Here is a 111,331-nt window from a genome sequence, read left to right as displayed (position 1 = left end):
AGCTCTTACTGTCTTAAATTAACTTTCAAGAAGCAAATTACTCCCCCTAATTCATCCCCAGCCTGAAACAAACAAATCATGTACATTTATTGTGCGCATGATTTTTTTTTGGAAACGGACCCTTTTTATCACCAAGTCTGAGATGACCAACGCTGAACGCGGAAAGCAACTGCTCATACATGCACATGATTCAACATTTGGACTTCAAAGACTATCCCCAAATTCAACATACTCGTCGTTATTTAAAACGAAATAGTATGCAAAGAAACGAAAATGAAAAAAAAAATCAATGCCCACCAACAAAAATGAAAAAATATCAACTGGTTGATATGAGGCTCGAACCCGTGACATTCGCGTTATTAGCCCGACGCTCTGCCGACTGAGCTAACCGGCCATTCATGGAATACAGTGGCTTTTCAACCTCCATAATCAAGCGGCGTCTTCGTGGGTTAGTAGGTCACTCAACCTGCTGCTTGGGGCGGAGAAAAATAAAATAAAATAATAAAAAAAAGAACTTACCGAGCCGTGTTTCCCACGTTGATGGGTCCGCCAATCCCACAACCGGTAGAAAGACTCCCCGCAGTCTTCGCAATGCCACACACGTTCTTTTTTGTTGTCATGTCGCTGTTGATGGCGGATCAAATTCGCCCGGCGAAAAAACACCCGGTCACAGGTCGGACAGGTGAATCTTTTGTTTGTCTGGGGCTGGTGATGCGTCCGCTGGTGCCGGAGCCAGTTATCCCGCCGGGTAAAATGCTGGGCACACACCCGGCAAAAATACTTCTCCGTCTTCTTCTTCTTCTTCTTCTTCTTCTTATCACCGTGCTGTGTTTTAGCATGCCGTCGCCAGTTATCGCGTCGGGTGAATCCTCGATCGCACACCTCACAGGTAAATAGCTTCTCCGTCTTCTTCTCCATATTAACCTCGAAATCCTCTTGATCCATCGTTGCTTCTTTACTCGATCGCTCGCTCGCTCGGTCGGTCGGTGTCTTCGGGTGAAGTGATCTGCTACTGCCGCACCTGTCTTTTTGTACCTATCTACGCGGAAATTCACCACGCGCTGATTGGTTCGTTTTTTCTTACGTAACCTCTTCTCGCACGCTGATTGGTCCGTTTTGCGGGCCTCCCATTGGGCAGTTTTGGGGCAAATCCTGCTCACCCATTGGTCCGTTTTGGCGCCTGGGAGCTCTTTTCGAGCTGTCCCACTCGACTTTACAAGCCGACGTTTTGCCTCTTTTTTTTTCTCTCTTTTTTCCCTATACTGTTATACTATACACTATATCACACTCGTCTATACACACATACGCCCCGCGGTGTGGGAAAAACCCACAACTGAGGGATGACGTCACACCTACCAGCCCTTCGGGCTGGCAGGTGTGACGTCACCACCACATCACCTCAAAAAAAAACAACTCCTCAAAACCTCCAAAAAAATCCCTCCTCAATACCGAACGTCAGTCACATTCTATACTACTAATAATGAAACACCTACTGTAATGAGGGATACACCTTCAATAATGACAGACACCTTCAGTAAAGAGATACGCCTATACTGAAATGAGAGACACCGGCAATAACAAGGGAGACATCAACAATAATGAGAGATACGCCTACAATAATGAGAGAAGACCAACAGCAATGAGAGAACACCTACAATAGTGTAGTATTAGATACATGGAAAGGTCTCTCCAGCAACCTGCGGATGGTCGTGGGTTTCCTCTGTCCAGTTTTCACCCACCGTAATACTGGCCGCCGTCGTATGAGTGAAATATTCTTGAGTATGGCGTAAAACACCAATAAATAAATAAATAAATAAATAAATAAATAAATAAATAGTGTTACAAAAATCCTGTTGCGGAAAGAATTTTTATTTTTTTTCGTTCGAGATTGATTAAAGTCTTCACTATATATACTGTATGACAAACAAAACGAACTATACATGCGTGTTAAATTCCTTCGAATTTTCATCCAGGCCTGAAGATATCGATTCTCTGAATATTTTGATTTAAGTAATTTCTGTTTCTATGCGTATGAAAGGTGGTACCTAATCGGTAAAATATGATAGAGAACCGGAGTGTCCGGTAAAGGTCTTGAATCATGCATGGTTTGCCGAAATGGTGGCTTCCTCTCCGGCCGTACATGGGAAAGTCTGTCACCAACCTGCTAATGGTCGTGGATTTCCTTCCGGGTCTGTCGGGTTTTCTCCCACCACAAGGAGGCCGCCGTCGTATAAGTGAAATATTCTTGAGTACAGCACCAATCAGATAAATCATTAAATAAATAGACAGAGGAGTCGCTGAGGAAGATCCCTAGTTGCCTTTGGTTGCGGGTAATCCTCATTCAAGACATATATAAAAGCATTAAATTAAAACAGAAACTATCTTTATCACATGCATGATAAGAACAACAAAGGGCCGATACCACCCAGCGCTAATTCCCGGTCTCCTGCTTCAGTAAAAATTAATCCATTTCACTCAAACTAAATCTTGTTCGTTAATACTTAAGCTTTCTGTTGGTAACACATACATGACACATTTGTTGTTGGTCTTCCTGGTAGCCAATCAGAATCGAGTATAGTAAACTGAGAAAAATTAACGTGTCACTTTTGCATCATATGGACTCATCCCAGCGAGTCAGTTGTGTTCGACTCAGTGTACTCTGGACACAAAGTGAGTCGCGTCTGAGTAACTTTCTTGGACAAATGACTCATCGCATGAGTTTTGGTAATCGTCCCAGTGAGTCATATGACACATGACAGGCGAATAATGCTAAACTGTTTAAAATCTTATACCAAATGTAATCCAGTCCGAACTAGATTAGCCCTGTATTCATTCCTGTATGTCTGTAACGTTTTGTGACCAAATGGGTTATGCACTTAACATCTAATGCCGAGAACAATATGGTTAGCCCAGCTTGGACTTTAATTCCCACTGTGTGTATGTACAGTGGGTAACATTTTGCGTTAAAACAAGTGGAAGCAAGCCATGTTATGTTACTTTTTTTTCTAACACTTATGGTGATCTCTTTCATTACTCAAAATAAGTTTTATACAAATGTATTCAATATAAGTGAACGGGAGCTTTTTTAAACTCCCTGAACATAATAATATCTCTTATTATTATATTTTCATCTACATGTAAAATAAGTAATTACCCAAGAAGGCGATATGCATATGGCTAACATTGTGAATATCAATGGGGAACAGTATAGGCCCTACCGGTCTAAAACAAGTAATTAAGTCCACGCGATGAGCTCTTTTTTTTTCTTTTCAAGCACACTAATATTATACATGACTGTTTCCCAACGGCTGTGGAATTAAAGCAAAGCGGGGTTCCAAAGCACTGCAGTGAAACAGTAGAAAATCGTGAATGCGCTCGAAGCTGCACTTCGACCACCTCTCCGACTGTCTTTGGCTCCAGACAGTTAGATCCTTACGTAAACAGCCGTGTGAGTACGATCACGAAATCTGCTTATGAATGCCGAAAATTGCTGACCTTACACGAATAATCCTTCACATGGTGAGCGCCATCTATTCAGCACGGGAGGCAACTCGTCATCTAGCCCCATGTCGTTTGTGTCTTTCGTTTTGATTGGCATAAAATGTTTTGCCGCTTCCCATTGGGTCTCCCAGCAGTTCGCGTGATGAGTTTGGCGCGTGATTAGTTTGGCGCCTTCTGTTTGTTTATCGCCGCTGTTTATCGAGAATAACTAGGCACATGAAATTAATTGTAAGCTGAAATCAAGAACTTAAAAATCTGAAGGAAAGATAGGTAAGATTCCATTTCATTAGAAATCGTGAAACATTTTGTACGATAGTTGAATTTCGTTGCTTGTTAGTCCGCTGTTGTTCATTAGCGTTATACACTTGTGTACCTTTGTAGGGCTAAACAAAAACAACAACAACAACAACAAACTAAAACTGTACAGAAAACTGAAAGGGGTGTGAGATTCAGGTTAATGTATGGCTAAACCTTGATCTTAATAGCGTAGAACATATCGAAATGCTTAAGCTTTCTTGAGATTGTTTCATCATTAATGAATTGGTAGTTTACTTGACACAACCATACTTTTTCGTGATACTGGTTCTCTGTCCATTGACGGGACGATACCGTTATGTAGGGCTGTCTTATTTCCATCGCCATGCATGAATGTAAGCATCAGGTTGAAGGAGTGTGGTAACTTATGAAAGTTATGAAAGGGAAAGCTGGAGGAGTGACCAGTAGCCTAAATTATAGATATATAATTAATACAACTCTAACTGTTAGGCCTACTTTAATACAGCTCTTTATTAGTTTAATCTGTGAGAGTTTTTATCCCCCAGATAGTTTCAGTTTCTTGTCAAGTCTTTTTCTCAATGACTGCTTGACATACTGTAGGTTTGTCAACCTTGTGTAGCCTTGTGTAGGAACAGTCTGTAATTCAAGTGTGCGCTGTCAAAGGTTACAAAGTTATCTGCCCCTTGTTATTAAAGAGAGCGCTGCATGGTGAAGTTGTTTGTCTGATATACATGTTAAAGATCTCCAGCATAGAATTTTTAAACTTTGGATATGGATAATGTAGTTGTGTACTGTGAAGTTACATTTTTTCCACAACTTTTTACCACCGAGGAGAAGAAAGAGAGGGGGAATGCATATATGCTTCTTCAATATCTTTCACAGCTTTTTTCTTTGACTGAGAACCATATACCTTTGGCTGCAAGCAGTGAAATCAACATGGACAGAATGGTCGCCATGTTGACACTATCACACATTCAGTTGGAAAAGCAGTACAATTAAGCAAAACAAAATCATTAGGTAACATGAGATTATACAGGGTTATTTTTTGTTGTACTGGAACAGCTTTTTTGGGGAGGTGGTCATTAAATGAGGAATATTGTTTAAAATGATCTTAGCTTTCAGATTACAGTTATCTGTCAGTCCAAGTAGAGTCCAGCCTAGCTGGGTCATGTCTAAAGTGCATTTCAGTGAGGTTTGCAACACTTAACAGGAATGGATTAAGCAAATGTTAGTCATATTAATGACCAATGAGTATGGTTAAATTAATTGAAATAATGCCAAAGGGGAGTGCATATTCTGTTATTACCTGTGAAAATTATATTTTGGAAATCCCTGTTCCAGAGAGTAAGATATGGGGACGATCTTACGCAGTATATAATTAATATATTAGTAGAAGCTTACATTGATGTAAAAAGTGTATTTTATGTAATTATAGGTTCTTCAAGAATTTAAACGTTTGACAGAGCTGGACCTAGATGTTGAATTCCTCAAACGCCTAGGAAAATACAGGACTGGTTTGTTTAAGATGGCAAGTGATTCAGATATAAAGAAATCCGTCTCACTGGCTATCGAGAATTCCCAAAGTCAAAGTGATAGAGCACGTAAGTACCGATGTATATGGTTGTTCAAAACATTTGGTTTTTAAAATGTTTTTCTGCAATATATTACTTAGGGTTGCTATTTGGTAGAGTTTGATGTTAGACCTTTTTATACAGTTCTCTGATAACTCCATGTGTCTTGCGCTATTAAATTGGAAGTTGGGGTGTTACGGCAAGACAGTGATTTTTTTTCTCCCTTCCACAAATGTAATGTACATACCTGCACTGATGTGCTCATGGGGGGAAATTTGTCAATAAGTTGTCAGAGGTTGGTGGTTTACCCAGATTACCTTCACCTTTCAATGTGACTGACATCAAATAAGTGAAAATTTCTTGAGTATGACCTTAAACAATCAAATAAATAAATAAATATGTATGTGTACAGCCTATTGCAAAACAACTGATTTAAATGTTAATCTTTTCTTTTATTTATTAATATTGTGTTTAATAGAGCTAGTATGACTTTACAGATATTTGAGTGAAAGAAGAGCTAACATTCCAAAAGATGCATACATCTGTAAAGAAACTGTGATTGGTAGTTTAGCTTAGAAAACTGTAAAACCTTGAAATAGAGTGCAAGCTTTCATTTGTTTGTAAACTATAAAAGCAGACAGCTTATCTGAGACGTAAAAGCTACAAGAGTTATAGTGCAACACTAAATGTCAAAATCTTTTGATTTTGGTCAGGACTGGAAGGCTATGGAGCCCTGCTCATATTACCTGCATTGATGAAGGAACAACTGGGAACTTGCTTTGTGTAGAAGAGGAGGTAAGTTTTTTGAATACTTCATCACTGTGTTTGCTTTTAAACTTCTGACTATCCACAAAAATTTCACACCGACTAAAGTTTTGGTGAAAAAATATAGTTGTTTATGTTCTTCTAGTAATTAGAAGTTAGACATCATATTACACTGCAAAACTTTCAGTGTACAGTTTTAAACATTTTGGTACCACGTAGCAGTGACATGTGTGGTAACAGTACACAGGTTATGTAGCTATATAACACTGCATGTATCCATGTACATGATCATACCATAATGAGTCCAGAGTAACTGTACTACTTCTTTAATATCAGCATGGGGTGGCTAAACTGTATTCTGCAAAATATTTTTTTACTCCCTTTGAGATTTAACAAAACTGTCACTCTATTTCAGAAACCAGAGGATGTCAAGGAACCTGTCCTAGTTTACAACAGGAATTTGCTTGAGGATGCAGAGTTCACAGTCATCACAGAGAATGAAGTTGTAGCCAAACCTCTGGACCTTGTACAGGGTTTTGAATGCTTGCTGGCCTGTTCAACATTTCTTACTCCTCTTGCCTGGTAAATACGTTGACATTCATACAGAAGATTATACTTAACCTCACAGATGATTCAACTACCCCAAGGAAAGTGTTGACCCTGCTGTGTAAGTTAAGCAAATAATGTTTTGTGACAGTTAAATTGGAAGAAAAACTCTAATGGGTTTAACAAATTCATTCCACTGTTAAGGTTACGAATGTACGTGGTCACTTTGTTGATGCACCAATGAAAGTGGATGCTACAAAAGTTAGGATTGTATTTTCTAGAAGTGTAATTGTTTTAACAAACATGTCCACATTGTCGACATAATATTAACATACATTTAAGTTGATGTTAACCAAGTTAGAACTGAATTTTCTAGAACTCTTGGTGTAAAAGGTTTAACATTAAACTTGGTACCTCGTCTGTATATTAACATGAAGTTGATGTCAAAGAAGTTAGGTTTGGATTTTAAGAGCTCTTGGTATGATATTTTTAACGCTGAACATAAGTAACCTTGTTATATTCACCTGAAGTTGATGTCAAAGAAGTTAGAATTGCACTATGTGAAACTTTGGTCATAAATGTTTAAACAAAGATGGTCCCCTTAGTGAGATATTAAGTACAAGTTGATGTTGAAGAAGATGAGATTGCATTTTCTGAAACTTTGGTCATAAATGTTGTGATCTAAAACTACTGTTGTTAATTAAATAAATATTTTTGGCACTTCACCCAAAGTATGGCAAATACGTCATTTCGTTTGACCATCTACTTAAAGACAGTTTGTACTTTTTGTGTGAAAAGAGGATTTACATGTAAATCTGAGACTGCTATATGTAGTACACAAAAGCTTCTCTTGGTGAACAGTGCCACCTTGTATTTGAACCCAGGAGAATGCATGGTGATCACGGATAGTACCAGAAAAAGAGGATTTACATGTAAATCTGAGACTGCTATATGTAGTACACGAAAGCTTCTCTTGGTGAACAGTGCCACCTTGTATTTGAACCCAGGAGAATGCATGGTGATCACGGATAGTACCAGAAAAGAGGATTTACATGTAAATCTGAGACTGCTATATGTAGTACACGAAAGCTTCTCTTGGTGAACAGTGCCACCTTGTATTTGAACCCAGGAGAGTGCATGGTGATCACGGATAGTACCAGTACTTGTGAGTGAGTGCTTGGGGTTTAACGTCGTACTCAACAATTTTTCAGTCATATGACGACGACGGAATCCTTAGGGTGCATGCACGTGTAATAAGCCTCCTTGTTGCAGGACGGATTTCCACCGGTCTTTTATTTAGTGCTGCTTCACTGAGACGACTTACCGAAGGCAAGTAAGCCGCACCGCCCGAGCCATTATACTGATACGGGTCAACCAGTCGTTGAACTATCCCCTTCATGCTGAACGCCAAGCGAGGAAGTTACAACTTCCTCTATTAAAGTCTTAGGCGTGACTCGATCAAGGATTGATCCTGGATTTACCGGTCCCGAAGACCAGTACTTGTATTTGTTCTTTTACTGACAGTGGACTTCACTGTTATCTCTCTTTTTCTTTTTCCCGGCCTCAGTTTATGCATGGATATTTCTAAAATTCAGTGACAAAGACAAAAATTTGTGCTAAACATAAAAATTCTGTTGTGTAATGGCCTACTGTCATGACTGTAGTATTTATTTTACTTATTGGTGTTTTACGCCCTAGTCAAGGATATTTCACTTACACCATGACAGCCAGGAAAAGATGGGAAGAAGCTGGTCAGTTCCTGGGGGGAAACCCACTACCATGCGCAGTATGTTCGCAAACCTTCACGCTTACCACCGGAGAGAAAGAAAGCATGAATTGGCCATTATATCTTGCTAACAGGCTATAGTCACTCGTCAGACGGTAGTTAATTAGAGCAGCGTTATCACAAGTCTAGGTAGTCCTGTGACTATTGTATATTCATGTGACTAACTGAATGAGTTATCTGACAAGCGGAGAGTCCATTGACCAGCGGAAGGAGTCCTTGGTGCAAATGAGCGAGTCTTTTGACCATGAAAGCGAGTCTTGTCTAGTTTAGTGAGTCTTTTGACTAAATGAATTAGTCAGGTGACTACTCATGTGAGTTTTATGACTGACCGAGTGAGTCTTTCATGACTCAGCTGACCTGGTCATATGACTCAGTTTTACTGAGTGAAATTAGCTCAACTGTATAACTCAGATTATTGAGTCAGTTGACCCGAACTTTTCTCTGTGTGTAGATGTGAGTGGGCGTGTTTTGTGCCTCTCAGGTGGAACTTTCGGTTTAACCATCTGTAGCGGACGTTATTGTGTTTAAAACATGTCATTTGTCCAATGTCAAACTGAATGATTAAAATTTTGTCTAATTTAAAAGTCTAAGATCGCTTAGGCCATTCTGGGCTCAGCCCTCTCGGCATGTTTGCCGTAAAGGTGGGTAACGTTAAGTGTGGTCCCGGTAAACATAATATTACCTCTTTTGTCTTGTCCACGATAGGCGGGGCATATATAATCATACTCGTCAATTATGTATACTTACAGAAATTCGTTCCCATGAAAGAGTTGTCCAAGTCAAACAACCAGGCTAAAGGCAGTATTGGTAAAAACACGACAGCGATGAGATCCGCCAGGGCTAACGAGGCTAAGCACAGATTTACAACACTGCGCATTTTTCTCACGAAGAGGATGAGAGCGATGACGAGTACATTGCCCAGGACACCTGTGAGGATAATACAGCTGAATATCACAGCGATTATAACTTTGTCGGACAAGCTGGGCGACCAAGACTCGAACTCTGTGTAGTTTGCAGCCATGTCGACACTATACTAAACTCACTGGGACCTTGGTATATACATGCACGTGTGTATACATATATATGCTCACTGAAGGCCAAAGCGGTCACACCTGGTCTCCTTGGACAAGGAAGTGTACAGGCGATTACTTCATGATAACCTTAGCTAATGGACCGTGAACATGGATATGTTTGACTAACAAGACTACAGAATATCCTATGCAATATCTCTTCATCTTTATACAACGTCGACAGGTCGCGCTGTGTGGAAAACAATTTAGCAATTAATTGATTAAAGAGTTTCATTATTAATTCCTTTTCTTGGGTAGGGATTTTTAGAGAACAATCATATAACATGATTTATGTATTATGAATAAGCTAATATATACCACGTCCTTGTTTTTCGCGGGATTTTTGTCTCTTTGGTATTCTATCTTATATTCCTGTCACACAATAAAACCAACCAATTTAGCCATTAACTGATTAAACAGTGTCATTATTAATTCAGTTTCCCTGCTGTATTTTTGTACGATTCATGGCGCTTTGCTGGCTTTTCAGTAGCTTTTCACTTACACACCAGGAGCAGGTTCAAATCAGACTTAGACCAGAGGATTTATTCATTTATTTGATTGGTTGATTCTCAAGAATGTTTCACTCATACGAGGGCGGCCAGCATTATGGTGGGAGGAAACCGAGCAGAGTCCGGGGGAAACCCACGACCATCTGCAGGTTGCTGCAAGACCATCCCACATACGGCCGGAGAGGAAGCCAGCAACCGGGGTTGAACTCACAGCGACCGCATTATTGAGAGACTCCTGGGTCATCACGCTGCGCTAGCGACCAACTGAGCCACGGAGGCCCAGTAGGGAATTTTTGCATTCCCTCGCACAAAGCTGTCCACGACGCCCAAGAGGCCACTGGTGCAGTCTATAGCATTCACACCAACATTGTGTGTCACATAACGTGAAGTTTGTCAGTTTGTCAAAGGTCGGACTTTATAACATATCCGCACGACGCACTTGCACCGGTGTGGTTGTGCCAAACTTTGCTCAATGCCGAACTGTGCGACAGTTTCCGAGTTCTGTGTCAGAGGAATGCCATGGAGCCGTCCAGCTTATCACAATAGATGGCTGATCATCAACGCCTCACTCCTCTGACCGGTGTTTATCAATCAGTCGATTACAGGTGACAATTCTATTGTACATGGGCTTTGTCCATTCCCTGTTTCTCCCGTGTTTTCCACTCCCCGTCTACAGCCTACACAACCTATTATCAGCAACATGTCAAATTACATCAAAGTGGACATCACTAAGTTTGGTGGTCTAGGTCACGAGAATGCAGAGAAATTTCTTCAAGAATTTCATTCTTTTGCCACCTGCATCTCCAAGGCCCCGCCCTGATTTGGTTCAATTCTTTACCATGCGAAGATAAACTGTTGTGGTCTACCTTAGAACGATTGTTTCGTCTCCGCTAAACACGTGGTGATGCTTAGAGTAATCCACAGTTACTAGTTGAAGTTAAACTGTTTCACCATTTGACATTAAAACCACATCAGTCATTAGATGAATATAAAGTCAAACTGCCAGTAGGTCATGCCAGAATTACTGTTCACATATTACGGCAGACGTCGCAGCCTTTGATATTGGGAACTACATTCCTTAGCCGTCAAAGTCTCAGTTTAGATTTCAGTCAATCAAGAAATAAATGGACAAAAATAAAAAAGTTGTAGGGAATCTGTCACTTTGCCGCCGCGTACTGAAGCAATAATAACAACTTCTGTTCCGAGCACATTTTGTATGGGCTTACAGGGAATTTGTACTCAGAATAGCCCTGTATTGAAACTCAACATTTTAGTTTCCAAGGTTGTGGTTGTTGTTTCAAGGTCCCATACTGTACCTGTAAAAGTGTGTAATCCTACTGCAGAATCAATTGTTCTGCCTAGACGTACCGTATTGGCAGAGTTTACATTGATTTTTTCTGACTACAAAGTTTCACCAGTAAATAGTACATGTTTGACGGGTCTGATGTTGTAAACCAGGTATCTGTGTATACTTCACATGAGGATGTTGCTCTTTCTCATGTTTCAAATGTTCCAAATGTTGATGTTGTTAACAATGTGTCTAACGCTGAGAAGTTGAATAATGTTGCAGATTATCGTTTTCTGACACGCAGCTGGAGACCCGTGTTACTCCTTCTGAATTTCTGTCACATTTTGATTTTTCTAATTGTAATTTGTCAATTGAAAATCGTGAGCAGCTTCAGAAAGTATTGTATGATAATAAGGATGTTTTTGTTACCAGTGATAATCCCGCTTTGGGGTTAACACATGTGGTAGAGGACAATACTGTTTTAAAACCTGACGCCAAGCCAAAATATCAAAGGCCATGTCGGTTTTCACCTGATAAAAGGGAAGTGTTGAGGCATCAGTTGGATGAAGTATTGGCACAGGGTGTTATTGCTACAGTAAATGAAACTGAGGACTTGCCTATCACCAGCCCGATTGTCCTTGTGACTAAACGAAATGCCAAACAAGGTCTTGTTCCTGGATCTAAGCAAGCCGCTTTATCCATATACCGTTTTTGTTGTGATTTCCGTGACTTGAACAGTCAAACAATGGATTTTCGATACCCCATACCGGATTTACTGTTTTCCTGGATATGATTTACTCCTTTTTCTGACTGTGGGTACTTCAAGTCTTGGGATTGGATACATTGGATATACTGTATAAACGCTATCCAAATAACGAAACTGTTCATGTTATAGGGTTTGGCTCAAAGGCTTTGACGCGATAGCAGCGCTCGTAGGGACCTACAAAACTTGAACTTCTCGGCATGGTCACGTCTATCACTGATTGTGCTTCATATTTGCGAGGCCGCCAGTTTGTGCTAGAATGTGATCACCAGGCTTTGAAACCTCTGTTTCAGAAGAAATTTCACGGCGCCATCTACGAACGCTGGACGACAATTTTTCAACAGTTCAAGTTCAAGATTGAATACAAGCCAGCCTCGCAGATGCAGGTGCCTGACACACTGTCGCGCTGTCACCCGAACGCCGAATTTGGATCCGCGGGACCCAGTCCTGATGAAGAGAACCCGCATTTTCCATATATATATATATATATATTTCCATATCACTAGAGGAGATTTCTCCGCCGATTCTCATGCCAGAAAGGGGTGAACTACAGGATTTAACTGAGTGGGATGACACCTCAGTGGATGAAACCTTGCCACCCGTTACATTACAACCCGAGATTGTAGCAAACTGTTCAGCTCAACCACAGAAACAATGTGTAAATTGCTCGCATGAGGTTAAAGCTCATGTGTATGATACCGACACTGAAGCCGGAATTCCCATTGTAACGGTGCCAGGGGTTCATGACCAGAATTTACACCAATCAGAGCGCACAGACGTCACCAGCTTGGTCAAGAGGCAGATTTTAGCGTTGAAAGCATAGCTAAAATGCAAGCTGTGGATAACGACATTAGCCCTATGTTGAACTATTTGCAATATGGACTGCTTCCAGACTCCCAGAAAGGAGCGCGTCGAATTATTCTGGAATCATCTGATTTTATTGTTGTGCAAAATGTTTTGTTTCATTCCAGGTTTGCCCAATCGAAAATGACTAAGGACCTGGAAACATTACCAGCTTGTTTTGCCCAAAACTGTGATAAAAACACTGTGTTAAAACTGTTTTCATGATTCCCCATTCGCTGGGCATGGTGGTTGCTACAAAAAAAATAATAAAAACAAAGAACAAGAAAAATTACTTCCCCTTAAAAACAGGTGTGCATGATTCAAGTAAACTGTACATGTATACAGCATTCAAGGGAGACAACTGGACACAATTTTGGCATTGGTCCATTACTAAGTACAAATGTACATGTAGTAGCGACGTTTAGGGACATAACTACATTATCAATGTAGTAAACTTTAAAGTGGCGGTTTATTTCCATGAACACAACATTTTACATCATACTTGCATAAGTACATGTATTACAATCGGCTCTGGCCTGTCTTCAACACAGTTTCTGTATTACAACAATTGATTTGAGCAATAAAATAAAACAGAAAACTGTAATGCCTAATGCCAGAATGACTACACAGGTGTAAATCAGAAAGGAACTCAACCAATACAGGGTATATGTACTGTACAATAACCGTACTATGGTAAATACTACTGTATCAAGGATACCTGATATTACGTACAGTGTACATAACTCATTCAAAGTACACCACCTACAGTAAATGAATGCAAACCTTACCGTAACACAAATACAGTACAACATAATGCTTATAACATTGTGCATGTATAAAACTACTAAGTTACACAGGCGTCACTCGGACGAAGTGGAAAATCAGTTAAAATAACTGAAACTGACAATCGCATTAACCAGCTCATCATCTACATGCGAAAGTAACTACAAATACAGTAATCACAAACCGCTCAGGTAATTGTTCTTGAAATTCCCTATTTACAACCTTGACAAACTTCCCTCGCAGAGATACAAATTAATGTGCGTCACAGTTACATGTACTTAATTAAAGACTAGTGTATTCGCTAATTCCCAAGGAAAGGCGACAAAGACTGGAAACATGGACTTCGCCGTACAAAGTCACGTGGCTTACACAGACAACACTGTCCGAAGAAAACATCAGCCTGTTCTTACAATACGTTTCATAATAACCTTTTACAGTTACCTCTTACGATTACAGAACATGTTATCAGTCATGTTCTCGCCAATATATCATGAGTAACAAAGAAAAATTTACCTCAATCGGTAAAAATAATCCGTAGTGCCTACACAGGTCGAATGTTGTTGATCAGTGGGCGGAGGTCTCCAAGCACACCGTATCCTTCAGGAAGGGAGATTACTCTCACTACAAAATAAAGGTTATTCCCTTTACACATGCATCAACCCTTTAAGATATATACGGAAATTTAACAGAGTTTTTTAGACATCAAAACCGGCATAGTATATAAAATAAACTAATTTCTCTACAATTCCGAACTCTTAAAAATTCGAAAGAAAACATGGGACTACAAGACATTTTCCACGGCAAAAACATCGTTTAATATCAAATCCTTAATGTGTAAAACAGATATGATCTCGTACGTTCAAATAAAACTGCAATCAGCCGCAGGTGTTCGAATAACGAGACGCATAATCACACTCACAGACTGCTGTGCTTATTCTATAATCATTTTGACTGAATTTTGATTTTGATCAACGCAGAGACACTATATATTGCACAACAACGATCTTAGGTCTATTTATCTCGCATGATTTCTGAAAATAACATTAAAATATCACTTCCTTAAAACTTTAGGATAAGTGAAGCCTGCCCGCTGGGACACGATGACCTTTACATATGTAAATATAATTTAAAGACCAAAAGAGTGTATAAGCTTGTTTCGCTTGAGCAAAAATAAGAGCTCGGCGGCTAGGATAAATGAAGCGGACGAATCTTCGTCCGAGAAAACTCGCCCCAGAATGGGATTGTCTGATTGATCGATCAGTGTTTAACGCCGTGGTCAAACATTTTGAACTTGTATGACGGCGGTAAGGTTTTCGTTTGAGACAACCACCAAGATTTAACAGGCACATGTATACACCTCACATCCTATGATTATTTCAACAATGTAGTCCCTGTGAATTAAGTCAAGCTCATGTTGGCTTTCTCTCCGGTGGTTTCAGGGAAGATCTTTCACATCCCAGCGGATGGTCGTGGGTTTTCCCAGGTCTCTGTCCGGTTTCCTCCCACCATTATGCTGGCCGCCGTCGTATAAGTGAAACATTCTATATTTACGGCGTAAATATACGGCGTGAGTATATGGCGTGAAACACCAATCAAATAAATAAATGAATAAATATTTCTCTGACTATGAAAAATGTAATGCGTTTTGTGGCTAACCAATTTTGTTACTTCGTAACTGTAATATGCACTTACATCATGCATGGGCAATGAGAAGCTGGTAAAACTCCTTTCCGGTCCAAATTTACTCAAAAAATCAATCTTGATTTTTAACAGAAAGTGTCTTGTCTGGGTGATGCTACAATGTATTCTGTTATTATAACACAATAAACTGTCATATACAACACTATGTTCTGTTAGTCTCATAGAATTTTTGTGTTGAATTAACAGAATATGTGTGTTAGTAGTAGGGAATGTACGTTTGGTGTCGTTTTGAGGAGTCATGTTTGATAGTTTTGAGGATTCGCCCGTACCCCGGTGTGACATCACTCCCTGCCGGCGGCCGCCGAACAGACCAATGGGTGAACGGGATTTGCCCCAAAACGGACCAATGGATCGCCCCCAAAACGGACCAATCCGCGCGTGAGAAGGGGTTATGTAAGAAAAAATGAACCAATCAGCGTGTGGTTGAGTTCCGCGTGGATAGGATAAAAGCCGGTGAAGACGACAACCAGCATCCTCAGACTTACCTGACGCCCTACCTGCCTGCTGACGACCCGACCTACCTGCAGAGAGAGAGAGAGAGAGAGAGAGAGAGAGAGAGAGAGATAGAGAGAGAGAGAGAGAGACTGCTACACTGCCTACCTGACTGCAGAGATGAAACGCTCTACGACCATGAAACCCCTGCATGCTACCATCAGGATGAAACGCTTAGCTTCTGTACCTGCCCAGCTATCCACCATTGCCGAGCAGCAACAGCCTCCCGAGAAGAAGAAGGTGTGCCTGGCTGTGGGTGGGGGTGTGTAGAAACTAGACGATTGAGATTTGCCAATCACCTACAGACCCGAACGCTCCACCCAAACGCGTCAGGCTTGACGGGGAGGGGTGGATTCGGCTCAAGACCCTGGCTGCTGATCTACCTGAGGCGGGTTTACCAGTGCGGGAGCCGTTATCCATCGTCCACGCTGACGACCTCGGAGGGTGTCCTGTATGTTCATGTGAAGAAATGGCGAGCCTACCGTCCGAACGGTCCACTCTACCCGACGAGTGAGGGTATCACGCTCAAGTACCGGACTTACTGGCAAAAACTGGTCCAGGCCATCCCCGACATCGACGCCTTGTTGCTGGTGGTGGTAGAGGCTGGAGATAACGACGACATCCAAGAGCACCAAGAGATAGAGATGGAGGAGGAGGAGGGCAAGAATGGAGAGGTGAGTGCTGCTGTGACTGCTGCTGTGACTGCTGATGGTGAGACTGCTGAGGATGAGACTGCTGCTGCTACTACTACTACCGCCCCCAGCATCCCCGACGTGCCGGTGGAAAAGGCGGAGCCGTTAAAGCCAGAGCTTGAGACGGCGCTAACAGCCTTGCTGTGGCAAGCTTACGATGTAGCGCTCCAACCCCACCTCCTCAAGTTACAGCGCGAAGTGTACGGTCAACAACCCACCAACACCACGAGTGATCCATTTCCTCCACGACCTCCCTTGCTGGAGAGCCGAGAGCTGGCCCTGAGTATCGTGGACGAAGCCCGTATGCGTTACCTGAAAGAGGGAGCTATGTCGGTCAAGTTCATGCGCCAGGCCCGTAAGGCAGCCTCCCTCCCGTGGGCTGTGGAGAAGAGTGTGAAAGACCAACTGCGGCAGTTTTTAAATGAGACGCCGATCAACAAATCGAACCCGGCATTCGCCCAGATGTACGTGGAGTATTTGATGACAGCCAACAACCTCCCTGTACCTGACGATCAGCCTACGACGACCCTACCTAACAACCAAGCCACCCAGGCCGCCCAGTGAGTGTTTTTTTTTTAACCGCACCACCCTTACCCACTTTTGTTTTGTTTCTTTTTTTCCTCTCCCTTCATTCATTCTTGTGTTTTTACAGGAAGGTGACTAGGGCTGTGCGCGTTATAAACATTAACCAGTGTCGGGACTTTCATATTGGTGATTCGTTCATGCGTTCACTGTTCGAGTTCGAAAAAAATGAAAAGTTTTAAGGTTGACATTTCACCCTGGTCTCTTGTGTTGGTTATGTCTTACCCGTTAAGTGATATCTATCTATCTATCTATCTATCTATCTATCTATAGTTTGACTGATGTGGATAGGGTTCGGTCGGTGACAACATTAGAATAACGACGGTGTCTTCTTTATGTCTTTTCTAGCCTGGCGAAGCTACGTACAACGCCTCAATGGAATGACTGGGTAGCTGTCGTCACCAACCTACAAAGCTACACGGGTGTACTTCGTAGTATGTTTGCGGATGATAGGGTTAATGAGGGACGACTGCAGGTGCTGCGAGCTTACACTGAAGACGTCTCTCAGCATGTCAAGGATTCCCGACCCATAGGGCTGATATCTATTCAGATAGCTCCTATGTATTATGTATTAAAAAAAATTTAGGTTCGCCCATAGGCTCCTCATTGAGGTGATAGAGTCTACTCCATGTAGGTGGTATGTAGATGTGTTTTCTATCACATGTAGATGGTGTGTACATATGGTTTCTACTCCATGTAGGTGACATGTATAAGGGTCTACTTCCCGGCTGTGTCGGCCGGCTGGCTGGCTGGCGCACCGGCAGGCTGGCTGGCAGGCTGGCAACAATGTATACAAGGCGCAGGCACAGCCGATCAGAACAAAAACCTCGCTCACTGCTGCATTAGAGGGTCCGTGTTATGAACCGCAGAGCCTGTCGGTGCGATTTTTTGGGGGTGACCTGCCTGCCTGCCTGATGGTTGAGGTGTGGAATGATTGATGGATGGATCACCGTGACCTGATTTACTCGTGTCTGACTACCCCGACTAAGCTGTACACCACACCCAAACATGCATGTACACTGGATACTATACTAATGGAATAAAATAATAATCATTGGACATCACAGATGGCGCTGTGTGGCTCATCTAAGCCCACAAGTATAAACGGAATGTGGACGGTTTATGTTGCAACACTTTTAATGTCTGAAACTGCGAAAAATGGGTTTGTACATTTCATAGGCTGTGTTAAACTTGGTCTGTTTCTGTTCATTTTACTTGGGGACAAGTAGTATACAGAATAGGGGTTCTGGCACACCCTCTCCCTGGGGCCCTCCCCAGAACAAAATAGAGGCCCAAGACCCCAGCGGAGGTTCTGATGTCTATCGAAATTTCTTATTAGAGAGACATCGCCACTAGACATACGGCGATATTTGCAGAACGGCGCGTACAATGACCAATCATCAAGAAGCACGAGCACTACGGGCGGAGTATGAGACGCTCACAGGCGTGCGGCCTAGGTACCCACGGTCCCGCATTGCCTTGGAAGAATTGCAGGGGTTCCTCGATCGGTATAAAACGGCTGGGGAGCAAGACAACATGCCAAAGAGTCTCAATAATTGCCGGTGGCTTCTCATTGGTTCTACAGAGCTCTGTGGAAAGAGTTGTCTGTGGGAGTACTGCGGCTTCCACCTATACCGTCTGCATAAAAGTCCTGGCACCCAGCCATGTATTTGCTGTGGTCGGGGCGTTAAAAACCAATTTCGGCTTTGCGGGGCCTGTGGATATCATAATGTCCAGACGCGTGAAAGGCATCGGAGGCGCAAGACTTTCTTGGACGAGTTAAAACGGCTGGCGGCTATCAAAATTTCCTATTAGAGAGACACCACAATAGGCATACGACGATATTGCACAATAGCAAGCACAAACAGCTATCGAAATTTCCTATTAGAGAGACACCACCACTAGGCATACGTCAATATTGCACAACGGCGAGCACAAACAGCTATCGAAATTTCATATTGGATAGGCACTGCCACTAGGCATACAATGAAACATCATCAAAAAGCACGAGCACTACGGGAGGAGTTTGAGACGCTCATAGGTGTGCGGCCCAAGTACCCACGGTTCTGCATTGCCTTGGAAGAACTGAAGGGGATCTTCGACAGGTATCAAACGGGTGTGGCTGGGTTGAAGCGGCCGAAAGACAGCAAGGGCTCCCGAAGTAACGAGAAGTTGAAGCAAGACGTCAGTAACGAGGAGTTGAAGCAAGATGTTAAGAACCTCCTCAGTAACGAGGAGTTGGATGAATTGCTAGGCGAAAAGAAACTAGAATTCATTAACACCGACAGGGCCATAAGGAATCTCCTCCGGGTCTGGTTGATGAACGTACCCGAAGGCGTTTGGACGGGCTCAGTAGCCTTCTTAGAAGAAGTTCGAGCTATTATTCGCCAGAAGCTAGAAGAAGAGATCAGGGCACTCAACGGGATTAAGTTCCAACTAGGCCTCAGGGTTCAGTTGGGAAAGGGCCACGCCGATAGTAGTGAAGAGTATACCAGCCCAGTACTCCACAGCAAACAGGAGGCCCTCCTAGAGGTTGGTGACATTGACGGGGCTCTAGATAAGGCCTTCCCCACCATCCAAGAGGTGCTAGAAAAATGGACACAGCGAGGGTCAGGATGAGTTGTCAATAGCGTGCAAACACTCTGGCTTGACATTGCAAGGTATCAGCCACTGAGAGGCGGGTCCTACATCCCCCTACCTGCAGCTGTGAGTGATAAGAAAACAGTCATCAATGTGAAGAACAAAGACGACGACTGCCTCTGATGGGCACTCCGGTCTGCCTTATTTCCAGCCGCCGGGCACTCTCAGAGACCAACAAAGTATCCCACCAATGATGGTCTTGACGTTGGTGGGATCGACGCCCCCACGCCCATCTCTCAGATCCCTAAAGTGGAGGAAAAGAACGACATCGCCATCAACGTGTTCGGGTGGGACAAGGGCGTGATCTTGCACCGACTCAGCAAGAAGCCCGGCGACACGCCCCGAATCAATCTGCTGCTGATTGAGAAGGCAGGCAAATTCCATTATACGAGGATAAAAGATCTCAATCATCTCCTGTTCCAAGGAAGTAAGACGCGAAATCGCAAACACTCCTGCGAGCGCTGCCTACACGGTTACAAAAGGGAGGACCTGCCCAAGGAGCATAAGCCGGAATGCCGAGGGATTGGCCAGACGGCGGTGAGGGTGGAGATGCCCCAGGAGGGGGAAAACAAGTTCACCTTTCAGAACCACCACAAACAGCTACCGGCTCCGTTCATCATATATGCCGACTTCGAGGCTCTGACCAAAAAGGTTGAAGGCCCGCCGCCGTCACCTACAGAGAGCAGCACTCAAAAGACTCAACACCACGAGCCCTGCAGTTACTGCTATGTTGTGGTGCGTTGCGACGGCCACAAAAAACGCCCCGTGGAATACACGGCCCTAACGCGACGGAACACTTCCTCAGAGCTCTCCAACAGGAGGAGTGGGAAATCAAAAATGTTCTAGCCAACCCTATAGCCATAAATATGACTCCCCAAGACTGGCAGGCCCACAACAACGCTGCAACCTGCCACGTGTGTGAGAAGCCTCTAGGCGCCGATTCTGTGCGCAATCACTGCCACATCACCGGCAAGTACAGAGGCGCGGCCCATAACGCATGCAACCTAAAGTTTCGGCTGGGTCCCAAGACAGCCATACCAGTAGTCTTCCACAACCTACGGGGCTACGACGGGCACCTCCTGATGCAAGCCATACGTAAGGCTGAGGGCCGCATCTCCTGCATCCCCAACAACACGGAAAAGTACATCTCCTTCTCGCTGGGGCAGCTCCGCTTCATTGACAGCATTCAATTCTTACTGGCTTCCTTTGACAACCTGGTTAAGGCCAACAAACCTGAGGCTTTCCACATCACAACCCGGTATGAGCCCGCCGAAGAAAAACGAAAGCTACTCACGCGTAAGGGTGTCTACCCCTATGAGTATATGGACTCCTGGGAGCGCTTCGACGAGTCCAGCCTCCCACCCAAAGAGGCTTTCTACGGTAAGCTCAGAGTCGGAGGCATTAGAAATCAGGACTACATCCACGCTCAACAGGTATGGAAGGTATTTGACTGCACCAATCTGGGAGACTACACAGACTTTTACTGCCGCACAGACGTGCTCCTGTTGGCCGATGTGTTTGAGGCCTTCCGGAAGACTTGTTTACGGCAGTATGGATTGGACCCTGCTCACTACTTTACAAGCCCAGGTCTCTCGTGGGATGCGCTGTTAAAGAAGGCCGGGGTAGAGCTGGAGCTGTTGACAGACTACGACCAACATCTCTTCTTTGAGAAGGGATGGCGAGAGGGTATCTCCATGGTAAGTAAGTGATACGCCAAAGCCAATAATCCGCAGGTGGAGGGATACCCCGAAAGTCCAAACAGCTACATCCAATACCTAGACGCCAATAATCTATATGGCTGGGCTATGAGTCAGTTCCTTCCAACGGGCGTCTTCCAGTGGGTAGATGACGCGCGGCGTCTCGGTGAAACGATTGCTACCCACCCCCACGACAGTCGTTCCAGTTACATCCTAGAGGTCGACATAGAGTATCCGGCCGACCTACATAACGCACATAACGGCTACCCATTAGCCCCGGAATGTCTGGTGGTCCAGAAGGGGTGGATGTCAGACTATCAGCACGGTCTTCTCGGCAAGAAAGCGCCTACCGAGGTTGAAAAGCTGGTCCCCAACCTCCGCAACAAGGAACGGTACGTCCTGCAATACCAGAATCTACAACTGTATCTATCTCTGGGAATGCGCCTGACAAAGGTTCACCGGGCCCTGAGATTCGCCCAGAGCCCTTGGATGGAACCCTATATCAGGATGAACACCGAGCTCCGAAAAACAGCCGTGAGTAAATTCGAGAAGGACCTGTACAAGCTAATGAACAACTCGGTCTTCGGAAAAACCATGGAGAACCTCCGGAAGCGTGTGGACGTCAAGCTGGTATGCTCTGAAGAAGACAAGATCCGACGCTTGGTAGCCAGCCCGAGCTTCACACAGGCGAACATATTTGATGATGACCTCGCAGCGCTTCAGATGCACAAGACCCGTCTAGTCCTAAACCGACCTATCTACGTGGGCATGAACATTCTAGACCTCTCCAAGCACCTGGTGTACGACTTCTACTACAACCACATGAAGGCCCAGTACGGAGAGCGCTGCCAGCTCCTCTACACTGACACGGATAGTCTGTTACTCCAGAGTCAGACTGAATCTGTTTAAAGAGATATGGCTGAGAATGCAAACCTGTACGACACCTCAGATTACCCACAAGACCACCCCCTGCACAGCGTAACAAATTTGAAGGTCTTGGGGAAAATGAAATACGAGTGCACGGGGCGCCAGATCACAGAATACATTGGTCTGCGCCCCAAGATGTACTCCATTCTGGAGGCATGTGGAGCCAACATTAAGAAGGCCAAGGGCGTGAAAAAGGGAGTTGTGGAAAAGCGCAACTGTCATAAGCAGTACAAAGAGGCCCTCTTCGAGGAAAAGATCTTCCGACACGGTATGGACGTGCTGCGATCAGAGCGCCACCATATCTATGGGCAGCACCTAAATAAGGTCTCACTGTCCCCCTTCAATAGTAAGCGCTGGATAGCCGAAGATGGTGTCCACACCTTGGCTTATGGCTATTCGCCTCCTTGACCGCAGGATGGGACTTCGAGGAACTACCGTAGAACCCCATCCGGGGAAAGTTGAGTTTCAGGAGGCACTATAAGCAACTCCTCACGAACGAATCCCCGTCGCGGACCATCCAATGTATCGTCTAGATAGTACAGCACGGGTTCATTAGGCTTTGTGACAGAGAGCCCCAGCCGATATATCTCAAGAGACCAGAGAGAATCAGTCGCGCGACAGCGGTCGCCCTCCAGCTCTACAGGCTGATAGAGATAACGAACGCCAACACCCTCGCGGATCTTCTGCTCATTAAATCAGTACTGATGTCCAAAGAGCCGCTCAGCCAGAGTACGGTTGAAAAGTTCCACTATGCCTTGGTCTCGGTGGATATCCACGCGGACTCAGCGGACTGTGACATCGTGTTTGGCCAGCAGTTGGCTCACTGCACCCATAAACTCGCGCCCAGGGTCAACTTGGAGAAGCTTCAGCCATCTCAGGAGTCCCCTCTTGTAAATGCGAGAGAGCATCAGCGACTTCTTTGGAATCTTTAGTAGCCAGAGGTTCCGCCTCCTTGTAGCAAGAAGCGACATCAACAACTGTCAGCGAGTACTTATACAGCTTCCGGCCTCGCCTATCATGTGGTAGAAATAGAAGATCGGCTTGGTGGACGTCATTCGGTGTGGAAACATCGAACATAGGCCTCGGTATTTTTCGTGGACGAGGCAGGTATACCTGACAGATAGCCTGCTTTTTCAGCCAGGCCCAGACCACATCTTCGGAGACTTTAGTCGTAGTGGCAAGTTTCTGGATGTCCACGTGGCCCTTCCAGTACCCACGAGGGCTGTAGTAGATATTTGCCAGGCGAACAGACACTTTACTAGCCATGTCATCAAGGTATTCTAGCAGACCTAACAGATTTGCGACGAAAAATATGTTAATCGTCGCGGCGTTTTTGCGTGCGCAGAACCACCTCACTACTAAGATCGTGCCTGCCATACGTCGAGGAGCTCGATGGTGAGTCCGGCACAGTCAGTTCGGATTACTTGGTGAGTTTTGCGATTCCGTAACTCACGCCCCCAACCACACACATCCCCAGGATGACGAAGGTCATCTCGCGGTGTTTTTGATCTTCACTAGGCACATAGAAATCGGAGAGCTGTGGCTCTGAGCCCAGCAGCACGTCGCGTGCATCGCGTGTAAGAGTTTTGCCTGTAACCCTAGAATACTCGCGGATTGCAGCGTCGATATCCCGGAAAGCATGGATGGCGTGTCCCTGGCGGCGGAGTTCATCATTGAGCCAGTCCAAGCGCTTAGTGCGCTTTTGGGCCCATTTTTCCTGGGCGGCTTGGGGCTGCTCTACAGCACGGTCATGGCGCCTCCGCTCTTCGTCGACACCGGAACACCTCAGCATCGAAAACATATAGTTGCTCCTGCTGAAGGCCAAAGCGTTTACGAGGGCGCCGCCCATCATCATTGCCATGGAGGCCATTACTACTTGATTATATTGGGAGGAAGGAGCCCTTGTTTAATTCGCAGTTCCTTCGAAACATGGCCAGGCCTACATCTGCAATGAACATGCCGGCGTCACGGGGTGTTAAGTCCAGCTTCGGGAGGGCTCCTTTCAGGAACATCTGGCCAAGACGAGCGTACCCAGTAGCCAGGAGGGAGACCACAGCGGCGTGGTAGAGAGCGTTGACTAGCACTTTTCCTTCACTGGGTGTAGTAGACATGCTGATCTATATAGAAAGGGTCGCGTCGTATATTCAAATGGAGATTCTTTTCTTGCGGCGTGATATCTGCACGCGGCGTAATATCTGCACCTCATGCTGTATAGCGGCTGCGCCACACGCCTAGCAACACTAGCACTGTAAGGCTGCCAACGCCTAATAACGCCAGGGGCGCCCTCCAGACGGATGCCTTCGTAGAATCCGGTTCCTTCGGCTGTTCCTGTGTAGAATCTGGTTCCTTCGGCTGTTTCTTGGTGGAATCAGCTGCGCCAAGCAAAGCAGCCTTTGCCTCGCGAAGCTCGTCCTTAAGCTTTTCAGCCTTGGCCTTTCTCGATGCAGCACCCGCTCGACCAGCAGCGACTTTTTGGGAATTCTTCGCAGGGCCGTCAATCGTAGAATCCGCTGTCACCCCCTCCACTTCCTTCGGGCCTTCCGGATTCGTTGTACTTATGTTCCTCTGGATCATCATTTCTAGGACAGATGTGGTGTTCAAATGAGCAGTGCTAAGTAGCGGTCAGCGCCATGGTTATCGGTGCTAAGTACTTACCATAGCAGTAGTATAGCCAGCAACTAGCACTGCTAAGCGTCTGTTCAACAAATGGGTCGGTGGCGAGCTGTGCCATGAGCTTTGGTCGATTCTCGGGTGGGATTGGTAGGAGCCAGCCGGCCGCCCTTACATATGATCTCAAGAATATACCTCCGAGACCGTCAACCATCCGCGCACCGAGCTCAGCCTCATACCGGGAGTGCAACCTTTCAACGTCTTCGTCGCTCATGGCGTCGATCTCAGCGGCTGTTACGTTTTTTCCCAGATATAGGTTGACCTACCCACCCACCGCAAGTGCCGCCTGCCTATACCTGAGCTGCTGTGCATGTTTGCTGGGCTGTTGGCTGGGCTTCTCCTCCTCCTCCTCTGCGCCCAGAATCTCGTCTATAAGCTCGTCGGCATCCACTATTAATACGTAGGGGCGACTACGTCTAATATATAATCTTAGATGTGGCGGGCGTATCAGTCATTAGCAGGAGCTTAGAATGCGGATTGTTCTTGAGCTTCTGCCAATCCTGTGCCCTTTCACTCTCGGCCTAAATGATGTGGTTCTCCCCCAGGCATTCGTTGAACGAGTGCTGATCTTTGCAGTGCAATAAAGCCACACACCTTGTCTGCTCGCGAAAGTCTTTCCGGACGCCGTTGTATTTCTGAGTGAGGAACCAAACGCTTTGCTTTGCATGACGGCCCGAGAAAGCCATGAACGACAGCATTTTTTGTTTTTTCTTCATCGCCTCCAACGTGCTACAATCATCGATGATGTATAGGGTGGGCTCCCCCTTGAACAATCTGTAGAAAGCTCTCAGGCATTCGTTGAGCCGCTCGCCGGGATCAAAACAATAGACCTCAGGGTTAGACAGTATCCATCGCCGCCGGTACGCCTTGTTATGCTTAAGAGTGGGGCACAGGATCACAATGTGATGAAAGAAACCGCGGAAAGGGCCCTCAAGCAGGTCCAGCACGAAGACTGTTTTGCCGCAGTTCGTTTGCCCACAGATAATCGCGCAGTGGGCGTCATTAATAAAGCACGTTAACGAATCTACCATTCTGGATGTGCAGCATTGCGTACATAATCACATAGAGATATAATCTGCCCACAGATAATCGCGCAGTGGGCGTCATCAGTAAAGCACGTTTACGAATCTACCATTCTGGATGTGCAGCATTGCGTCCATAATCACATAGAGATATACGTTCAACACGCCGGGATCTTCTCTCTCTTTTGTCACATGTATCGTAATCCCCTCGCTGGCGTTCTGAACGCGCCTCCCACTGCCATGCAGCTCGTCATCGTCGCTTGGCCGAAGGTCAAGCCAGAAGGCGTGCTTGTGCGTCAAGAGCTCTTCCACGGAGACGTTTGCCAGGCCTAAGTCTTTTACGACCCTGGCTACCTTAGGGTCCCGCTTCTTAAGGGGTGAGCTGGCGAAGAACCTCTGGACCTCGACCCATTGCTGGTACGCCCGCATGCCCTGGCGGTACAGCTGATTGGGGACCCCTTCTATTGTGACTTCTACTTGGGTTGTAGAAGGATTCCGACCACTTCCCCCACGGGGTTCTTTTAGCTTCAAATAGCATGAGGATGCCCTTCATTGCTCTCGCTGGAGTGTTCAGGTTTATGTTCCAGGGAGTATCAGACTTGTCCTTCACAAACTTTCGGTGGCGGAGGACGCGATCATACAGAATGGAGACGCCCCCGGCAAACTGGGTGCAGATCTGTCTAGCGAGCTCCTCATTGGTGATCATTACGAACTCTAGGCTGATGTTGTCGATGGTGTAAGTCGTGTCATCGTCTGTTGTCTTGATGACCGGGCTGTAATCGTTGAACGTCAGTTCGTACTCCAGTCGGTCGGCCAAGGCACTCTGGTAGAATGGCATGTGGCCATCTAGAAGCTCAAAGTCTAGCGCGATGTGGAACCGGCTGCCAAAGGCGCGAGCTTTTTCTCCAGCATTGTCGTCACTTGCGTCCTCCGCTCCGACTGGAAGTTTAAGCATGTTTTCGCTGCCGATGCCTTGGTAGGCCGCATTCCGCCGTTCGTTTTTGGTCAGCCATAAGTCGCCGTAGCAATGAAACACATCAGAGTCGTCGATGGACATTACCTCATTCCCGCTGATTCTGATTGTGGTTTTCTTGACTACTGCGCGTCCGAGATTCCCGACCACTGTGGCGTTCGGGTCGGATGAATTGATCGTGATCGAGAAGGCCAAGCGCACAGTACCGGGCACAATAACGTCACTTGCGCCGAGGTTGGGGAAGCGGACCAAGAGTTGTTGATTCTGGTCGATCGTACTCGGGTTGTTGGTGACGACCAAGGACTGCGTACACCTTGTACCCACCAGGCTTCCGGAGTGTTCTGAAAGGGTTTAGCTTGCATCCGTATGCACCGATTGTGTGTATTGAAGATATACCTTGAATGTTCAATACGAGGATTATGGCAGACTTTAACTTTGATAATCCGGCGTTCCACGGCGCCAAAGAGGACAACGCCAAAAACGATGCCAGACAGGAGAACAACATAGACGACGAGCAGACCCTTCTCCTTGCAGGTGATGGATGTTCCTAAGCAACAAAGCCGGGGTGCAGCCCCCAGAAACCTTCAACGAGAGCTGACGCAGCCCATCGTGAATGAATATTACGAGCCTTTAAGGAAAAGTATCCAGAACTTATCCCACTCCCTCTTGACGAGGGCACGAAGTTTGAGATTGTCCAAGGGCGTCTACGACTCGTGGCCTACCCCGATCTGGAAATCATCAACAAAGGAACAGGTGAACCGCTAGCCCTCTCAACAATCGCCAGTAACAGAGGAGGGGGTAAAATTATTCGGGATGAGCTGGGCTTTAAAGACTGGAAAAAAAGCAAAAAACAGCCATCGTTGCATCCGGCAGCAGTCGCAGCCCTGGAGACAGCAAGTTCAGAGTTCCCTGCCGCAGCCGCCGAGCCAGATATCATAGAGCTGAAGGATTTAAACCAAGCAGCCAAAAAGGCCGATGATGCTATCCACACACTGGAAACAAGCTTGACGGATAGTGAGGTCGGGCGGGCTCTTCAAACGATAAACGACCCTCCTCTTCCCATGCGAGAACTTCTGGGGCTTGACAAGGCACTGCAGACCTCGGAAGGCGAACACACGAATAACCTCGCCAAGCTGTCAAGTCTCGCTAAGTACATTGCAAAGGAAAAACGGAAGTTGGGGGCGGTCTCTGATGATGATAATGCCTTGCGGAGCGAGATCGAAGACCGGATAAGGAATCTCGAGGACGAGAGGGTGGCCCTGCTCGAAGCAGCCTCTTTAACGAGCGAAGCCCTGCGCACGCAAATACACCGCATCAAGCAGACGATCGATCGCATCCTACACAAGGATACCACTCTGGCCGAGCGCGTCCGCACCCTCTTCCGGGAGCAGGGAATAACCGTGGTCTCCATTCTCACGCCAATTGGGATGGCGATCTCGACACTGGGGCTAGCGATAAAGTTGGCGCTGACTGGCGGGTCCGGCGGGGGCATCCAGCCAACGCCACCTCCACCCAACGGGCGTGGTCTTAAAGAATGGGTGAAAAAGCATCTCCAGTCCCAGGCGCGAGCCCTTGGCAAGCTGGCTAGGAAGGCTGCCGCTGCGATTCCGGGTATTATTGGAAGTATCGTGTCCTGGCTACTGAACCTTCTCGGGAAAGCAGCTGGGTGGCTGGCCGATAATGTCTGGGCTATAACCATCGCAGTAGGTGGCCTAATGCTCATGGCTGTTCGCAATTATTTAACACAGAGGCAGTAAGCCAATACCAACCCCAGCGACAGCGATGGCTGTCTTCTCCGCATCGTGATTCTTTCCTGCAGTGGGTGGTGGGACCCTATCTTGTGGCTCAACGAAGGAAGGTGGTGAGACAATTTCTTGTGGATCAACGATCACGTGGGAAGGTGGGACGCTTTCTTGTGGCTCAACCATCCCGTGGGAAGGTGCACCCTTGTGCAAAGTAGGCGGCATTTTAGCGTTCACACCCTCATTGATGCCTAGCTTCTCGTCCTCTGTGGCCACGACGATTTTGTTGTTGTAGTTCGCCACATGGCCGATCTGCAGAAGCATGTCGCTGGGGGCCATATATAGGCCTATGCCATACACAAAGTCTACAGACCTCCCGGCATACTGTAGCACGTCCTGGTAGCGTTTGATAGCAGACGGAAGGTCGATCGGAGAGGAAATAGCGTCTTCAACGTTCGCGGCAAACTGTTTTTGCCCGTCGAAGGCTGTGCCCGTGCCTAGAATACGCGCCCTTGTTTGCGCTTGGGCGCCTAGAACAGCCTACGTGTATTTCCGGATGGAATCGTTTAGGCACTCTATGCCCGGCTGCATAAATCCTTGGGATTTGTCGGCAATGAACGACGCCCAAGCCTTCTCGGCATCCTGCTGGACGTAGTCAACGTGGAGCGCTGTAGGCTTTCTAGAGAATGACATCCTGCTCGGATCAAAGGTCTCATTGCCAACGGGGCTGTAACCCGTTCTCGTGATATAGTAATATGCCACTCCGAGACCGTGATTCACCCCACCGCGCCTCCAGTCTGTGTGCGCATCTGCGCGGAACTCCCTACAAATCCTCTCATAGGCCCTCTTGTCGTAGGGGTTTTGGAATGTCGCCCACACTCTGTCTTGCAGCAGGGGGGCCTGGATCTCTTCCAAGATCCGCCTAACTTGGTAATACACATGGAACGTGTACAGGGCCCTTATTTGTTTGTCGGGGGAGAGAAGATGGTCCTTTACGGAGACGCCACAGCCCGTGGTTGCGCACCAGACCGCGAAGTTCACTTGGTTCTGCCAGAATTGCATAGGATTGGTGTTCCAGGCCCGAACAATGTCATTGTCGGTTATCTGTGGCAGCCGGTACTTAGCCAACACATCTGTGAACTGGACTGGAAAGGCCTTCTTTTCATCGATGTAGATGTCAAATCGCGTGAGCTGCGCTGCGTGGGTTTGGATACTATGAAATGCTCCGGCGTTGTAAGTGGCCTCTCTATTCAACCCGTACGCCTCGCTGTTCATCGTAGCTAAAATGTTCATCACATTGAATGACATTCTAAATGGAGCACAGCACACGCTGCCTCATGCCCTTAACAACCTCGACGGCCGCCTTAAAACCGCTCTTTTTAACATTTTACCTGGCCTGGGTGAGTATCCTCTCCGGAGTGGGCTTCTTGCTTGAGGGCAAACGTGTTGAAGTGCTGACGGGCTACTACAATGTCTGTATGCTGAACACGGACATATTCCACCCGCATGGGATTTCTCTGAAAATGAATGAAGGAACGGGACGCTTAGTCCTTACCCTTCCTAGAAATACCACCATACAGCTCACGTGGCTTGCTCCCATCTTAGGGTTCTCCAACGGGAAGAAGGATATCTGGGGGGTTGTGGAGGGTGACAATCTACCTAACTTGATCACACACAAAGAAGTCTTCGTGCATTTGGATGAACTGAGCACCTCAGAAAACGTGAGAATAACCTCAGATTTCGGTGGCGGTTCAACACTACTTAAGGCCGTCGCCTTGACTGGGGAAGGGATAAACTGCGGGAAGACGGTTTCATTTCCCAACCCACAGTACAAAGCCTTGCGCGACGACTATATAACGCACTTGACCGTGGCACTTTTAGACAAAGACGGCAAGTATATTAATGTAGGGTACCTCAGTGCTACCCTAGAAATACAATGAGTATGGAGGACGCAGTCGGTACTAAGTCTGCGTGCCTGTCTTTAAGCGACTTGGCAGATGTGTCGGAGATCGAATTCAAAGGCCAGGAAGGTAAAATCTACGCCTTCGAGTTTAATAATGGTAATTACATCCGCAAAAATATTCCGGGGAAACCTTACACGCTACCTCAAGCCCTTAACAACCTCGACGGCTGCCTTAAAATCGCCCTTCGCGAGATAACATTCCACTCGAAATGGTTTATAATCCCCACCGGAGTGAGCATCTTGTTTGATGGCAAACGTGTTGAAGTTGGTTCGACCGACTACTACCATTTATGTGTGATGAGAAATGGGGTATTCCGCGTACTTGGGATGTCTCTGGAGGTAAATAAAGTTACGAATCGCTTAGTCCTTACCATCCCAAAAAAAAGCAGCCTATCTCTACTAAAGCTTGCCCCCATCTTAGGGTTCTCCGACGGGACTACGCTTATGAGGGGGACTATGGAGGGTGACCTTCCACCTAAATTAACCATGCACAAAGAAGTCTTCGTGCATTTGGATGAACTGGACACCTCAGAAAACGTGAGAATAACCTCAAATTACAAAGGCGGTTCAACACTACTTCAGGCCATCTACTTGGATATTCTAGAGATTGGTTGCTTAAAGACATTTTCATTTCCCAACCCCCAGTACAAAGCCTTGCGCGCCGACAATATAACGCACTGGGCCGTATCGCTTAAAAACAGTGATGGTAAAAATCTATTTGCAGGAAACTTCAGTGCTAGCCTAGAAATACGATAGGTATGGTGGACGCAGCCGGTCCCAGGTCTGCGTGCCTGTCTTCAAGCGACTTGGCTGATGTGTTGAAGTTCGAACTTCAAGGTCAGCACGGTAAAATCTACGCTTTCGAGTTTTAAAGTGGCAAGTATATTAATGTTGGGGACCTTAGTGCTACCCTAGAAATACAATGAGTATGGAGGACGCAGCCGGTAGCAGGTCTGCGTGCCTGTCTTAAAGCGACTTGGCAGATGTGTCGGATTTCGAATTCAATGGCCAGGAAGGTAAAATCTACGCCTTCGAGTTTAAAAACGGTAAGTACATCCGCAAAAATATTGCGGGGAGGCTAGCAGAACCTGCTTCGAAGTTCATCACATTTACTGACACTCAAAATGGGGAACAGCAAAGACTGACTTTAACCCTTAACAACCTCGACGGCCGCCTTAAAGTCGCCCTTCGCGAGATAACTTTCTACCCGAACTCGATGCATATCCCCACCGGAGTGGGCTTCTTGCTTGATGGCGATCGTGTCTTTAATTCTTTAATTCGCTTTGAAGACCGTTTTGTTCTTACCAGAGTTCGCGCCCCGATTGGTTGATAGATGTGAAGGTGACCCCGATGACGGTCCAGGCCACTGGTGGCGTGGTGAAAAAAGTTTTCAACTCCGAAGCCTCTTTCATATCGTGGGTACCACCCAGCGACTGTCATATATTTTTGGGTGTAAGAGGTTACTTCACACTAGCTGCGGCGCCTGGTGTAGATTCCTTGCGTCTTGCCGCGCGAACCGATTTTAACCCCTCATTACTACTATCCCCTGGATCTATACTTATCTTCAATCTCATACTTGGCACGGCCAAACAACGCCGTTGCACTTTGATTACTGGGGTTAAAATAAGGTGGCATGCGAAGCACGATACAAAGGATCTCAGACTGATGATCAAATTACATGCCCAGGGCGAAACAATCATCATCCGGAGCTCTCTCGGGGATATACGGGTCTTTGCAGGGGGCGTTTTAAATCTCGATGCAATCTATTTAGAGTGCGGTATACACCTTCGCCGCTTTCGTGTTAGTATTCCCGATGACGATTTAGAGCTTACCGACGTTGTTGATTCATAGGATGGACAATATGGGGCGACTGTACCCGGCGACCTCGGATGAAGGCCCGACAATTACTGATGACCACCCCTTGACTCCGACCGCGCCGATGGTTGAAAACCACCCTGAGATCTCGAGATCCTCGAGATCTCCCCCGGGCCTTGTACAAAAAGTACCGGCGCAGTGTCTTACCCGCCGAGGCCCTTGATTCAGCCATGCTCGGGACCTGTTTTGGACTAGGGGTTGCTGGCGTGGGACTACTCACAACAATAATTGCAGACCCTGCTGTCTTGGCTATGGAAGCTGCGGCCATAGCCTGCAGTGTCTTAAATGCCGCAGGAAAATTCGTTAGCCGCCATAACGATAGAAAGAAACATAACGATATACGGCTGTTGGCTGAGGCCAAACTTAACAGCATCCATGCGCAGGTATCTACGGCATTATCTGATGCTGTTATTTAGGACGTAGAGTACAGGCAAGTCGTTCAGGAGCTCAAGAACTACTCTGATCTGAAGCAGGAGATACGCGCTAAGTCTCGTAAGACATTCAACGCCGTAGAGATCGATGAAAGCACGAAAAACCAGCTTATAGATCGCGGCCGAAAACTAGCTCGGCAAGAGCTGAAAAACGCTCTTTCCGAATGATGTTTTGGGGGTTAGGGTTGTTGCCTCATTAGCTCGGGCAGCAGCCGGTTTTCATAATACTGTCCGATTGGCTCGGGGTGCTCCACCAAAGCGCACACGTCGTTGGTGAAGAGCTTCAGCACGAGCAGCCGGCCTGCGTGGACGCGTCCGTCTTCCAACATGCTGTGGGTGAGTTCTTTGTAGCCTCGCAAGTCTTGCACCGTGCCGACTAACTTCGCACAAATAGGCTGGCTGGTCGTTTCCATCGCGGGAGATCCCATGATTATTCATTGTATTCGCTGTATACCTAATAAGAAATTTCGATAGACATCAGACCCTCCGCTGGGGGCTGGGGCCTCTATTTTGTTCTGGGGAGGGCCCCAGGGGGGGCGGGGGGGGGGGGGGGGGGGGCCAGAACCTCTATTCTGTATACTACTGGACATCACCATGGAGGACAATAAAACAGATAATCATGTTTAAAAAAATGTAAACAAATTAGAGTTTGACAGTGATAAGGGACGATAGCTCTCGGGTATTTCACCGAACTCTGGGACATGCTTGCGAGCTTGTCGGGCCTACAGTTGGGCAATTCGGTTTGTCGCTTCTTCGTACTATGAATGGTCTATTTTTCGATACTTGAGATTCACGGGTAAACTGCTTTCGCAGTGGCACAGCGAGTGCTACATAACCGTATGCCTCCAAGTTATAAGCTTATTTTGTTACCTATATGTTGCCTAACACGTTTCTGTGGTCATATTCTCTGGATTTGGTGCCTTTTCTATGTAAATTTGAATAAAACAATAATTATTGGACATCATAGATGGCGCTGTAGGACTCTTCTAAGCCCACTTGCCATCATGCTCGCTAGGTCATCACCCATGGCTATTCACTTCTGCACATACATGAAAAAGTATGACTACCGATACCAGTAGATAATTGTGTAACATGATAAGCTGTTCTATAAGACAATCCAGAAGCTAGAACCACGCGAAAACAAAATTTGTCTTTTCTAGTTTTGAATATTACACAGGACAATGCCTGCTGTAAAGCTCAACACAAACCATACTGTCCTCAGGACACACGTATGTAGCATGACTTCACATCACAACTTAGCAGCCTGATAAATGATACAGTGTATCATCACACTTTTTCTCTAGATCTAAACAGAAACCAACAAGGCAAGACTACGATGAAAAATGATTTTATAGCAAAATGAGCTGGAATACATTAACATAAATTAAATGACAATGCCATAACATTCTGGTGCACATAAATGAGACTGAAGAGCCTTTTTAATAGTACTTTCTATTGAGTTTATGTGGAAAGCCTATTGACTTAGCTTTATACAATAAACACAAAGTCATCAAATGGTATTTGTAGAAAACGACGCATGAGCAAACCATCTGGGCTCATAAACATAAAACTTTTGAAATAAAACAACGGTGTCATACAACTTGTTAAAAGCTTCCTCCAACTGATCACAGGCTTCATTCAACTGATTAAAGTTATCCTTCAACTGATTAAAGGTATCCTTTAACTAGTGTAATTAAAAGCATCTTTAAACTACGCGTAGTTAAAGGACTCCAAAGGCCCCTCTCAAGCTGTTTAAGGCCTATTCCAGCAGAACAGGCATCCTTCAACAAAATAAAGGTAAACTCAAGCACTCACTATGTTTCTTTGAATTTGACAGCTTCTTCGAATATTAATTCTTTTAGCCGCTCTTTGGGAAGATCATCTAGTTCTGTCTCGAAGGTAAATGGTTCCTCGATGACAGGCTGCAGGATTAAAACATGGCATTAATCTAATCTCCCAAATATTTCAAGTTCACTTGCTTCGCGAGGACTACATATACTATGAACAGGTTTATCTCATCACTCGTGTTTTTCGTCCTTCAACAATATCTCCCATGTTTAATACAGTAAGAGGAAACCAGACAGACCTCTGAAAGCCTAACAGGAACTGGATTCAAAACACGAAACCTTATTGGTTAAGAGCTACAGAAGTGCCCATTTGAATGAACGAAAGTTTCATGGAAAACTTCATCATTTTTTTTCTCAGCGATTAGGAAAACACAGATTTATATCAATTATTGACAGACCTTATTAAAAAAGAGGACCACAAAGTTAAACAATGACAGCAGTAAGTAACTGGGAGAAAGGATTTTTGACACACTGAAAAAACAGGGAGGAGAATCCAATGTGTTTGTTTGATTAGGGGTTAACATCTTTTCCAGTATTATTTTGGTCAGATCACAACCGTGCCCATTCAAAACATTCTGCGCCAATGTGACCAGCACCTGGATAACACCCTTATTCTGCCGGATGAGAGAGGAGAAACCAAAATTAATAATTTGAAAATTTAACGTATAGCCTGTTTTTGAAATTGAACCCAGGGTTCCAGCTTGCATGATAGATGTTCGTATTACTCTGCCACTGCAGTGAAGTAACACTCAATTACAGACAGGTTATTTAAAACATACTAAAATGAGGAGAGCCCCCCAACTCAAGGGAGACAATCCTTGACATACCTCATCAGTAGGATCATAGTACTCTTCTAAATAAGGGTGAGCTAATGCCTCCTCTACTGTTATCCTCTTGTGTGGGTTAAAGGTCAGCATCTTCTCCAGCAGATCTAAGGCTGTGAAAACACAAAACAACCTCATATTAATACAAAGGCCCACACACATTCAGTCAATTTAGCAGGAAAAGACAAACTTTAATATCATATTACACCTGCCTGAAGTATCGGATTGTGTGATCTTCACAAGTTGTAATATTCATATAAAAGTAAAACTTCCCAGTCATTCTTAACAATGTAAAACTGCATGACTTCATGTAATAATACATGAATAAAGTGTCCACACACATTATACTCAGGGTACAAGAAGTCCTATAGTAGTATATGCAATAGGGGTTCTGGCACACCCTCCCTTGGGGCCCTCCCCATAACAAATAGAGGCTCCCAACCCCCATTCCCTGAACCCCCCCCCCCCCTCCTGACAAATAGGGGCTCCCAGCTCCATCTCGAAGCGTATACACACTATAGGTTATGGCGCACCCTCCCCTGAGGCCCTCCCCAGAACAAATAGAGGCAACCCCTTTCCCTGCTTCCCCAGCCAAGGCGTACATGCTTATTTACATGTCTAGCCTACATACACACATTGCTATGAGGCGACCTAGTTGTCATTTAACAGATAAGGCGTATAGCCTATATGTAAGCTGCATGTGTTGCACAACAGGGATGATTCAGCTGATTTTCTCCCCAGTATAGGGCTTAAACTACGGGTTTTTATGAAAAATAAATGTGACAGTCTTTTTCAGCGTGTCTTGTTTGATAAGATCCAGTATTTTTAGGAGGGTTGGAGATATTGTGTTTATGCGGAAAAGTCCTTCCAATTTAGCCTATGTTTCGTGGGTCTGGGATATAGCTCAGTCGGCTGACAGAGGTGGGAAAGGCGCTGTATGTAAGGGGTGTATTCATTTGCTACATATATAAGGGGATGTTTGCTAGCTCAAATCCGGATTTGGTCTCCTGTATATGTAGTATATGAATACATTACCTGCATATAGCGCCGGGCTCTACGCACTTCTAAGGAATCTCTGCAACTTTCGACAGTTTCGGAGGCAGAGAGACCTTACCATGGGGTGTTGTAGATGGCCCAAAAATCCGGAGCCCGCCGTTAGGGTGGTGATTAATTGGTAACAGGTTGAGCTATAAACCAGGCCTTTTGCTTTTTTGGACCATGGGTTCGAGCCCCACAATGGGCAGATTTTTTTTTTACCCTCGGGCACCAGGCTAGCCAGACACCCGTCCACCCGTCCAACTGGACGGGCAATCCAGGCAAAAGGGGTATTTTTCACAGGGAAAAATTTTGTATCATTTTTTTTACGGCGAGTCCCAGCCCACAGACCAGTACCGTTTCAAAGTGTATTAACATTATATGTATGTATACTAGATTGTAAATACATGTACATTTTTCTAACATGTGAGTTTTCAAAGTGTATTCATATATGTATTCAGAATTGTATTTGAATTGTTTCTTGTTTTTTGTATTTTTAAAAAGTTTATTTCTACCTACTGTTTCTTCTACCTACTACCTACTTAGCTGCTCAAATCGTATGGTGATTGGTGACACTACTCTTTTTAGTGAGTGACAGTCACAGATTCAGTGGTGATAATTTTGCCTGTTCTCAGTCTCAGTTGTAAGAGCTATGTATACTGTATTCTGATTTGGTTCCGCTGCATGTGAAGTAGTGTAACTGTGAGTGACATGCACCTGCTGTGCAAAATTACTATGCATTTTGATTGTTTTCCGTTTATATGTATTTTTGTGTATTTTATTGTTCACAGTTTATTTATTTCTACCTCCTGATTCACAGCATTCACACTTGAACTGTCAGAACTGCTGTGCCAAATTGCCATTGTTTTCCTTGCATCTGTATTGAATTGTGTATTTTACAGTTCAATTTGTTTTTCTACCTCTTGTTTCACACTTGGTTGTCCAAAGCATAACAGATTGCAACCTTACATAGTTTAATATAAAATTTATGTACGCTTTTTAGTGATTCACACTCAGTGTCAGTCATTGGTAGGAAAAGTGTGATATATTGGGTGCCTCAAGCGCCGGCCGCCAAACCCCCTGCCTTTTGGGCGCCCTATTGTCAGATCCTGGCTAATGCCCTGCCCCCGGGGCTCTTGAGACATAGCATGGGGGTTGCCCTGGTTCCAAACAAGTCCCCCTGGGCACCTCCCCAGAACATCATTCGGAAAGAGCGTTTTTCAGCTCTTGCCGAGCTAGTTTTCGGCCGCGATCTATAATCTGGTTTTTCGTGCTTTCATCGATCTCTACGGCGTTGAATGTCTTACGAGACTTAGCGCGTATCTCCTGCTTCAGATCAGAGTAGTTCTTGAGCTCCTGAACGATTTGCTTGAACTATACGTCTAAAATAACACCATCAGATAATGCCGTAGATACCTGCACACGGATGCTGTTAAGTTTGGCCTCAGCCAACAGCCGTATATCGTTGTTTCTTGGCCTTTGCGTGAAGTCGGCGGCTAACGAATTTTCCTGCGACATTTAAGACACTGCAAGCTAGGGCCACAACTTCCATGCCCAAGACAGAAGGGGTTGCAATTATCGTTGTGAGTAGCCCCACGCCAGCAACCCCTAGGCCCAAACCGGCCGTGAGAATGGCTGAATCAAGGGCTTCGGTGGCCAAGACACCATGCCGGTACTTTTTGTACAAGGCCCGGGGGAGATCTCGCTCAGATTCAAGCTGCCTCTGTATTTCGCTGATATACTGCAGGCGATGGGCGTACGCCACGCCCTCCAGCGGCGCGGTCAGGGCCAAGGGGTTTTCAACCATAATCGTTGGCGCGGTCGGGGCCAAGGGGTGGTCATCCGTAGTCGTCGGCAAGGAGTCTTCATCCGTGATCGTCTTGTACAGTCGCCCCATATTGTCCGTCCTACGAATCAATAACATCAGTTAGCTCTAAATTGTCATCGGGACTACTAAAATGAAAGCAGCGAAGGCCTATGCCGCACTCCAAATAGATTGCATCGAGATTTAAAACACCCCCTGTGACGACTCGTATATCCTCGAGAGACCTCCGGATGACTGGGTCGCCCTGGGCATGTAATTTGATCATAAGTCTGAGATCCTTTGTATCGTGCTCTGCAGGCCACCTTATTTTCAACCCAGTAATCAAAGTGCAACGGCAACTGCCCGCGCTAAGTATGAGGTCGAAGATAAGTATAGATCCAGGGTTTAGTAGTAGTGCGGCCTTAAAATCGGTTTGAGCGCTAAGACGCACGGGCTCTCCCTGCCCCGACATTAGTACGAAGCGGCCTCTTCTGTCCCAATCTAGATAACAGCCGGTTGGTACGTACGACACGAAATAGGTTCCGGAGATGAAAACTTTTTTCACATCGGCTATAGTGGCCTGGACCGACATCGGGGTCACCTTCACATCTATCAACCAATCGGTGTCCCGAGCTCTGGTAAGAACAAAGCGGTCCTAAAAGCGAATTAATGAGAGTTTTTGTTCTTCATTCACCTCAGACGGCGACCTGCGCTCTTGCTCTGCAGTGGATGAGACATCTTCAAGGGAAGCAAACGTGGCAGGTTTTGCTTGCCCCACCCCCCGGTAATCTTTTTGCGGTTGTACTTACCACTTTGAAACTGGAAGGCGTAGATTTTACCTTCCTGGCCTTGAAGTTCAAACTCCGACACATCTGCCAAGTTGCTTAAGGACAGGCATGCAGACTTGGAGCCGGTTGCGTCCTCCATACTCATTTTATTTCTAGGGTAGCACTGAGGTACCCTACATTCATATACTTGCCGTCTTTGTCTAAAAGTGCCACAGTCAAGTGCGTTATATAGTTGGCGCGCAAGGTTTTGTACTGTGGGTTGGGAAATGAAACCGTCTTCCCACAGTTTATCCCTTCACCAGTCACGGCGATGGCTTTAAGTAGTGTGGAACTGCCACCGAAATCTGAGGTTATTCTCACGTTGTCTGAGGTGCTCAGTTCATCTAAATGCACGAAGACTTCTTTGTGTGAGACCAAGTTAGGTAGCTTTTCACCCTCCACAGCCTCCCCCCCCCCCCCCCCCCCCCATGGGCGTCATCCCGTCGGAGAACCCTAAGATGGGGGCAAGCTCTTGGAGTATTATGAAGGCATTTCTAGGGAGTGTAAGGACTAAGCGGCCCGTGGCTTCATTCAATCCCAGAGAAACCCCATACGGGCGAAGAATGTCCTTGTCCAGCGTACAGACATTGTAGTAGCCCGTCAGCACTTCAACACGTTTGCCCTCAAGCAAGAAGCCCACTCCGGAGAGGATACTCACCCAGGCCAGGTAAAATGTTAAAAAGGGCGGTTTTAAGGCGGCCGTCGAGGTTGTTAAGGGCATTAGGCAGCATGTGCTGTGCCCCATTTAGAATGTCAGTCAATATGATGAACATCTTAGCCACGATGAACAGCGAGGATTACAAATTCAATAGAGAGGCCACTTACAACGCCAGGGCATTTCATAGTATCCAAATCCATGCAGAGCAGCTCACGCAATTTGACATCTACATCGATGAAAAGGCCTTTCCAGTCCAGTTCACAGATGTGTTGGCCAAGTATCGGCTGCCAAAGATAGCCGACCATGAAATTGTTCGGGCCTGGAACACCAATCCTATGCAATTCTGGCAGAACCAAGTGAACTTCGCGGTCTGGTGCGCAACCACGGGCTGTGGTGTCTCTGCAAAGGACCATCTTCTCTCCCCTGATCAACGAATAAGGGCCCTGTACACGTTCCATGTGTATTACCCAGTTAGGCGGATCTTGGAAGAGATCCAGACCCCCCTGCCGCAAGACAAAGTCTGGGCGACATTCAAAAACCCCTATGACAAGAGCGCCTATGAGAGGATTTGTAGGGAGTTCCGCGAAGATGCGCACACAGACTGGAGGCGCAGGGGGTGAATCACGGTATCGGAGTAGAATATTACTATGTCACGAGAAGGGGTTCAGCCCCGTTGGCAATAGTACCTTCGATCCGAGCAGGATGTCGTTCTCTAGAAAGCCTGCAGCGCTCCACGTTGACAATGTCCAGCAGGACGCCGAGGAGGCTTGGGCGTCGTTCATTGCCGAACGCTGTTTTAGGCGCCCAAGCGCAAACAAGGGCGCGTATTCTAGGCACGGGCACAGCCTTCGATGCGCAAAAACAGTTTGCCGCGAACGTTGAAGACGCTATTTCCTCTCCGATCAACCTTCCGTCTGCAATCTAACGCTACCAGGACGTGCTACAGTATGCCGGGAGCTCTGTAGACTTTGTGTATGGCATAGGCCTATATATGGCCCCCAGAGACATGCTTCTGCACATCGGCCATGTGGCGAACTACAACAACAAAATCGTCCTGGCCACAGAGGATGAGAAGCTAGGCGCCAATGAGGGTGTGAACGCTAAAGTGCCGCCCACTTTGCACAAGCACGAACCTTCCCACGGGATGGTTGAGCCACAAGAAAGCGTCCCACCACCCACCGCGCGGGTTCAGCATGTTGCAGCCGCCGGAGGCAAACAACCCCTATTTCCAAACCAAAAGAATCACGATGTGGAGAAGACAGCCATCGTCGTCGCTGGGGTTGGTATTGGCTTACTGCTGCTGTGGACTATGCGTTAAATACTTACGAACAGCCACGAGCATTAGGCCACCTACTGCGACGACTAGAGCCCAGACATTATCGGCCAGCCATCCAGCCGCTTTCCCGAGAAGGTTCAGTAGCCAGGACACGATACTGCCAATAATACACTAAATCGCAGCAGCACCCTTCAGCTGAACAGCCAGGGCATGAGGGTGTACCGGCAATGGGGCGAGGTCCAGAAGTTCTTCGCCAGCTCACCCCTACGGAAACGGAACCCTGAGGTGGCCAGGGTCATAAAAGACTTAGGCCTGGCAGACGACTCCCTGGAAGAGTTCTTGACGCACAAGCACGCCTTCTGGCTTGACCTTCGGCCAAGCGACGATGACGAGCTGCATGGCAGTGGGAGGTGCGTTCTGAACGCCAGCTTACGGCTTAGGGGGATTACGATACAGGTGACAAAAGAGAGAGAAGATCCCGGCATGTTGAAGGTATATCTATATGTGATCATGGATGCAAAGCTGTACATCTGGATAGGTTTCGCGGCCATCCAGAAACTTGCCACTGCGGCTAAAGTCTCCGAAGATGTGGTCCGGGCCTGGCTGAAAAAGCAGGCTATCTGGCAGATATACCTGCCCCATCAACGAAAAATACCGAGGCCTACGTTCGATGTTTCCACGCCGAATGACATCCACCAAGCCGATCTTCTATTTCTACCACATGATCGGCGAGGCCGGAAGCTGTATAAGTACGCGCTGACAGTTGTTGATGTTGCTTCTCGCTACAAGGAGGCGGAACCTCTGCCTACTAAAGATTCAAAATAAGTCGCTGATGCTCTCTCTCGCATTTACAAGCGGGGACCCCTGAGATGGCTGAAGCTTCTCCAAGTTGACCCTGGGCGCGAGTTCATGGGTGCAGTGAGCCAACTGCTGGCCAAACACGATGTCACAGTCCGCCAAGGCCGCGTGGATATCCACCGAGACCAAGGCATAGTGGAGCGTTTCAACCGTACTCTGGCTAAGCGGCTCTTTGGACATAAGTACGCCCAGGAGATGCGCCTCCCTCCCGAACATCGGTCTACTGAATGGGTGGCTCGGCTGCCCTATGTTGTGGCCGATCTGAATAACGAGTCAACGAGACTGATCCGTAAAAAGTTCTTCGCCAGCTCACCCCTATGGAAGCGGGACCCTGAGGTGGCCAGGGTCGTGAAAGGCCTGGCAGACGTCTCCCTGGAAGAGTTCTTGACGCACAAGCACGCCTTCCGGCTTGACCTTCGGCCAAGTGACGATGACGAGCTGCATGGCAGTGGGAGGCGCGTTCTGAACGCCAGCGAGGGGATTACGCTACAGGAGACAAAAGAGAGAGAAGCTCCCGGCGTGTTGAACGTATATCTCTATGTGATCATGGATGCAAAGCTGTACATCCAAAACTATAGATTCATTAGCGCGCTTTATTGATGACGCCCACTGCGCGATTATTTGTGGGCAGACGAACTGTGGCACAGTCTTCGTGCTGGACCTGCTTAAGGGCCCTTTCCGCGGTTTCTTTCATCACATTGTGATCCTGTGCCCCACTCTTAAGCATAACGAGGCGTACCGACGGCGATGGATACTATTTGACCCTGAGGTCTATTGTTTTGACCCCGGAGAACGGCTCAACGACTGCCTGAGAGCTTTTTACACATTGTTCGAGGGGGAGCCCACCCTATACATCATCGATGATTGTAGCGCATTAGAGGCGATAAAGAAGAAAGAAAAAATGCTGTCATTCATGGCTTTCTCGGGCCGTCATGCAAAGCAAAGCGTCTGGGTTCTCACTCAGAAATACAACGCCGTCCTGAAAGACTTTCGCGAGCAGACAAGGTGGGTGGCTTTATTCCACTGCAAAGATCGGCACTCGCTCAACGAATGCCTGGAGGAGAACCACATCATTGAGGCCGAGAGCAAAAAGGCAGAGGTTCGACAGAAGCTCAAGAACAATCCGCATTCTAAGCTCCTGCTAATGACTGATACGCCTGCCACGTCTAAGATTATATGTTAGACGTAGGCGCCGATTTCCAATGAAGCATGGATACCGACGAGCTTATAGACAAGATTCAGGGTGGAGAGGAGGAGCCCGGCCGAAGCCAACAGCCCAGCCCTAGCCAACAGCCGCCTCAGGAACAAGATGATGCACGGCAGCAGCCCGGCCCCAGCCAACAGTCCGGCCTCAGCCAACAAGATGATGCACGGTAGCACAGGGATAGGCTGGTGGCACTTGCGGTGGGTGGGAAGGCCAAGCGATATCTGGGAAAAGACGTAACGGCTGCTGAGATCGACGCCATGAGCCACGAGGACGTTGAAAGGTTATACTCCAGGTACAAGGCTAAGCTCGGTGCGTAGATGGTTAACGGTCTCGGAGGTATGTTCTTGAGATCATATGTAAGGGCGGCCAGCTGGCTCCTACCTATCCCACCCGAGAATTGACCAATACTCATGGCACAGCTGGCCACCGACCCATTTGTTGAACAGGCGATTAGCAGTGCTAGCTGCTGGACGAACTACTGCTACGGTAAACACTTAGCTCCGTTAACCATGGTGTTGACCACTGCTGAGCACTGCTCATTTAAACACAACTGCTCTCTTAAAAATGAGGACTGGCTCCTGGCTACTGGGTACGCTCGTCTCGGCCAGATGTTCCTGAAAGGAGCCCTCCCGAAGCTGGACTTAACACCCTGTGACGTCAGCATGGTCATTGCAGATGTAGGCCTGGCCGTGTTTTCGAAGGAACTGCTAATTAAACAAGGGCTCCTTCCTCCCAATATAATCCAGTAGTAATGGCCTCCATGGCAATGATGATGGGCGGCGCCCTCGTAAACGCTTTGGCCTTCAGTGGGAGCAGCTATATGTTTTAGATGCTGAGGAGTTCCGGTGTCGACGAAGAGCACAGTGTCCTGACCGCGCTGTAGAGCAGCTCTAAGCCGCCCAGGAAAAATGGGCCTGAAAGCGCACTGAGCGCTTGGACTGGCTCAACGATGAACTCCGCCACCAGGGCCACGCTGTTCAAACGTTCCCGGATGTCGACGCTGCAATTCGCGAGTATTCTAGGGTCACGGGCAAAACTCCTACACGCGATGCACGCGACGCGCTGCTGGGCTCAGAGCCACAGCTCTCCGATTTCTATGTGCCTAGTGAAGACCAAAAACACCGCGAGATAACCTTCGTCATCCTTGGAATGTGTGTGGTTGGGGTTGTGAGTTACGGAATCGCAAAACTCACCAAGAAATCCGAACTGACTGTGCCGGAGTCGCCATCGAGCTCCTCGCTGTATGGCAGGCACGATCTCAGTAGTGAGGTGGTTCTTCGCACTCAAACACGCCGCGATGATTAACATCTTTTTCGTCGAAAATCTGTTAGAGGGCTGCTAGAATACCTTCATGACATGGCTAGTAAGGTGTCTGCTTGCCTGGCAAATATCTACTAGAGCCCTCGTGGGTACTGGAAGGGTCTCGCAGCCATCCAGAAACTTGCCACTGCGGCTAATGTCTCCGAAGATGTGGTCTGGGCCTGGCTGAAAAAGCAGGCTATCTTGCAGACATACCTGCCCCATCCCCGAAAAATAGCGAGGCCTATGTTCGATGTTTCCACGCCGAATGACATCCACCAAGCTGATCTTCTATTTCTACCACATGATCGGCAAGACGGGAAGCTGTATAAGTACACGCTGACAGTTGTTGATGTCGCTTCTCTCTACAAGGAGGCAGAACCTCTGGCTACTAAAGATTCCAAAGAAGTCGATGATGCTCTCTCTTGCATTTAATAGCGGGGACTCCTGAGATGGCTGAAGCTTCTCCACGTTGATACTGGGCGTGAGTTCATGGGTGCGGTGAGCCAACTGCTGGCCAAACACGATGTCACAGTCCGCCAAGGCCGCATGGATATCCACCGAGACCAAAGCATAGTGGAGCGTTTCAACCGTACTCCTTGGACATCGGTAAGCCCAGGAGATGCGCCTCCCTCCCGAACACCGGTCTACTGAATGGGTGGCTCGGTTGCCCTATGTTGTGGCCGCTCTGAATAACGAGACGAGACTGATCGGTAAAAAGCCAAAAGACGCCATCAAGGCAAAAGGGATGCCCCATAAGCCTTCCTCGACGGTTCCAAGTCGTCCTGTTGGGCTTAGTGAGTGGAAGATCCCCGAGGGTGTTGGCCTTTGTTATCTCTATCAGACTGGAGAGCTGGAGGGCGGTTGCCGTCGCGCGACTGATCCTGTCTGGTCTCTTGAGATATATCGGCTGGGGCGCTCTGTCACAAAGCCTAATGAGCCTGTGCTGTACTATCTAGACGATACGTCGGATGGCCCGCGACGGGGATTCGCTCGTGAAGTGTTGCTTATAGTGTCTCCCGATACTCAGCTTCCCCCGGATGGGGTTCTACGGCATTCCTCAAAGAGGATGTCCATTCCAGCCCATCCTGCGGGCGCCATCAAGGAGGAGCCACTCTATGGCCATAAGCCAAGGTGTGGACACCATCTTCGGCGATCCAGCGCTTACTTTCGAAGGGGGACAGTGAGACCTTATTCAGGTGCTGCCCATAGATATGGTAGCGCTCTGATCGCAGCACGTCCATACCGTGTCGGAAGATCTTCTCGAACAGGGCCTCTTTGTACTGCTTATGGCGGATGCGCTTTTCCACAACTCCCTTTTTCACGACCTTGGCCTTCTTAATGTTGGCTCCACCTGCCTCCAGAATGGAGTACATCTTGGGACGCACACCAATGTATTCTGCGATCGGCCGCCCTGCGCACTCGTCCTTCATTTTCCCCAAGACCTTCATATTTGCTACCCTGTGCAGGGGGTGGTCTTGTGGGTAATCTGAGGGGTCGTACAGGTTTGCATTCTCAGCCATATCCCTATAAAGATCCTCAGTCTGAATCTCGAGTAGCAGGCTATCCGTGACAGTGTAGAGGAGCTGGCAGCACTCTCCGTACTGGGCCTTCATGTGGTTGTAGTAGAAGTCGTACATCAGGTGCTTGGAGAGATCTAGAATGCTCATGCCCACGTAGATAGGTCGGTTTAGGACTGGACGGGTCTTGTGCATCTGAAGCGCTGCGAGGTTATCATCAAATATATTTGCCCGTGCTAAGCTCGGGCTGGCTATCAAGCGTCGGATCTTGTCGTCTTCTCCAGAGTGCACCACCTTGACATCCACACGCTTCCGGAGGTTCTCCATAGTTTTTAAGAAGACCGAGTTGTTAATTAGCTTGTACAGGTCCTTCTCGAATTTATTCGCGGCTGTTTTTCGGAGCTCGATGTTCATTCTGATATAGGGTTCCATCCAAGGGCTCTGGGCGAATCTCAGGGCCCAGTGAACCTTTGTCAGGCGCATTCCCAGAGATAGATACAGCTGTAGGTTCCGGTAGTGCAGGACGTACCGTTCCTTGTTGCGGAGGTTGGGGACCAGCTTTTCGACCTCGGTAGGCGCTTTCTTGCCGAGAAGGCCGTGCTGATAGTCTGACATCCACTCCTTCTGGACAACCAGATGCTCCGGGGCTAATGGGTAGCCGTTATGTGCGTTATGTAGGTCGGCCGGATACTCTAGGTCGCCCTCGAGGATGTAACCAGTAGGACTGTCGTGGGGGTGGGTAGCAATTGTTTCACCGAGACGCTGCGCGTCACCTTCCCACTGAAAGCCGACCGTCGGAAGAAACTGACTCATAGCCCAGCCATATAGATTATTGGCGTCTAGGTATTGGATGTTGCTGTTTGGACTTTCGGGGTTGTATCCCTCCACATGCGGATTATTGGCTTTGGCGTATCGCTTACTTACCATCGAGATTCCTCCTCGCCACCCCTTCTCAAGTCTGTGTAGTCTCCCAGATTGGTGCAGTCAAATACCTTCCATACCTATTGAGCGTGGATGTAGTCCTCATCTCTAATGCCTGAGACTTTGAGCTTACCGTAGAAAGCCTATTTAGGTGGGAGGCTGAACTCGTCGAAGCGCTCCCAGGAGTCCATATACTCATAGGGGTAGACACCCCTACGCATGAATAGCTTGCGTTTTTCTTCGGCAGGCTCATACCGGGCTGTGATGTGGAAAGCCTCAGGTTTGTTGGCCTCTACCAGATTGTCAAGGGAAGCCAGTAAGAATTGAACGCTGTCGATGAAGCGGAGCTGCCCCAGCGAGAAGGAGATGTACTTTTCCGTGTTGTTGGGGGATGCAGGAGATGCGGCCCTCCACCTTACTTATGGCTTGCATCAGGAGGTGCCCGTCGTAGCCCCGTAGGTTGTGGAAGACTACTGGTATGGCTGTCTTGGGACCCAGCCGAAACTTGAGGTTTCACACGTTATGGGCCGCGCCTCTGTACTTGCCAGTGATATGGCCGTGATCGCGCACAGAATCGGCGCCTAGAGGCTTCTCACGCACGTGACAGGTTGTGGCGTTGTTGTGGGCCTGCCAGTCCTGGGGAGTCATCCTCATGGCTATAGGGTTAGCTAGAACATTTTGGATTTCCCACTCTTCCTGCCGAAGAGCTCTGAAGAAGTGTTCCGTCGCGTTAGGGCCTCTTTATTCCACGGGGCGTTTTGTGTGGCCGTCGCAACGCACCACAACATACCAGTAACTACTGGGCTCGTGGTGTTGAGTCTTTTGAGTGTTGCTCTCTGTAGGGCTGGGAGGCGGGCCTTCAACCTTTTTGGTCAGAGCCTCGAAGTCGGCATATATGATGAACGGAGCCTGTAGCTCTTTGTGGTGGTTCCACCCTCACCGCCGTCTGGCCAATCCCTCGGCATTTCTGCTTATGCGCCTCGAGCAGATCCTCCCTTGTGTAACCATGTAGACACTGCTCACAGAAGTGTTTGCGATTTCGTGCCTTACTTTCTTGGAACAGGAGACGATCGAGATCTTTTATCCACGTATAATGGAATTTGCCTGCCTTCTCAATCAGCAGCAGATTGATTCAGGACGTGTCACCGGGCTGCTTGATGAGACGTTGTTGTTGTTTGCCGAGGTTGTTATTTTCCTCCACTTTAGGGATCTAAGAGATGGGCGTGAGGGCGTCGATCCCACCAAAGTCAAGACCATCTTCGGTGGGATACTTTGTTGGTCTCTGAGGGTTTCTGGCGGCTGGAAATAAGGCAGACCGGAGTGCCCATCGGAGGCAGTCGTCGCCTTTGTTCTTCACATTGGGCCGCACACCTAGGAGCGCCTCAAACTCCTCCCAAAGTGCTCTGGCCTTTTGATGGTGCTTCATGGTACGCGCCGATATCTGCCTAATGGTGCTGGTTCTGTAACTATAAATTTCGAGCACCGATATCTACCTGGTGGTGCTGTTTCTCTAATTGTAAATTTCTATAGCCGCCAGCTGTTTGAACTCGTCCAAGAAAGCCTTGCGCCTCTGCCGCCTTTCCCGTACCTGGGCATTATGATATCCACAGGCCATGCAAAGCCGAAGTCGGTTTTTAACGCCCCAGCCCCAGCTAATACACGGCTGGGTGCCAGGGCCCATCCGCAGACGGTCTAGGTGAACCCTGTAGTACTCCTCCAGACAGCTCTTACCACAGAGATCCGTGCAGCGGATGGGTAGCCACCGGCACTCAATGTACCCCCAGACATGATTGTGATGAACCAAGAAAATAGCTGAAATTTACTATCATAGCCCAAAAAGGCCGGGGTCCAGGGGCCGCCTAGGCCCCGGAAGCTAGAAAAATCTGCGTGGCTGAAAATGGATTCTGGGACGTTTTTGGCTATTAAAATCAAACTAGAATCCTGTAAAATATGAAGAAAACCAACACTGTTTTCTGACTTACAGATTTTCCCATCTGCTTTGTCCCCACAGAACTCTAATCTTCTGGACAGAGAGAAGAATGCATTTTTGTACCAAAGCCAAAATTTAATACATGTAACAGATTTTTTCTGGTTCAGACATTGTTAGTAGTGTACAGGTCATTTTCAGCATTTTCAGTCAAATGTTTAGATTGGCATGTTGTCCAGTTTTTCATTCAATGGCACCATGGTGTTCCACTCTGGCTTTCTTGGCTGCCTTTTGACACAACTCCTTGGCTTTCCTTTTCGTCAAAATGCTCTGTGCCCTAATGTCCAGCTGTTTCTGTTTTTCTGTGGCAACTGATTTCTTCTCTTCAAGAATGGCCTTATACTGGCTGAATGATCGCTTGACATTTCAGAGATATCTCTTCTTTCCCCCACCACTCATCAATACGAGACCCTTCTGGGAAATCAGGATGTTGATCTGTCTGGTATTTTCTGATATTTAACTCATAAAGTTCCTCTTCTGTCTCTGTCAGGACATTAGGCGACAGTGCTGGTAACTTCTGGAGCAAAGAAAGAGTAAGTGTGTGACCACTTGCATGAGGGTGAAGGGCAGAAACAGCCTTCAAAAACTTGTTACTTAGTGCTAATTTCTTCTGCAGGGTATCCCCACAGGCGATGTAGGCTTCCTTGACCTGAAATGACAATCAAACATAAGTCTTTCTAAAAAATTCAAATGGTTTCTTTTTCAGATTATATCAGACTTCAGCTGTAAAATTCAGAGGCAAAGGCATACAGAAAATATGTCCAAAATGCTTTGAATATTTGATGTAAAATTAGCATTTTGTAAACACACATAGATTAATAATAGTTTGCAATAAATCTAATGATTTATGCTTAACAGATTTGGACATTTTGACAAAGAAAGAATGAGATGAATCTTTACACCACTTTTGTGGTAGCTTTCCTTCACCTCTCTTAGAAATGAAGTAACCATGTAGGTTGGTGTTGAAGGACTCTGGATCAGTTTCAATGCTTTACTTCCCATAAACATCAATAGTTTGCTTCAGATCCAGCTTCTTCAATTGAGCTCCGGTTGATGCTGTGTTGATGACTTCTGCTTTGACATAACATCCTAGGAAGTCCTTAAACAGCTTTAACTGTTAAATTAACAAAACAAATATTAAAATCTCAAATTAGTCTCATGCATATTTTTTCAAGCTTTTCAAGTAACTCCTGAATGGGAGCAACTGTAAATAACAACACATTTTACTCATATCACTCCATCCTGGAATTATGACATTATCACAGTTACTAGTTTAATGGTTTCAAGCCAATAAAATCAACACTGAATTGTTCCGTTAATAAGAAAATTAGCACTGGCTTAAATGGCATATGTTCAATATCCCATTTAAATTGACTTTTTGCCATGTGAAATATACGCAACAATTTACTTTCAGTTCACCATACATATATTCTTAGACATTTTCTTATAGCCACCTTCTATAATCATTTTTGTGGACAATGTAGAGTGTACAGTACCTGTGATTCATGAAGTTGGTGGATGAGTGGCTCCTTCATCTCAAACAGTAGTACAAAGTGTTTGAGGAGAGGGAAGACTGAACAGTACAAGCCCATCACCATTTTTGTCTGTTTTCTCTGTGTAAAAATCCGTGTGACGATGAGATCTTTCCTCTCCCTGCCTTCCTTTGTCAGTTTTTTTGACCAAGTTCCTGGCAAATTCCACCAGAAATGTAAGTAACTATTAATACCAGGTAAAATATCATTTCAGAAAAAATAACATACATTGTCAGACTGATTACAACAGGCTGGAAATCAAGATACATGGCCTGCAACACTTGATAACAATTATGGTAAAGCTCTATGGTAATGCTTATACAAAAAATGCTGTAGTTATAAACCTTACAGGTATTCAGTATAAAATTATTAATTTACTGACATATAAATATATCTGACTTATTATGTCAATATACAGCACAGTAATAAATGTATCTTACCAGTCAATGTCCATTGAGAGCCCATCTTTAGTCAACATCAAACAGCAAAACTCCTTGGATACATTGTACATACACCAAAACAACAGGTCAAATTAATGTCAATATATGTATTAAAGTCTACCTTGTGTATTTCCCGTATCCGTTCCTTGGATGCTTCAGATACATTTAATCTTTTGTAGATTTCTACCACTGTCGGCAGATGTTGTCTGTGTTCCTCTTTCATCAACATGGGGAAATAGAAAACAGTTGATGCATCAAACAGCCGACTGGTGTCCACAGTCACATCATACACAGACAACCACCTGTCGCTGACAAACCTCTGTGGTATACTGTACTTTATTCCCAGAATTTCACACATTTCCTGGTATATCTCCCTCAAATCAGGAGACCACTTCATGTCATTGAACAAATCATTCAACAGCTGTTCTAAGAACCAGTCAAAGGGCTTACAGAATGCCTTTGCAGCATTGTGGATATGGTGGCAAATGTCACCATCAACATCCAACAGGTGCCCAGCTTTTTTCTCAGGAATTTGAGTTTCCAGTCCTGCCTTTGATCCCCTCATAACATTACAAGAATCCATGAGTATGGACATAAGATTACTCCAGGGCACTTCATTGGTTTCAAACAAAGTCACTATTTTCTGATAGAGAGACTCACTTGTAACTTTGATGCAGGTCAGAGAGGCAAAATGTTGCACAACTACCTTATTCAAATTTGGACTGAAGTAACTTGCAAGAACTGTGAGAACTTTTTGGTAGTTTGAACTCGTGCTTTCATTGATGTTTAGTGAGAAGTGAACGGACCTCAGGTTTTCCAACAGTTTGTCCTCAAACATTTTTCCAACACCAACCCTGGTTTTGTAGGAAGCAGTTGTGCGTGACATTTCTAGATGTTCCAGTGCCCTTTTATCTTGAGATAAGGTTTTCGCCAACTAAATAAGATTAGGAACAATGGCAAATGATAAGGAATATTCAGCCGTGAATGCCAAAAGCATTGCTTCTTGATTAACGATTCTGTCCTCTAATGGTGTGGCAAATTCAGCAGAAGCTCCTTCAGGGGTCTTTGCAGCAGCAGCTTTAAACATTGGGTGAATACCATAAGGAGCCTTGGAATCTGTTGACTTTTGTCCAAAAGCAGCTACAACAAACTAAAATGAGAGTGATTATCAAGTTAGTCCTTTAAATTAATATACCAAGTAGGTTTCAAAACAGGACTCGAGCTTCTGCACTGTGGTTTACAAAATGCTAAAAGCACAACCTTTAATTTGTATACAATTAATATAGGCTATGTGTTGCCATTAATGCATTATTTGCTTAATATAATTTGGTAGCATCCCTCTGTCAAATGTAAACAAAAATCATTTAGTATGCTAGTTGGTGGCAATGTCATTATTTTAATTTATTTTTGACGAACATGTGTTTATTTCAAGTTTTATATAGGCCTATCTTTTTAAGCCTTGATCAATTTATTTATTTTAATATTTAGCAAACTCTAACAGTCTAATGGGTAAATAAAATAAATGGATATTAATCTCACCTGTCTTCATATAATGCCGTATGAACCATAGCGAGTTATCAACTGATATTTAACAGAAAGTTCAAAAAGCTGACCAACAAGCAGAAGATAAGAGCGGGGAGTTACCTCCCTTACTACGTGATCATCTCTGCACAGGTGGAACTGGTAAAGAATAACGGTCCGTGGGCCCTCTACGTCACTCCATTCATTCAAGTCCGCCTCTCTTGTCCGACTACAATGGGCTTACTGGAGGACCCCTAAACCTTACTTCACCCTGAATGTTGATAAGGGAACAGAACTTACCAGATAGACTGTAGTTAGACAACCGTAATTTCAGGTTATCTCTGTGAATTTTCTGGCCGATGTGCTGTGCTAGCGCCTTCCATTCGCAACTCCCATAATGCACATCTTAGAGAACACAACTCGCAGAAAGCCAAACCGGCGGATGTTATCTTCCTCATGAATTTTCCCACGTATTCCCCTTCGACCTTCCGTTCAAGCCAATCCCACCTCCAGATGTTTTTCAACCCCTTGTCCACTGTACGTGCATCAAAATCTTTATCTGATCGATCCACGATACTCCGAGACGTTGCCGCCATTTTTGACCGGGCTGGCTCTGCTTCTGCCTTCGAATAATGGTATCTTGTTCCCGATTGGTTGAAACAGTTCGGCTTAATGAAACACACGATCTGACTGGACAATAGACTCCATTCAGATAACATTATAACCTCCGGCAATGCCAGATTTCAGTAGCCATGCATCGGCAAATTGACAGAATCTTCGACTTTATTTTGAGGAAATAAATCGGAATTTTACAAAATGTTACTACACAGAAAAAAAAACGGAAAACAAGGAAAATTAATCGAAACTGAACAAAGAAAAAGCGGAATTCCGCTAAAAAGCGGAAAAAAATCATGTCTGAACCCCTTGGCATGTTGTATACACAGTTGGTGTAAAAGCATACCTGGTGCAATTGGTATGTCTAATAAAAACCCCCAGAAGCAGGGAGGGGGGCTGGGAGCCCCTATTTATCGTGGGGGGAGGGTGTTCAGAAAATGGGGGTTGGGAGCCTCTATTTGTTATGGGGAGGGCCCCAAGGGAGGGTGTGACAGAACCCCTATTGCATATACTACTCCTATGAGTAGTTTCTTGATTACGGTTGCTTTTCTTTGTATCGCAAGTTCGCTTTCTCACAGAATCAATGTCATCAGTTCACCAAACACAGGTGCTTTTAGAGGGATATATACTGGCCAACTTTTCCACATGTGACATGGGTAATATTGGTGTCAGGAAGGCACCTGAACCACTTCAGTCCAACTACTTCCATTCTTATGAGGTTACAAATATCTCTACTGTAATTCTTCAAACTTTTTGCACGTTTGCATGGTGTTTACTCAATCACACCATGAAAGCATTGTTGACTAATAATATTATACTTTTTGTGAAGCTCTGAAACTGGCCAATCCAAACAATGTAAGTTTATCCAAAAATCAATGTGCACATATTACACTGACAGTTCTTCTTTCATATGTGAAAAGGTGGAGGAGTTACCGTACTCACATTTCTTGTCAGCTTTAGGAAACAGTCTCTCCCAGGGTACCTTGGGTTTGTAAGGTAAAGACTCAATGTATCTTTTAGCCTGAGAAAGAAGACAAAACTTTCACTATAAACTGAGCACAGCACATCTGATAGTACAACTCCTCTCCAGTAAGAAATCCCCCATTATTCATCCAACTATGTCCTCATCAAGCGCAACATCCGAACTGTTGTAATTCTCCTAAGGCATTTTTCATGGGACACCTTTTGCTTGATTCTGATCAATATAAAAACCTTACAGTGCCACTTATTAAATAGGTATTTGTGCAGGGTGATTAATTTCTTATCCCACATCACACAAAATTCTCCCATTTTCATTACATAGCAACAGATTCATGCTGTATCCTGCATCTGATGAAATACACGCCTGATGACTAGGTTATCTCCCTTGGTACAGGTGTTATAAGGGACCTGGCTGGAGTGATTAGCTGATACATCAGCCTTTTCCACTTAATTTGATGGAGTTTTTTGGCCAGAATAAATTCGCTACAAAGTCACTCGGTGACAGGATACAGAAATGTATGGTGTCAGTAAACTTGGCTAATGCGTCGCCCAATAAGAGGGTTACTGATGCCATTCACAACTTATTTCTGTATAATGTCAACTAAACAATTAACTAATATTATCAGAAAAACTTAAATGTGTGTATCATAAGTGTTATTTTAAGGCAGTTTTACATTCCACACTTGATGTGAATTACAGTGCTTTTGAATGGACTCATGTCTCTAAATCACCTTTTCATTAATGATACAGTTGAGGTCTTCCTGGGTGGGGGAGCCCAGCACCCCAAGAATGAGATTCAGCTGATCCAAATCTGACAGAGTTAAGCACAATTCTGTACCCATGATTAATAACAAACTTAAAAACAAAAGTCTGACCAAACTTTGCATTAAAAATTAGCAAAAAAAATCACAGAAAATGTACTGAACACATCACACTATATATTCTAGGCTTTTTCATTAAGTAGTATTTGCAATAGGAGTTCTGGACCACCCTCCCCTTAGGCCCTCCCCGGTAACAAATAGAGGCTCTCAGCCTCATTTCGTGAAAAGATATAAGCATATTGGCCCCACCCTCGGCCCCACCCTCCCCTGGGCCCCCCCCCCCCTCCCCAGAACAAATAGAGGCCCCCTAGCCCCCCATTCCCTGCTTCTGGGGTTCTATTAGACATACCCATTGCTCAGATATGCTTCTACACCAATTGTGTATACAACAACAACATGCCAAAGGGTTACAATAATTGCCGGTGGCTACCCATCGGCTTCACGGAGCTCTGTGGTAAGAGTTGTCTGGGGAAGTACTGCAGGGTTCACCTAAACCGTCTGCGGAAGGGTCTTGGAACCCAGCCATGTATTAGCTGTGATTGGGGGCTTAAAAACCGATTTCGGCTTTGCATGGCCTGCAGATATAATAGGGTCCAGACGCGTGAAAGGCAGCGAAGGATCAAGGCTTTCTTGGACGAGTTCAAACGGCTGGCGGCTATAGAAATTTACAATTAGAGAGTTGATGATATTAGTATAATGAGGATATCGACGCGTACAATGAGGCACAATCAAAGCGCGAGCACTACGGGAGGAGTTTGAGACGCTCCTAGGTGTGCGGCCAAAAATACCCACGGTCCTGCATTGCCTTGGAAGAACTGCAGGGGATCCTCGACAGGCATAAAACGGCTGTGGCTGAGTGCAAGCGGCTGCAAGACAGCAAGAACTCCCGAAGTAACGAGAAGTTCAGGCAAGACAACAAGAACTTCCTCAGTAACGAGGAGTTGGATGAATTGCTAGGTGGAATACAGGGTGAAAAGAAACTAGAATTCATTAACACCGGCAGGGCCATAAGGAATCTCCTCCGGGTCTGGCAGATGGGAGTACCCGAAGGTGTTTTGACGAACCCACTAGCCTTCTTAGAAGAAATTCAAGCCAGTATTTGCCAGAAGCTAGAAGAAGAGATCCGGGCACTCAAAGAGGTTAAGTTCCAACTAGGCCTCAGGGTTCAGCTGCGAAAGGCCCATGCCGATGGCAGTGAAGAATATACCAGCCCAGTACTCCGCAGCAAACAGGAGGCCCTCCTAGAGGTCGGTGACATTGACGGGGCTCTAGATAAGGCTTCCTCACCATCCAGGAGGTGCTAGAAAAATGGACACAGCGAGGGTCAGGGTGGGTTGTCAATAGCGTGCAAACACTCTGGCTTGACATTACAAGGTATCAACCGCTGAGAGGCGAGTCCTACATCCCCCTACCTGCAGCTGTGAGTAACAAGGAAGCAGTCATCAATGTGAAGAACAAAGACGACGACTGCCTCTGATGGGCACTTCGGTCTGCCTTATTTCCAGCCGCCGGGCACTCTCAGAGACCAACAAAATATCCCACCAATGATGGTCTTGACTTTGGTGGGATCAACGCCCCCACGCCCATCTCTCAGATCCCTAAAGTGGAGGAAAAGAACGACCTCGCCATCAACGTGTTCGGGTGGGACAAGGGTGTGATCGTGCACCGCCTTAGCAAGCAGCCCGGCGACACACCCCGAATCAATCTGCTGCTGATTGAGAAGGCAGGCAAATTCCATTATACGTGGATAACAGACCTCAATCGGCCCATATACCAAGTAAGTAAGGCACACCATTGCAAACACTTCTGCGATTGCTGCCTACACGGCTACACAAGGGAGGACCTGCTCGAGGCGCATAAGCCGGAATGCCGAGGGATTGGCCAGACGGCGGTGAGAATGGAAATGCCCCAGGAGGGGGAAAACAAGTTCTCCTTCCAGAACCACCACAAACAGCTACCGGCTCCGTTCATCATATATGCCGACTTCGAGGCTCTGACCAAAAAGGTTTGAAGGCCCGCCGCCCAGCCCTACAGAGAGCAGCACTCAAAAGACTCAAAACCTACGGGGCTACGACGGGCACCTCCTGATGCAAGCCATAAGTAAGGTGGAGGGCGGCATCTCCTGCATCCCCAACAACACGGAAAAGTTCTCCTTCTCGCTCGTGCAGCTCCGCTTCATTGACAGCGTTCAATTCTTACCGATTTCCTTTGACAAACTGGTTGAGGCCAACAAACCTGAGGCTTTCCACATCACATCCCGGTATGAGCCCGCCGAAGAAAAACGAAAGCTACTTATGACCAAGGGTGTCTACTCCTATGAGTATATGGACTCCTGGGAGCGCTTCGACAAGTCCAGCCTCCCACCCAAAGAGGCTTTCTACGGTAAGCTCAAAGTCTCAGGCATTAGAGATGAGGACTACATCCACGCTCAACAGGTAAGGAAGGCATTTGACTCCACCAATCTGGGGGACTACACGAGACGTTTACTGCCGCACAGACGTGCTCCTATTGGCTGATGTGTTTGAGGCCTTCCGGAAGACTTGTTTAGAGCAGTATGGATTGGGCCCACCTCACTACTTTACGAGCCCAGGTCTCTCGTGGGATGCGCTGTTCAAGAAGACCGGGGTAGAGCTGGAGCTGTTGACGGACTATGACCAACATCTCTTCAATGAAAAGGGGTGGCGAGGGGGTATCTCCATGGTAAGTAAGCGATACGCCAAAGCCAATAATCCGCAGTCCAAACAGCAACATCCAATACCTAGACGCCAATACTCTATATGGCTGGGCTATGAGTCAGTTCCTTCCAACGGGCGGCTTCCAGTGGGTAGATGACGCGCAGCGTCTCGGTGAAACAATTGCTACCCACCCCCACGACACTCCTGAGGGTTACATCCTCGAGGTCGACCTAAAGTATCCGGCCGACCTACATAACGCACATAACCGCTACCCATTAGCCCCGGAGCGTCTGGTGGTGCAGAAGGGGGTGGATGTCGGACTATCAGCACGGTCTTCTCGGCAAGAAAGCGCCTACCGGGGTCGAAAAGCTGGTCCCCAACCTCCGCAACAAGGAACGGTACGTCCTGCAATACCAGAATCTACAACTGTATCTATCTCTGGGAATGCGCCTGACAAAGGTTCACCGGGCCCTGAGATTTGCCCAGAGCCCTTGGATGGAACCCTATATCAGGCTGAACACCGAGCTCTGAAAAACAGCCGCGAGTAAATTCGAGGAGGACCTGTACAAGCTAATGAACAACTCGGTCTTCGGAAAAACCATGGAGAACCTCCAGAAGCGTGTGGACATCAAGGTGGTGCACTCTGGAGAAGACGACAAGATCCGACGCTTGATAGCCAGCCCGAGCTTAGCACGGGCAAACATATTTGATGATGACCTTGCAGCAATTCAGATGCACAAGACCCGTCCAGTCCTAAACCGACCTATCTACGTGGGCATGAGCATTCTAGATCTCTGCAAGCACCTGATGTATGACTTCTACTACAAGCACATGAAGGCCCAGTACGGAGAGTGCTGCCAGCTCCTCTACACTGACACGGATAGTCTGCTACTCGAGATTCAGACTGAGGATCTTTATAGGGATATGGCTGAGAATGCAAACCTGTACAACACCTCAGATTACCCACTAGACCACCCCCTGCACAGCGAAGCAAATATCAAGGTCTTGGGGAAAATGAAGGACGAGTGCGCAGGGCGGCCGATCGCCGAATAAATTGGTGTGCGTCCCAAGATGTACTCCATTCTAGAGGCAGGTGGAGCCAACATTAAGAAGGCCAAGGTCGTGAAAAAGGGAGTTGTGGAAAAGCGCATCCGCCATAAGCAGTACAAAGAGGCCCTCTTTCACAAGAAGATCTTCCGACACGGTATGAACGTGCTGCGATCAGAGCGCCACCATATTTATGGGCAGCACCTGAATAAGGTCTCACTGTCCCCCTTCAATAGTAAGCCCTGGATCGTCGAAGATGGTGTCCACACCTTGGCTTATGGCCATAGAGATGCGGAACCCGCAGGATGGGCTGGAATGGACATCCTCTTTGAGGAACTACTAGCGCCATAGAACCCCATCCGGGGGAAACTGAGTATCGGGAGGCACTATAAGCAACTCTTCACGAACGAATCCCTGTCGCGGGCCATCCGACGTATCGTCTAGATAGTACAGCAAGGGTTCATTAGGCTTTGTGACAGAGAGCCCCAGCCGATATATCTCTAGAGACCACAAAGGATCAGTCGCGCGACGGCAGCCACCCTCTAGCTCTCCAGGCTGATAGAGATAACGAAGGCCAACACCCTAGCGGATCTTCCGCTCATTAAGTCCAACGGGACGACCTGGAACCGTCGAGGAAGGCTTATGGGGCACCCCTTTTGCCCGATGGCGTCTTTCGGCTTTCTACCGATCAGTCTCGTTGTCTCGTTATTCAGAGCGGCCACAACATAGGGCAGCCGAGCCACCCATTTAGTAGACCGGTGTTCGGGAGGGAGGCGCATCTCCTGGGCGTACTGATGTCCAAAGAGCCGCTCAGCCAGAGTACGGTTGAAACGCTCCACTATGCCTTGGTCTCGGTGGATATCCACGCGGACTCGGCGGACTGTAACATCGTGTTTGGCCAGCAGTTGGCTCACTGCACCCATAAACTCACGCCCAGGGTCAACTTGGTAAAAGCTTCAGCCATCTCAGAGGTCCCCGCTTGAAAATGCGAGAGAGAGCATCAGCGACTTCTTTGGAATCTTTAGTAGTCAGAGGTTCCGCCTCCTTGTAGCGAGAAGCGACATCAACATCTATCAAAAACAACGACATCAAAAACTTACACAGCTTCCGGCCTCGTCGATCATGTGGTAGAAATGGAAGATCGGCTTGGTGGATGTCATTCGGCGTGGAAACATTGAACATAGGCCTCGGTATTTTTCGGGGACATGGCAAGTATATCTGCCAGATAGCGTGCTTTTTCAGCCAGGCCCAGACCACATGTTCGGAGACTTTAGCCGCAGTGACAAGTTTCTGGATGGCCGCGAGACCCTTCCAGTACCCACGAGGGCTGTAGTAGATATTTGCCAGGCGAGCAGACACCTTACTAGCCTTGTCATCAACGTATTCTAGCAGATTTGCGACGAAAAAAGATGTTAATTATCGCGGTGTATTTGCGTGCGCAGAACCAACTCACTAGTAAGATCGTGCCTGCCATACGGCGAGGAGCTCGATGGTGAGTCTGGCACAGTCAGTTCGGATTACTTGGTGAGTTTTGCGATTCCGTAACTCACACCCCCAACCACACATTCCCAGGATGACGAAGGTTATCTCGCAGTGTTTTTGATCTTCACTAGGCACATAGAAATAGGAGAGCTGTCCTCTGAGCCCAGCAGCGCGTTGCGTGCATCGCGTGTAAGAATTTTGCCCGTGACCCTAGAATACTCGCGGATTGCAGCGTCGACATCCTGGAACGTTTGGACAGCGTGGCCCTGGCGGCGGAGTTCATCGTTGATCCAGTCCAAGCGCTCAGTGCGCTTTCAAGCCCATTTTTCTTGGATGGTTTAGAGCTGCTCTACAGCGCGATCATGGCGCCTCCGCTTTTCATCAACACCGGAACTCCTCAGCATCGAAAACATATAGCTGCTCCCGCTGAAGGCCAAAGCTGCCCCAAGCAAAGCAGCCTTTGCCTCGCGAAGGTCATCCTTGAGCTGATCAGCCTTGGCCTTTCTTGCTGCAGCACCCACTCGAACCGCAGCACCTTTTTTGGGATTCTTCGCAGGGCCGTCATTTGTAGAATCCGCTGTCACCCCTTCCGCTTTCTTCGGGCCTTCCGGATTCGTTGCACTCATGTTCCTGTGGATCATACGGCTCATTTCTAGGACAGTAGTGATGTTCAAATGAGCAGTGCTCAGCAGTAGTCAGCGCCATGGTTAACGGTGCCAAGTATTTACCATAGCAGTAGTATAGCCAGCAGCTAGCACTGCTAAGCGCCTGTTCAACAAATGGGTCGGTGGCAAGCTGTGCCATGAGCATTGGTCGATTCTCGGGTGGGATTGGTAGGAGCCAGCTGGCATGTGCCGCCAGCCTATCCCTGAGCTGCCGTGCATCATCTTGTTGGCTGGGGCCAGCCTGTTGGCTTCGGCCGGGCTCCTCCTCTGCGCCCAGAATCTCGTCTATAAGCTCGTCGGTATCCATGCTTCATACGTCTATTAGACATAGGGGCGCCTACGTGTAATAGATAATCTTAGATGTGGTGGGCGTATCAGTCATTGTTCTTGAGCTTCTGTCGAACCTCTGCCTTTTCGCTCTCGGCCTCGATGATGTGGTTCTCCCCCAGGCATTCAGTGCCAATCTTTGCAGTGGAATAAAGCCACGCACCTTGTCTGCTCGCGAAAGTCTTTCAGGACGGCATTGTATTTCTGAGTGAGGACCCAGACGCTTTGCTTTGCATGACGGCCCGAGAAAGCCATGAATGACAGCATTTTTTGTTTCTTCTTCATCGCCTCTAATGCACTACAATCATCGATGATGTATAGGGTGGGCTCCCCTCGAACAATCTGTAGAAAGCTCTCAGACAGTCGTTGAGCCGCTCGCCGGGGTCAAAACAATAGACCTCAGTGTCAGACAGTATCCATCGCCGCCGGTACGCCTCGTTATGCTTAAGAGTGGGGCACAGGATCACAAGGTGATAAAAGAAACCGCGGAAAGGGCCCTCAAGCAGGTCCAGCACGAAGACTGTTTTGCTGCAGTTTGTCTGCCCACAGATAATCGAACAGTGGGCGTCACCAATAAAGCACGCTAACGAATCTACCATTCTGGATGTGTGGCTTTGCGGCCATGATCACATAGAGATATACGTTCAACACGCCGGGAGCTTCTCTCTCTTTTGTCACCTGTATCGTAATCCCCTCGCTGGCGTTCAGAACGCACCTCCCACTGCCATGCAGCTCGTCATCGTTGCTTGGCCAAAGGTCAAGCCAGAAGGCGTGCTTGTGCGTCAAGAACTCTTCCAGGGAGACATCTCACAGGCCTAAGTCTTTAACAACCCTGGCCACCTCAGGGTCCCTGAGGCTGCTGGACCTCGCCCCATTGCTGGTACGCCCGCATGCCCTGGCTGTACAGCAGATTGCGGACCCCTTCTATTGTGACTTCTACTTTGGTGATCTTCGGGTTGTAGAAGGATTCCAACCTCCTCTTCCACTGGGTTCCTTTAGTCTCGAACAGCATGAGGATGCCTTTCATTGCTCTTGCAGGTGTGTTCAGGTTTATGTTCCAGAGAGTATCAGACTTGTCCTTCACAAACTTTTGGTGGCAGAGGATGCGATCATACAGAATGGAGACGCCCCCGGCAAACTGGGTGCGGATCTGTCTAGCAAGCTCCTCTTCGGTGACTATATTGAATTCCAGGCTGATGTTGTCGATGGTGTAAGCTGCGTCAGCATCGTCTGTTGCCTGCATGACCCGGCCGTAATTGTTGAACGTCAGTTCGTACTCCAGTCAGTCGGCCAAGGCACTCTGGTAGAATGGCATGTGGCCATCTAGAAGCTCAAAGTCTAGCGCAATGTGGAACCGGCTGCCAAAGGCGTTAGCGATGGCATTTTCTCCAGTATTGTCGTCACTTGCGTCACCCGCTCCGACTCAAAGTTTAAGCATGTTTTCGCTGCCAATGCCTTGGTAGGCCGCATTCTGCCGTTCGTTTTTGGTCAGCCATAAGTGGCCGAAGCAATGAAACACATCAGAGTCGTCGATGGACATTACCTCATTCCCGCTGATTCTGATCGTGGTTTTCTTGACTACTGCGCGTCCGAGATTCCCGAACACTGAGGCGTTCGGGTCGGAAGAATTGATCGTGATCAAGAAGGCCAAGCGCACAGTACCGGGCACAATGACGTCATTTGCGCCGAAGTTAGGGAAGTGGACCAAGAGTTGTTGATTCTGGTCGATCGTACTCGGGTTGTTGGTGACGACCAAGGACTGCCATACACCTTGTACCCCCCAAGGCTTACGGAGTGTTCTGAAAGGGTTTAGGCTGCGTCTGCATGCATCCATTGTTGTGTTGAAGGCATACCTTGCAATGTTCAATACGAGGATTATGGCAGACTATGACTTTGATAATCCGGCGTTTGGCGACGCCCAAGAGGACAACAACATCGACGACGAGCAGGCCACTCTCCTTGCAGGTGATGATGTTCCCGAGCAACAAAGCCGGGGTGCGGCCGCCAAAAACCTTCAACAAGAGCTGACGCAGGCCGCCGTGAATGATTACTTCAATGCCTTGGCGAAGGCGGATCCCAGCCTTACCCCACTCTTTCGCGATTACATGAAAATTGAGGTTGTCCAAGGGCGTCTGCGACTCGTGGCCCACCCCACTCTCGACATCATCAACAAAAGAACACGTGGACCGCTAGCCCACTCAACAGTCACCAATAAAGGAGGGGTTGATGTTGTTAAGGGGGAAGGGGGGCTGGGCTTTATAGACTGGAAAAGAAGAGAACAGACAATGTTGCATCCGGCAGCAGTTGCAGCCCTGGAGACAGCGAGTTCAGCACTCGGTGCCGGGGCCGGCACGGCAGATACCACAGAGCTTGATGATTTAAGCCAACCAGCGAAAAACGCCGATGATGCTGTCCACACACTGGAAACAAGCTTGACGAATAGTGAGGTCGAACGGGCTGTTGAAGCGATAAACGACCCTCCTCTTCCCATGCGAGAACTCCAGGGGCTTGACAAGGCACTGCAGACCTCGGAAGGCGAACACGCGAATAACCTTGCCAAGCTGTCAAGTCCCGATAAGGACATCGCAAAACAAAGAAAGAAGTTGGAGAAGGCCACTGATTAATTCTCCCAGCACCGGATCGCAGACCGGATAAGGAATCTCGAGGACAAGAGGGTGGCCCGGCTCGAAGCAGCCTCTTTAACGGGTGAAGCCCTGCGCATGCAAATACGCCGCATCAAGCAGACGATCGATTGCATCCTACACAAGGATACCACTCTGGCCAAGCGCGTCCGCACCCTCTTCCGGGAGCAGGGAATAACCGTGGTCTCCATTTTCACGCCAATTGGGATGGCGATCTCGACACTGGGGCTAGCGATAAAGTTGGCGTTGACTGGTGGGTCCAGCGGGGGCATCCAGTCAACGCCATCTCTATCCGACGGGCACGGTCTTAAAGAATGGGTGAAAAAGCATCTCCAGTCCCTGGCGCGCGCCCTTGGCAAGCTGGCTGGGAAGGCTGCCGCTGCGATTCCGGGTAATATTGGCAGTATCGTGTCCTGGCTACTGAATCTTCTCGGGAAAGCGGCTGGGTGGCTGGCCGATAATGTCTGGGCTCTAGTCGTTGCAGTAGGTGGCCTAATGCTCGTGCCTGTTCGCAGGTATTTAACGCATAGTCCACAGCAGCAGTAAGCCGATACCAACCCCAGCGACGACGATGGCTGTCTTCTCCGCATCATGATTCTTTTGCTTTGGAAATAAGGGTTCTTGTTTGCCTCTGTGCGCAGTGGGTGCTGGGGCGCTTTCTTGTGGATCAACGATCCCATGGGAAGGTGCGCGCTTGTGCAAAGTGGGCAGCACTTTAGCGTTCACACCCTCATTGGCACCTAGCTTCTGGTCCTCTGTGGCCACGACGATTTTGTTGTTGTAGTTCGCCACATGGCCAATCTGCAGAATCATGTCGCTGGAGGCCATATATAGGCCTATGCCATACACAAAGTCTACAGAGCTCCCGGCATACTGTAGCACGTCCTGGTAGCGTTTGATAGCAGACGGAAGGTCGATCGGAGAAGAAATAGCGTCTTCAACGTTCACGGCAAACTGTTTTTGCGCGTCGAAAGCTGTGCCCGTGCCTAGAATACGCGCCCTTGTTTGCGCTTGGGAGCCCACACGTATGTACGGATGGAATCGTTTAGGCGCTCTACACCCGGCTGCATGAATCCTTGGGATTTGTCGACAATGAACGACGCCCAAGCCTCCTCGGCGTCCTGCTCGATGTAGTCGACATAGAGCGCTGTAGAATTTCTAGAGAACAACATCCTGCTTGGATCGAAGGTCCCATCGCCAATGGGGCTGTAGCCCGTTCTCGTGACATAGTAATATGCCACTCCTAGGCCGTGATTCACCCCCCAGCGCCTCCAGTCTGTGTGCGCATCTACGCGGAACTCCCTACAAATCCTCTCATAGGCCCTCTAGTCATAGTGGTTTTTGAATGTCGCCCACGCTCTGTCTTGATCGGGGGCGAGAAGATGGTCTTTTGCAGATACTCCACAGCCCGTGGTTAAGCACCAGACCGCGAAGTTCACTTGGTTCTGCCAGAATTGCATAGGATTGGTGTTCCAGGCCTTAACAATTGAATCGCTGCTTATCTTTGGCAGCCGGTACTTGGCCAACACATCTGTGAACTCGACCAGAAAGGCCTTCTCTTCATCGATGTAGATGTCAAATCGCGTGAGCTGCTCTGCATGGATTTGGATACTATGAAATGCCCCGGCCTTGTAAGTGGCCGCTCTATTGAACCTGTATGCCTCGCTGTTCATCATGGCTAAGATGTTTATCACATTAACTGACATTCTAAATGGGGCACAGCACACGCTGCCTCATGCCCTTAACAACCTCGACGGCCGCCTTAAAAAAGCCCTTCGCGAGATAACATTCTACCCGAACTGGGTGAATATCCCCTTCGGACCGGGCTTCTTTCTTGATGGCAAACATGTTGAAGTGCCGACGGGCTACTACAATGTCTGTATGCTGGACAAGGGTATATTCCGCCCGCATGGGGTTTCTCTGGAAATGAATGAAGCCACGGGCCGCCTAGTACTTACCCCCCATAGAAATGCCATCATAATGGTCCATGAGCTTGCCCCCATCTTAGGGTTCTCCGACGGGAATATCCCTATAGAGGGGATTGTGGAAGGTGATAAGCCATCTAACTTGGTCCCACAAAAAGAAGCCTTTGTGCATTTAGATGAACTGAGCACCTCAGACAACGTGAGAATAACCTCAGGTTTCGGTGGCAGTTCCACACTACTTCGGGCCATCGCCGTGACCTTTGAAGGGATAAACTGCGGGAAGACGGTTTCATTTCCCAACCCACAGTACAAAACCTTGCGCGCCGACTATATAACGCACTTGACCGTGGCACTTTTAGACAAAGACGGCAAGTATATGAATGTAGGGAACCTCAGTGTCACCCTAGATATAAAATGAGTATGGAGGACGCAGCCGGTCCCAGGTCTGCGTGCCTGTCTTTAAGCGACTTGGCAGATGTGTCGGAGTTCCAACTTCAAGGCCAGGAAGGTAAAATCTACGCCTTCCAGTTTCAAAGTGGCAAGGACAGCCACAAAAAGATTACGGGGGGGGCAAGCAGAACCTGCCACGTTTGCTTCCCTTCAAGATGTCTCATCCTCTGCAGAGCAAGAGCGCAGGTCGCCGTCTGAGGTGATTGAAGAACAAAAACTCTCATTAATTCGCCTTGAAGACCGCTTTGTTCTTACCAGAGCTCGGGACCCCGACTGGTTCATAGATGTGAAGGTGACCCCGATGTCGGTCCAGGCCACCGGGGTCGATGTGAATAAATTTTCAACTCCGGAGCCCATTTCGTGTCGTACGTAGCAACAGGCAGTTGTCTTCTAGATTGGGACAGAATAGGCCACTTTGTACTAAGGGCGTCGCCAGGGGGAGAGACCGTACGTCTTACCGCGCAAACGGATTTTAAGGCCGCCCTACCACTACCCCTTAAATCTGTGCTTATCATTGACCTCATAATTGGCGCGGCCTCTCAACGCCGTTGCACCTTGATTACCGGGTTGAAAATAAGGTGACCTGCAGAGCACGATGGAAAGGAGCTCAGAATTATGATCAAATTACTGGCCCAGGGCGACCCAGTCGTCCGGAGCACTCTTGAGGATATACGAGTCGTCACAGGGGGGTTTTCAATCTCGATGAAATCTATTCGCCGCTTTCGTGTTAGTCATCCCAATGATAACTTAGAGCTTACCGACATTATTGATTCGTAGGACGGACAATATGGGGCGACTGTACCCATCAATCTTGGCTGAAGACACCTTGAAGCCGGAGGGCGCGGCGCCGACGATTACGAATGACCACCCCTTGGCCCCAACCGCGCCAATGATTATGGTTGAAAACGCCCCGACCGCGCCGCCGGAGAGCGTGGCACACGCCCATCGTCTGCAGTATATCAGCGAAATACAGAATCAGCTTGAATCTGAGCGAGATCTCCGTCGGGCTTTGTACAAAAACTACCGGCGCGGTGTCTTAGCCGCCAAGGCCCTTGATTCAGCCATGCTCACGGCCGGTTTGGGACTAGGGGTTGCAGGCGTGGGGCTACTCACAACGATAATTGCAGCCCCTGCTGTCTTGGCCATGGAAGCTGCGGCCCTAGCTTGCGGTGTCTTAAATGTCGCAGGAAAATTCGTTAACCGCCGGCTTCACGCAAAGGCCAAGAAACATAACGATATACGGCTGTTGGCTGAGGCCAAACTTAACAGCATCCGTGCGCAGGTGTCTACGGCATTATCTGATGGTGTTATTTCAGACATGGAGTTCAAGTAAATCGTTCAGGAGCTCAAGAACTACTCTGATCTGAAGCAGGAGATACGCACCAAGTCTCGTAAGGTATTCAACGTCGTAGAGATCAATGAAAGTACGAAAAAACAGCTTATAGATCGCGGCCGAAAACTAGCTCGGCAAGAGTTGAAGTGAGAGGCTCAGACGGCGAGGCTCAGACGGTTTTCATATTGACGATGCCGCTGAAGACCGAGTGGGAGCGGATCAGGTGGACATTGTGCGCCGTCGCCGTGTGGCCGTCAAAGGTTAAAGGCTCATAGGTGCGCTTGCCGGTCTTGGCGTCACGGTGGGCCTTCGTGTAGACTGAATCGAGAAGACCGTCGAAAGCGGTTTGCCGGAGGCCTTGGTGGCCTCGCAAGCGGCGATGAGCTCAGCGCAGTCGAAGATGACATTATACGCCATGTCTGACTTGTCTTTCTGGTACGTGTTTCGGCGGGGGATAGACCGAAAGACCGATGTGTTTAACTGCGACATAAGAAGGGGCTGGGGGCCTCTATTTGTTCTGGGAAGGGCCCCGGGGGTAGGGTTGTTGCCTCATTAGCTCGGGCAGCAGCAGGTTTTCATAATACTGCCGGATGGGCTCGGGGTGCTCCACCGAAGCGCACACGTCGTTGGTGAAGAGCTTCAGCACGAGCAGCCGACCCGCGTGGACACGGCCGTCTTCAAACATGCTGTGGGTGACTTCTTTGTAGCCTAGCAAGTCTTGCACCGTGCCGACTAACTTCGTCCAAAGAGGCCGGCCGTCCGCGGGAGATCCCATGAAGATGATGATTCATTGTATGCGCTGTATACCTAATAAGAAGTTTCAATAGCCGCCAGACCCTCCGCTGGGGGGCTGGGGGCCTCTATTTGTTCCGGGGTGGGCCCCAAGGGGAGGGTGCGCCAGAACCTATAGTGTGTATATGCCTCGAGATGAGGCTGGGAGCCCCTATTTACCAGGGGGTGGGTGTTCAGGGAATGGGGATTGGGAGCCTCTATTTGTTATGGGGAGGGCCCCAAGGCGGGGGTGTGCCAGAACCCCTTTTCCCTATACTACTTCATTATTATTTTAGGATAGAATATTATCACCATACTGACATTTGGCAGCCAATGAAAATAGCTGCACAAACTTTTTTAACCTTTGTCTTCACTGCATAAACAAGGACTATAAACATGCTATTAGCATTCTGCAGCCAATGTAAATAGATCCGCATATTTTTTACATTTTTGTTCACAATCTTAAAGTGGACTATATGCATCATATCAGCAGCCAATGCAAACAGCGCTGCATCTTTTCTGCAGATTTGTCTTCCCTTTGAACAATATGGATAATGTCTGAACTCGACAGCACAGTCACAAAATCTGTTTCAAATTACAATTCTCATGTTTGACTCTCTGCAAATATGTAGACAGAAAAAAGTAAAACAGAATAAAAAAAAGGGTTTTCAGGTGAATTGTCTTCAAGGTCTTTCAAACAATTAATCCTCCATTTCCTTGGCTCCTGCACTGTCACAGGTACAAAAGGATACAGTGCTTCCCTGGAAACAGCGGTCTGTTAGCCAACATCTCCGCCAGGATACATCCCACGGACCACACGTCAACTGAGGGGAGGGGGTCAAGGAACACCACCATACAGCAGGGGAATACAACAAAACATGACAACAACAGCAACACTCACTGTAAGGTTCAAATTTATACCTTGTTGGTAATAAATACGGTATGCCGGAATCTTCCACTTACAAGACGGTGACGTCTACAAATATCCTACTTGCCAAAGCTCCTAATCTAAAGCTGCGGTCAAACCAAAAAGAGCTGGATTCAAGCTTGCAACCTCTTGGAACTGTGGTCATGGTTCAATAGGGCTGCTCTGAATTACCTCCCTTGTTTTTGAGGCGTGAAACTACGAGTCGTGAGGGCCTTGCCTATTAAACCATGCAGGGTGTAGGTTATGTCACAACAGTGGAAAATATTTTGTAGGTCAAAGAATGTAATAAAACAAGGTACAAGCAGTTGAGAATCACAGAAATGTCGAGAGATCTTAAATGAAGCGGATGTTTTTTAAGTTTATAGATAGAACATATAACATTTCACAGAGTTTGCCTAAGTTGTCTACTGTATTTAACCAGGGCCAAATTACCACCAAATGAACTGACAAAATACAGGATTATCCTGGACTTGACAAAATTGAAATCTGTCTTAAATCTAGGTTTGTACAGCATAAAACACCAATCAAACAAATAAATAAATAAATAAAGCTAGGTCTTACAACTATGCCACTTTAACTCCTAAACTTGCTATTAGCCATTTTCTGAGGTCCCACCTAACCAGAGTGTACCTTTTAAACAGGAGAGGGATCTCAAGGGAAGTATTTAGGTGCACCCTTATTGCCTCCTTTAGCTTAATGATCCAGCTAAGGCATTCAGAAGTTATTATTTTCAAAATGAAAACAAGGCAACTAATAAATCCCAAAATGTACAAGAATGATATAAAGAGATGTCAAAATACTGAAATGTGTAGAGTTCCATTTATCCTGAGGTGAATGGAGTAGCCTAAAGGTATGATGGAGTCCGAGTCGAAGTCGGGAGACCTGGTTTCAATTCAAAGACTTAAAATAGCACATGTTGCTGCCTGATTTGGCGCTCAGTTCTGAGAGGTTTAAGCTAAAAAACAGGACCGGTTGGCCCTGTGTCAGTATAATGAGACTAAGTGGGGTGTCATGTCTGGTGTCTTTAGTATAATATTTCAGTGGCAGCAGCACTTTGATGGCATGGAGTTGCCCTGCCACAAGAAGACATAGTATATGTACACACACTTAATATCTCCTCGCACAAATAACTGAAAAATAGTTCAGTGCGACGTAACACCCCAAGCATACATACATACATTACACACTCTGGAAAACAGGGGCTCTGTGACTAGGAGGCCCAGAGTGACAAGGATACTGGATTTTGTGTAGCCCTTGGAGCTGAGCATGATCTCTGGGGCGCGGTACCATCTGGTGGCCACATACTCTGTGAGGAACCCCGTGTGGTCATGGTCTGGGTCAACCACTCGTGCTAAGCCAAAATCACAAATCTGAAAGCCCAAGATAGGTATAGTGTGAGAAGTGATATGTTGTGAGTAGGGATGAAGTATGATGAACAGTGAGTATTAGAGGATGGAGGCACAGTGAATGTTGTGTATCACAAGACAAGGATGGGGCATATCAACAAAAGTTTGGCAAAAGAAAACATCCTCCGTCTTAAAATCACAAACCATAGTCATGGCATCTGATATTGATAAGAGAGTGCTTGGTGCAACCAAATCAGTTTACCTGTCCGGCCAATTTGTAAATCCAGGTGTACTCATACAAATCTGTTCTAAATCGACCCATGGATGTCTCACAAAACTACACCATGGTGTTTAAAAACAAGACGTGTGTTACAATAATAAACCTAAATGTCACAAAAAATCAAAGAGAAAGGCAATCCATGCAGGCCACAAAACAAAAACAGATGTGGCTGGCTAAATTCTAAGGCCGCCGCAAACCTGAGCCAAATGCTCAGCTATTGACCACAAGTAACCAAAATCATCTCATGTGTGTGTAGTTTTCATGAGTGTGATCATGAGTCCAGTATCTAGCCTGTTTGATATTTTCAGACAGATCAGAGAAAAACCTTACCTTGTGCAGGGAACATAAGGTACCAACTCGGCCAGGTACATAAACAGATACATGTGTGTGTAGTTTTTGGTGAGATTTTCGCCTCGTGTGATCATGAGTCCAGTATCTAGCCTGTTTGATATTTTCAGACAGGTCAGAGAAAAACCTTACCTTGTGCAGGGAACATAAGGTACCAACTCGGCCAGGTACATAAACAGATACATGTGTGTGTAGTTTTTGGTGAGATTTTCGCCACGTGAGATCATGAGTCCATTATCTAGCCTGTTTGATATTTTCAGACAGATCAGAGAAAAACCTTACCTTGTGCAGGGAACATAAGGTACCAACTCGGCCAGGTACATAAACAGATACATGTGTGTGTAGTTTTTGGTGAGATTTTCGCCTCGTGTGATCATGAGTCCAGTATCTAGCCTGTTTGATATTTTCAGACAGGTCAGAGAAAAACCTTACCTTGTGCAGGGAACATAAGGTACCAACTCGGCCAGGTACATAAACAGGTACATATAAATGCGCTAATAAAAACATGGAGAATGAACAAAATAAAAAGGTGGATTTTTAGTTTTATTTTTAACCATTTTTGGATTTCTTGGCTCGTCCGCTAAACACAGTACAAAACTGGTGTCATCTTTACCGTTCGGCTACGATCTACTCCCTTACTAGCTGTAGTGTGACACTTCTGCGCATGTGGCTTACCTTCAAATCACAACTAGTGTTGAGGAGTATGTTACTAGGTTTGAGGTCTCTGTGAAGGACATTAGCGGAGTGGATATACTTGAGACCCCTGAGAATCTGGTAGAGGAAGTAACAGACGTGGTCGTTACCCAGGGATTCGGTCTTCAGCAGCTTGTACATGTCTGTATCCATCAGGCATTGGACGATGTAACTGGCAAAGGTCAAGGTCACTATCAACACAACTCTTGTAGTGAGGCAGTAGTATACAGAGTATAGGTTCTGGCGCACGCGCCCCCCCCCCCCTTGGGTCCCTCTCCATAACAAATAGAGGTCCCCACCCACCCCCCTTTCCCTGCTTCCCCAGACAAGGCATACACACTTATTTACTAGTCTAGCCTACACACACACACATTGATATGAGGCTCCCACCCCCTTCTCGGGTTCTATTAGACATACCAATTGCACCAGGTATGCTTTTACACCAAGCGTGTATACAACATGAGAAACGGTTACAATAATTCGCGGTGGCTTCTCATCGGCTCCACGGAGCTCTGTGGTAAAGAGTTGTCGGGGGGAGTACTGCGGGGGTCACCTATACCGTCTGCGGCAGGGTCCTGGCACCCAGCCATGTTCTGGCTGTGGTTGGGGCGTTAAAAACCGATTTCGGCTTTGCATGGCCTGCGGACATAATAGGGTCCAGACGCGTGAAAGGAAGTGGAGGCACAAGGCTTTCTTGGACGAGTTCAAACGGCTGGCGGCTTTAGAAATTTACAATTGGAGAGTCGTGTGTATAGTTACACCGACTCATACAATGAGGCACCATCAAAGCGCGAGCACTACGGGAGGAGTTTGAGATGCTCATAGGTGTGCGGACCAAGTACCCACGGACCCGTATTGCCTTGGAAGAATTGCAGGGGATTCTCGACAGGCATAAAATGGCTGTGGCTGCGTGGAAGCGGCTGCAAGACATCAAGAACTCCCGAAGTAACGAGGAGTTGAAGCAAGACGTCAAGAACTCCCTCAGTAGCGAGAAGTTGAAGCAAGACAAGAACTTCCTCAGTAACGAGGAGTTGGATGAATTGCTAGGTGGAATACAGGGTTAAATGAAACTAGAATTCACTAACACCTGCAGGGTCATAAGGAATCTCCTCCGGGTCTGGCAGATGGGCGTACCCGAAGGTGTTTGGACGGACCCAGTAGCCTTCTTAGAAGAAATTCGAGGCAGTATTCGCCAGAAGCTAGAAGAAGAGATCCAGGCACTCAACGGGGTTAAGTTATGGATTGGGCCCAGCTCACTACTTTACGAGCCCAGATCTCTTGTGGGATGCGATGTTCAAGAAGACCGGGTACAGCTGGAGCTGTTGACGGACTATGACCAACATCTCTTCATTGAGAAGGGGTTGCGAGGAGGAATCTCCATGCTAAGTAAGCGACACACCAAAGCCAATAATCCGCAGGTGGAGGGATACAACCCCGAAAGTCCAAACAGCTACATCCAATACCTAGACGCCAATAATCTATATGGCTGGGCTATGAGTCAGTTTCTTCCGACGGGCGGCTTTCAGTGGGTAGGTGACGCGCAGCGTCTTGGTAAAACGATTGCTACCCACCTCCACGACAGTCCTGAGGGTTACATCCTCGAGGTTGACCTAGAGTATCCGGCCGACCTACATAACGCACATAACGGCTACCCATTAGCCCCGGAGCGTCTGGTGGTCCAGAAGGAGTGGATGTCAGACTATCAGCACGGCCTTCTCGGCAAGAAAGCGCCTACCAAGGTCGAAAAGCTTGTCCCCATCCTCCGCAACAAGGAACGGTATGTCCTGCACTACTGGAACCTACAGCTGTATCTATCTCTGGGAATGCGCCTGACAAAGGTTCACCGGGCCCTGAGATTCACCCAGAGCCCTTGGATGGAACCCTATATCAGAATGAACACCGAGCTCCGAAAAACAGCCGCGAGTAAATTCGAGAAGGACCTGTACAAGCTAATGAACAACTCGGCCTTCGGAAAAACTATGGAGAACCTCCGGAAGCGTGTGGACGTCAAGCTGGTACACTCTGGTGAAGACGACAAGATCCGACGCTTGATAGCCAGCTCGAGCTTTGCACGGGCAAACATATTTGATGATAACCGCACAGCGCTTCAGATGCACAAGACCCGTCTAGTCCTAAACGTGGGCATGAGCATTCTAGATCTCTGCAAGCACCTGATGTATGACTTCTACTACAACCACATGAAGGCCCAGTACGGAGAGTGCTGCCAGCTCCTCTACACTGACACGGATGGTCTGCTACTCGAGATCACACCTCTTATTACCCACAAGGCCACCCCCTGCACAGCGTAGCAAATATGAAGGTCTTGGGGGAAAATGAAGGATGAGTGCGCAGGGCGGCCGATCGCCGAATACTGCGCCCGAAGATGTACTCCATTCTGGAGGCAGGTGGAGCCAACATTAAGAAGGCCAAGGGCGTGAAAAAGGGAGTTGTGGAAAAGCCCATCCACCATAAGCAGTACAAAGAGGCCCTCTTCCAGAAGACGAAGATCTTCCGACACGATATGGAAGTGCTGCGATCAGAGTGCCATATCTATGGGCAGCACCTGAATAAGGTCTCACCGTCCCCCTTCGATAGTAAGCGCTGGATCGCCGAAGATGGTGTCCACACCTTGGCTTATGGCCATAGAGATGTGGCACCCGCAGGATGGGCTGGAATGGACATCCTCTTTGAGGAACTACTAGCGCCATAGAACCCCATCCGGGGGAAACTCAGTATCGGTAGGCACTATAAGCAACTCCTCACGAACGAATCCCCGTCGTGAGCCATCTGACGTATCATCTAGATAGTACAGCACGGGTTCATTAGGCTTTGTGACAGAGCGCCCAAGCCGATATATCTCTAGAGACCACACAGAATTAGTCGCGCGACGTCGCCCGCCCTCCAGCTCTCCAGGCTGATAGAGATAACAAAGGCCAACACCCTCGGGGATCTTCTGCTCATTAGTTCCAACGGGACAACCTGGAACCGTCGAGGAAGGCCTATGGGGCACCCCTTTTGCCTTGAAGGTGTCTTTCGGCTTTTTACCGATCAGTCTCGTCTCGTTATTCAGAGCGGCCACAACATAGGGTTACCGAGCCACCCATTCAGTAGACCGGTGTTCGGGAGGGAGGCGCATCTCCTGGGCGTACTGATGTCCAAAGAGTCGCTCAGCCAGAGTACGGTTGAAATGCTCCACTATGCCTTGGTCTCGGTGGATATCCACGCGGCCTCGGCGGACTGTAACATCGTGTTTGGCCAGCAGTTGGCTCACTGCACCCATAAACTCGCGCCCTGGGTCATTTTGGAGAAGCTTCGGCCATCTCAGAGGTCCCCGCTTGTAAATGCGAGAGAGAGCATCAGCGACTTCTTTGGAATCTTTAGTAGCCAGAGGTTCCGCCTCCTTGTAGCGAGAAGCGACATCAACAACTGTCAGCGCGTACTTATACAGCTTCCGGCCTCGCCGATCATGTGGTAGAAATAGAAGATTAGCTTGGTGGATGTCATTTGGCGTGGAAACATCGAACATAGGCCTCGTTTTTTTTCGGTGACGAGGCAGGTATATCTGCCAGATAGCCTTCTTTTTCAGCCAGGCCCAGACCACATCTTCGGAAACTTTAGCCGCAGTGACAAGTTTCTGGATGGCCGCGCGGCCCTTCCAGTACCCACGAGGGCTGTAGTAGATATTTGCCAGGCGAGCAGACACCTTACTAGCCATGTCATCAAGGTATTCTAGCAGCCCTCTAACAGATTTGCGACGAAAAAGATGTTAATCGTCGCGGCGTATTTGTGTGCGCAGAACCACCTCACTAGTAAGATCGTGCCTGCCATACAGCGAGGAGCTCAATGGCGAGTCCAGCACAGTCAGTTCGGATTACTTGGTGAGTTTTGCGATTCCGTAACTCATACCACCAACCACACACATTCCCAGGATGACGAAGGTTAACTCGCGGTGTTTTTGATCTTCACTAGGCACACAGAAATCGGAGTGCTGTGGCTTTGAGCCCAGCAGCGCATTGCGTGCATCAGGTGTAAGAGTTTTGCCCGTGACCCTAGAATACTCGCGGATTGAAGCGTCCACATCCCGGAACACTTGGACAGTGTGGCCCTGGCGGCGGAGTTCATCGTTGATCCAGTCCAAGCGCTCAGTGCTCAGGCTTGGAGCTCCTCTACAGCGCAGTCATGGCGCCTCTGCTCTTCGTTGACACCGGAACTCCTCAACATCGAAAACATATAGCTGCTCCCGCTGAAGGCCAAAGTGTTTACGAGGGCGCCGCCCATCATCATTGCCATGGAGGCCATTACTACTGGATTATATTGGGAGGAAGGAGCCCTTGTTTAATTAGCAGTTCCTTCTAAAACATGGCCAGGCCTACATCTGCAATGACCATGCCGATGTCACGGGGTATTAAGTCCAGCTTCGGGAGGGCTCCTTTCAGGAACATCTGGCCAAGACGAGCGTACCCAGTAGCCAGGAGAGAAACCACAGCGGCGTGGTAGGTTGACTAGCATTTTTCCGTCACCGGGTGGAGTAGACATGCTGCTCTATATAGAAGGGGTCGCGTCGTATATTCAAATGGAGATTCTTTTCTTGCGGCGTGATATCTGCACCTCGTGCATGCGGCGTAATATCTGCACCTCGTGTATGTGCTGTATAGTGGCTGTGCCACATGCGTAGCAACACTAGTACTGCAAGGCTGCCAGCGCCTAATAACGCCAGTGGAGCCCTCCAGTGGATGACTTGATGTGCCTTCGTAGAATCCGGTTGCTTTGCGGCCTCCCCCTCCTTCGTAGAATCCGGTTCCTTCGGCTGTTTCTTGGTGGAATCAGCTGCGCCAAGCAAAGCAGCCTTTGCCTCGCGAAGCTCCTCCTTGACCTTTTCAGCCTTGGCCTTTCTCGCTGCAGCACCCGCTCGACCCGCAGCGACTTTTTTGGGATTCTTCGCAGGGCCGTCATTCGTAGAATCCGCTGTCACCCCCTCCGCTTCCTTCGGGCCTTCCGGATTCGTTGTACTCATATTCCTCTGGATCATACGGCTCATTTCTAGGACAGCAGTTGTGTTCAAATGAGCAGTGCTCAGCAGTGGTCATTGCCATGGTTAACGGTGCCAAGTACTTACCATAGCAGTAGTATAGCCAGCAGCTAGCACTGCTAAGCGCCTGTTCAACAAATGGGTCGGTGGCAAGCTGTGCCATGAGCATTGGTCAATTCTCGGGTGGGATTGGTAGGAGCCAGCCGGCCGCCCTTACATATGATCTCAAGAACATACCTCCGAGATCGTTAACCATCAGCGCACCGAGCTTAGCCTCGTACCGGGAGTGCAGCCTTTCAACGTCTTCGTCGCTCATGGCGTCGATCTCAGCGGCTGTTACGTCTTTTCCCAGATATCGCTTGGCCTTCCCACCCACCGCAAGTGCCACCAGCCTATCCCTGAGCTGCCGTGCATCATCTTGTTGGCTGGGGTTGGGCTGTTGGCTCTGGCCGGGCTGTTAGCTGGGGCCGGGGTGTTGGCTTCGGCCGGGCTCCTCCTCTGCGCCCAGAATCTTGTCTATAAGCTCGTTGGTATCCATGCTTCATACGTAGGGGCGCCTACGTTTAATATATAATCTTAGATGTGGCGGGCATATCAGTCATTACCAGGAGCTTAGAATGTGGATTGTTCTTGAGCTTCTGTCGAACCTCTGCCTTTTCGCTCTCGGCCTCGATGATGTGGTTCTCCTCCAGGCATTCGTTGAACGAGTGCCGATCTTTGCAGTGGAATAAAGCCACCCACCTTGTCTGCTCGCGAAAGTCTGAGGACGGCATTGTATTTCTGAGTGAGGATCCAGATGCTTTGCCTTGCATGACGGCCCGAGAAAGCCATGAATGACAGCATTTTTTGTTTCTTCTTCATCGCCTCCAACGCGCAACAATCATCGATGATGTATAGGGTGGGCTCCCCCTCGAACAATCTGTAGAGAGCTCTCAGACAGTCGCTGAGCCGCTCGCCGGGGTCAAAACAATAGACAGGGTCAGACAGTATCCATCGCCGCCGGTACACCTTGTTATGTTTAAGAGTGGGGCACAGGATCACAATGTGATGAAAGAAACCGCGGAAAGGGCCCTCAAGCAGGTCCAGCACGAAGACTGTTTTGCCGCAGTTTGTCTGCCCACAGATAATCGCGCAGTGGGCGTCATCAATAAAACGCGCTAACAAATATACCATTCTGGATGTACAGCTTTGCGTCCATGATCACATATAGATATACGTTCAACACGCCGGGATCTTCTCTCTCTTTTGTCACCTGTATCGTAATCCCCTCGCTGGCGTTCAGAACGCGCCTCCCACTGCCATGCAGCTCGTCATCGTTGCTTGGCCGAAGGTCAAGCCAGAAGGCATGCTTGTGCGTCAAGAACTCTTCCAGGGAGGCGTCTGCCAGGCCTAAGTCTTTAACGACCCTGGCCACCTCAGGGTCCCGCTTCTTAAGGGGTGAGCTGGCGAAGAACCTCTGGACCTCACCCCATTGCTGCTATGCCCACATGCCCTGGCTGTACAACTGATTTAGGACCCCTTCTATTGTGACTTCTACTTTGGTGATCTTCGGGTTATAGGATACCGACCTCCTCCTCCACTGGGTTCCTTTAGTCTCGAACAGCATGAGGATGCCCTTCATTGCTCTCGCGGGCGTGTTCAGGTTTATGTTCCAGAGAGGATCAGACTTGACCTTCACAAACTTTTGGTGGCGGATAAAGCGATCATACAGAATGGAGACGCCCCGGCAAACTGGGTGCGGATCTGTCTAGCGAGCTCCTCTTCGGTGACTATATCGAACTCCAGGCTGATGTTGTCGATGGTGTAAGTCGCGTCGGCATCGTCTGTTGCCTGGATGACCCGGCCGTAATCGTTGAACGTCAGTTCGTACTCCAGTCAGTCGGCCAAGGCACTCTGGTAGAATGGCATGTGGCCATCTAGAAGCTCAAAGTCTAGCGCGATGTGGAACCAGCTGCCAAAGGCGCGAGCGATGGCACTTTCTCCAGTATCGTCGTCACTTGCGTCCTCTGCTCCAACTCGAAGTTTAAGCATGTTTTCGCTGCCGATGCCTTGGTAGGCCGCATTCCGCCGTTCGTTTTTGGTCAGCTATAAGTCGCCGAAGCAATGAAACACATCAGAGTCGTCGATGGACATTACCTCATTCCCGCTGATTCTGATTGTGGTTTTCTTGACTACTGTGTGTCCGAGATTCCCGACCACTGTGGAGTTCGGTCGGATGAATTGATCGTGATCGAGAAGGCCAAGCGCACGGTACCGGGCACAATAACGTCATTTGCGCCGAGGTTGGGGAAGCGGACCAAGAGTTGTTGATTCTGGTCGATCGTACTCGGGTTGTTGGTGACGACCAAGGGCTGCCGTACACCTTATATCCCCGAGTCTTATGGAGTGTTCTGAAGGGGTTTAGCCTGCGTCCGTATGCATCCATTGTGTGTATTGAAGGTATACCTTGCAATGTTCAATACGAGGATTATGGCAGGCTTTGACATTGGTGACCAGGCGTTCGACGAAGCCCAAGAGGACAACAACATCGACGACGAGCAGACCACTCTCCGTGCAGGTGGTGATGTTTCCGAGCAACAAAGCCGGGGTGCGGCCGCCAAAAACCTTCAACAAGAGCTGACACAGGCCGCCATGAATGATTATTACGATGCCTTGGCGAAGGCGGATCCCAGCCTTACCCCCCTCTTTCGCGATTACATGAAGTTTAAGGTTGTCCAAGGGCGTCTGTGACTCCTGGCCCAGCCCAAACTGGACATCATCAACAAACGAACAGGTGAACCGCTAGCCCTCTCAACAGTCGCCAATAAAGGAGGGGTTAATGTTGTTAGGGGGGAAGGGGGGCTGGGCTTTATAGACAGGAAAAGAAGAGAACAGACATTGTTGCATCCAGCAGCTGTCGCAGCCCTGGAGCCAGCGACCGGCGAGGCAGATACCATGGAGCTTGATGATTTAAGCCAACCAGCGAAAAAGGCCGCTGATGCTGTCCACACAGTGGAAACAAGCTTGACGAATAGTGAGGTCAGTCGGGGTCTTGAAACGATAAACGACCCTCCTCTTCCCATGCGAGAACTTCTGGGGCTTGACAAGGCACTGTAGACCTCGGAAGGCGAACACGCGAATAACCTCGCCAAGCTGTCAAGTCTCGATAAGGACATCAAAAAACAAAAACAGAAGTTGGAGAAGGCCACTGATGAATTCTCCCGGTGCTGGATCGCAGACCGGATAAGGAATGTCGAGGACGAGAGGGTGGCCCGGCTCGAAGCAGCCTCTTTAATGGGCAAAGCCCTGTGCATGCAAATACGCCGCATCAAGCAGACGATCGATCACATCTGGCCAACCGCGTCCGCACCCTGTTCCGGGAGCAAAGAACAATCGTGGTCTCACGCCAATTGGGATGGTGATCTTGACACTGGGGCTAGGGATAAAGTTGGCGCTGACTGGTGGGTCCGGCGGGGGCATCCAGCCAACACCACCTCCATCCGACGGGCACGGTCTTAAAGAATGGGTGAAAAAGCATCTCCAGTCCCTGGCGCGCGCCCTTGGCAAGCTGGCTGGGAATGCTGCTGCTGCGATTCCGGGTATTATTGGCAGTATCGTGTCCCGGCTACTGAACCTTCTTGGGAAAGCGGCTGGGTGGCTGGCCGATAATGTCTGGGCTGTAGTCGTCGCAGTAGGTGGTCTAATGCTCGTGGCTGTTCGCAAGTATTTAACGCATAGTCCACAGCAGCAGTAAGCCAATACCAACCCCAGCGACGACGATGGCTGTCTTCTCCGCATCATGATTCTTTTGCTTTGGAAATAGGGGTTCTTTTTTGCCTCCAGCGGCAGCAACATGCTGAACGCACGCGGTGGGTGTTGGGACGCTTTCTTGTGGCTCAACGATCCCACGGGAAGGTGCGCGCTTGTGCAAAATGGGCGGCACATTAGCGTTCACACCCTCATTAGCACCTAGCTTCTGGTCCTCTGTGGCCACGACGATTTTGTTGCTGTAGTTCGCCACATGGCCGATGTGCAGAAGCATGTCGCTGGGGGCCATATATAGGCCTATGCCATACACAAAGTCTACAGAACTCCCGGCATACTGTAGCACGTCCTGGTAGCGTTTGATAGCAGAGGGAAGGTCGATCGGAGAGGAAATAGCGTCTTCAACGTTCGCGGCAAACTGTTTTTGTGCGTCGAAGGCTGTGCCCGTGCCTAGAATACGCGCCCTTGTTTGCGCTTGAGCGCTTAGAATAGCCAACACGTATGTCCGGATGGAATCGTTTAGGCGCTCTTCCCCCGGCTGCATGAATCCTTGGGATTTGTCGGCAATGAACAACGCCCAAGCCTCCTTGGCGTCCTGCTGGACGTAGTCGAAGTGGAGCGCTGCAGGCTTTCTAGAGAATGACATCCTGCTCGTATCGAAGGTCCCATTGCCAATGGGGCTGTAGCCCATTCTCGTGACATAGTAATATGCCACTCCGAGGCCGTGATTCACCCCCCTGCGCCTCCAGTCTGTGTGCGCATCTACGCGGAACTCCCTACAAATCCTCTCATAGGCCCTCTTGTCATAGGGGTTTTTGAATGTCGCCCACGCTCTGTCTTGCGGCAGGGGGGCCTGGATCTTTTCCAAGATCCGCCTAACATGGTAATACACATGGAACGTGTACAGGGCCCTTATTCATTGGTCGGGGGGGAGAAGATGGTCTTTTGCAGAGACGCCACAGCCCGTGGTTGCGCACCAGACCGCGAAGTTCACTTGGTTCTGCCAGAATTGCATAGGATGGTGTTCCAGGCCCGAACAATGTCATTGCTGGTTATCTTTGGCAGCCGGTACTTGGCCAACACATCTGTGAACTGGACTGGAAAGGCCTTCTTTTCATTGATGTAGATGTCAAATCGCGTGAGCTGCTCTGCATGGGTTTGGATACTATGAAATGCCCCGGCCTTGTAAGTGGCCTCTCTACTGAGCCCGTAAGCCTCGCTGTTCATCGTGGCTAAGATGTTCATCACATTGACTGACATTCTAAATGGGGCACAGCACACGCTGCCTCATGCCCTTAACAACCTTGACGGCCGCCTTAAAACCGCCCTTCGCGAGATAACATTCTACCCGGCCTGGGTGAATATCCCCTCCGGAGTGGGCTTCTTGCTTGAGGGCAAACGAGGAAGTGCCGACGGGCTACTACAATGTCTGTACGCTGGACAAGGACATATTCCCCCTGCATGGGGTTTCTCTGGGATTGAATGAAGCCACGGGCCGCTTAGTCCTTACACTCCCTAGAAATACCTTCATAATACTCCAAGAGCTTGCCCCCATCTTAGGGTTCTCCGACGGGATGACTCCCATAGGGGGGACTGTGGAGGGTGAAAAGCTACCTAACTTGGTCTCACACAAAGAAGTCTTCGTGCATTTAGATGAACTGAGCACCTCAGACAACGTGAGAATAAACTCCACACTACTTAAAGCCATCGCCGTGACTGGTGAAGGGATTAACTGCGGGAAGACGGTTTCATTTCCCAACCCAAAGTACAAAACCTTGCGCGCCGACTATATAACGCACTTGACCGTGGCACTTTTAGACAAAGACGGCAAGTATATGAATGTAGGGTACCTCAGTGCTACCCTTGAAATACAATGAGTATGGTGGACGCAGCCGGTCCCAGGTCTGGGTGCCTGTCTTTAAGCGACTTGGCTGATGTGTCGGAGTTCCAACTTCAAGGCCAGGAAGGTAAAATCTACGCCTTCCAGTTTCAAAGTGGCAAGTACAACCGCAAAAAATGATTATGGGGGGGCAAGCAGAACCTGCCACGTTTGCTTCCCTTTAAGATGTCTCATCCTCTGTAGAGCAAGAGCGCAGGTCGCCGTCTGAGGTGATTGAAGAACAAAAACTCGCCTGAAGAACAATTAATTTGCCTTGAAGACCGCTTTGTTCTTACCAGATTGGTTTGTAGATGTGAAGGTGACCCCGATGACGGTCCAGACCACCAGGGCCCGGGTGAAAAAAGTTTCCAACTCCGTAACCTCTTTCGTGTCGTGGGTACCAACCAGCGACTGTCATATAGCTTTGGGTGGAGGAGGTTACTTCACACTATCTGCGGTGCCGGGTGTAGAGACCGTGCGTCTTAGCGCGTAATCCACATCTACGGCCATGCTACGAATAAACCCTGGATCTATACTTATCTTCAACATCATACTTGGCGAGGCCTCTCAGCGCTGTTCCTCCATGATTACCGGGGTGAGACTAAAGTGGCCTGCAGAGCACGATGGACAGGAGCTCAGACTTATGATCAAATTACCGGCCCAGGGCGACCCAGTCATCTGGAGCTCTCTCAAGGATATACGGGTCTTTGCAGGGGGCGTTGTCAATCTCAATGACATCTATTTAGAGTCCGATATAAGACTTCGCAGCTTTCGTGTTAGTAGTCCCGATGACAATTTAGCGTTTACCGACATTATTGATTCCTAGGACGGATAATATGGGACGACTGTACCCGGCGATCACGGATGAAAACCCCTTGCCGCCGGAGGGCGCGGCGCAGACGATTACGGATGACCACCCCTTGGCCCCGACCACGCCGCCGGAGAGCGTGGCGCACGCCCATTGTCTGCAGTATATCAGCGAAATACAGAATCAACTTGAATCTGAGCGAGATCTCCGTCGGGCCTTGTACAAAAAGTACCGGCATGGTGTCTTAGGTGCCAAGGCCCTTGATTTGGCCATGCTCACGGCCGGTTTGGGACTAGGGGTTGCAGGCGTGGGACTACTCACAACAATAATTGCAGCCCCTGCTGTCTTGGCCATGGAAGCTGCGGCCCTAGCTTGCGGTGTCTTAAATATCGCCGGAAAATACGTTAGCCACCGACTTCATGCAAAGGCCAAGAAACATAACGATATACGGCTGTTGGCTGAGGCCAAACTTAACAGCATCTGTGCGCAGGTATCTACGGCATTATCTGATGGTGTTATTTCGGACATAGAGTTCAAGCAAGTCGTTCAGGAGCTCAAGAACTACTCTGATCTGAAGCAGGAGATACGCGCTAAGTCTCGTAAGGCATTCAACGCCTTAGAGATCGATGAAAGCACAAAAAAAACAGCTTATAGATCGCGGCCGAAAACTAGCTCGGCAAGAGCTTAAAAACGCTCTTTCCGAATGATGTTCTGGGGAGGTGCCCAGGGCAACCCCCATGCTATGTCTCGAGAGCCCCGGGGGCAGGGCATTAGCCAGGATCTGACAATAGGGCGTCCAGGGTGTTTGGGGGCCGCCGTAAATAAGCAGGGGGTCTGCCGCCGGAGACATTTTATCGCCACTGTATCATTGAAAATCAAGACCTTTTAATAGCTTTAATTGCCATTATATCACTGGAAATAATGTATTACTATTGGACCCCAGAAATTGACTGTTTTAGGGGCACCTAATATATCACACTTTTCCCACCAATGACCTACACTGAGTGCAAATCACTAAAAAGAGTACATAAATTTTATATTTAACTATGTAAGGTTACAATCTGTTATGCTTTGGACAACCAAGTGTGAAACAGGAGGTAGAAAAACAAATTGAACTGTAAAATACACAATTCAATACAGATGCAAGGAAAACAATGGCAATTTGGCGCAGCAGTTTAAGTGTGAATGCTGTGAATCAGGAGGTAGAAATAAATAAACAGTAAAATACAGAAAAAGGAAGACAATCAAAATGCATGGTAATTTGGCACAGCAGGTGCATGTCACTCACAGTTACACTACTTCACATGCAGCGGAACCAAATCAGAATACAGTATACATAGCTCTTACAACTGAGACTGAGAACAGGCAAAATTATCACCACTGAATCTGTGACTGTCACTCACTAAAAAGAGTAGTGTCACCATACGATTTGAGCAGCTAAGTCACAGTAGTTAGAAATAAACTTTGTAAAAATACAAAAAACAAGAAACAATTCAAATACATGTACTATCAGTTACATATCTTATGGTATGTGCATGTAGGTTGTCCGGTCTTGGTACTCAAGGCTACGTGGCTGTGTTTTACTCATACATGTTCATTAAAGCATACTGTATGGGCATTATTCTGCCTAGACTTTTAAATTTGCACTGTCTGTTAAGCCCAGAAATTGTCCAATGCACCCAATGTATATTTGTCTCCAACATCAAATATTAAAGCCACATAAAATGCACTGTACATGTAAGTTGCTCTTTCAAATGTCAAAAAAAAAAAAATTGACAAATTCCAGTTGAAAAATCATGCTGTTTCAAAGTTTGAAAAAGAACTTTCATTTCACATCTGTTTACAAATAGGCCTATACAAAGCTTACAAATCCCCCACCTTTAAGTCTACTGTATCCCAGAGGTAATGTAGAAACTAGGAAACACCGCCAAGTATCTAATGGCCTCAGCTCAGAGTGCATTTTGGGCATGAAATTCATGTACACTACAGCGTAAAAAACACTTTAGATCAAGATTTACATGATATTAGATTTACATGATATTAGATTTACATTTATATTTTTGTATAATTTATTTTTTCTGGCATGAAATTGGTGTTGAAAAGTTGGATTTCCCATTACAGGAACTATATCCTGCACATTAAAATAACTCATTATTTGTTTTTTTTTTTTTGTTTAAAACAAATTTAGATCTGCTGTGTCTGCTGTATTGTGTTATAACTGTGTGGGCTGCAGAAATCTGAATATGTAATCCACAATTACTCCACATTCAAATGCATTTAATACTACTCAACAAAACACACTCGTGTATTTGGTTTAAATACTGAACACTCATCTTCACTAATAATAATTAAGGCAAACTTTTGATACAAATACACTTGCAGCTGTTCTTTCCTATAATAATGCCATACAATAGCAAAAAGAAAAAAAAGGTGTAGAAGGTATAGACAGTAATACAAGATAATTACACCATTGAGAAAAACTCTGGTATATTGCTGTGATATTAATTGTGCATGCAAAGGGTAAAGGATACACATCTTTCATTTCACTGATGGTCGGTGCCCTTAAGATGTCCCGGATATCAATTATCTGAAAGAACAAAAAAGAGAAATGCTTGAGTAAGACCCTTTGTCATCCGTCATCTAAGACACTTCCTCATTCAAAACAGTGAGATTTTATATGATTGAATGGTGTAGAATATATCACTTATATGACGGCAAACAACATTTTATAGCCCTGTGGAAATCCAAGACCATCCGCAGGTTGCTGGCTGACCTTCCTACCTACCGCCAGAGAGGTAGCCAGCATGAGCTGGGCTTGAACACACAACGACCGCATTAAGGGCAGGCTCCTGGGTCACTGTGCTGCACTCTGCTAACCACCGCTACCCACCTCTAACCACCTCGGCCGTGGAAGGCGCTATTTATTTATGAGATTCTTGTTTAACACCACATGTGTCAGCATGAACTCAAGACTTTTTCTCTTAAATGATAGCAGTGTGGGAGGGTGGGAGAGAAACTGGAATGCCCCAGGTAAAACCACCAACCTTTGGCAACGTGTGATGTAAAAGCATCCACACCATACTGGTGTCAGACAAACAGTGCTCAACAAACAGTAGATTTTGCAAATGGCCACACAACCGCTGTCAACCATTTAATATCTCCCACGAACAATGTGAGCAGGTGAATTCTAAGGTAAGATCTTTAGTAATGACCAGCACAAACTGAACACAACTGAAGTTGTTAGTTTACAAAATACAGCTGCCAAAAATAAAGAGAGATTTCCAAAAATGTCACCTCACACGGAAACTCATCAGTGGGTTGACATGGATTTGATGTTTGGCACTCACACATCAGCAAAAAAGGAGATAACACTGCACATGAAGCATCATGCCTGACAACAGGTCTTTGGAGAAGTTTTGCTGGTTGCCATACATGTTTGACTGACTATACTCACATTTTCATGCTTAAACCTGGTTAATATTTTGATCTCTCTCAACGTTCTCTGGCAGCACGTCTGGTGCTCAAAGGGGGAAATCTTTTTTATGGCTACGTGGGTGCCGTTTTTGCTGTCCAGAGCCGACCTGAAAATACAAAACAAATACTTGGTAATTTAAAACCATAATCTAACTATCATACTGGCAAGACATTACTCTGTACTTACCTGTAACAAGGTTTCATTTGAACCCAATTTACACCCCAACAGAACTATTTCTACACTATTAGATGTGGCCTAGGAATTTGGAGCCAGGTTACCGTGGCAACCACAGAAAATCACCTCTGAAAAAATGTATAATCATCAAAAATTAAAACAGCAGAGACAACACATTTAGAGATATAACCGAAGGCCTGTTTTACTGAGCCATGGACTCGGCATTGATTTTTCAATGTCAAACCTACCCTAACTCCCTTGCACAAGGACCTACTACATGTCATTTACTGCCACTTTATTTTCAGTATCACATTTAATCACATCTCACGCAAATCACGCAGGACGAATTAACTTTTCATGAATGTGAAAGTTCAAAGCTGGATTTGAACTGCACAACATCAGGCTTCGCGGCATAATTTGTCTGCATATACAATGATTATTCATCACCTGATAGAAGTCACGTTTTCCTAATCAGGACACAGACCCCCCATTACAACTTCCGTTTTTCGGTAGGGACGATTGTAGCTCTGTGAATTTTAGGGTATAAAGTCTTTTTGCTCCCAGGCGTCCATTTTTGGTGCACAGGTGCATGCTTGGTATTAAAATGCTGGAAACTGTCTAAACTTTGAGGAGGTATGAACTTTATTGATGAAAGTTTGAAATTCTGGGTGAGAGGACACAAGGTGTGAGGTAGTGATGAGGCTGCAAGTGACGTCCCCTTGGCGTTGCTAGGCACGCCTCCCAGCTGCCGGCATGGAAAGGTCCAGATTTTGATGGTCAACCTATGTCAAGATTTTCATGGCTTCTTTCTCACAGGCTGGGCCAGGTATGCACCAAGGCTTATTGGCCACGGAATGTTAGGGACTGAGCTACAGCGCTAGACGTTAACATTGTCGCTTATGGAAAATTAATGGGGGTCCGAGGCCTGTACTGACGAAGTCACCAAAATGTGAAAAATGTCACTATGCGCTTAGATTTTGCAGCAGCCTGATAATTTTTGGTGGGTATGTCTGTGATGTGTTTTGCATTGATTGAGCCATTTTATAGCTTCTTGGGGCTATTTATTTTTTGAAAATATCCATTTTGATGAAAAATCGGTAAAATGCTGTTCAGTGTAGGGTAGCATGTGTATAGGCATCCTGAAACGAACAACATGCAACGTTCTAGTATTCCTACGCTTGAAAATGGAGACGTTCAGATCAGAAATTGCTGAAAAAATGGAATTTTACAGTGTTTATAGCGAAAACGCAGCCTGTCGAGTGTGGACTGGACCACTGACGAGGGATGGTCGATATGGCCTTGCCTCCTACAAAGACCCCGTCACACATCGATGGAAGAAGAAACACATCAGCAGACTTGTTTATATGGCCAGACAGGGGCTGTCACATTTAGATCCCAAGCTTGATTGTTCACACGTGTGCCACAACACACGCTGTGTAAATGTGGACCACATAAGCTTGGAATCGCATTGTGTTAACAATAACAGGCAGCGCTGCTGCAATGTAGGGCGCTGTCTCGGCCATGGGCAGTATGCAAGGTGCATGCTGCATTAAAGACTGAGCAGGTTGGTTTCCCCTCATTAAAAATAATAAATAACAGATGTGTTTCAGATTTTGCTCAATTTCTGTTATCATTTTTTAATTTCTTTCATAAGCGACAACAGCAGTGACAAATTATATACAAAACTGGCGGTTACAAATATCTAGTGTATGTGTGATCTGTTTGGGTGTTGTCCAGTTGTCCCTTGGCATAGTCAGTTTTCTCTTCTGGATTTTAAAGCCTGTACTCAATGTGCTCTCGGAGTTTTCTGGCTGTATTACGGAGTGATCTCCCCTTAACTGTCTGTTGCTTCTTATAAACCTTGTGGTACTGGTTCACCCTTTCAATCTGTTGTACTGTTTTCTCGCTCCTAGGTGAAATACTGGTGCCGACAGCTTGGAGTTTGGCAGCCGTGGACTTGTCCTGGCCATTGTTAAGTCTGTGGATTGTGGACACCGCCCTTCCCTCCATATTTCTGCTGTAGTTTACATTCTTGGGCAAGGAGAGGCTGAGTGATCTGTTGACAGCTTCGCACTTTTGAGTGCTGGTGTTCATCCGGAGACTGGCGACGGCTTGCCTGTCTGTTGATGTCTCCACAGCCAGGGAAATGGCCTGTGAAGCATTCTGGCCTGGTTTCTTGGGACTGGTTATGGTAATGCTGTTGTAGCGAGTGTCTGTGGCCAGATCTATTGTGCTGTCATCTTCTCCTCTGCTTTTGTATGCCTTTACCTCTTATTTGCCATATCCTCTCTGTTCAGCTTTGCGATTGCAGATGCGACATGGTTTGCAGTGCGATTCATGTTCCTACGAGTAGCAGGCGGCACGTCCATTGCTGCAAATAGGAGTCTGGCTCAGGTGTTCCCCACTGGTGTGTCCTGGAGGCCTACTTGAAGAGCTCGGTTCACCGCTTCAGCTTTTTGGCCAGGTCTGTTGCATTCTACCTCTTTGTAGAATTTGTGGAAGCCAGATACATCGTCACAGTCACAGCACTTAAAACTGAACGCCCAGGCTAAACCCCACTTTTTCTCTGCAGCTATCTCTAACCTGGGCAGTGGACAGTGGTCCTTGGTCTCACTGTGCTCAAGCATAACTTTGTTCCATATACACACCATTTTCTGTATATCTATGAGTCGCATTCCTTCAGCAGCCCATTCCCGCTCATGTGTATCTCTGTCTGATCCAGCCGTGGAATCTACCTTGCACCGTCTTGGCCGCTGTATTCTCTTTGTGTGTTCTTACAGCCTCCTGATTGGGCTGGAAATCTGTGTCCATCAAGGAACACCCAGGCAGAGGATTCAGCATGTCTGTAACTGCTGACAGGTTATTTGAGCGATCCTGGGCCTTTCCAGCTTGAAATCTAGACTGTTTCCGCTTTCTGTCTCCCTTCATGGTGTTTTGGGGTAGATTGTTAGCCTTGTTAACTGTCAGACTTGCCAATATAGGTGTGCTTGGTGGCTGCCTGATTGGAAATGTTAAATTCATATTTTTCCTCTCTGTTTATATGTTGTAGATGCCAATGTGACACCCTTTGATGTGACTGTGCAGAGTAATAACCTGCTGTGAGACAACAGCAATGGTGCTGTGAGGTTTTTGCATAGTGAGCTGGTCAGCCAATCAGCAGTCATGGGGGAGGAAGGGGGGGGGGTGCCTAACTGGGTGGTCTTTTAAAGGGTTTCATCATGTTATTCAGTGGGGAACTGGGATACTAATCTTTTCTTAAGTCCTGTCCACTGAAAAAGTTCCTGTGAGTAGGTCTTCATCACCTTGAGGCATTATTCTTGCTTTGATTTTGGTCACAAATGATTGTTCCAAAATTGTGACAATCTGCTTTGATATCCCCCTACCACACTGTCAGTCAATTTTTTTCGCGTAGTTGCTAAAGTAAATGTCTTATATTTTGACATTTAATTGTCAGATAAATTGCCTATATTTTGATGTATGCTTTGACACTTTTGGCTTGTAACTTTGATATTTAAAGCTGCTCTGAGTAGGAAAGTCTTCTTAAAAATGTATATTTCTCTAAATGGTTGCTTTTGAAAAATCTAAAGTGGTCTGTCAATGTGATTTTTTAACTTTTCTTGCAGATAAACATCTTGTCTTTCCAAAGCAGTTAACCTGATGGAGATATCTTGAACAGTATATGCACTGCAAAGCTTCAAAATTTACCCTTCAGAGTTTTTTTACCCTGAAAAAAAGACACATTCCAAGATGGGGGTACCCCAACTTGAATTCATCCAACTCCAAAGTTTCTGCATGTATCAAGCTCTAATTTTGCCTGTGAGGTTCAGAAGTGTCAGGAATTATGTGGTGCAAAAATTATTCATTTTGAAAAAAGTTGGCTGGTGTGATAGGACACAGACCCTCATTACAACTTCAGTTTTTCGGTAGGGACGATTGTAGTTCTGTGAATTTTAGGGTATAAAGTCTTTTTTTGCTCCCAGGCGTCCATTTTTGGTGCACAGGTGCATGCTTGGTATTAAAATGCTGGAAACTGTCTAAACTTTGAGGAGGTATGAGCTTTATTGATGAAAGTTTGAAATTCTGGGTGAGAGGACACAAGGTGTGAGGTAGTGATGAGGCTGCAAGTGACGTCCCCTTGGCGTTGCTAGGCACGCCTCCCAGCTGCGTGCATGGAAAGGTCCAGATTTTGACGGTCAACCTATGTCAAGATTTTTATGGCTTCTTTCTCACAGGCTGGGCCAGGTATACACCAAGGCTTATTGGCCACGGAATGTTTGGGACTGAGCTACAGCGCTAGACGTTAACATTGTCGCTTATGGCAAATTAATGGGGGTCCGAGGCCATCAAACCATGGGAAAACAAAGAGACATTGCACCTGTCTAAGACAAATCCTGCACGACCCACTAACTTGTTATATATCTGACATTCTGCATGTCTAAAGCTGGATTTGAACAGAGCAACATCGGGCTTCATTACAAAAGGCTAATGACGCTTAATTGCTTGCTTCTTTCCAGTCCAAGTAAATTAGAAACTCATTGCGGGCTGCGACCTCGGTACACCAGAAACTTAGGAAAGCTGACCTAATTGTTACAGGTGGCAGACAGATCTTTATTTTTCCAATGTCATTATTTCATCACAACGTCACATTTCGTGACAATTTCAAGTAAAAAAATGAATGCTGCTGGGTGGCAAGCTGGGTAAAGTCTTGTGCAGGCAGCTAGGCAAAGGAAAACAAGTGCTATAGGTATAATCTACCAGTCAGAACAGAGTTTATTCATTTTATTCATGATTTCCTAACTACAGAAACATGTACTCAGGCAATGCACCGATGAACCTCACCAGGGGTCAAAGGTCATGGGGAGTACAGCGTTTTTGTTGGGGTGTGAAGAGATAAGTTTGTCTTTAACATGACCCCAGTAAACCAGGAACTCAGGAAAGCTCATCTGACTAAATGCCATAGCACCAATACTAAGTATACACAACTACTCAGAGGGCCAAATTATGAGGAAACGGACACGGCAGCATTTGTTTTACTAGTGAATCACTCCGGTCCTCACAAAGTAGAGCAATCTCCAGTGCACCATGATTTACACAACTACATGCTTACAGCATCACTTGAATGCTACACAACCTGCAAACCATACTGTTTTCACACACCAGTTGATAATTTATATGAACCTAACAACTTGCAATGATGGTATACCAGTATTACCAGTGTATATAATTACCCAAATAATTGCGCTGCATTTCGCTTCCATGTGCATGGTGACTGCAAAAAAATAACGACGAATTGAAATACTTACACGACCATTCCGTAAGCTCCCTCCCCTATATAATTCAGATTCACGTAGCGAGGTCCACATTCGAACGAAGGTACACAGACACCCGTTGCACCACCTGTTACTTTTTCCATCTCCTGCAAAATTTCCTCTCTCTGTTTGTTCTTTGGAATACCTCCAACGAAACACTTGACAGTTGTCGGCAGCTTTGCAAACACCCAAGCGCTGGCCTTTACGACGCGGTAAAGCCTCCTCCGCGGATGTCATACCTACACCTTGCTGTTGGTCTCACTGCTGACGAACTAGAAGTAGGCAAAATGGACTTCGCCACGCATGTGAGTGGGCTTAGAAGAGTCCTACAGCGCCATCTATGATGTCCAATAATTATTGTTTTATTCAAATTTACATAGAAAAGGCACCAAATCCAGAGAATATGACCACAGAAACGTGTAAGGCAACATATAGGTAACAAAATAAGCTGATAACTTGGAGCATACGGTTATGTAACACTCACTGTGCCACTGCGAAAGCAGTTCACCTGTGAGTCTCAAGTATCGAAAATTAAACCATTCATAGTACGAAATATGGCATGTGTTTATACTTCAGTGAGTGTTTGGCTATACCAACTGAGAAAGAAAAGTTCTTTTTTTGGAGACCTAGCGAGCATGATGGCAAGTGGGTTTAGATTAGCCATACAACGCTAACAGCGATGTCCCAATAATTATTATTTTCTTCAATTTGACATATATCCGTTTATACAGGTCGGCTTCGACTAGCCATGCCGTGCCAAAGGGTGTTCCCCGTCCATAGTCGTGTCAATAAGCGGCTCAGAGTTATTCCCCCCTGAAATTCTCTGAACGAAATACAACATGTCTTTATACTGCATGCTCGTGTGATAAATATGTCAGTTTCAGTGGACGGCCTGCATTCCTAGCGTACAAAAAAACATCACATGAGTTCTGCAAAAAACACCAAGGCTATCTGGGTGGTTGAAAATGACCCAAATCCAATCTACTATCGCTGACATTGATTTGACAACAGACATTGTCCTGTGTAATATTCAAAAATAGAAAAAAAACAAATTTTGTTTTCGAGTGGTTCTAGCTTCTGGATTGTCTTCTAGAACAGCTTATCATGTTCCAGGCAAACCTTCGCACCGCGTCGTCCAATGAGCGAGGGACATGACAGACCAATGAGCGCGACAAGGAGCAAAATGTCGGCTTGTAAAGTCGAGTGGAGCAGCTCCAACAGGTCCATGCTATGCCAGGTATGCCAGCCACCCCGACCCACCTGTGGAACTCTTCCAACAGATCATGTGATAAGCCATTGATGACCTACGGTACATGTATATTGATCCAGCACTTCAATCTTTCAGACATGGATATACATGTATAACTTAGATTAGGGCCTGTAAACTAAACACCTGCCTAAACACGGCTTGCATGAGAAAGGTTTGTATTATAATGTGTCATAATAAAGACCGCATATTTTGACAAATAGAGTTAGTTTTTTTTTCTTTTTTCATTTTGAAATTCAGTTTAATTTTCTATTATCTGTATCGATCATTTATACTCCTGGTTTAATATATAGAACCTGTTAAGTATACATGACACGCCTGAGTAAAAGTCAGACTTACCTGGTGACGACACTCGACTTGATTACTATAGGCTTGATTCTGGAATCGACAATGGCTGTAAGGAATCAGTGACAAATCCGTGTGACAATGTGACATGCATTGACAATGTCTTTTCGACCTCCGTTTTTTCATTGCCACGAATGCCTTACCTTGGTCTTTTATGCATTCCATAGCAAATGAAATCGCGTTTTTTGGGGTTATTAGCAAATAAAACACGTTTATCTTGTGTTTCCTTGGAAAATATCACTTCCAGTTATTTGTTAGTCGGACGAACACTCTCTGTCATCCGCTACATAAATCTTTGAATGTTCTATTTTGAGAAAGAAATAAAAGTTACTTGAAATTTTTGAAGTCACTGTGTCTTGTCTGTTGATGTTTTAATGTGATCAGTCAAGAATGGTCTTGCTTTCCGTTGTTTTCAAGAAAAGACAATTAAAAAGAATGTACTTCGCTTTCTGTCCGAAGTTACGCCCGATACATGGGTGTGTGTAAACCCCAATAAACCGGGTTATTTATAGAAAACGTGCGGTCTATGTCATCAGTTCGGCACCTAACCGTCAATTCCACCAGCGTCTCTGTTGACAAGCAGATGACAAGATGGCTCGATGGAAGTCAAGGGAGTCTGTCAAGGTAAGTTCCGCTTTCGACTGACGTTACGGGCGACACACGTAATTATGATACCATAATAACGGTCTTAGTACCCCATGTAAGATTTGTAGCGGTTCCCAACTTCGAAATTTGCCAGTTTCTTGCTGTTTGCTGATGAGTTTCAAGCGTAGGTGTTGTGCAAAATGGTTCGTTTGGCTAAATTTTGAGTCGGGCGTAACGATTAGACGGACATCAGATTTGTCGGACGTAACAACTTGACGGAGGGCGCTTGCGTCGGACGTAACTTCCTGACGGAATTGTATTGTGTTGGACAAACATTTGATGGATTTTTCGTTATATGGGATTAACCGACCAAAAACGGACGGAAATCAACTGGCTTTGAGTGAGGAAAGGTGTGATAAACAAACTGCAATAATATAAACCTCTCTTTTAGTTTAAAAGATACTATACCATAGATTATTGGCCAAAAGTCTATCAATGCTAATCAAGCTAACTTTTCTGTATTTGTGGGGAATAGCCCAACTCAAATCAAATAAAAAAATAAAAACAAAAAACATTAAACTGTCATGTATAGTATATATTTTGTTAAACTGATATTAAAGTTGGGAAAGTCTATAATTCGACCAGAATGATTACCAATTTTTTTTTTCAAAAATCTGTGGTATAGTACCTTCAGGTTTCATAATCCATAGAGACAACAATAGTTCTTGCAATATTTCAATTGATGAATTGATGACTGCTGGAATTTATGGTATTCTGTTTTTTCAAACACTTCCTTAAACTAACTTGATTATTGTTCCCCTTTTTTCCACATTGTCCCCTTTTTTTACACATTTGGAGAACAGTTCATGGGTTAATATGTGATTGATGGGTAGTGAATTAAAAACATAACAGTATGTGAGAAGGTCTGCAGCAACCTGGTCGTGGGTTTCCCTGGGTGCCGCCAGATTTCCTTTCACCCTAATTCTGGCCGCGGTTGTGTAAGTGAGATATACCTGAGTACAGTGTAAGACAACAATCAAATTAATAAATACAAACATAACATAGAACTCAGAACAACACAAAACGTTTTTTTTTTTAACTTATTCCTGGTGTTTTTTCTAGACACCAGGAGATTCTGGTCAAGCTCGTAAAAAGACAACAAATGCCGAAAGATGCAAAGCTTACAGAGAAAAGGCAAAGCAGAGTGATAGCTATAGGACGTCAGAACAACTACGAAAAAAACTGTTCCAAAGTAACAGGACTGAGGAACAAAAAGCACACAATCGGGAACTGGTTCGACTTCGGATAGCTAAAAAACGAGCGTTAGACAAACAGACTGAAACACACGCACAAGCAAAAAAATCTGTAGCAGCGCCAACCACTAGGAGAAAGAAATTAGAGCAACGTCAAAAGTGTAGAGAAGCTCAACAATAGTACAGGTGAAAAAAACTTATGATTTTTCCTTTTTTTCTTTTACTGTTTGTGAAAATTTTTAAGAGATTCTTTTCTAAATTCATGGACCTTCTAATTCAAGTGAAATATTGACTGACTGACTGTCGTTTCATTCATAATTCCTGAAAATTCCTTTCTCCTAACTAAACTTGGACCCAGAGCTGAAGTAAAATACAATTCCACATATATGTATATGTGTACACTTTTAGCACACCTTTATTGCTCAAAAGATCAACCATATTTACTGAAATGTGTAAAGCTATCCTGTATTTTGTGTCAACAGAATGAACATGAGTGGCCAAAAAAAGAGGCGTGTGAGAGAGAAAGACAGGGAGAGAAAGGCGGCTTGCAGGGAACTGGCCAAGAAGTCGTCAGTTAATTACTTGATGGACCAACCGGACACTACATACAGCATACCTAGTGCACAGAGAAAGGAAGTTAGCAGGGTGAAAATTGCTTTTCCCACCAGTGCACCGAAATTCAGCTCTGTGCTTCATGGGCTGATTAAAAGTGCATGCCGTACACCAAGAAAAAGAAAACTCCTGCACGAGTCTGGTGTAATTTTGACGCCCAATAAGAAGCGAAGAATTGAGTTTTTGGAATGCACAATGACCACATTTAAGGAGTATTATCAGAAATTGAAGCAATCAAGGAAATCCAAAGACACAAAGCAACGACATGTACTGTGTAGTCATGTAGCTCGAATGAAAAAACACAAGAGAAAATGCTGTAGGGAAATGGGAACTCGGGGTGCAACACTTATGAAATGGTCAAAGCTTGATGAAGCTACCAAGAAGATCCACATTCCCACACATGAAACTGTGCAAAACTTCTACATGAAACCTTACATCTCGTACATTCATTCAGGCAAAAAAGCTGTACTCAAGCGATTAAATAAACAAAGACAAACAATGACCAGAACCCTTCGGTCTGCATATGAAATTTACAAGTCTGAAAATCCGAATATGAAACTGTCCTACAGCAAATTTACTAAACTCAGACCTAAGCATGTTCAAACTCAAGACCGTGGCAAGTTTTTTACATGCTTATGTGAAAAGTGTGTAAATATAGAAATGAAGCTGAAGGCAATCAACTCAACAGGTGAAAGACAGTTGGGGAATAAGTACGAAGCAATAGTGATCACACTGTTGTGATTACCCCAAAGGCTCTCAAACATAAAATGTGCGAAAAGGCAATGCTATCAGTGTGGCACCAAAAAGTTGAAAGAACGGTTTCACGCAGAACTGTCATCTAAGGCACAAGTCATGTGTCTGCATGTTTCAGATGGTTGATGCTCCTGCAGAATATGAAGATCCACCGAAAGGCACCTTCTATGCACACTATTTCCATCCCAGTATTAACAACCAAGATGAATGGACAATGGACGAAACCATACACCTTATTACTGTCGATGAGGTGGTCCCAGAAGTTCTTTCTCATGGACAACGTGTCATGTATATTTTTGAGGACTTCTAATTTACACAGTCTTCTTCCCGTCAGCAAGAGAGGTCAGGAGATTCAGGTTCAAGCCAGTATTATGTGACTGGGTGGGGTGTCATGTTTGGTGTCTTTGGCATGATGTTCCAGTGGCGGCATGGACTCGCCCTGAAGACACACTATATATGCACACACCAGAAGGACTCCTCGTTGTCATATGACTGAAATACTGTTAAGTGCGATGTTAAACCCCAAGCACTCACTTACTCCTGTCAGCAAGATGGATAATGCGTTTATAGGCAACGTTAACACCCTTTCTTCACTGTACATTTGAAAGTCTTCAGAAACATGCTCTTTCGACAGATAACAGCATTGTGATCCAAGTACCTCTGCCAGGTATTTTCAGCCAGTCATCGATCGTTCGGTATAAGTGGGCATTTCCTTATTTAGAAGTTGCTCTAGATAGCTGTACACCTTCACTACCACTATGGGGTGGAACATTCTATTTGATTCTTGTGTAGTAGTGCCTGAGTTCTGCCATCTCGCACCTCAGGCACTTTTCCCATGTCTCCTGTGAAAGAACAGGCCAACACAAATATGCATGCTGCAATCATGGAGGCCTTGCCTTCATTCCTTAGGAAGAAAATCATCACCCCACATTCAAATGAAAACGACGCCATGTTTATGGCGGCTCCCGGTCTTCGGTTAGCACTTTCGGTTGACCGCATACAACAAAGTAACAAATCTGACACCTTTCTCTTTTCCTCAGTTTTGGTTCAAATTCCTGATTTAGTTGTACGCATCCCAACCGGAAGTGCTAGTAGAAGATGGGGAGCCATCATAAACATAAACAATCAAAGGATTTAGGGTAAATGCCAGTCATGCCAACTGAAAATTGGAGTTCTCTAACATACTGAACACAAGCTATAATGAAATTTAAAAAGCAACAAGGAAAAGGCAGCAAACTCTAACGTTGGTAGCTGTCGAGTAAAGAATGAAGCCAAATTAGCATGCTGTGGTTGAGTAGTTGGTACAGAACAGGAGGCTAAAATAATTATTGACACACTTTCATATGTTGTTTGCTTCCTACAATAGTGGAAAGAATAGTTCTCACTTTATACCAATATCCAATTTATGTGTTCGTCCAACATCTAAGTTGTCCGTCTTATGTTCGTCCAACATATATTTTGTTTTTTTCAAGTGTTTATTTTATGGACAAGATCAGTTTTCAGGCATTTTTTTATGAAATCATTCTACTAGCAACCGTTTACATTTTCTTAACCAGCTGCATTTAAGGGCAATATTATTTGGACATTTGGAGAGGACATTGTCCGTCTTGTGTTCGTCCAGCATAAAGTAGGTATTTCTGTAAAATATACTAATTCAGAAATTTTTGCAGACGTCTTTACTTTAGAATTGGTTTGCACTCTCAAACAAATGCATTTTTAATAAACTTTTCGATGAAAAGCTATTATTGTGTATGAAATTCACTTGTGTGTCTGTCAATGTTCGTCCAACATACTAAAACCATCTACCCTTCTCGGAATGTTATAGGTCAACAGGGCTGCTTAGTTATCTAATAGATATGCTTTTCAGAAAATATAATGTTTACTTTATTTTATGTGAAAAACAATTGATAATGTGAATCATGGTATTTTGAAAATTTTTTCAATTGTCACACGTCATGGTACACCTGTGCATATAAGCACCCTTCTGCAAGATGGCAACAGTACCGAACAGCAGACGTTCACGATAAGACTGGAAGTACATCAACAACAGACGGAGCAGTTACCTCCCGTACTCCATATTATACTGATAGTGTGAAGCGTCCGCAGAGGCCCACTGCATCCACACGTGAACAAATACATATACATGGGAAATGAAAACCATTACTGAAAACAGAGCTAAAGAAATACTGATTTCTGGACTTCTGATAACGTTTGTTTCACCCATAGAGTACATATAAAAATGTACTTGTTTGGGTGTTTATTAAGTCTCGGAATAAGGCAGTCTATCTTAATCCCAGGTTGAACTCACTTGAACTCTTTGATAATTCCTGGTACAAATTATCCAGTTTCTGAGTTAAGAAAACAAGTTTTTAGAACTTTAATTTATAATTCTAGCACTACTGAGACAACAGACAAAAAAATTTAACCGATTATTTTTATGAGTGTACATATATTTTCTTTTCTTCCCTCGTGTGATACATATATGTAATAGTAGCTCACGAAGTATCGTAAAAATTATTCAAGTGTATGTATGAATTGTAGCATAACACTTACAGGCATACTGTACTTTACATTATGTCTGGTATGTGTCACCTGAAAAACGCTTGATTATCTCACCAAGTACCATAATCATAGATTAGGCGTATGCATGAATTGTCACATAACACTTACAGGCATACTGTATTTTACCTTATGTCTGATATGTGTCGCCTAAAAAGCGCTTGATTTTGTCGGGAAGTACCATAATCATAGTTTAGGCGTAGAATTGTCGCAAAAAGCTTACAGGCATACTGTATTTTACCTTATGTCTGGTGTGTGTCACCTGAAAAATGCTTGACAGTAGACTGAAACACGAACAGTATTATATATACACAAACACCGTTGAGTCACAGCAGAAAACGATGCGTCTTGGCTGCGATTTGGACCTCTCTGTATGTTTCGGTCATCAAATTTCACATTGTTTTTCTTTCTTCCTATCGTTTAGTTTAGACCGGGCGTTTCCATATAGCCTTAAACTGTTCAATCCGGAGCCCGGAATCTGGAGAAATGGGATCAAACCCGGGATAGCCGATACCCAAGAACTGGCTTTCAGCACCGAAAGGTTCCAGCAAAGGAGAAAAGATTGGGTTGGCCCGGTGTCAGAACAATGTGACTGGGTGGAGTGTTATGTCTGGTTTCTTCGCCATGCCACAAGAGTGAGTGAGTGAGTGCTTGGGGTTTAACGTCGTAGTCAACAATTTTTCAGTCATATGACGACGAAGGAATGTTTAGGGTGCATGTACGTGTAACGTGCCTCCTTGTAGCAGGACGGATTTCCACCGCTCTTTCATTTAGTGCTGCTTCACTGAGACGACTTACCGAAGGCAAGTAAGCCGCCCCGCCCGAGCCATTATACTGATACGGGTCAACCAGTCGTTGAACTATCCCCTTCATGCTGAACGCCAAGCGAGGAAGTTACAAGTTCCTCTTTTAAAGTCTTAGGTGTGACTCAATCAAGGATTGATCCTGGATCTACCGGTCCCGAAGCGGACGCTCTACCAACTGTGCTATCCGGGCCGGTCAAGAGTACACACACCCAATGACTCCTCGTGGTTATATGACTGAAAAATTGTTCAGCCCGGAATTAAACCCCCAGCATATATACTTGTACACCCATTTAAACTGTTTTAGTGCGGCATAAAACACCAATCAAGTAAATAAATTAAACTGCTTTGATTTAGTAGGTTTATTTCGAGTTATGTCAATATTTTAAGTACGGAGTCAAATATGGTGAGTGTACTTTTGGATGTACATATAGTTTAGTGTTTCATTGTGACGATAGTATGGCTGGTAGCAGAACTCTCGCCATCAGAGCTGACTCTAGCGCAAAAACTACAAAACAACTCTCGGAATGCGTCCCTGAAATTCGCCGACATCACGAAGTAGACAATGGGGTTTGCAATGTGGTTGAGATACAGCATCAATCTGAAAAACCAGTTCATGGCGAAATGTGACTTATAATCCATGGCGTCTAACAGTTCAGGATTCAAATACAATAGAAGAATATAAATCTTGAACGGCAGAAGGCATACCACAAAGATCAAAAGCACTGACACCAGCATGACCATAACCTGCAGACGAGATCTTCTCGCCGCTCGCGATCCAGGGCATTTGGTGTCGCTTTGTGGTACTTGTGTTTTCAGTGTCATGATTATCTTTCCATAGAGTAGCGTCAGTAAAAGGATTGGCAGGAAATACGTCCCAATGATCAAAGCGATGTCGTACCACTGGACCCACGGTTCGTCATATAGTGTGTAGCAATCCGTCCATGTTGTATTCTCGTATTCCCACTGCTCGTACCGCGTGGCGTATCCCATAGGTAGAGAGACACCAACTGTTATCGCCCAAATAACGAGGAGTAAGCCGCATATCCTAGGGGTAGTCCACAACCCCAGGGTCTTAAGAGGGCGACACAACACTGTATACCTTTCCACGGCTATGAGGAGAAAGATCAAAGTTGAACCCACGAGTGCTCCTCTGTCAATGGACGAGACGAAGACACCTACAATAATAAGGGAGACACCTTCAGTAATGAGAGACGCACCTACAATAACGAGGGAGACATTTATAATAACAAAACACCTACTGTAATGAAAGACGCGCCTACAATACCGAGGGTGACACCTACGATACTGAGGGAGAGACCTACAATAATGAAACACCTACTGTAATGAGAGATACACCTTCAATAATGACAGACACCTTCAGTAAAGAGATTCGCCTATACTGAAATGAGAGACACCGGCAATAACAAGAAAGACATCAACAATAATGAGAGATACGCCTACAATAATGAGAGAAGACCAACAGCAATGAGAGAACACCTACAATAGTGTAGTGTTAGATACATGGAAAGGTCTCTCCAGCAACCTGCGGATGGTCGTGGGTTTCCTCTGTCCAGTTTTCACCCACCGTAATACTGGCCGCCGTCGTATGAGTGAAATATTCTTGAGTATGGCGTAAAACACCAATAAATAAATAAATAGTGTTACAAAAATCCTGCTTTTTTATTTCTTTTCGTTCCAGATTGATATAAGCCTTCACTATATATACTGTATGACAAACAAAACGAACTATACATGCGTGTTAAATTCCATCAAATTTTCACCCAGGCCTTTTTCTGAAGATATCGATTCTCTGAATATTTTGATTTAAATAATTTTTGTATCTATGCGTATGAAAGGTGGTACCTAATCGGTAAAATATGATAGAGAACCGGAGTGTCCGGTAAAGGCCTTGAATAATGCATGGTTTGCCGAAATTTTCGTCAGATGGTGTCATATACATGAGTTGCTGGAGTTGCTGGGGCCTTCCGTGGCTTAGCACACCAGCGCGGGCATAATGACCCAGCAGCCTCTCACCAATGCGTTGGCTGTGAGCTCAAGTTCAGCTTATGGTGGCTTCCTCTCCGGCCGTACATGGGAAAGTCTGTCACCAACCTGCTAATGGTCGTGGATTTCCTTCCGGGGTCTGTCGGGTTTCCTCCCACCACAAGGAGGCCGCCGTCGTATAAGTGAAATATTCTTGAGTACAGCACCAATCAGATAAATCATTAAGTAAATAGACAGAGGAGTCGCTGAGGAAGATCCCTAGTTGCCTTTGGCTGCGGGTAATCCTCATTAAAGACATATATAAAAGCATTAAATTAAAACAGACACTATATTTATCACATGCATGATAAGAACAACAAAGAGCCGATACCATCCAGCTCTAATTCGCGGTCTTCTGCTTCAGTAAAAATTAATCGATCTCACTCAAACTAAATCTTGTTCGTTAATACTTAAGCTTTCTGTTGGGAACACATACATGGCAGATTTGTTGTTGGTCTTCCAGGTAGCCAATCAGAATCGATTGTAGTACATGTGAGTGGGCGTGTTTTGTGCCTCTCATATGGAACTTTCGGTTGAGCCATCTGTAGTGGACGTTATTGTGTTTAAAACAAGAAGAACTGAAAAGAATATTGAAGAAAACATGTCCCACTAACTTTTTGCACCTTTTTTATCTAGACCATATGTAATTTTAATGTTTTATCCACCTTTCGGCCAAAGCCCCACAAGCAATGAGAATAACCATCTGGGTCATACACCGCACTACTTTAGTTTGAAGTAAATGTTAACATACTGTCGCAAGGAGTTTCTCAGAGTTGGACATTGAACCCACGTCAAATGTTATCGAATGAATGACAAGCCTGGGATACACGGCCGGGACCATAAGAATATGGCACCAAGCCCGGGATCACGAAGCGATCTTAAGCTTATTTCAAAATTTCAAATCCCTTTAAAATTGTTATTTACAATGTAGCACGGTCAAAATATTTCTGTATAACGTATATTCTGGGTATATTATTACACAAGAAATTTGAGCTGAAAAAAACGGAAAGGAACATATCAAATTGAATGATTAAAATTTTGTCTAATTTAAAAGTCTAAGATCGCTTAGGCCATTCTGGGCTCAGCCCTCTCGGCATGTTTGCCGTAAAGGTGAGTAACGTTAAGTGTGGTCCCGGTAAACGTAATTTTACGTCTTTTGTCTTGTCCACGATAGGCGGGGCATATATAATCATACTCGTCAATTAATATATACTTACAGAAATTCGTTCCCATGAAAGAGTAGTCCAGGTCAAACAACCAGGCTAAAGGCAGTATTGGTAAAAACACGACAACGATGAGATCCGCCAGGGCTAACGAGGCTAAGCACAGATTTACAACACTGCGCATTTTTCTCACGAAGAGGATGAGAGCGATGACGAGTACATTGCCCAGGACACCTGTGAGGATAATACAGCTGAATATCACAGCGATTATAACTTTGTCGGACAAGCTGGGCGACCAAGACTCGAACTCTGTGTAGTTTGCAACCATGTCGACACTATACTAAACTCACTGGGACCTTGGTATATACATGCACGTGTGTATACATATATATGCTCACTGAAGGCCAAAGCGGTCACACCTGGCCTCTTTGGACAAGAAAGTGTATAGGCGATTGCTTGTTGACAGCCCTTAGCTAATGGACCGTGAACATGGATATGTTTGACTGACGGGACTGCATGATGTCCTATATAATATCTCCGTATCTTTGTACAATATAGACCGGCGGCTCTATGATGGAAAACAATTAAACCATTAACTGGTTAAACAGTTTCATTATTAATTCAGTTTTCCCCACTCTGTTGTTATACGATCCATGGCGCTTTGCTGCCTTTTCAGTAGCTTTTCACTAACACACGAGGATCGGGTTCAAATCAGGCTTTTAAGCAGGCAATTTGTGGATTTCGTCGCTTTCAGTTCATGGGGGAATTGGTGACAGTAATAAAGCGGTCGACGACGCCCAAGAGGCCGCTGGTGCAGTCTATAACATCCAATAAAGACTTCTTGTCCTACACCAATATTGTGTGCGCCCCATCACGTGGAAAAGTTTGTCAGTTTGTCAAAGGTCGATGGTTTTCGTCAGGGACACCAGTTTCCTCTGCCCATGAACGATTCTTGGGATTCTTGGGATAAGGAACAATCATATAACATGGTGCACGCATTATGAAAAACCTAATATATTCCTTGTTGTGTACTTTAACCATAAATATGACGGCCGTGGGATTTTTGTCTCTTGGGTATTCTATCTTTTATTCATGTCACACAATAAAGCGAGCCGCTGACAGTCAGATAATTAAAAAATTATCAGGAGACAGAAGTGGGTCCAGAAAATCATAGACCTGCTGTTTAATTTGTCTTTCAATACAGGAGTCCACACATATACAAACAAACACGTTGACAGAGCATGGGAATCATGGTACTCAGATACATGAAAACCCTAGGAAGAGTGGTGGATTTGGTTTGCGGCATTTGTAAAAACATGTTTACGGCAAGCTGATTTTTAAACAAAAGGAAGGTAGGTAGGTATTTATTACTTCATTCTTGGGGTTTAATGTCACACTTTTCAGTCATATGATGACCAGGAGTCATTAGGTGTATGTACATATATTGTGTCTTCTTCTATTGTGTACACAGCGAGTCCATGCCGCCGAAGTGCTGCTCCCACTGAAGTATCATGCCAAAGACACCAGACATGACACCCCACCCAGTCACATTATAATGCTGAGCTCCAAGCGAGGTAGCAGCAAGTACCATTTTTAAAGTGTTTGATACCGCGGTCTCCCGACTCCGTGGCGGACGTTCTAACCATTTTTCAACAGAAGGGCCTACATGTGTAGTAAACCTATATGTAAAACCAAATCGGAGAAGTTACACAAAATTCATATATTATATCTATAAACTTCGAAAAACGGCGAAAAACGTGTTCTCTGCGGAGAAAACCTTTCCACTGCGGAGAAAAGATTTCCCCGCGGAGAAAACAGTCTTGAAACACGGTAAATCATTAGAAAATGCTAAAAGTTTCGAATGGCACTAACAGGTCAGCGTAATCATACCATCGTACCCTCTCACCAAATAAAAAGGTTTACTAGTATGTTATAAACGCACCCGTCTGAGTCGGGTGGATGAGTTTCAAGTCCGGCATAGGCCTACAACTTAATAGCGGCATTTCAAGGCTTTTTAAAACACAAATAGGGCATTCCTGTACGTAAACCCCATGAAGTGTTAAATATTGATAATCAAATATATATTAGTAAAAATAAAACACAAGCACATACACAGACACAAATTGCTGTCCGATGTGCACTTGCGTGCATACCAATATGTTGAGTCTAAAACACGCGCCATTCGAACTATCACTCATTCAAAAAGAAATGATCACACCCCCCTCTGTTCCGTCAGCTATCCATCTTACCACCGCGAGAGATGAACATTCTATCTGTATCACTCTTAGCACACAAGTTTTTTTTATCACCCCGAACATATTCCTCCCAGGTACGAAACTTATGTTAAAACAATCTGCGATCCACCACTATGTGACTAGAGCAACTCGATTGGATTATAACAGGCCCATGTACAGAACGAACTTATCGTTCTTCTTAAGTGCAATTTGCCCTCGAGAATGGAATAAACTACCCATCACTCTTCGTATTATAAATTCCACATCTCTTTTTAAATCCAGGCTTACACTATATCTCCTTGAGCAATTTGATTAACTTACGTAGGTGAATGGCAAAGAAAAAAAAATTATGAATGTTTGTATGCTTTCCCTTTTACTCCGTACTTAACAATTTTTCAATCATACGACGAAGAGGGGACATTACATGTGTGTACATATACTGTCTTCTTGTGAGAGGGCCAATCTATGCCGCCGGAGTGCTGCCGCCTCCGAAGCATCATGCCAAAGACAGCAGGCATGACACCCCACCCAGTGACTATACTGACACCGGGCCAACCAGTCCTGTTTCCTTGTTCTAAGCTATCAGTGCTGAATGTCAAACGAGGCAGCAGCAAGAAGCATTTTGAAAAATTTTGGCATGACCCGACCCGGGTTAGATTCCAGATCTCCCGACTACGAGGCGAGCGATCTAACCAATAGGTCACTCGCCGAAGCGGTGCATGGCCATAATAAATTATTCTTCTATAATTATTTAAACACAGTAAAAGAACAAACAACTGCAAACTTCCTTCCAAGGACTCAACATTTATTATACATGAATGGCAATCATTTGTGACTTTCTTTTCACATCGTCAAGAATGCCACCATTTTATAACATTAACGGATTAATAGCCATGATTGTACACGACCATTAGATTCGCTACAACTCTTAAACGTATACGTTGTACATGAACACTCATGACCACAAACAATATACATGAACACAACGCTGTAGCTCAACAACAGAAAATTTGAAATAATTGAACAAGATGCTGAAAGTCATGAACAGAAAATGTCCAATTATGAGACATACTAAGTCATGAACAGAATTTTACCAAATTAATAAACATGAATCAGTTATTTATTTATTTATTTATTTGATTGGTGTTTTACGCCGTACTCAAGAATATCATGACGCAGTTAAGTCATGAACTTAACCTAATTTGAAAGATTCAAATTACTGACCAAAACGCTGGAAGTCATGAACAGAAAATTTCCAAATTAATGAACATGACGTTAAGTCATGAATGGAGAATATCAAATCATTCAACAGGACACACCATGAACAGAATATTTCAAAATTATGCAAATTACACAGTAAAGTCATGAACATATAATTTCAAATTATAACACAAGACGCTGAAAGTCATGAACAGACAATTTCAAAATTAATAAACATGACGCAGGTTCTGTCATGAAGGGATAATTTCAAATAATTCAAAACATGAAAATGTACGTTAAAATTCACGAGCGCTGCTGTAAATTTACATTTATGGACTACTTCAAAATACATTGTCTCCCAATATATGCAATATATTTTATATCAGATTCGACCGCAGACATCAGCGCAGGTTTTGGCAAATTGCAGGAGATGTTTCTGAACAGGTTATTTAATAATTCCTGTGATTAAGTTCATATGTGTCCGTGTACACATTTTAATCTCCAAAATCCTAATGCATTATGTTTACAAATTGCATCAAAATTTTACCGTGCAAAGTTCTTGAGGATTTAGGGTTCTCTTTTGTGCCCGATTTCTGAAGGCTAAACATTATTGTTTTCAATTCAGGATTCCAGGATATGGTTTAAACTTCAGCAATATGTAGATTCTTTGCAAATGGGTGACAAAACATTGTTTTCATAAATCTTCCTCACATCGTTGGCTGCATTTCAATGGAGGATGAGACAAAACTCCGCTCAGACCCCTGCAGATTATACACAAGAATTTCAATGCCCGGCATCCTGCGTAAGAGTGAGACAAAAATATGGTTTCACAAGTTCAGCATTAGTCTGTCAATAATCTTTAGGTCAAGGTATATGAACTGCTCAAATATGGCTGTCTAATTAAATGGCTATAATGAGCTACATGTTTATATAATTAATAATGTGATACTGCATATATGAACAATGTTTAATGTGAAATATTACCGTATCATATTTCACATTCCTAACAAACACAATGTACATTTAGTTCTGAAGAAAAATAGACTTTCATATTACACTGATACATTTATCATACTGTAATTTTCGTATCGTACAAGGATTATCAGAATTAAATGTATTCTTTGTATACTACACTATATGCAAATGACCAATGACATGCTATACACAGTACATGCACACTAATTGTCTATTGTTGACACACAATATTTGCACACCACATTACATAGGAATTGTTTGTCATAAGTACACACATTCAAACCTAAACACAAATTAACATGAAGGTACATTCAGATGCAAGGAATAGCAATTAATATACCATTATCAATTACCCAAGTAACACCCTAATATATACCCTGATTTTGCATCAAGCCAGAAAAAAAACCCTACAATATATAATTTATCAGGGGTCAGAAAATATTTCCCTGTCATGAATGACTGGAACCTTACAAAGCCGTTAACCTTGTAAGTAAATCAGTACTAATAAGTTTGCAAAATGGGTTACCAGTGTTACTAATTTTAGCACGAAGTTTTCAAAATAGCAAAGAAGAAATTTGCAAAATCGTCCAAAGCCTTGCAAATTGATCAACAAGCTGAATATTTGATCATTTTACAGTCTTAGCTGTGTGCAAGTAACTAAATGAAATTGAACCACACCTTGGGACAATTGCAATTTGTTGTCCATCATGAATAACTTAATGTAAAATCTCCAGCCAACAGATGGGCTTGCTTTAATTATACTGAAAACATTAAAACGTAAACTGGTAACAGACAACCTCCATCAACACAAAATGCATTTTACCTTATCCAAAAGGTGGTAAAATAAACAAAAAACAAAAACAAAACAAAACAAAGACCATGTAACAGAAATGGCACTACACAAACAAATGAAGTAAAGTTATGCTGCATCTAAGCTGCAAGCAAGTTTAAACACATAAGTATTACAATCATGTTTTTACTGCAAAAATATAGCCAAGTAGGTGTGGCTCTACACACATGTTTGTACATGTGGCGCGCTAACCAACTGAGCCACGCAGCCCACCCCCGACATCTTGTGCAAATAAAAACGCAAAGTAACACTGAATACCCTATTTCAAGAGCTAAAAGATTAAATATATGAAAATCCTAAGTCAGGAAAGAATGACAATGGAATGAAAAACTAACAAATAAATAACATAACCGAGTAAACGTAAAACAAAATACACAGCACATGCAGTAACACATGTTAACATATCATACACATTTTTAAATAAATATCTTTGTTTAAGTCTTGATCATATCCTAAACGACAAAAAACATCTTTGGTATCTGTAGTCTTGCTACACGCAATAACATTTTATCTTAATTGCAAATTTCCAAGGGTTGCAATCTTAAATAAAATACATGAGCTATAGCTGTGGACAAATGCTTTTACTTTTCTTTAAAGCTAAGTTTACTTAATGATGTCCATCATCCAAAAAAAAAAAAAACAGAAAAGAAAAAAAAAACTTCTCCAAAAAATGGATAATTTCAGTTACAAGCTATTTATTTCAAATATCTTATGTGTGCAGGTACTACAAAATCTGCCTCACCTGTTTTATTACGGATTGAAAAATGGCTGATTGTGTGCTAATTATTTAGACACACTGATTAATTAAGTAGGAAGCTCATTTCAGCAGCAATAACCAGAGAAACTTAATACACAAAACTCAGGCCTCATTACAAGTCAAACTGTCCTCATATTGTGTTATATTTGCCCTCTGCTGCAAACTAATCTGTCCCTGTGCCGCTCTTAAAGAGAAAAAAATATTTTCACTTTTCGAGCGGCTTTGGGGAAATAAAATTCACTTGGGTAAACAGTAAAGGCAGGCTTAATATTCGTAGAATATCTAAAGACAATTCAGAAAAAATGGTAAATGGCTAATAGATAGTGTAAAATAAAACTTTGTATCAAAGGAATGCTCTAAGCAAATGAACACAGAGTGCTTACAAAAAAAAGCTACCCATAATTTTTAGTCGATTCGAAAAAGAAGATAGGGGGGGATACTAAATTTATAATTAATGTAACTACACAATTTGGCTGTTTGAAGACACTGCCATAACAATAGACATTCCGATGGCAATATAGACATTGTCACAACAATACAGACACTGCCATAACAATAGACATTCCGATGGCAATATAGACATTGTCACAACAATACAGACATTGCCATAACAATAGACATTCCGATGGCAATATAGACATTGTCACAACAATACAGACACTGCCATAACAATAGACATTCCGATGGCAATATAGACATTGTCACAACAATACAGACATTGCCATAACAATAGACATTCCGATGGCAATATAGACATTGTCACAACAATACAGACATTGCCTTAGCACATAAACATGTTGCCATGTATAAATTAATATGAAGACAATAAGTAAAAAGGCCTGAAGATGGAATGTTTTACATTATAAATACTTTAGTAAGCAAACATTTTCATTTAATTAGTGATTATCATGACTGTATAAAGATCGAAACATTCCAAAGTGGAATGAGAAAGTGTCATATTCATAATGGACTAGAAAAAAAACCCTTAAAAAACCAGAGAACCACAGTTAATGTGTGCTTTAAAACGGAAAATATTTATTTATTTATGGTGCCAGCACTATAGTGGAAGGAAACCTGGCAGTGTCCAGGGAAGACCCACGACCATTCGCAGGTTGCCCGACCTTCCCACATACCGCGAGGCAGAAAGCCAGCATGATCTGGACTCATAGCGACTGCATTAGTGAGAGGCTCCTGGGTCATTGCAGGCAGGCCCCAAAATGCAAATTATGTCAGTTTATGGTTTGCTGTAAACTAGTTATTTCAGCCCATTGTACAAAAAATAATAGAGTAAATTTAAAACTACCAGTACCAGTACCTTTGTAAATGTCCTTGAAAGTACAAGTGATTAAAATGAAATCATCTTCTAAAGAATTTGCACAGTTTGCAAGAGATGTGTACCTTACACTGCAGAAGCAACATATGCAAATTAGAAAGAGAAGGTAATAAGTCTATCATGGAATGCAACTTTTACACGAAAAAAAAACAAAAACAAAAAAAAAACAACAAGCGAGACTCGTG

At 45.9% G+C, this 111,331-nt stretch overlaps 2 protein-coding genes and 1 long non-coding RNA gene across 4 annotated transcripts; 1 reads left to right on the top strand and 2 right to left on the bottom strand.

Annotated features, from left to right (window-relative positions):
- Positions 1-3,661: 3,661 nt before the first annotated feature.
- LOC135463894 (uncharacterized) lies at positions 3,662-9,307 on the top strand. Of its 2 annotated transcripts, XR_010443609.1 has the most exons (5): positions 3,662-3,771; positions 5,213-5,378; positions 6,062-6,143; positions 6,529-6,780; positions 9,195-9,307. It is a non-coding gene; the product is annotated as an uncharacterized LOC135463894 (long non-coding RNA). The 2 variants fall into 2 exon arrangements; XR_010443608.1 differs by lacking the exon at positions 9,195-9,307 and having other exon boundaries at positions 6,529-7,821.
- A 4,070-nt stretch (positions 9,308-13,377) lies between these two features.
- Positions 13,378-92,667, bottom strand: LOC135464236 (mitogen-activated protein kinase 1-like). The gene is made up of 11 exons (XM_064741741.1): positions 92,406-92,667; positions 86,908-87,034; positions 85,985-86,040; positions 71,976-72,165; positions 70,564-70,696; positions 69,151-69,222; positions 54,992-55,071; positions 54,222-54,300; positions 35,783-35,892; positions 34,924-35,030; positions 13,378-14,322 (listed from the first exon to the last, which is right to left on the bottom strand). The coding sequence occupies exons 1-11, from the start codon at positions 92,513-92,515 to the stop codon at positions 14,301-14,303; spliced, it is 1,086 nt and encodes a 361-aa protein (XP_064597811.1). The 5' UTR covers positions 92,516-92,667; the 3' UTR covers positions 13,378-14,300.
- Positions 92,668-101,023: 8,356 nt separating this feature from the next.
- Positions 101,024-104,125, bottom strand: LOC135463422 (motilin receptor-like). The gene is made up of 2 exons (XM_064740682.1): positions 103,852-104,125; positions 101,024-101,808 (listed from the first exon to the last, which is right to left on the bottom strand). The coding sequence occupies exons 1-2, from the start codon at positions 104,123-104,125 to the stop codon at positions 101,024-101,026; spliced, it is 1,059 nt and encodes a 352-aa protein (XP_064596752.1).
- Between the last annotated feature and the right edge of the window lie 7,206 nt (positions 104,126-111,331).

This window comes from Liolophura sinensis, chromosome 3, assembly GCF_032854445.1.
Source record: "Liolophura sinensis isolate JHLJ2023 chromosome 3, CUHK_Ljap_v2, whole genome shotgun sequence".
Lineage (NCBI taxonomy): Eukaryota > Metazoa > Mollusca > Polyplacophora > Chitonida > Chitonidae > Liolophura > Liolophura sinensis.
This window is presented reverse-complemented; position numbering and strand designations above follow the sequence as displayed.

Excerpts from the sequence above, each read along its gene's own strand:
- LOC135464236 (XM_064741741.1), bottom strand. The coding sequence starts at position 92,515 with ATGGAAAAAGTAACAGGTGGTGCAACGGGTGTCTGTGTACCTTCGTTC. Across the intron at positions 87,035-92,405 it reads GGAGCTTACGGAATGGTCGT|GTCGGCTCTGGACAGCAAAA; the intron begins GTAAGTATTTCA and ends TTGTATTTTCAG. Across the intron at positions 69,223-70,563 it reads CAAGGGCTACACAAAATCCA|TTGACGTGTGGTCCGTGGGA; the intron begins GTATCCTTGTCA and ends CCCTCCCCTCAG.
- LOC135463422 (XM_064740682.1), bottom strand. The coding sequence starts at position 104,125 with ATGGTTGCAAACTACACAGAGTTCGAGTCTTGGTCGCCCAGCTTGTCC. Across the intron at positions 101,809-103,851 it reads TTTCATGGGAACGAATTTCT|GTGCGTCTCTCATTACTGAA; the intron begins GTAAGTATATAT and ends TCGTTATTGTAG.